Below are 109,171 nucleotides of genomic sequence, written 5' to 3'. Positions count from 1 at the left end.
ACCATAGTCGGCAGCCAGCCGATCGGCTGCTCAGTCACCCATGCATCCTCCAGCACATCGATGGACCGGCCGTCTCCAATGGCCCATCTAATCTCCGAGAGCACTAGCGCTGCTCTAGCATGCATCTCCCTCCAAATCGGTGAGTGGTGTCGGCTAACTCGAGCTCCAAGCACTAAAGTACCATACTTGGCCCTTATCAAGGAGGACCACATGCCCTCCAGCTCTAACATAAATCTGTTTGTGTGTTGAGCCGCCAAGATCTTCCGTCTCGCCACCGGGGACTGTACCCCCTATCCCTGGTCGGCTGACATGATTTTCTTTCCACTAAAGGACTTGCAAGATCTTGAAGAGGGGAAAAGGAATGTTATAGAAGCAGCCTGAACAAAGCCATTTATGAACTTTAAAGATTCAAAACTGCACTAGAGGTGGAACAATAGGAGCATCATAAGTTCCCACCAACAAGAAAAGGCATCAGATAATCTTTGCATTTTTTGTTGATTGTAGACACCACACAATCAAGTACCATGAGAAGTTATTTAGAGGGTATTTACAGAAATAAGGTGCTTAGAGAGGTTTATTAAGATCATCAAGGATATATGTAAGATAGTTGTGCTCGGAAAGTGCTCGTGGAAAGACAGCTACCAGTTCAAAGAGGACATATTACAGGTCATCTTTTTATCCATTACCTCTTAATCCTTCCTCGATATTTAAGAGCAGTCATCTAATTTGTTATTTAAGAAAAGGATACAACTACAGTTTAAAAAAGGAAAAAATTGCATGATAAGAATTATGATGGAAAGTTACTAGGAATAAAATGAGTACTTGGTAGAACTAAGATAGAGGAGTTGGATGCAATTTCAATAGGAATGGAGTTAAAAAATAAGGTAGCAATCAGAATTTATGGCCAAGAAACACCTACAATTGATACTTTTCATCATCTGGATCTGTTAGGTAGTCCTAAAGTAAAACAACGATAAAAAAAAGTAGAATTTATCTGAAACTAAGATAAAAATTCACCAGAAGCTACATGGTTGGCAAGCTTATTTGGTTCAATATGTCTGGCAGGTGAATGGATGCGATGACATTAAATGTTTTTAACAGAGATAAGGATTAAGAAATAAATTCGTGGTAAAGCTGAAGGGTGTCAAGACATCTCTGCAAATTGTATGAATCATTCTCTGCATCATCTAGTTTAGATACAAACTTATTTCTATGAACATGGAAAAAGAAAAAGAAGAAAAAATGTGGAGAGGCACCATGATTTGTCATCCACTCATTAAGAGTTTCAGTTGATATTGTACTATTCAATTCATCTGGAACATTTTTTGAAAAAAATACTTACCACCAGCAGATAGAAACTGTATGAATCAATTTATTTCTAACTTAGATACAATCTTTTTTTGAAAAAATTGTATGAATCATTCTGCACCATCTAGTTTAGATACAAACTTATTTCTATGAACATGGACAAAGAAAAAGAAGAAAAATGTGGAGAGGCACGATGTTTTGTCATCCACTCATAAAGATTTTCAGTTGGTATTGTACTATTCATCTCATCTGGAACATTTTTTAAAAAATTACTTAACACCAGCAGATAGAAACTATTTGTAAGAATTCAATGAAGGTGCATAGAAAAGAATGACAAGCTCATCGTTCTCATGTATAAAACATCTTCAAGCGGAGTAATTAAAGTGAAAATAAAGGGAATTTCTATAATTTAACTTGTGCCCCTTTAAACTAACTATTTTTGAAAATCAATTCTTCGATAGAGGGGAAGTTATTAAATACCTAGTATAAGAACCAACCATGATACCTTCTTCCCACAAGATATTGATAGAAATGCTGCGGTTGATCCTTTTCCCTTGGTGCCAGCAATATGAACACCCTGTAGATGTTGCCATCTGAGACTCTGGTTATAATTGACTTTTTAGCTGTAGACTTCCCAAACATACAAAGATAAATATGAACTCGTACACGCATGCGCACAGAGAGAAGAGGAGGGGGAGGCAGATTGGTAGCATGTCAATGACTTGGGTCTAGTATCCTAGAAAGGCCCGGACATGCACAGAAAAGTACATTTCTTCAACATAAAGTTAAGTATGACATAAAATCCAATCCTAACACTGACAGGTTTTCATTGATTAACGTAGTCCCCTGATACAGCAGAGCTGCAAAGATGACAGGTCAAAAGAATCCACTGATATGGGTGAAAATTGAAGAAGGCTGATATAGTTGAGCTGTAAAGAAGGCTGATACGAAAGAGAATGAACACAAATCAATAAAACAAGCATCCACATGACTAGAATATTTCCGGGAACAATGTTTTAGGTAACAGAGAAGATGCAAACACATAAAATTGCCATTAGAGAGATGAGTGTTTTGAGGTGACTCATTTGATAGGGTAAGCAGAGGAAAATAGAAAGGACAGAGTCAGATATGAGTTATCAAATAACGTTTACATAATACCAAAAAATCGTTAAGTGCTGACAAATATTTAGCATTTCACATGGTAGACAAGCTCCATTAGGAGAGTATGGTGATGAAGAGCCTATGCAAGAGGGAAGGCCCAAGATAACATGGAAGAAGTTTTTTTATAAGGCCATGAAAAAGAATTAATGTTTGGATAAATTAAAAGGGGTAAACCTAAATAAAATAGATAACACCCTTTGGTTATGGTTATAATCAAAGTTTGCATCATGACAAAGTCCAGATAGGTCATATTACAACTAGAGTTGGAGGAAAATCTATATTGATTGGGAAACATCAATATAAATTACCCTTGGCTGCTTGCATCAAGAGCAGGAAGAAGAATAAAGGCAGATGCAAGAGTCAGGAAAAAAGACTATAATATAAGGATCCAGAAAGGCAACTGAACATTCACAAAATATAATTATTAAAACTACCATATAATAAAAAATTGTCCGGTAAAGGAAATGAAATCTAAAAAAGTTGCAAAACATACATCTTTGGAGTCTGTTTTCTTTTTCTAATGGGTCCTGCCTTTTCCAAAATAGAGGTTGTGAAGCAAATGGTAATGTGATCATGAACAGCTTGGGTGTTCTGACATGTGGGAGTGCTTGCAGCACACTAAATAAAAGATTCCAACCACTTCAAATTTTTTGGCAAATATCTGCGGCAAGAAGATGCAATAATGAACATATAGACATGTAAAACAATACCAGTTACTAATCCCAGACAGAATATGAACAACCACACAAGGTACAGGTACCTAAAATAAAAGATTACTATTGCATAGACGATCTAGGATCTTTCACCATCATTCTAATTTTAATGTTGTATGGAAAGAAGGGTCAGCAATCAATACAAAGAAATCGATCAAAAATAATTCTTTCCCAAAAGAAAAATTACATATCTTAAGTTGTGTGGGGGACTCCCGAGTCGTTGAAGCAGCCACCTCATCCTCCCAAGATCAAAACCATCAGCAGTATCCACTCCAGCTCCTTTACCTTATGTAGTATAAACTTCCCTGTAGTAAAAGCAAATTGCTTGATTAAGGAAATCGGGCAGGAAAGGAAGAAGTCAGTTTGCTAAAACTTGATAAATGATTTTTACTAAGATAAGGATTAAGCCACTAGCTTTGTAAGCATCAGCTGAATTTGCTACCTTCTTCTTAGAAACTAGAGTAATGTAAGTGTTGGGGGAATACGGTTTTCCCCCCAGCAATATAGTAACCCCGCCTCTAAAAGGCCGCATAGCCGCCGACCTTGGACGACTGAGGTCGGCGCCCGACCTCAGAACGTCCGACCTCAGAACCTCCGATCTGGAGAATTCCCGACCCCAGAGGTCTGTCCTTGTCGACCACCTACTATGGCCGAACCCCTCCGAGGTCCGGCCGAGGGCCATATCCTGCCACTGCCCCAGCATTTATTGCGCATGACCTCTGCAAACCCCCGGTTCACCCAACAATTAATGCGAATCCCCGGTTCACTCAACAATTAATGCGAATCTCCGGCCTACTCAACAATTAATGCGCACCTCCGGCTTACTCAACAATTAATGCGCATGGCTCCTATTATCTACGGACCCACGGCTCTCCACGGCAAATCAGCTCAGCGGAGTCCAGTCAACCGTGATAAGTCTCTGATCTCGGCCTTACCTCCGACACCAATGCAATGATTCACCCGATCGCGTGCCAGCTCGGGTCGTACGATGGCCTCATTTCCGACATCAATGCAATGATTCACCCGATCGCTTGCCAGTCCAAGCGACATGCCGAGCCGTACGACGGTCTCGCCCCATCACATCACAGGTAAACCGACCCTCCTATAAAAGGGAACCCTTGCTTCTCAAATGGGGGTTGGACACGAAAAACTCGAAAAATACTGTTCTCCTCTTTCTCCTTTGAACACAGATTGCCCCCTTCTGACTTAAGCATCGGAGGGCCGGCGCCGGAAAATCCGGCCATCGGCTTTTCTGCAGGCACCCCGACGGAGGACGCCGCCCGCCGACGGACCGCCACTCTCCTGTGTCCACCGCCGCTCCCCCTCCTCGACCGACGATCGCCCCCGGGTCCAATTTCCAGCAACAGTTGGTGCTAGAGGAAGGGACCGAGTCGCGATCATAAAGTTGAGAAGTAAGGGAGCCTCCAATATCCCCCGGCGTCGCCCACAGAGTCCTGGACACTCCGTCCAGAATTCGCCTACTCCAGCTGACCCGGTTCCTCAGGTCCAGCCGGAGCAATTCAATGCTCTGGTGCAGCAAGTCCAGGCCCTGGCCGCTGCCGTTCAAGGCCTGCGGCGCGAGGAGGCCTTACCAACGCTCCCCCCGCAGGCCCAGGTCTTGCCGGAGTTTCCTCCCAACGGCCCGATTCTTCCAGGCCAGAATCTTCATGGCTCCTTTAGGGCCAACAACGAGGGGCGGGTCTCCCCCCAAAGAGAGCTGCCGGGGGAAGGTCTCAATAGAAGACCCCAACCCTCTGAAGCCGAATCAGCCCTAGACCACCGTGAGCCGGAGCAAACCACGGTGACGATTCCACGGGTTGGGGAGCTCGACAGGAAAGTCGAGCACTTGGAGCGCCAGATCGAAGCGCTCCATAGCAAGAAGGCAAGACAAGAGGGGGATTTTGAATTCACCACCAAGTCCCCCTTCTCCCGCCAGATCGAGGATGAGCCGATCCCCGCGAGGTTCAAGATGCCTCAAGTGGAGCCCTACAACGGAATCACCGATCTCCTCGACCACTTGGAGAGCTACCGAGCTCTCATGGCCCTACAAGGATCCTCGGAGGCCGTACTTTGTAAGGCCTTCCCGGCAACTCTCCGAGGGACGGCTCGGCTTTGGTTTTTTGGGCTAAAGCCGAGCACGGTATCTTCCTTCGAGCAACTCGGCAGGCAGTTTGCTACCAATTTTGCTGCCAGCCGACGCCAACGGCGGACGTCGGATTCCCTCCTGGATATCAAGCAGAAGGAGGGAAAATCCCTCAAGGAGTATCTAGACCGTTTTACCGCCGCCACATGGGAAGTTCGCGAGCTGGACCAGTCAATAGCCATGTCGGCTCTAAAGACTGGGGCTCGCTCTTATCGATTCCTCTTCTCTATCGAGAAGAGCTTCCCGGCCGACTTCACCGAGATGCTGGCCCGAGCTCGGAAGTATGCTAAGGCCGAGGAGGCAATCGCCTCCAGGCGGGGTGCGATTGAGCCCGCCTCAAGGAGGCAGAAGAAACGCCGCGAGGAGCGCGGCCGCCAAAGAAGCCGATCCCCCCGCCGAGAGAAGAACCTCCCCCGACTGAGAAGCCCGCCTTGGCAGCGGGGACAACCTCAACGGAGGACCCCACCTCGACCAAGGTCCCCACCACGGCCTCGGACGTACCCGGGGAGGTACGAGAATTATACACCTGTCAATGCTCTCCGAGCCGAGATTTTGATGGAAATCGAAGGTCGGGACTTCTTCCGACCTCCGCCTCCTATGCGGGATACAGGAGTTCCCCGCAATCCCAGGAAGTACTGCCGCTTCCACCGAGACCGCGGGCACGACACGGAGGATTGCTTTCAGCTCCGGGACGAGATAGAGGCGCTTATTCGCCGCGGAGTACTCAATCGGTTCGTAAGGAACCAATGTGAGGAAAGGAGGCCAGCGGCAAACGCCACACCGCCCAAAAATCTGGACGGCAATAGGCCCATCGCCGGCACCATCAATGTAATCGGAGGAGCCTCGGCAGGAGGATCAGCCCAAAGAGTCTCCCCGAAGCGCCCGCGCACTGCTAAAGTCATTTCGTTCTCGGACGAGAATTTGGAAGGGGTTGAGACCCCCCACGATGACGCTATGGTCATCTCCATAATTGTAAATAAATTTGATGTAAAACGTGTCCTAGTTGACAATGGAAGTTCGGCCAACATTTTGTACTACCATGCCTACCAAAAAATGGGGTTACCAGAAGGACGGCTCCAGAAAATTAATGCCCCACTGGTCGGGTTTACCGAAGACTCGGTCCCAGTCGAGGGCGAGGTCAGCTTTCTTGTTACGGTCGGCCTCGCCCCTCAGGAAAGCACTGTGAGGACGGACTTTCTTGTGGTCCGTCTGCCCTCAGCCTACAACGCCATCCTTCGGCGACCGGGGCTAAATGCCCTCCGAGCCGTAGTCTCAACCCGCCATTTACTCATGCGATTCCCCACTGGCCAAGGAGTAGGCGAGGTCCGCGGGGATCAGCTGGTCGCCAAGCAGTGCTACATGGCGGCTCACAGAGTGAAGCAACCAACTGAGGCGCCGACTCAGGCAACGGGCCCCTCGCTACCCATAGAAACCCTGGACGCAAGGGACGACCTCTGGAAGAAGCAAGTAGAGCCCGGTGAGCTTCTCGTTCAAGTTCCTCTACGAGAAAATTTTTTCGAGCTAACTGTGCAGGTCGGCTCCAGCCTTGGCGTCCGCGAGAGGGATCACCTCATCAGCTTCCTGCAGGACAATGCTGATGTCTTCACCTGGTCGCCCGCCGACGTACCAGGAATTGACCCTGAGGTCATGGTCCATCGACTCCAGGTAAAGCTGACCAGCAGACCTGTGAAGCAGAAAAAGAGGGGCTCCGCCCGGAACGACAACGAGCTGCAGCCGAGGAAGTGGATAAACTCCTTGAAGCCGGCTTCATCCGGGAGGTCTCCTACCCAGACTAGCTCGCCAACATAGTCCTCATGAAGAAGGCCAATGGGAAATGGCGCATGTGCGTGGACTACACCGACCTGAACAAGGCCTGCCCGAAAGACAGTTTTCCCTTTCAAGCATCGACCAGCTCGTCGATTCCACCTTAGGACATCAATTGCTGACCTTCATGGACGCCTTCTCAGGATATAATCAAATCCGAATGGCGCCAGAAAACGAGGAGAAGACGACCTTCATCACCGACAAGGGCACCTATTGCTACAAGGTGATGCCTTTCGGTCTGAAGAATGCTGGAGCCACATATCAGAGGCTGGTCAGCCAAATTTTCGAGGACCAGATCGGCCGAAATATGGAAGTTTATGTGGATGACATGTTGGTGAAGAGCCGAGCGGCGGAGCACCATGTAGCTGACCTCAACGAGACGTTCTCCAAGCTCAGGAGGTACCGAATGAAGCTCAACCCAGCAAAGTACGCGTTCGAAGTTACCTCAGGCAAATTTCTGGGTTTCATAGTGACCCAGCGTGGAATTGAAGCTAATCCCGAGAAAATCTGAGCGCTGCAAGAGATGACGCCTCCGAAGACAGTCAAAGAGGTGCAGCGGCTTACCGGACAGGTCGCCGCCTTGGGGAGATTTGTCTCCCGATCGGCTGAGCGCTGCCTCCCATTCTTCAAGATTCTTAAGCGGCCAAAGGACTTCCTATGGTCAGAAGAATGCCAGCAGGCCTTTGAAGAACTCAGGCGCCTTCTGGCCTCTCCCCCGCTACTCACCAAGCCTCGGCGGGACGAAGTTCTTTACTTATACCTGGCCGTCTCCCCGGTAGCAGTAAGCTCAGTCCTAGTCCGGGAAGAGGACCAGCTCCAAAAGCTGGTCTACTACATCAGCCGGGTCCTCAGGGATGCCGAGACCCGATATTCTAAACTTGAGAAGACAATTTTTGCTCTTATCATCTCAGCTCGGAGACTTCGGCCTTATTTTCAAGCACATACAATAGTCATATTGACTGACCAGCCTATGAAGCAAATATTGCAAAGGTCAGATCGTGCGGGGAGGATCGCCAAGTGGACGGTCGAGCTCGGAGAGTTCGACCTCGAATATCGGCCCAGGCCGGCCATCAAAGCTCAAATACTCGCCGACTTTCTCGTGGAATGCACCTTGCCAGACGACCCCGAGCTACCGTCTGCATCTATGGAGGGAACCCCGAGGCTACCGTGGGTCCTATATTCGGACAGGTCCTCAACTTCGGGGGGTAGCGGAGCTGGACTCATCCTCACCAGCCCGGATGGAGTGGTGGCCGAGCAAGCCTTACGCCTCGAGTTTCCGGCCTCAAACAACGAGGCAGAATATGAGGCGCTCATTGTCGGGCTCAAATTGGCGAAGGAACTGAAAGTGGAAGATCTGAAAGCCTTCAGTGATTCCCAGCTGATAGTGAGCCAAGTACAGGGAGACTTTGAAGCAAAAGAGCCATCGATGCAGAAATACCTCCAAAAAGTGCGGAAACTCACGTCCGCCTTAGGCTCTTTCAGCATCCAGCACATTCCCAGAGCGGAGAATCTCAGGGCGGACCAGTTGTCAAAACTGGCGACCTCCCGCATGAGCGAGCTTTCCAAGGAGACAACCCTCGAGTATTTTCAGACACCCAGCACGGAGGAACCCGAACCCACCATGTGCATCGACTTCGAGCCGAGCTGGATCGACGGGTTCGTCCGCTATCTCCAGGACGGAACCCTCCCTCATGATGAGACAGAGGCTCGCCGGATCAGGCGCCAAGCTTCTCGGTATGTCTTACATGAAAACAGGCTCTATCGGCGATCATTCACTTCTCCTCTCCTCAGATGTCTCCGCCCCTCGGAGGCGGACTATGCCCTCCGAGAGGTCCATAAAGGAATTTGCGAAAATCACCTGGGAGGTCGGGCGCTAGCCCATAAGATCCTGCGGCAAGGATATTACTGGCCCACGCTCCAGAAGGATGCGACGGACTTTGTTCGGAAGTGTGACCGGTGCCAACGGAACGCCAACATCCAACGCCGACCTTCGGCCCTGCTAACTTCAATCATCGCCCCCTGGCCGTTTGCCCAGTGGGGGATCGACATTCTGGGACCCTTTCCTCTGGCCACCGGGCAAAGAAAATTTCTGGTTGTCTCCATCGACTACTTCACCAAATGGGTTGAAGATGAACCTGTGGCCCGGATCACCGAGCAAAAGATGCGGGACTTCGTGTGGAAGTTCATAATCTGCAGATTCGGACTCCCCCGTATCCTTATATCTGACAATGGCCGGCAGTTCGACAACGTCCACTTCAGAGAATTTTGCCCCGAGCTCGGCATCGACCACCGTTTCACCTCGGTCGCCCATCCCCAGACAAACGGAAAAACTGAGGTAACTAATCGTACCATTTTGCAGGGACTCAAGGCTAGGCTCGATCGATCCAAAGGACAGTGGGTCGAGGACTTGTACAACGTCCTCTGGGCATACCGGACTACGTTCCGATTGCCCACAGGAGAGACCCCCTTCAACCTAGCGTATGGCACAGAGGCTGTCATCCCGCTGGAAATCGGCCTCCCTTCTTCAAGGGTGGAGCATTACGACCCCGACTCCAACTCTTCCCGACTCAGGAATAATCTGGATCTCGTTGAAGAGACACGAGAGGTCGCCCGGGTCCGTATGGCAAGATACCAACAGAAAACGGCCCAATACTATAACTCCAAAGTCAAGCCCAAACTCTTCAAAGTAGGGGACCTCGTCCTCAGGAGAGCCGAGGCTTCTCAGCTGTAATAACCCCAAAATATTTTTTTTTATATAAAAAGGGATAGAATAGTCCTTTTCAATTAATATAAGGGGTAAAATAGGAAAGAATCAAAAGATAATGGCATAGTTGTAGATGCATTGAAGTGGTAAGGGTAAAATTGGAAGGAATCAAAAGTTAATGGCATAACGGTAGATATGTTGAAGTGTTAGGGGCAAAATGGAAATTTAATAATATTAAACAAAGGGTAAATAGTGTTTTGATGTGATTTAATTAGGGGGTTTGCTGTGGCTTTTGGATGGAAACCGAGAGAGAGTCACAGAGGGAGTCTCAGACGGACAGAGAGGAAGAAAAAAGAAGGAGAGGAAAGGAAAGGAAAGGAAGAAAGGAAGAGGAAGGAGATCCCGGTTGCACTTCTAGCTGAAGGGAAAAACGTAGATCTCCTTTTCCTCTACGCAAGGACCTCGATTTCTAAAAAGAAAAAGGTAAATATCCATCCCTATCTAGTCTTTTGGTGACATTAGGCTATACAAAGGGTGGATATAGTCTAGAAGGGTCGGATAAGGATTGTAGAGGTGGTTAAAAGAGGAAGAATCGGATTTTGACAAATTTTTCCGGCACTACGAAAAAACTGTGTCGAAGTCCTAACTTCGGCGAATTATTTAGGGGGTCAAACGACCTCCGATAGCAATGCATGTTACCTCTTTAGAATCTCCTATGAGTGTAGCATGTTAGGTAAAAATTTCATCAAATCTGGAGTTTGGAAAGTGGATCAAACCCGGGATGAAGTAACCGGCTGTCGGTCCGGGTTACTGTTCATCCGGGTGGGAAAATAAGAAATTATGCCAAAATAGGGTATTAAGCCTAGATTAGGCTAAGGGAGACCTTGTACTCATGCAAGGGAGTCCCTAATACACATAAATGGTGAGTTAATTAATAGAAAAAGAAAAAAGGAAAGAAAAGAAAAGATTTAGGGAACGGGGGAGTTGAATCAATTAAAGTCCCCTATATTGTAATTGGCACGTAGATTATAGCCCTTGATACAAAACTAAATATATTGTAAATGCATGTATCAGTTGGGCAAGAAGCTAGGGAACAAGAGGAAGAAGTTCTCCACTGCCAGCTGTAGATTTTTGGAGGCGTATCAGGGTTGTGCCAGATTGACAGGTGAGTGGAAGCTTGTACTTTGCACCATGAGCACATTCCTTATTCATTTTCATGAATGTTGCCAAGTGTGACTTGATTCCACCTGAGCTTATTGATTAATTGTTGTAGTAGATTTCTCTATAATCTTGATTCTCTATGCTTGATTATTCTGTACATGCATTTGAGGAAACATTGAGAGGAATTACGAGGGGTTGATGAGTAATCAAATTGGATCTGAATTGTGAAATAACTTCTTTTGTAAATTGATTTCATTTTCTCTATTTCAAAGACTTGTAGAGCCCTTCTCATGGTATATTGAGTTGCATTGTACTCCCGTGATTCCTCACTCCCAACCCTGATGTTAGTTATAATTGGGTCATGGCCGAGTGAGTGGTAGTCTTGATTATGCTCCTTTTTAGTAGAGTATTGGGAGGGTGCATTATGGCATTTATGCATGGCTTAGCAGTATCTGCAGGACACCTATAGTCGATGGGGTTGAACATCGGCCTTTGTGCACATAGTAGCCTTCTGGGTGGGCGGAGCCCAGTCCCTTCCTAAGGGGGACACGGCCCTAGGCGTAGGATCGGCCGGTCCTACGACTTATATTCTACTTGCCGCCGGGCATAGTAAGACCCCGCGAGGTGCAGTATGGCTTTCCGCGGATGTAGAATTCCCGCGAGGTGCCGTTTAGTATGTAGATGTGAGATGAATTTCTGTTCTGGATACTGGCCAGCATTTACATGATCAGTGTGGTGTCTTATCCTGCATATGCATGTGATAGTGGGGAGTTGTTGCTGGTTCGCCTGGGGCGTAAAACCCATCTCCCGACAGCTGTCTAGCATTTACATTATCAGTATGGTGTCTTATCCTGCATATGCATGTGACAGTGGGGAGTTGTTGCTGGTTCGCCTGGGGTGTAAAACCCACCTCCCGACAGCTGTCCAGTGATGATTTACATATTGGTGTGGTGTCATATTCGATGTATGCATAAGGCAGTAGGGAGTTGTTGCTGGTTCGCCTGGGGCGTAAAACCCACCTCCCGATAGCTGTCTTGTTGATGATTCAGCCTATTGACACCTGATTTATATGATTCAGTACTATGACCTGTTGAGCATATTCATGTTATCATACATACTTATTTGATTATTCTATATATGCTCCAGATGAGTTGATTGGGATTGTGATGATTTACTCCTTATTTCTTATGTTGAGTTATGTGTATCCTGTTCTTGATGACTGCTCATATGCTCTTGAGATTTCACCTCGAGCCATGATTATATTTGGTCTCATGTGCATAGTACTCTCTACTCCACTCACTGAGTATTTATATACTCACTCCCCAGTTTGGTGTTTTTGATTGCAGGGCAGGTATTGTATAGAGAGGAGCAGGGTTAGAGATTGCCTGCTAGTGTGCCGCTCCATAGTATAGTATAATGTAGATAGAGGTTTATACCCTTTTGGTGTATTATAAACCTTCTGTTGTATATAGTGTATAGTTACAGTCATAGATCCTGTTGTGGATATGGGTTTGACCATGGATGGAATGGGAACCAGATTTTTATACAGTTGAGTTATATGCCTGTGATGATGTATTGATATATATTGTCCAGGTTCGTTATGCGACAGGTTATGCGATTGCTGCTCTGACAGGTAGCGTTGTTGTATGTAATGAGATAATCCTGACAGGTCACCATAGGAAAGGTGATCATTTTGTGCATGCATCATGCCAAAATTTTCAGAATTTATTTATGATTGATAGGTAGTAGGGTTCTACGTGGTGGCTGGTGGCCTTATGCCTACCCGCACCCTAGGACCGTCGCGGCGGCCCGCCGGGAACGGGGCGGGGGTCGTGACATCAGCCAACTGAGCAGGAAAAGCTCGCCCCAAATTGGGAAGGGCCGTATCAAATCGCCCGAGTACAACGGCCCGAAGCATACAAGTTGAAATCTCTCGAAGGGACTCCAATTCTGCGAAGCTGGAACTCCGAGAATCTACGAATGTACTACCAATGAAACCCCTAGGGATTCTAGGCAAGCAGGAACATGGACTCAGTCTCCTTTTTATAATGATTCGTCCATTTCAATGATTATGATTATCTCTTCTAATGTCGGGTCGTTTGTGATCCTCAGATTCCTCGATTAAGGTCGGGATGTCTCGAGGCTCGACCGTAGAGTCCCAAACTCCCTCGACCTCGGGAAGAGTCGCAGGACGATAAAGTATCGACTTGGCGCAAGATTCCCCGACAAGGTCGGGATGCCCCGAGGTTCGACCGTAGAGTCCCAAACTCCCTCGACCTCGGGAAGCGTCGCAGGTCGATAGAGCGTTCCCAGACCCATCGACCTGACGTACGATTCCTCGACTAAGGTCGAGATGCCCCGAGGGTCGACCGTAGAGTCCCAAACTCCCTCGACCTCGGGAAGCGTCGCAGGTCGATAGAGCGTTCCCAGACCCATCGACTTGACGTACGGTTCCTCGACTAAGGTCGAGATAACCCGAGGGTCGACCGTAGAGTCCCAAACTTTCTCGACCTCGGGAAGCGTCGCAGGTCGATAGAGCATTCCCAGACCCATCGACCTGACGTACGGTTCCTCGACTAAGGTCGAGATGCCCCGAGGGTCGATCGTAGAGTCCCAAACTCCCTCGACCTCGGAAAGCGTCGCAGGTCGATAGAGCATTCCCAGACCTATCGACCTGACGTACGGTTCCTCGACTAAGGTCGAGATGCCCCGAGGGTCGACCGTAGAGTCCCAAACTCCCTCGACCTCGGGATGTATCGCAGTCGATAGAGCGTTCTCAGACCCATCGACCTGACGCAAGATTCCTCGACTAAGGTCGGGATGCCCCGAGGTTCGACCGTAGAGTCCCAAACTCCCTCGACCTCGGGAAGAGTCGGAGATTAATGGAGCATTCCCAAACCCCTTCAACCTCGGCGGGCGCCATCGGGTCCATGAGAAGCCCGAGCTCTCCGAAAGTCAAAGAATGATTCCGAAAAGTTGGCGAGAAAATAAGGCCACCCACTCCGCTACGAGGAGCGCAATTTTGGAAATACAAAAGGTACATCCTACTTGATGCTTGCCTTGTTATATTTATCTACATATTGCCAGCGACATCTCGATTAAAATCGAGACCTTATTCTGGCCAAAGTCGCATTGCTCCTGCAAGTCGGTTTAGTCTACTGACCTCATGCATGCTCTGTCTACCGATAACCTCCTCGACAACTTATGTGAACCCACAGGCACAAGGGCCCAATTCAGCCCTCATACGCAGAGACCCCAACGTCGACCTATGAAGATAACCTCGACCGCGGGCGTACTGATCGAGATCAAGAAGATAGAGGTATCCTCTACAGGTTCCGACCCCGCTCGCCGAAACCTCGGCGGGGTCCGAGGGCGATAACTATGAAAGCCCTGGCGACGATTTGATTATTGGCTCCCCATCGGGGGACAGCACTAATCTTTTTATAGACCTACGGTCCAAAAGCCGAGCTTGAAAGCTCGGCGATACCCCCAGATAGCGGCCTATGCAAGTCTAGCACGGCCCCGCTCGGAGGCCTGAGGCCCGAGCTCGGTGCCTCAAAAATCCAAAAGCTAAATACGGCGACCTCTGCAATCTTCAAGTCCGAGCTGCAGGACTAAGGAAAGTTTCCTAAGAATCTAAGCTCGGAGCTCCCTCTGGTTAGTGTAATCAGAACTTAGGAAAGCGAAACATAATCAAAAAAGAACATGCCTTTATCAAGTAGCTCGAAAGCTATGTTAAGGGTCGGTAAAACAATAAGTCAAACTCCTGGCCTCGTTTACAACAAAGGAAGACAAAGAGAGATAAGTGCGAAGTGACAAAAGGAATTTTTCATTAATGAAATGCCAAAAGGCTAAGTACAGAATTGGAGGTCGACCATTCAAAAATTTGAAGGCCGACCTCGATTACAATGGAAAGAAGAAATAAATCTAAGTCCTAAGGGGCGGCGGTCGCGCCGGCGTCACCCTCGGGGTCATCTATGGCGATGACTGGAGGGTCTTCAGCGGGCACGGGCTCGAGGTCTGCGGCAGGGGCCTCGGCGGGTGCCTCGGGAACCCCCTCCAACTCGACCACCGCCGCCGCAGGCTCGGCTGCGTCCAACTCGGCCGACTCCGCATCGGATGCCAGGGCGGCGGGAACGTCGTCAGAATCAGAGTTGTAACCCAGCCTCATCCTCGGACGAACCGTCGAAAGATCGAGCTGGGGGCAGAATCGGGCCATCTGCCTCCGGAAGTTCTCGAAGCCTCGGAGGAACCCGTCGACGGTTTCCTCCTCTAACATGTCGCAAAATTCCTCCGATTCTTTGAAGGAGTCTACGGCATGTTCGGCTCGCTCGAGTGCCCTCCTTTCTCGAGCCTCCAGTTGCTCGACCTTGAGGCGTAGGACCCCGCCCTCGTACCTGAGGCCCACGACCTCGGATTGGACCTCCCCCAGGCGCACCTCCGAGGCGCGCAGAGCTGACTTGGCGAAGGAGTGGGCAGCCCTTTCTTCATTAAGCACCTCGACCATTGCTAGGCGCCCGGCCTCAGTGGCCTCCCTCCGTGCCTCGGCCTCGGCCAGCGCCGCCCCCAACTCGGCAATCTTCTTCTTAGCCAGCTCCAATTGCCGGCTAACTTGCCGAGTCTCTTCTTGACACCCTTGGGCAATGAATACCAGGGTGTCGACTTTGTGGATGTGCTGCAAGAGAAAAAGGGTAAAGCGATTACGAGTTGAAAAACATATAACATGTTCGCCAATAGCCTAAGAAAAATTGGAAAAATAGCTTACCCGAGCGGTATTGCGGTAGGTACCGTCGACAACCTCTTCCAGCGGCAAGTTTCGGAACTCGGCCCGGTCCGCTGGAAGCATCGCACGCCGAAACGCGGCGCATGCGACATCGGCGTCGTGGATGGCCGAGCTCCCCTCGAGGAGTGGGGATCCTGGCTCGGCCGACTCCTCCCTCTGGACCCTTGAAGAGCTCGGCTCGTCCGAGCTAGGGACCTCGGGGCCTCTAATTTCGGGGCCTCTGGTTAGCTCAGGCCCCGGGCGCCGTAAGTGGATTACGGTCGGCCCCCCCCCCCCCCCCGCTGGGCAACGGGGGCGGGACAGAGAGGGGCCGCTGGGCCCGCGTCGCCGGCGGCCCGTGTCCGCCCCTGATCAATTGCGGAGGCCCCCGCCTCCGGGCCTCCCGTCCCGGCCGATGTAGAAGCACCGGCCGACCTCGACTTCTTCCGAGGCTGGGGAATAGCCCCCCCGGCCTCGGCCTCCCGCCTCTTCAGTCGAGAGAAGAGGGACGTGTTGCTGGTCGGCATGTGGGGGATGTCTGAAACCAAAAATTTTCTTAAGTGTCAGACCGATGTTAGTGAGGAGAGAAAACAGATAAAAACAAAGCGATGCAACTACTCTTACCCTCGGGGCGCGCCGAACTCAAGCCCACGCTCGCCAAGGCATCCTCCCGTAGGAGCTCGGTTAGGTTGAACCCCTTCCCGAGGGCCCGTAGGGAGTCCAAGACCCTCAGCTCCCTCTCCGAGGGCTCGGAGAGCCTATTGAGAGCTTTCAACCGAGGGTGCCCCCACCTCGGGTTGAACCCCCACGGCACCTCGGACGCAAGAAAGAAAAATTTCCCCTTCCACTCATGAATAGAGGAAGGGGCGCCCTGAAAGAGCGACATACCGCCCCGAAAGGCGAAGTATAGCCACCTTGCATCCGCCGGGTTTTTCTTTAATAAAAAACACCGGCGGAAAATACTCACCGATTTCGGGATCCCGTGCGCAAGACACAAGGACAAGAACCCGATTATGGTCCTCCACGAGTTCGGAGCAAGCTGTGCTGGAACGAGTTGATACTCTACCAGCAAGTTGTTCACGAACTCGTGAACAGGGAACCGTAGACCGGCCCAGAGCGTCTCGCGATGGATCGCGATCCGACCTGGGGGCGGCCGCGTCGCCCTATCCTCCGGCCCCGCAGTTTCGAGACGAAACCCGGGCTGGAAGAAGAACCGGGAGCGGATTAACTCCAACTCCTCCCCCGACAAACTCGACCCCACCTCATTTGGACCAAGACCCATTTTACAGAGAAATGAAATAAACTAAAAATAAAGGGAGTAAGGAGGAGGAAGAGGAACCCTAGCTAACACAGGGTGGAAACCTACGGAAAAGTCGCCGGAAATCACTCCGGGCACCGTCGGCAAGATTTGGTCGAAAGGTGGAGTGAAGGAGGAAACGACAAAAACGAAAGGCAACCAAATAGAACTCTTAGGGCAGATTCGTGGGGTTTATATAGACCCCTCTGACGGTCCAGATCGGCGGGTTCGGTTCCCACCCCCCGTCTGGATTGCGCCACGTGTCGGCCTCGGAAGTCGAAGCACCGCATTCACTCCAGATCAATAAGTCGGGTACAAAATCGAAGCGCCGTCCCATCGGATCTCACGGCCTCATCATGGGTTCGCAAAACCGGACCACCTTGAAAGACGAGCGGACATCACCCCCGCTCCCTTTATTTAATAAGCCTCAGGGACACGTGGAGCGCCAATGTAACCTCAGCCTCCCCAGATCACTATCCTGCCAATATGAGATCCGAAACATCCGACGTCGGATCATGCCGCGTGTTCATTTTGAGGCGTGAAACGGCGTACCCATTTAAGAGGAGGGCCTCGACCACGAGATCGAGGCGCCGCCCGATTGGGCCCAGGGACCCTCATCATGAGTTCGCCGTACGAAGCGATCTCGGAGATCCAAAGGGCGCTGTCCCCGTTGTAGCTGCTTCGGGATACGTAAGGACGCAGACCCCGTTATAAGTTCGCCATGTAGAGCGATCTCGAAGGGCCAAAGGGCGCAGACTCTGTTATAAAAGCTTCAAGGTACGTAAGGGTGCGGACGTGATCCCCTTCGGCCTCAATAACCACAATGACAACTTCTACTTCCCACGTCCGAGCTTGCAAACCGCTCGAACTCGGAAGTCGGGGGCTAGTGTTGGGGGAATACGGTTTTCCCCCCAGCAATATAGTAACCCCGCCTCTAAAAGGCCGCATAGCCGCCGACCTTGGACGACTGAGGTCGGCGCCCGACCTCAGAACGTCCGACCTCAGAACCTCCGACCTGGAGAATTCCCGACCCCAGAGGTCTGTCCTTGTCGACCACCTACTACGGCCGAACCCCTCCGAGGTCCGGCCGAGGGCCATATCTTGCCACTGCCCCAGCATTTATTGCGCATGACCTCTGCAAACCCCCGTTTCACTCAACAATTAATGCGAATCTCCGGCCTACTCAACAATTAATGCGCACCTTCGGCTTACTCAACAATTAATGCGCATAGCTCCTATTATCTACGGACCCACGGCTCTCCACGGCAAATCAGCTCAGCGGAGTCCAGTCAACCGTGATAAGTCTCTGATCTCGGCCTTACCTCCGACACCAATGCAATGATTCACCCGATCGCGTGCCAGCTCGGGTCGTACGACGGCCTCATTTCCGACATCAATGCAATGATTCACCCGATCGTTTGCCAGTCCAAGCGACATGCCGAGCCGTACGACGGTCTCGCCCCATCACATCACAGGTAAACCGACCCCCCTATAAAAGGAAACCCTTGCTTCTCAAAGGGGGGTTGGACACGAAAAACTCGAAAAATACTGTTCTCCTCTTTCTCCTTTGAACACAGATTGCCCCCCTCTGACTTAAGCATCAGAGAGCCGGCGCCGGAAAATCCGGCCACCGGCTTTTCTGCAGGCACCCCGACGGAGGACGCCGCCCGCCGACGGACCGCCACTCTCCTGTGTCCACCGCCGCCTCCCCCTCCTCGACCGATGATCGCCCCCGGGTCCAATTTCCAGCAACAGTAAGCATACTTGATTCTATCCACTCCAGATCCTTTGCCTTGCATAATTCATGAGCTTCTGCATGTAATCCAAGAAGAAATCGTTGAGCTCTTGATCCTCCGACATGGCTAAACGCAACCTCCATTGAAGGAATCCCGGAACCAATCTTAAACCTTCAACCCACCACTCAGATGCCGAACTAGGAAAATCTATCGGAAAGGCATTGCATCCCACTTTTCACTGCATCAAAACTAATCAAGAAAAAGTTATCAGTTGAAAAAGAAACCAAAAGTAGCTGTACCGATCAAGAACTTGAACAGCAGGTTTGTTGAATAAGTTAGAAATTGAATGACATCCAATGGAGACACTAAAACTCTAGAAAAAGGGGTAAAACAATTGATATCCAAGAAAAAGGAAACAAATTATCACAACATAAAAGATAGAACTTGCATCATCATAGAGAAACCTCTGACCATCTTCTCCGGAAATCTTGGGTGGAGAGAGCGACAATTAGAAGTAGAAGAACAGGCAGGGGTAAGGATACGGCTTAGCGGAAGAGTTTACGGGAACTTTAGAATAAGTACGGCCCTCTGCGGTGAGGATTCCGACTCCCACTTAAACGATAAGATGACTTCCTGCCAAACAGAAGAGAAAAGATTAAAAAAAAAAAAAAGACTCATACTCGATATCTGCTCATATTATGGAAAGACGACGTGAGCAGATATCGACCATGAGTCATCAGCATTACCATAATCACAGCCCAAGCAAACTAAGCAGGGCTATCATTATAATGTTACCAACTACGGCTACGGTCTTTTAGCCTATAAAATAGATGAGATTCCAAGGTTCTCTTGCTTCGCTCCAAAGCCAAAGCGGTCAAGACGGCAAAGGTCTCTCTTCTCCCTTCTCTCCCTTCTCATCTCTCACGAGCCTTCTGCTCTGTCCCTCCTAAGGTATTATATCTTCGTTATTTCATATAAAACGATGTTATATGAAGCGTTTTCATTGATCTAAACTCTGTTGTCTCACGTAGGGCTTCATGTATGTTGCTTCTTATGTTACAGACAATAGCCGAACTTTAGTGCAGCATGGGTCGAAGAAAGGTTTCTCTGAAGTTCATCTCTGATAAGAAATCTCGGCAAAGCAGCTTCCTCAAGAGAAGCAAAGAACTGCAAAAGAAGGCTCACGAGCTACAAGAACTAGGCAGCATCGACACCCTTTTAATCTGCTATGACGAACGAGGGCTGCTCAAGTCATGGCCTGAGGCTCCACCTGACATCCACCGAATAATAAGCCGCTACTATAGCATCGGCGAGGCTCAACGCCAACGGTATACTCGTAGCCTCCTGGATTTCAGTGGAAATAAGGGCAACAAATCTAAGCAAGAGCAATCATCCCCTACATGGGATGGTCAGCTAGATGGTCTGCTGGAGAAGATACAAGAAGAAATTGCTGCTCTAGATGATAAGATACATTTGGTTAGAAAGAAGATGGAGTCAATTAAAAGAAGCACGAACCAAAGTGAGTTGGTGATCCCGCATCCACAGAGTGGTCAGAGTAACATCAGCTGCGCACCTACTTTCGACTTCAACGATCCAGTTTCTATAGATTATTATTCTTCTTCAATTTATCAGCATGATGACATGGGAATTCCGTACCCATGTAGTCCAATGAGCATGCAAATTACTGATTTCCCGGATTTCTCTACTTTTACTGATGATTTTCTTGGTGATATTAACCTATCAAACCCTCCAGTTTTTGATGATTCTGATTGGTGGAAAATGGAGTACCCATGTAGTCCAATGAGCATGCAAATTACTGAATTCCCGGATGTCTCTACTTTTACTGAGGATTTTCTTGGTGATATTAACCTATCAAACCCTCCAGTTTTTGATGATTCTGATTGGTGGGAAATGGGGTAATAATGCTATTGACAACAATAACGATGGACCACGCAGCTCCCAAGTTGTTGCTCTGGTGATCCTTCGGCCCTACAGCTTCCAAATGTCTCCCCTGCCAGTAAAAGCACACCAGAGAGTTTCCGAGGCCATCAAATGAGGAACACTTGAGTTTGAGGGGAACAATTCAAAGGAAGCGTGATCGCCCTTTTGATTTTGAATATGAACTACCACTAAGCACAGTTACGCATTTTAGTTGTCGATCTATAGCCTGTTATATTGAGTAAATAGTTCATGCTATTAGGCTCTCTATTATATAAAAGTAGGCTATGTTAGATAAATTTCTTTCCGTTGATTGTAACCCTCTTCTGCTCTAAATGTTGTGGGTATGAGTATTAATGCTATGTCAATTGATAACAAGTGGCCTTATGTGTTTTTATAAGCTGATTTGGTTCGTAATTTGGCTTTTGGCTTTTGATTTTCTGACGCATTGGAGTATCGAAGAGGAGAATGGTTTTCATATTTTGTTTGTATCAAAGGTTAAGACATAAGGTTTTGGTTCAATCCTGGTTTTCAATTTAAAGGTTAGTAGTTACTTGTACTTTTCTCCAGGGAAAATGTTAGCCTTTATTTAGTGTCTAATTTGGACGATATAAAATAAAATTTTTTACATACATATCCTTCCAAAATTTATATTTGTATATATATTCTTATAAAATACTTGTTTTGCATGTATACCCTTTATTTTTTTTTTTTTTAATTATGACCGTACCATCTAATGCCGTTAAGAAATTAGCAATTTAAAATTAAAAATGATTGAAATACCCTTAATGGGTAGATATGCAAAAAGAAATATTTATATAAGCATATATGCAAATAACACTGTGCGAGGATATTCATGCAATTTCATGTATTTAGGAGGGTTTACATGCAAAAAAAAGTCCAATGTTAATAGTGAGTCAAACTCTCTGTGTCTGACAAAAGTAACAGCTAGTTTTTTTGTGAATCAAAATAGCCGTTTTCATCTCACAATGACTCTATTAACTATCCAACGGCTAGAAAAATGTTCCAATCTTCTCCAAAAAAGTATAAATGCATGAAAATACCAAGAAAAAAAAGAAGAGCTCAAGAACTGCAAAAATAAATTCTACTAAAGCCAGAAAGAAAGTAGAAAGAGGGAGCTTCAAGAAAGATATCATGTAAGTGATTTCATTGTTACCTGAAAGTTTACATCTTCTATATAATAGAGTTGGTGAAGTGCCTTCAAGATCAATCAAATCAACTACTAGAGTCTAGGTTCATTTATTATTTTGGAGCTATATTCATTGTGCTTAAATTCTTGCTACTCTTTGCTGTAACAGGTTTCAAGGATTGAAACCTGGGAGAAAGGTTCATCTAAACCTAAAATTGGATTTTAAAATTTTTTGTTGATTGTTTGAGGAAATCAACTGGGTTGGTTGTGAACCCAAAAAACAACCGGTGTAGATTTTGGTTGATTTTCTAAAAAAATCAATTGGATTGTTTGTGAACCCGAAAAATAATCGGTTATAAGATTTGGTTGATTGACCTGAAAAAATCAACTAGGTTTGGTTGTGAACCCAAAAAATAATTGAGTTGTAATCTAGGTTATAGATTATAGTAAAATTTTCAAGAAGAAAGTCTTTGAGAGTGAATGTAGGTACAGGGTTGTCACTGAACTACTATAAATCTTTTTTGTTTGCCTTACTTGTTTTCTTGATTTAATTTTCTGCATATTTACTTAGTCTTTATTTGCTAAAATCAATATTGATCTTTTAAGCATATAATTATGCAACATTATTAGATAAAGTTTTTGAAAAATTCAATTCATCTCCCTCTTGGGCTGCATAGCTGGGCAACAAATAGTATCAGAGCCTAGTACTCAAGCCTAACCATCAACAAGCCAAAGATCTATGGCAACCCCTGTTGGTACCTCTCTCTTTAAGATCAGTCCATAATCGGACCTCCTCTGTTTAATGGCACCAATTACACTTATTGAAAAACTTGAATCCGTATTTTTATTCAAGCACTAGACTATGACATGTGGAGTGTTATACATAATGGACCTCACACACCCATAAAGATCATTGATGGTGTGTCTCTTTCCAAATCCAAAGGAGAATAGTATGAATTTGATAGGAAAATAGCATAGTTGAATGCTAAGGCCGTAAATCTTTTATACTGTTCATTAGATGCAAATAAATTTAATCGCATATCTACTTGCTCTTCTGCTAAAAAATTCTGGGATAGGCTGGAAGTAACTCATAAAGGCACTAACTAGGTTAAAGAATCTAAAATCAATATACTTGTACATAACTATGAGTTATTTAAAATGGAATCCAATGAATTTATTTCTGATATGTTTACTCGTTTTACAAATATCATAAATAGTCTTAAAAGTCTTGGTAAATCATACTTTAATAGTGATTTAGTGAGAAAGATTCCCAGGTCATTGCCACGAATGTGGGAGGCCAAAGTCACAACTATCCAAGAAGCAAAGGATCTCAACGCCCTTTTTCTAGAAGAATTACCGGGTTTGTTAATGACTCACGAGCTATCTATGAAGCAGAATCTCGAAGAATAGGAATCAAAGAAAAGAACCATCTCTCTCAAATCAAACTAGTCAACAAGAAGATAAGAGCAAAGAATCTGGCAATACAGAGGGTGAGGAGGAAATGGCCCTCATAATAAGAAGATTCAAAAGGTTTATGAGAAGAAGGCAAGAATCAAGAAAAAGGCCTTTGGCTAAGGGGGAGTAGAGTAAAGAGAAAGATAAAGAGCAGCTGCTAGTGTACTATGAATGTAAGAAACTAAGACATTTCAGAGCAGACTACCCACTACTAAAGAAAACTCAAAAAAAGCCAAGGAAGAAAGCCATGTTTGCTACTTGGAGTGATAGCGATAAATCAAGCTTAGAAGAGAAAATCCAAAAAACAGCCCACCTATGCCTCATGGCCCATGAAGATGAGGTGTGTCTAGTACCCCATGGAGCAAACAGAAAATGGTACTTGATAGTGGGTACTCTAGACACATGACAAGGGATGAATCTCAATTCATTTTTCTTAAAAAAAAGGAGGGATGGTCATCTTTGGAGACAACGGCAAAGGAAAGATCATTAGAGTTGGTAAAATTTGTATCACTCCCTCTTCATTTATAGAAAATATTTTGCTTGTAAATGGACTTAAGCATAATCTTTTAAGTATTAGTCAATTATGCGATAAAGATTTTAAAGTTACTTTTGAATCATCTATATGCTTTGTGTCTAGTCCCAATGATAATGGCATCAAGTTAACATGGCATAGGCATGGTAATGTATACTTGGTCTATCTTGACCATCTATTTATGAAGAATATGCAATGTTTCTATAAATGCCAAGATTAGTGACACTAGTTGATTGTGGCATCGTAGATTAGCACATGCTGGCATGGACGTAATTTCAAAACTAGCTGTCATGCCCTAAATTCGGAGCATGATTTGTCACGCCCCAAATCCAAAGCATGACTGAACGTACTACCAAGGGGTACAACACACAACAACACGAAGCCAACATTATATTTAGCTTTCAATTTCATCTCAAATATAATAGAATAAATAGGAATCCAATTTTATTATCCATTAAATGCAATCAATACTGGCTCAGAGCTTCTAAATTCAAACATAAATACCATACTATAATCCTCAATATTTGGAAAACCATTGACTCCAAATTTTATAGTCAATTTAAAATATTAAAATTCTTCTACAAAATTGCCATGCTTGCTAGCACGAAGTCCAAGCTTGGACCAACCTTCGTCCCACCGATTCTATTCGCTTAGAAAGAGAAAAAGAAAAATAGAGGTATATGAGTGACATAGGTCAGTAAGTAAATCTTCCACTATCTTACCAGATCAAGCATAAGTTTTTGCATGTCAGCACATCCTTTAAAGAAAATATAAGATATTATAAAACAAAGTATTTCATAGAACAGTATGTAAAAATAAGTCATAAATCCAATCAAATATGCATAAATTATTCATAATACATGGTTTCTGGTGTGTAGCATAAATAAAACCATAAATTATTCATCATTGATCAAATTCCTACTTTTAGACTAAATGTTAAGGTCACTATTATACGCGTGACAGGGCCGTAATCGACAAATATTAACTACTATTATCCGTTGGTATGGTCGTATGCCAACTACTATTACTCGCTGGTAGGGTTGTATGCTAACTACTATTACTTGCTGCTGCTTCCTTGAGCACACCAACTCATCTGGATGTCTCATCTTCTTCTGATGAAGACTAGACATCCTTTCTTGATCAATATTTAGTCTTTCTATTATGCTCCTTCTTATCTGTAAATGTCTTTATATTATCTTGTATTTGAACTCTTTTACTCGATGAAATTTACAATTTCAGTTCATGTAACATGTGTTTATTGATTTATATGACTTATGCCTATCTATCTGTTTATGCAGTGAATAAATGCTTCAATATGAATGTTTAAGTAATTCTCAATACTTATCATACCTATGAAATGATTCTTATCTTATGTGCCCTCCTTATTGATAATGACAAAAAGGGGGAGAAAGAAAAAGGGGGAGGAAAAAAATGAGAAAGATGAAAATGATAAAAGCTTAAAGAGGACAACAAGAGAAGCAAGCAAGTTTAAGAAAAAATGGGAGAAAGAAAAATAAGAAAGATGGTAATGATAAAAGTTTAAACAAAAGCAAGCAAGTTAATATAAAACAATTTCCGTAGTTAGTGATCTGAAATCCCTCTTTAAATAGTCCTGTTATCACACTAAAAAGTGGAAGAATTATTCAACTTATAAAACAACTATAATCAATCATAAAAAGTAAATGGTATCAAGCAATCTGAAATCATTTTTCACTCTATGAATTTTGAAAACATAAATTTAGATGTTATGCATGCTTATTCTTTCAAACTAAATTCTACAAATATACTCTATTCTAAAAGATGTTATCATTATTTATATTATTTTTTTTGGAGCTTAAAGGTTTTGTCATCATCAAAAAGAAAGAGATTGTTGAGCCTAAAAGATTGATTTTGATGATGCACAATAGTTGAGTCAAAAGTTGACTAAATTATTTGCTTTGAGTTTAAGTGATAAATTTCAGAAAGTAAAGAAAAAAACATTCTGCTACTATTAAAAGAAGATCATCCATCTGAAGCTCTACATCAAGGATCTAACTCCAAAAGGCCATGAAAATATTTCTTGAAAGCTCACACATAAAACAAAAAATTTTATCCTAAGCTACCTCAAGAGTCGACCTCAAGATTGCAACGAGTCGACCCCGGCACACTGTTGCTAACTGATGCACCTTCACAAGCCGACTCTAGTAGATCACGAGTCAACCCCAGCATAGTCTCAAAGGACAGACAAAAAGCTAAGAAATTCATCATATTGATGAGTCAACTCATGAAATACTCGAGCCAACTCCAGTCTAACAAGAGTCAGCCCTATAAAGAGATGAGTTGACCCCTGAATGGCCGTAGAGAAAAGATAGAAAGCTGGAAAATTTATCGTATTGGCAAGTTGACCCATAGAATTCACGAGCCGACTCCAGTCAAACTAGAGTCAACCCTAGAAAAACTCGAGTTAACCCCAGAACAGTCGCAGTAAAACTTAGTCTGTTAAAGAGACGACCCCTGAAAGATATGAGTCCACCAGTTATCTAACGAGTCGGCTCCTAAATTAAGAGACCTGAATCCACAAGTGCCACAGATGAAACATAGAGTGCAACAAAAGCAGAAGCAAGCTCGAGATTACTCATAAATATCATAAGTCGACTCCTAAAAATCTCAAGTTGATCCTAGAAAATGACGATTCGACCCCTCTACGCCTGACAACAGTAAGGTGTGAGGATCATTGCGGGCGTGTATTTAGTCCCACATCGGTTATTCGCTGGGTAGATTTTGGATACTTATGTAAGATCAAAAAATCTAAATAATACCTTCCGACTAGCCATTTTGGATGAGGGTTGTTACAAATGGTATTAGAGCGGATCCGGCCCATAACCTATGTGGACTAGAAAACACTACAGTACGGATTTATTGGAGCTGACCACGAGCTGAACGTGTTGTTTGTGAATAGATTTGAATAGATTTGAACCCTTAGCCTGACGAGGACGTCAGAACTTGAGCGCAAGAAATATGTGAGGACCCGTGCAGACGTGTGTTTAGTCCCACATTGATTATTCGTTGGATAGTTCTTGAGTACTTATACAGGATTAAGGTATATAGGATTAAGGAATCTGAATAATACTTTCCAACTAGCCATTTTAGATGAGGTTCTGGGTTATTACAAACAACTAGTTTTTCTGTGAATCAAAATGGCTATTTCATCTCACAATAGCTCTATTTAACTGTCTAACAACTAGAAAAGTGTTCCAACCTTCTCTAAAGAGTATAAATGCATAGGAACACCAAAGAAAAAAGAAAAGTCTAAGAACTACAAAGACAAAATCCACTGGAGCCAGAAAAAAAAGCAAAAAAAGAGAGCTTCAAAGAAGATATCATTCAAGTGCTTTCATTGCAAGATAGTTTATATCTTCTACAATAGAAAGTTGGTGAAGCACCTTCAAGAGCAATCAAATCAACTAATAGTGTCTAGCTGCATTTATTCTTTTGTATTTATTATTTTGGAACTATATTCATTGTGTTTAAATTCTTTCTATTCTTTGCTATAACAAGTTTCAAGGATCGAATAAATTAAATTGTGTAAGTTTTGTTTGATTACTTGAAAAAATCAATTGGATTGATTCTGAACCTAAAAAACAATCGGTATAGATTTTGGTTGATTTTCTAGAAAAAATAATTAGGTTATTTATGAACTTGAAAAATAATCGATTGTAGTTTTGGTTAATTGATCTAGAAAAATCAAACAAGTTTGGTTGTGAACCTAGAAAATAACTGAGTTGTAACTAGTTTATAAATTATAATAAAATTCTTAAAAAAAAGTAGATGTTGGTATAGAATTGGCATCAAACCACTATAAAACTCTTGTGTTTGTTTTGTTTGTTTTCTTGATTTAATTTTCTGCATATTTACTTAGTGTTTATTTACAAAAACTAATATTCATCTGCCCCCCCCCCCCCCCCCCCCCCCCCCCGAGTTGCATAGCTGGACAACAAAAAAAATATCTCCTAATGAGTGGATGATATAGATGAGGTACTGGCTCTCCGGCTTATAGTCCTACTAGGGAAGGGTCTAAAAGCTCCAGCAGATGGCTGGAAAGGATAGTAAGTAAGATGACTACGCTAACTTGGGAGACTAATAAAGGTGATGGAAGTCCTAGGTGCTGTAGAAGCTCTAATCTACCAATGGACTGAAGAGGATTGAAGCAATCCCTTATGTGACTGTCTCTCAAGCCTCTCATCTCCTCTTGCAGCTACCAAACACCTGACTCGATCAAGCCTCAGAGCCTTCTAGCCTCTATGGTCAACTCTGACAACTGAATGCTCTCATCCTGATTAGATCAAGCTGCCCATCTCTACCCTCTCATCCCACACTCCAGATCGATCACTATCCCATACAAACTGGTGACCATAGTCCAAATAAATGTAAGCTCGAGGTTCCCCTCAGTCAACATTTAGGTGATAAAATATAAGGCACAACAGATATATCCACAGGAGCTATAGAAGAACACTGCACACTCCCCCTGCATCTGAGCTTTGGCTGGCAGCAACATAACAACCACCTGCTCAGGATGGTCTTGAGTTGATCATCATACAGCCTAAAGAATGTCAATTCTAAACTGATCTCTAGCTCTTGAGTCCATGACTCAAACTGAAAAGCATCGGCAAAGTCTCTCCTGAAAGGATCGAAAGTATATTGCTCAGCTGCTGCCTGCTTTGACTCAGCTCTAACTCTGCAAGGTTCAGTGCACTACTTTGAAGAAAAAAAAACTCATGTCTGCATCCACTGGGTCCATCCTATTTGGAAGGAGATGGTGGTGCCTCCGCTTCAACTCCATCCTCCTGCCCAGCTCTTCTAGTCTTGAGTGGTCTCCCTCTCAAAATCTACATCATGCTATCTAAATACCAAGATGAGTACCATACCATAAGGCAATGAGATTTTTGACAGTCATAACCTAGGACATCTGCTAGATCATCCAAGCAAATAAATTCAAAAAAATCCCATTGATAATATGGTACATAATACATATACCCCACTCAGGTATAAACTTAAATCTTTCCACCTTCACGAAGAAAATCTTACTCACAGTATGATAAAAAAGCCTCGTCTCAATACTCAACTGATTTGTCTCCACCTTTTCATACTCTATGATATCCTTGCTGCCCAAAATATTCTGAAGCCCAATGCACCCCTCCTCCAACCTATCCAAGCGCCATTACTGGGCACATGGAGAATGCATCCAAACATATAGCAACCTAGATCATGATGACGAGTTCAAATTCGATAATTACAATGTTGAGAAGCATGCCTCGGATATTAGAAGCTCCAAGGGTCCAAGTGTAAGGAGAAATGAGAAGCAATGAAATAAATAGTAGTATATTAATAGAAAGTTGAGATCCTATTTGAAAAAAACTCATGGATCTTTATATGCAATTGAACTATAAAGGGAGAGTTACACGCAGCCCAAATAATAATAATAATAATTTTTAAAAAAATATATCATATTTTCTAATGCCAAACCCTATATCTTTGTCCTAACCACACCTTGCCGTGAATCACTAAGAAACAAGCATTATCACCTTTTAGGGAACAAGATCACTATTAAACTAGTCCTTGCACATTTATTGTCTATCTACTATTATTAGAGCTACAATTGGCATTTCTCGATAGTCACGATTGAGAACTGACAGTGACCACTCTACAAAAATTTAGTCCCAGTAGTACATTTGTCAAGCCTTTTCTTTTCAGATATGCCAGTATTAACTTGTCAGATACCAACAGGAAAAACGGCCAAATTTTCCCGTGTTATTTACCACTTCAATATTTAAATTGGAAATATGGTTGGTCGCACATCCTACATCTCCAAATGGTCCCAATCAAGTGGTCTGTCCTCAAATGTATATTCTGGTTGTTGAAGCCGGTTACGAGCCAATCTGCTCATCACTGCAAGACCTGAAAGTAACAAACATCACATGAAAAATGGTTGCAACAAATATCTGTGGAATAAGCCAGTAACTGCAGTATCTAACATGTATTACAATCCACTGAATGGACCAGCTGATGTTTTGCTTCGATAAGTAATACATATAGTGGGGTTTCATGCTTTCAGAAAGGATGGATCACATGAAATTTTGCCATCTTTTATGAGTTTCCACATGAAACCTACTTGTGTGAGCTTACATGAATATTCATGCGCGTAGACATACTTAAAAGTAATCTACACCGTCAGGCAGACATTGTATCAGGTCTAATGGAGTGATATTGAATCTAATGCAGGCCCACAAACAAGTCATAAAAAATAGGCAGTTATTTAGATCTGGTTCATGCAAATATCTCCCTGCAATGCACAGTTATTGAGAAAATTTACCTTCAACCATTTTGTAGAGAGATGACCACCATCGATCTTTAGGGATCTCGTAGTGATCCAATGTCTCTTCGATTTCGTTATTATGCTTCCCTTCCAAAACACTCTGGAGTGTGACAACAGCTTCCTTTGTTTTCCTAAGTATGCTGTTCTGATCATCGATCTGTAGTTGTTGAAGGTCATTTTGGGAAGATGTGAGGCTGACTGCAAGTGCAAATTGTGCAGCAGCTGCCCAGCGAGAAGAAGCCAACCATCTCCTTAGACCTTCCTGTTTCTGGGTCTGTTCTCTGCTGGATCTGTTCTCCGCATCCGCAAATACTAAACTCTGTTGATTTTTTTCCCATTGCAGAGAAGAGGTACAAATTAGAATATGCAATAAATAAGCAAAACAGTTCAAAATATGAAGGCAGAAACCTTACAATAAAATACTTCATTAACATAGATACAGAAGATAATAATGAAAATTACCAAATTCGATAGATTATAATTTCTCAGGTATTAAACACATGCTAACAGTTATTTAAATATATGATAAAATCAAAATGGTTCAGTGGCATCAAAATAAGATAATAATTACCCCTCCTCCCTTTGTCCATCTCTCTCTATCAGTGTATGTGCGCGCACGTATGCACAGAACAGTATGCACGCATGCTGCTCTGTCCCTGTGTGTGCTAGAGAGAGACATCTTAATAAGGTGGAAGTGGGCAGGTTGTTTAGTTTTAATTTTAAAAGGTAGCATTCCCATATTTTTTTTTTTAGAATTTGATTTTCAGTTGTACCAACTACATATAGTTGGAACTTAACATCAAGAAAGCACCAAATGCCTCATAGCAATTATGGAGACCTAGCCCCTCAAAGGAATCACTTAAGGCCAAATTTTAATGATATTAGCATTCCAATAATTTTTTTTTTTAGAATTTGATTTTCGGTTGTACCAACTACATATAGTTGGAACTTAACACCAAGAAAGCACCAAATGCTTAATAGCAATAATGGAGACCTAGCACCTCAAAGGAATCACTTAAGGCCAAACTTTAATGAGATTAGGCTGCACATCTTTTTCAGTATTGTTTGGGATGGGGGATTGTGTTCAATGGTGGTATATGTTTCCTTTTTTTTAATCTATCATGCTATTGGTCTAAAGGTAACATAAGAGTATCGGGTCCATTAAAAAGAGGGGAAAAAATCCATTAAAGATCAGTCCAATGAGATTCATGCCAGAATATTGTGATAAGTAAAATTGCTCCTGGTGAATAGAAAAAAACCCTTACAGTGTATTACACAAGCAGACATGTTATGTATTATGAGTATGCAATCAGAGAATGGAAATAGCATGCATGAATCTTGTTAACGATGAGAACTAGTGGACCAAATGCTAACTAGTCATCTAAATGATCAAAGAGTGGATCAGAAATACAGATACTATTAGATATCCTTCAATCAGACAAGTAGTACAAGATGAGTGCAACACCATCTTTGTGTAATTAATTAAAATTTTTGGACAATTATGCCACAGCTAATCAGTGTTAAAGTTTTCACTAAATGGCATTTTCATGAGGTTGCATAAATGACAGTGCTCATTATCAAAATTGCATTCTATTATCTAACTTTTCTAGTGTAAGCCTAGAATAATATACATAAAAATATTTGTTATTTTCCTTACAGGGCACACTAAATTTTCAAATGTCATATTTTTTGACAAATAAGAAGAATTTGATGCAAAACAGAGTTCATTCAGCTACTTCAAATTGTCTCCAGGAAACCATCATTTGATGGTACAAACTGCAAAGCCTGGAGTTGTGAGTTTCAAAAGATCATGAACTTTCAGATGTCCTTCTAAATGCTGGATACAATGTCTAGAAAATGACATGGCCGTATGAAGGTCTCAGAATAGTTAGGAGTACTTTCTGGCCTAGCCTTCCAGCTCTAATGTTCTGGTGCACTGTTTGAGTAGGCTTCAAGATCCAGCCAAAGCTGTTGGAACCTAGGAAATCTTTCAGACCTTGCAAGAGCTTCAACTGGAATCTGATGAAACCCAACAAATACAACAGGGCCTTAGTTCATATGGGAGAATGTAGAAAAGCCATTAAGATTTAGAGAATTTTAGGTTGCTCTTTCTAATAAGTAGCTAATTACTCTATCCTACAAAATGGAGATGCTAATTCTCACTTAAAGGGGATCTTTAAGTTGGAAGAAAAGGTTATAGGTTTATATTATCTTCCTCTTCCTCTCTTTGCTCTCTAACTTTAATATTTTTAATTTGGAAGCGGATGTTATTTAAGTTGGAATATGTTATTTAGTGCTGTTCTTCTTCCTAGCTTTTTGTATTTCCCTCTAACACTACCAGCATAACCAACCAGCTGTCTGCACAAATCTTTCAATGATCGGTCATCAGAGTAGCCATGATAGCCGCAAAATTGGTCGTTGGAGTAATTAAAAAGGGAACCTATAAATGGCAGATTTCTACTTCTTAACCTCTAGACTCTCATGCCCTTTAATAGCTATCTCCCCTTTATTTTACTTTCCAGCATGCATCAAAACTGTTACCATATCTGACAGATTTTTTGGCTAAAATCAGTACAAAAGGCCCTAACAGCCACCTCTTTCTCTCATTAGAATCCCCATGAATAAATTTCCCAGTTATCTTCAACCATAGGAAGTCCAGATATCCTGTTATTCTACTCCTTTGCTCACTTCTATCCTTGCTGTCACAAAGAAGCATACATATCAATTCCTCCGCCAAGCAATGACTCCTTTTCACTTAATACATAAACCGCAGTTTTTAAATATTACATTATTTGGTTACCGGTCAGGAGTAAAACAATGGCTTAATGTTAATAAAGTTGAATAATAGGAAAAAACAAATAAACATGATAAGATATGGGGGACTTAATATAGACGTAATAATTTTATGACATCATCTATTACAAATTATGATGAATCCTCAATTTGTTATGTTGCTATAATAATAAAAAGTTCTACACATTAAAATTTATACAACGACCGTCAATTTAAATAACAACATTTGAAGTTAAGAGTATCAATATAAAATTTTGGGAAATAGCTAACAACACACACCAAGTTATAATCTATGAGATGTATGATGTAGGCACATTTTTATGTTTAAGATACAGTAAGTATTCTTACCAATGCACGCTTAAGGAAAACGAATACATTTCATCCAACACACTTACAACGAGCATAACCTGTATTTATTTTCCAGCTTCCTATTTCATCTTTGGTAGGCTATAGAATTTGAACACTTTTGCATTGCCATATTTTCAAACTTTGCTCATGCATAATGGATCATATATCCATATGCACATGCAAACACAAACATACATGCAAGGTACACCGTCTCGGTAGCGAGCCTTATACTGGTGCTACCTCATCACTGTGTTGGTATGCCTGGTACAGAGGCCGGTTCAACGTACCAAGTGTCGATATGCCTCCTATACCGTGTACCAATACCGAACCGGTACGGTACTGTACACCCCATACCGCCCAGTTCGATACGGTATGTCATACCATGCATATGTATATATAAATGTGCGTGTATAGGTACCCTACAATAATAGACAGATTTCAATTTATTATGAAGTTACTCCTTTGAATCCAAATAATCGAACTAGTGATTGGAAATCAACAATCTATATCTCTGCAATTTGATTTAGAGTTTGGATTTAATAGGTTTGTGAATAAAACAAATCAAACTAACAATTTTTGTAGCATACAGGTCAACCATGCTATGTTATTTGCAGAACAAACAGTAACAAGGGATCCTCCCACTTTTTTTGACAAAAGATTTCCTTTCTGTTTCATTACTGAAGAGGCATTACCGTGCAATGTAACTAGAAATTTATTTTATTTTTTTCCTTCAATTTGTATTTTTGAGTAAAAACGGATTTAAAAAGGGTGGCCTAAAGCATGAGGCTCGCCATTGTTGGGCTTGGGGAGGGTTAGACGTATGCAGACTTACCCTAGCATGTAGAGATGGTGTTTTCATGTTTCAAGCCCATGATTTCTAGTTCACAATGGAGCAAGCTTACCACTGCGCTATGGCACCCTCATGAGTAAGAACAGATATGAGCTAGTAAAATGATAGAAATCCAAAAATGAAAGAAACAAAATAAAACTAAAATTTCAGGCAAAATGATTAAGTTAAAAAGAAGCAAGAAAGAAGATTAGTCTCCTAAGCTGCTACTTAAACCATATATCTAGTAAATCATGGGAAATTAGGTATAAAACCATGTATGTGTAGAGAAGATATTTGTATACAAAATATCATTTTTCAGCAAATAACAAAGGAAAATAAAAGAAGGAAATGCATTGTGATGGTACCCGTAAATATTGAGCATTGGCAGCTCCAGTACTTTGTACCATCTTGGAGAAAGCACTATCCTCATTTAATAGAAGTCTCTCTGGAGTGTCAAATTCCAATACCTGCAGAAATAGTCAACGACAATGGCAAAATATGCCAAATCAGGATCTTTAAACAACTTTACTCTTGAGTAAACAAAACCAGATTCAAACTCATGCACCAAACAAGCAAACTCATTTACATGTTAACAAGCAAATAAAGCTACGGACTTGCAGGTTTCATTCACATACTAATTAGTCAAGCACATTGAGTACACGAAACAACACATTCTATTAGGCAAGTTATCAAGTAGATCTGACCTGATGACATTCAGCAATTTAATGTGGATTCTTGTTAATTAACTGGATGTGACTTCATTATTTCCTTGTTAGGCCACAATTCAAAGCTAGCTATTTAGCATTTTGTTACTGACAACTGACTAAAAGAAAGGACATCCAGTGCAAAAGGCTCCAACCAAAGTAGGGTTTGGAGAGAGTCAAATGTATATAGCCTTAACCCTGTGTATAGAGAAGTTATTTCTGTGTTTCAAACCCGTGACACCTAGGTTTCAATGGAGCAATCATACCGTTGCACCAAGGCCTGCCCTCTGATGACAAATAACTCGTTAAAATAAATAATTTCTTCATATGCTAGGCAACAAGACAAAATCGATAACAAAAGATAGGTTGTGTATCAAATTTTCACAAATATGTACATGGAAGATTTAAGGTGTATGATCTTTCCTGAAAAACAATCAGCAATATTAGGACCTTATATTCATGTTGCTTAGTATATACAGATGATGTATCATCTTTTGTGAACACAAGCCAGAACAAGCTACGATTTGGTCAAACAACATGGTGTCATGGATATAGGAATTCTGATTTGCAAAAAAAAGCCCACCCAAATTTTTCATTAAGAAACACAAAAAAGGGATTTTTGATACTTTAAAATAACCAGATAAATTAACAGGGGTACACATCAACATACATGAATATGCATGGAGTATATATAGAATCATGAAAGCATTCTGATGCCACGAGACAGCAAAGTACACGCTAGAAACACATCAGACATTACAACATAGATTTGCATGTCAAATAAGTCAACCACAAGTTATAAGGGTTAAAGTCAAGTACATTAGAGAAAGGTTAAGAATTGCACTCATGGAGAATTAATAGGTTGGTACTGTCCAAGATGGTACGTGCAGGTGCAGCAATGAAAGGCAGCCCACAATAGGAGAACAATTTGTAGCAGTTCTAAGAATAAAAAAAGGGGAAGAAAGGGCCTCATATGAATGAACTCACGAGGAAGGATCTAGAAAAGATAACAATGTCAAAGTATGTGCCAGTGGAATAAATGGTGAAGAAGAATCTACATAGCCAACCTCAAAGAGTTGGGCATTTATCCGTCAGGTATAGCTAATATAATCCGAATTAAGCAATAATGCCCTTTGAACAAGATTCTGTGTGTGCGCGTGCATGCATGTGCGTATGTTTGGGTGTCTAGACAGCATATCCTTACTTATCTCCCACATGGCTTAGACCTAGCTTTCTAAGCATGAGGTGTCTATAAGCCCACTAACTCAACTGCTTGCCAAAAAAATAAATGTCAAAACCCCTAGTCTACCAAAGTATCCAAGTCTAAATTTATATAGAAGCTACAGAGCATAGCAAAAAGAGTTCCAAAGTCAACTTTGTAGTCCTAAACAAAGGAACTATATAAAAGCATGTTAAATTACCTCAAGCACACACCATAAACATATGCAACTAATATGTCCAACCAAAAAGAAATAGAACTTGGATGGAGCCATGCCATTACTACAGCTAAATGATTGCATAGCAAAAAACCTGTAATTTATGTAATACCTGGCCGGCATTAATGAGAAGAAGACGGTCGCAATCAATGATAGTATTCAAACGATGCGCTATAATGAGCATTGTACAAGATTTGAATTCCTCTCTGATTGTCTTTTGGATAAGCGCATCAGTTCTAACATCCACAGCTGCTGTTGCTTCATCGAGAACAAGAATTTTTGATCTCCGCAGCAATGCACGAGCAAGACTCAGCAATTGCCTTTGTCCAACACTAAAATTTTCCCCTGCCTCAGAAACCTTGAGAAATTGGAAGGTCAATAACTTATTTACAATTAACTTGATGAACAAAGAAGAAACTAAGTTATTTGTATCAGTGCATATTAAGCATGTCAATCTATCTTTGAAGATATAATTGACTAAAACAAATTGACTTCAGAAAGAGCCTAATTACTTAAACACCGACAAAAATGAAAATAATGTTATTAGCAAATGAATGCAATCTGCATATTTTTAGTATCTGATGGGTGCCAACACCAAACTAAAATCAAAACAATATAATTCAAATATTTACAAGTTAAAACCTATAAAAGTTCTGAAAGCATTAAATATTGTATATTCTCCTTATATTGTAAAACTATATATTTTGCTTTATGATTCCACAACTTCATATAATAAATAGACTAGTGAGCAATTGAAAGCTTTTTTTTTTTGCTTTCTGTTTATGCTGCAATTTCTAAATCATCAAATCAACCAAAGAAATTGCAATATGCATACCCCACAAAGATGTGCATATCCATATTGGACATAAGTTTTAAAAAGATATAAAGGAGGGGGAAAAAAAAAAGAGAGGGACCATGGAACCATTGCAAATGTATGTTATTCAACCAGATAAAATACTGCTAAAACAACAAAAGCTGGCATTTCAATACCTCAGCATCAAGCCCCAATGGATTCCTCCGGATGACATCTTTTAAATGTGCCCTCTCCAAGGCCTCCCAAAGATCTGCATCATTGTGCTCACTGAAAGGATCCAGATTAAATCGCACAGTTCCTGGACACATATATGGGCAACAGAATCAAAATTTGGAAATGCAGCCCTAAAGAATACAATAAGGAATGCTGATGGAACTCATGTGTGCCATTTGTTCTTTAAAAGATGGGTTAATTTTACACCTATCTGTCTCGCAAACTACAGGTTACAGGAATTGGCAGGATCATCAAGACCAGTTTACCCATAACTTCAAACAGCTACTATAAAAGTGTACGTTTAGGTTGACAACTTGACATAAACAACCACCTTATGCTTTTTCATAGTGAGTCAGTGACTGATGATCCAAATAGCCAATCATATCCAAAAACTAAATCTTTAGGTTATTTAAGTCAACAGGCTTGCAATATCGAAAACCCGAACTGCTCTGCCATATGAACAATTCGGTAATCTTTCCTTTAAAAAAACACGTTTCTGCAGTCCGTAGAAATGGGGGGAAACAAAATATTATTTTCCTATAACTTTGCATATGTAATTTAGAATTACATGAGTCTCTGTCTCCCAGCAATTAAAATAAATGTTGTGCTCTGTATATATGAGTTACTTGTGGAAACATCTTGGTTTTATTCATCCAAAAATACAGATAACCAAACCATCTTGGAAGAACTAACCAGCCATATTTTAACTTCACTATCACCTAAGAATTTTCATAGTGATAGTTAAGTTATATTTCAGAAGAAACAACATATTACTACTCTCTCAGGATCATCAAGAACTTTTCTTAATATATCCAAATAGAGTATATCAGAAACTGTACGTTCTGTAGAAGAAGTCAAAATCACATCTAAAGGTCTCCCAAATAAATAGGTAGACATAGCTAGACAAGAAAGTCATGCTCTGGTTCTTTCTGCATGAAATATAATGTTCAAAATTTTCCAATTACAACATTTTAACAAGAACTGCTATTTTTCTTTAATTAGATATTATGTATGGATACCAGAAATAACATACCTGAAAATAGAACAGGCACTTGTGGTATTATCCCTAGGACTTTCCGCAAATCCCAAAGACCAAATTTTGAAACATCATAATCATCAATAAATATTTTTCCTCCTTCCAGCTCCACCATCCGAAACAAGGCATTAATCATGCTAGACTTTCCAGCCCCAGTCCTACCAACTATTCCAACCTTTTCACTTGCTTCAATTGTGAATGATATGCCATGGAGGACAGGAGGAAGTTCTGGCCGGTACCGAAGAATGACATCATGAAATTTTATAGTTCCAGATGATGGCCAACCTGGGGGTGGCCTATTGTTTTCAATAATAGTAGGAGCTTCAGAAGGCAATTCTATATATGTTCCAACTCGCTCGACAGCATTTAAACTATTTTCAGCAAGACTTGCAAGTCGCAGAACAGCAGTCAATAGGTTGGTAATATTTAAAGCATAAGTAAGAAGCAGACCCATTGTTGATGCAAAAGCCTTCTGATGTTCAGCACGTTGGTTTTGCATAACAGCAAAGGTTGCTGTAAACCAGATCATGATGCCTCCCAATGTTTCTAAACGAATGGCAAGCCATCGGTTTGCACTCATATTCACAAGTGTAAATCTAACATTGTTGTCCATTGATTTACCATTAATGCTGGCCATTCTATCATATGCTTTATATGCACGGATAGTTGAAAGACCATTCAATGCTTCTCCAAATTGGGCATAGACAGGAGATCTGGTTATGGAATCCAAACGCTTAACTTCACGGGCAGTACTCTGCAAAAACACAAACACCACTGTCAACTTCTAGAAACAAAGTAAACTGCAAGTATGTAGAATTGACCTAATTTGCTATGTTTGGTTATTAAACATTTACAATGAGATGTCAAAATAGTCAGCATGCAATAGAACTATCCTATCTTCCTGTACTAAGGTTCTAAATACCAGTGGGACAGCAGGGTGTCCCACTGTCAACTACTAGAAACGAAGTAAACTGCAACTATGTAGAATTGACCAAATTTGCTATGTTTGGTTATTAAACATTTACATGAGATGTCAAAGAAGTCAGTATGCAATAGAACTATCCTATCTTCCTGTACTAAGGTTCTAAATACCAGTGGGACAGTAGGGTGTCCCACTGTCACAAGTGTCAGGATGGGGCATCTTCTCGAGTATTGGGGCAGGACGATTCGGGAAATAGACTAAGATGGGATGGGGGCATTCACCATCCCGAATGTTGGGCTAAAGGGCAGGCATCTTTCCGAGTGTTGGGGCCAGGCGAGCCGGGAAATGGACCAGGATGGTACAGGGGCATTCACCATCCCGAATGTTGGGATAAAGGGCATGCCATGGGAAAACAGGGATGGCCCTCTCCCATGTTAATGCCTGTAGAACTATTGTAATTTGAGGCTAGTTACCGCCATGATATAAACCAATATACAAAGTCATCAAAATACAAACCAATATAATTTGAGGCAAGATCCAACCTTATTTTAAGGTATTCTCCCAATCCCCCACTTTATTTCTTCCTTTTTTTTTCTTTTTGAAGCCAACTTGGGGAAAGTCATTCTGCAATTTTTGATTTTGGTATAATTTCATGATATATTGTAAATCTATAGATGACACTAATCATTAATTTTTGTTAAATCTATAATCTTGAAATTAAATAATATTTGTGGATTAAAAAAGTTAAAAATAAAATAACAGCCAAAAAATAACTATAAAATTAGAAGCTTGTTTAGGGATCTACAAGCTACTCTAGATCTAATTTCGGTGTCCATTTATTCAAATTTGGGTGTGATCATATTCACAATAGCCTAGGCCTAAATTTAAATAAAATTGAAAAATAAATAGCATTCCATGCCTGCCCACAGGTTAAGAAAAGTATGTCACATTTATGGTAGGGTGCTACGTGGAACTAAGTTCCAATTAACTGAATAAAGTAGAAAACATATTTTTATGAATTTTTGATATTTAAATTTATTTTTTAATTTAAAAATTACTAAAAATATATAATTAATATAAAAATATGAAAAATTAGTATTATGTATAAATAATTCAAAAGTATTTTTTGAAGTAGAAAATATATTATTTTCATCATAGTAAAATTTTACTATTTTAAATAATTAATAAACTGACATGTGCTCGACAAACCTACAAGAATGGATCCACCGAGGAAGGACCCAGAGCGTGACATTCAAGGTCCATCGCCTTAAAACTGGATCCCGTAACGATACCATGCTATTATAATGTTGGTACGCATTACTGTACGAGACAACGAGGCGTACCGAGTGTTGGTACAGTATGAGACGACGAAGCGTACCGAGTGTTGGTATGGTACAAGATTGCATACCGGTTCGGTACAGATATGGTACTGAAATGGCCAGTATGGCAAATTTTGGTGATATTGGTTCGAATCATGGACAGATGCTTTCGGATCCACATCACTAAAGATGCAACTAGTGCAGCACAAAGTTCAAAAAGGGATAACCAGGTCGAAGTAGCACTTGGTTGGTGGCTACCTTAATGTATTCATGCCGAAAAAATCCACAAGAGGTCCGGCAATTGATGAAGAAGCACTTCGCTGATTTCAGAACAGCGAACGAGAGGACTGCCCAGAAGAGGGTAGGGTGGGTCGCCGAGCAGCAGAGCCACCTTCCTTATCACTCCAGAGAGTCAGAGAAGTATCTCAGTTGTAGATAACGAGAAGGCACAGATCCAAGCTGTCATCCAAGCGAACTTGGATGACCAATGGTAATATGACGAGGTGGCCAAGCATAGGGCTCAATTTGGGCCCTCACAGTACGAGTTGGACTCTAGTTTTGGAACCGACGGGGTAGATCCAAAGTTCAAGAGAACCTTCTCAATTAGAGAGGTTGTCAGTAGTAGTGGTCGTATTGCAAATATGCTGTGGACCTTTGGCAACAGGAAGAAGTCTTCCATAGAAATTTCATCAAGAGCCATGATCCATGATCCACGATCTAGATCCACATAGCTTCCCCAAGAAGGATTCGAAGCAACCAAAAATTAACACCATGTTGAAGAAGGATAAGAACAAGTGACAAGCTATTGCATCCTAGTTTTACTTCAACCACATCCCGGCAGATGCGGCAGCAACACAAAATAAGTCTGTCATTTTCTCCATACAAGCTGTCTGTCAGTATGTGAATCCTTCATAACTGAAGGACATCTATAGTGAGCTCCGTGACACCAACAAAGAGGAGCTACAGAAGTAGATCACCTCATACTAGAGCAAGTGGCCCACATATAAACTAATGGTAATGTGTGATGGTTGGATCGACCCTACCAGACAGAGCATCAACTTTCTGACATATTGTGACACATAGACTTTCTTCTAGAAGTCAATTGAAGTTCCAGATCACATGCATGATGCCACATACATTCTCAGATTAATGGAAGAGGTGATTGATTAGGTAGGAGAAGATAATATCATGCAGGTTATCACTGATAACGAGCCATAGTACAAGACCGTCGGGGAGATCTTGATGAAATGACGGCCACGCATTTTCTACATTCCATGTGCTGCGCATTATATCGACCTCATGTTGATAAAAATTGAAAAAATTCGTAGGATGAAACGGACAGTAAAGATAGCCCAGTCCATCACCAAATTTATTTATTACCATATTGATCCTATCACTGATGAGGAAGTAATAGGAAGAAGATCATAAGACTAGCTGTCACACAGTTTGCTACTAACCATATTGCACTTGATAGTCTCCTTGAGAGAAGCATATCTTCGTTAGATATTTGTTAATGTCGAGTGGTAGGAAAGCAGAGATGCGAGTAGCAACCCCATATTGGTACCATTTTATTATGCGGTACAGTACTGTAAGGCTTGGCAAATCGAGTATCTGTATGGTATGGTACCATGCACCGATTCAATAGTAATACACTACAGTACGGTATGGTACTGACCAATACACCAAAGCTTGATGTGGAGAGCTTGGTGACGAGGTAAGCGTTCCAACAGCGAGCCAAAAAAATAGTGAAAGCGATCAAGCCATTATATGAAGTGCTTCGGGCCGTGGACATTAAAAGGTTCTCTTAGATAGGCCTCCTATATCATATGATGGAGAGGGCAAAAGCTCAGATCAGGAAGGCAGATTCAAAGCAGACCAGCAATACATTGATATTGAGCAGAGGTGGGACTACCAGATGGATAGAGAGTTGTATCTAGCAGGTAGGCAAAAATATTAAAAATTTGACTACTACTGTACTTATAAATATTTTACTAAAATGATTGCAAACTTTATTAGTAGCTTACTAGTTGAACTCAAGGTTGCAGTACACTGTAACTAAAATCATTATGGATGAGGAACTATTGATCACCCTACTCAATATGATCTACAAAATGAAGCATGATCTAGAAATCGTGGCCCTGTGGCTACAAGAGGTAGGTTTAATTAAGAAGCATGTGTAAGTTAACTCATATCTTCAATCATTAACATATTACAACACATCTCTTTTCAATAGAAGAAAATGTTAAGGGCACTAATAGTTTTGGAGTCTCGGCAGCTGTCACAAATAAAAAATCAATGAATCCAGATATATTAAATATCAACTATAATTACTAATATGATACTATCTTATATGTAATTTTTTTAATGCTTTTGTGTAATTTTTTTCATTCTTTTGCAGCTTAATGGTGGATTCATTTTATTCTATCAGTAAAAAAAATCTTAGGCGGCCAGCTATCCAGATCCTCTCGGACAGTTACCTCGAGTGGTTGTGAATGCAACTAATCCACCTTCATGCTCATCCACAAGTAGAAGAATCGTATGACACAAACACCTCAATGACCTAGAATATGTCCACTACAATCTAAGGTTGACGCTAAAGTGCAATCAGGAGGAGGTGAAGTTGAAATATATGGATCCGCTCTATAATGATTTTGTTCAGAATGAGGAGGATCTCATGATCAGATGGCTTGTGGCCAACAGCAGAAGTCGAAGCTCGACGAGCTAAGATCGCCTCCATAATTAGTTTCATAGCCAGAGAGGCTAAGGTGGATGCTGAACAATGGGCAGAACATAATATTCCACACTTGCATCTAGCCGATTAGCTAAAGGGGTTAGTAGGGAGTTGATCGTCATAGGACTCCATGTCCGAGACATCCTGCTAGAGATATGACAGAGAGATGCTTAAATAAGGCCTCCAGTCTATCCGGTCTACTCAGTCAGAAAAGCACCGTTCATCCTCCCAACATAGCCAAGTAGAGAGAGGTACAAAGAGAAAATAGGCAATTGCTCAATGCAGCTTGAAAAAAAAGGAAAAGACAGTTGCAGCCCCGATGGAGAGGGTAAAGGAGTTCGTTCACTCAAACTCAGAGACTAGAAAAGGCAGCAATGACAGTTCTAATGAACATGAATCAGATAGTCAGGGAGAGAATGAAGGACATAAGACCAAGGTCGGAGGAACCAGTACCGGACACCGTACCAGTTCCTCGACAGCACAACTTGGTATGGGCCGTGCCAGGCTTGTACCAAGAGAGGGATGGTAACGTGGGAGAGAGAAAAAGAGAGAGATAAGGGAGAGAGAGGGAGGGAGGCCGGAGGAGGGTGACGGATGTCGGCCGAGTCTGCGGGAGGCGAGGCAGCGGTCGCGGCCTCCACCGCCCCCCTGCAACCTCCGCCGGGCCTGCGCCAGCGTCCCGATCTCTCCCTCTACCTTCCTCCCCGCTTGCACTCTTTCCTCCTCTTAATCCGGCAACAGGTCTCTTTTTTGTTGCCGGAACAGTACCAGTAAGCCACCGGTACGACTCGGATCGGCTGAAACCGCCTGGTTCGGGACGATTTCGCCGACCTTGCATGATACCATTTATGAGACAACTCCAAGGTGATCTTCGATTCACCGATGAATTTCAATTTACACGTCACATAGGATAGGGACTACGGTGCACAAGTTGGTCAAGCTTGCGAGGATACAATTGTATATAAAAAATGGATTCCTCAAGGTCGTTTAGGAGGATACGATGTAGCTGTAGATAACCTCACACAAAGAGTAGGATCCATAGATGTATCAAGTTCCAAGTTGTATACTAGATCCTATTACTCACAGCTATAAACATTCTATGACCCATACGGATTTGGATATGGTACATCGAAGCATCATCTTCCAATGGCTACCATTCTGCGTAGCTTGGAGTACCTAAAGGGTCGGAATCTACTACCAACATATTCAGATAGACCCCTCCGTAGTTGTATTACCAAGCAAACAATACTTTCTAGAGTTAAGAACTTCAATGAGAGATCCGAAACTAGTCATAACCCAGGACGTGTACCTTATAAGATGGGCATACGGGACTACAATGTCGTATGGTTGGAGGGGTAATCTGATGTTTAACCCACATGCACCACATGTTATCAAGCCAAACCTTAACCCCGCACTCTTCCTCCTTCCCCTTTATCACATCCATTGGGCTACACCATGACCTCCATCTTCTCCTAAACAAGTCAACACTAATCTCCTCCATTATTCCATCTATTAGCTACCTCATCTGTCCAATTAAGTAGACTAGTATCCACCTTTACACATCATACCAAGTGTATGCCCTGCAACCCTTCCTCAAACTTCTCTCTTCTATCCCCCTTCCCTCCATTTCCTCAGCCTCCTAGATTTAATCAAGACATCCATCTCTTTTTTTCCCCTTCTCCATTTTTGCTCTTGATTTGACAAAAAGATACAGTATACAAATAAACATTTTATAGGACTAACACGTTAGAGAAAATATCAGCAAAAAATATTTATTCGATGTTCAATTACAGATGAGGATCAAAACTGAATCTAATAGAGAACTTGAAACCAAATCCAATCTCAATTATCTTCTTCAGATCTTGCTTGGATCTGCCTCATTTCCACCCGAAGATTAAAATTCCTAATTAGGATGTTAAGTACACAAAAAGAACAACCAGAAGCATCAAGACTTCACTAAACTTACCATAGTGATGCTAAAGTAAGATCAAATTTCAAAACAAGGTTTTCAGTCTAAGTACAGGACCCCATAATTGGCAGATTACAGGTATGGTCAAGTTGGGTTGGTACAGTACACCCCCATACTGACTCATCGTACACCGCCAGATGTGAGACAGCATCCCTATCTTGTGTCTGTTCAGTACCCTGTCAAGCCCTTATTCCATAAGGCAACTTATTGGATCAACACAGTTGGGCGGTATAGTTCCATGTAAAAACCTTGTTTCGGAACACCCTTCATGTTATACAAAATCCTTCTTTTTCTTCTTGCAAGCAATTATTTAATCTATGAAGATAAAAGTGAAGCACTAACTTGCAACTTAACAACGATAAATTGAAGTGGGCACTCAACACCCAATCCTTCGATCAAGTGGCATTTTATTTTTATTCTTGACATAGCATGTTTTATTTAGTCCCTGAAACAGTTACGCCAATTTTGCACATCGCCACAGTTACACGTGGCTGAGGGATAAAACATGGCACAGCCATACAAATCAAGGGCTAGGAGTAGAATTTTTAGTCAACAGTGACTAAACGTAAGTGGCAGTCAATCCAGAGGGCAGACCTCAAATTTCCCATTTGGGAACTAGATGAAATATCCAATTTGGTTAAGTTATGGTGGATTCGTTAGTATATCATAACTAGATTGTAACAATGTCACAGCAAGGCAAGTCTAATAAGGAAACCTTATCAGATTCAAATTATGCCCATAAATTTAAAAGGATAAGAAAGCTGAGAAACAATGGTGAAAATATATTTAAAAAAAGCATATATTACAACAATCAGAATGTAGGTGAGCAAGCTGATTCGATGTAAAATCAACCATCACATAGAATGACTAATCAGTAGAACAGAGAAAATTTCAGATCTGCACATACAGAGCATAAAATAATGGAAATTGAGCATATTACTATGGTAACATGTGGTATATACTAGAGGAAATCCTCGTAAGGCTCTCACACATTTCTGGAAGGATAAGAAACAACAAGGACAAAAAACACATGAAAGAGCATCTGTACATTTTTATGAATAAATTGCTTAGACTAAGAATCCGTAATTTTTAAGAAAAGGAAGCCAGGTAGGATTCAGAAATCCAGCTGAACATCGCATGTATACTGTTGTCTATCATCACAGCCGAAGTCAGTGACAGGAAAACATGGTAAACCATCACAAAAAGTGCAGAACTACAAAACCTAGTTTATCTGCAGTGTTCCCCATGCTTTGTATATCAAACAATGTGATATGTCAAAAGCATCACACATCCCTAGAGCAAAGAGTTCAGAAATGCATTTCTTAATGCTACTAACCAGTACACTGGGTGCTACAAGAAAAACGAATTGATATGTCATAACTTGTCAGGCATTTAGCAACCAGCGACAACAGTGTCATGTAGTACCGAACAAGGACATTAATCTTAGAACATAGTACATGTCAGAAGAAAAAAATGTCTTTTGAACAAGTTAACAAGAAAGGGAGTAGTCTTGCATGTTTAACATTATAAATTAGCAAAAAAAGGGGGACCTTCTAGTTGAAATGAAATATTGTACCTGATAGTACAAATAGGCTGCATAGAACAAGATCAGAAGTGGCAGTATGGCCCAGAGAGATACGGTGCTCACTATGCCTATGAGAACAAATGTTGAACAGAGCTGCGAGAATTGTCCCATAAACATATTTACAAAGACAGCAACATTGCGATCGATATCACCTAAATCTTTTGCAAATCTATTGATTATCCGTCCAAGTGGATTCGTATGAAAGAAAACCATTGGAGCTCTTAAGATAGAGTGAAGCATGGCATCATGCAGCCTCTTAGCAGCATAGAGACTTGAGACGACCAACCAATAAGAGTTTGCTAAAGTCACAAGTACCTAAAAAGCAGTCAAAATATGAAATTTTGTTCAGAGTAACATCCAGAAAGCTTTGATATGCTGCTGCAACTGCATCCTATCTGAAACTGTTGAGAATTTTTTCTAACAGGAACTCAGAACAGTATGACTTCAACAACTTGTATAATACCTGCCCAAAAGAAATAACTGCATATATCATATTGTAGAAACCAGACCCATGGCTCTTTGGGGAGGTCTGATCCGTCCAGACGCTCAACCATGTGCTACTTGAGACCCTGAGAACTTCAGTCAAGATATAGCAAATAAAGAGTATCATAACCACCCAGAGTCCACCCAATGCATTTTTGTATCTGGAAAAAAGCAGTATCAAGTGAATAATCTTATGTAACAACATCAACCACATAAAATCTAAAATGGTGGAACAGAGAAATATACAATATAAAGCATGATCAACATACGAAAGAGTTCTGGTGTAGAATAGTTTGCTAATTATTATAACTATTTCCAGCTAAAAATTAATGCTCCACTCAAAGGAAGAGTTCATAAATTAGAACACATTTAAGATATTGTGCTAAATATTCAAAAGAATTCCACATTTCGAAGCATAAGCCAGGCAGCGGCAATTGCAGAAATTTTTGAGAAGTTAGTTTCTGAATTAACAAGAAGTCTAATACATTAACATTTACAAAATATGGTGACAACGGCAGCAGCAGCAAAACATAAATGCATCAAGATGAGATCAGCTGTGGAGCATAACTCAGGCAAAGGCTCCACCTGCAGTTTTGAACAAGAAATTGTGATCAAATCTCAACCTAACACAAACCCTGCTAGTTTAGCCAGCAATTCCAACCTTATGTTAGTTAGGCAGGTGGGTGAGTTAATGAGTGGCGTTCAAGACCATGCACATAAGTAGTGTAACCGCACATGAATGTTTGCTAACAGCACTGATGATAAAATAGGATGTTATATAAGCAAATATAACTTGGTCGAGATCCATAGCAATAACCTCAATCAAACTGATGATTTGGTCAAATGCCAAAACTCGCAAAACCAGCAAATAATCAAGATAAACCAAGGTCCGCCAAATCTGTACCGAAACCCGTATCGATCAGTAGCCAGTTGGGTACGGTACCTATAGACAATACGCAAAGGCGTGCCATAGTGGTTCGGTACCGTACAGACACACGAAATGCAGAGACGGACCGGTTTAATTTTTTTTCGATATTTTTTAGGTTTGATTTATTGGTAATCAATGTTTTAACTTTTTCAATGATTTTACGTATAATTTGATATTTCTTGATATTTTTTAATGTTTCTATAATCTCGATACAACCTAAATGATGCTTCTTGATGTTTTAAAGTGATGCAAAACATAAAATTATTAGTGAGATGTGTGCTACATGAAGCAACATGGAATATCCTAAAATCAATTAGTGAGTTACAAATATAAAATGATACAATCGATTAAATATATTTAAAGTACAACATACATATCAATATTTATAATCTTGTCGAGTTGTGATACTTCTTGTAGATATCCGGATTACTAATATAATCAGGAGGCATATCAGCCCACCCCTTTAACCAAGCGGCATTGTAGTCCTGTACGCTCATCCCATAAGGAACGTGCTCTGAGTTATAACCACCCTCGAATCTCTCACTGAATTTTATTTTATTTTATAATTTTTAATCCTTAAAAATAAATTTTAATTAAAAAATTATATATAATCTAAAAAATAAAAATTTTAGTGGGATTGCGTAGATCATCCATAGATATACAACATATCATAAAATCATGCCGAAATTAAAAATTTTGGCATAACCTTCCCTTATTTTGAAAATTTTTTGGCATTTTTCGGCATTGAAAAAAAAAGAAGAAATGAGGTAGGTTGGATCCTCCTTGAATCGTTGAAATCACGTATTTTTTGGCCCCTGTGGCAGGGGAGGGGGGTGGCGGGAGTTCGAAGAAATGGGGAAGGAAGGCCTGAGAAGGCCACCACTTAAAAAGAGAGGAAGGGAGAACCAATTCAGACCAGTTCGAATCGGGCAGTTTGCACCAGTTCTGAGCGTTTCGAGGCCAATTTCAACTCCCACAGCCGAACCGACTAGGCGGTTCGGCCCGGTTCAACAGACCATGAGATAAACTATTTTAAGTGTTATTATTTTGAAAATGGAAAGGGAGATCTCTTTTGTTGGAAGGACGTATGCTAGAATTTCTACAAGGATGTTCCAGGCAAGGTTCGCGGTACCGATGGTACCGACGTACCGGTCGGCTCCGGTAATGGTACGGTACCGGTGCCGAACCAAGCCGAACCGATACCGTACCGATGGGGCACATTCGGCCTGGTTTCGACCCCATAGTCTTTTTTTTTTGGAGTTCTTTCACTTTTGGATATTTTTTTGATGTTTTTATGTTTAGGTTTAAGGTTAAAAGTAGATGATGCAACTTATTACTTCCAAATGATTCAAATAATGAGATGAAGAACATAAAATATTTTCAAATTAAGATACAATCAATTACATACATTTAAAGCACTCTCGAATATCTAAAATCGGGTTGAGTGGCACTTTGAAAAGTGCCCCAGTGTGGCACTTTTGAAAGTGTCAGCCTCTGGCCAGCGCTGTGGCATTTTCAAAGTGCCACAGCGCTGGCACTATTTTTCAGAAGCGAACCGGTGCGAACCGAGCTGGTTCGCACCGGTTCGAGCTCATACCGGTGCGGTTCGCACCGGTTCCCACATGTACCGGTGCGAACCGAGCCGGTTCGCACCGGTACGAGGCTCAAACCAAACGGTTCCGACCCATATTGGGTCGGAACCGTTTTATACCCCTGTACCGGACCGGTGCAGCTCGGTACCGGTCCGGTACGGGCTGAACCGACCGGTACAGGTCGGTTCAGCAGACCTTGGTTCCAGGGCAACATAGTTGAACAAATTTAAGAAGTCAACTTAGTAGGTGAAGTCAAAGCTTCAAGATCTAAATATTTAATGATTCAAATAGAAAATCTCAGCACATGCTATGCACATGATTATTCTTATATCGTCCTCAGCATGAAGAATGCATGCGAGCAGGGTAAGGATGGCTGTGATCTTCCAATTTTATTAATTCATTTTGCTATTCTTATTATTTGACATATAGACAGCTAGTTTTAGGAGGTGTACCTCTCTTGTTTCCTGTTAGGATTAAGAATTGGATTGTGTCTAAATATATCTCATATATAATATGGAAATACTTAAAGCAGGGTGGAGATATGGAGATGAACAGATGCATGTCATTGCGGAGTTTTCGTTTAATAGTTGAGCAGAAATGTTGTTATGAAATTCTACTAAGAGGGAAAACAATAATAGTTCTTACACTTGAAATCTAGGCAGTAGCAATATTTTTTACCTTGCAAGTACCTTCAAGCTGACAACACCTGTTTCACGTTCCTCCTGTTTGATAAGAACAGACTTTCCTTCTTTTCGTTTTGATTCTTTCTCACTCTTCAACGAGCCACTCTCTATCTTTATCATGTCACCATTTTCAGCAGATTTTATGGTCTCTTGACCAAGGCCTTCCCCTTGTTTCTCTTCTGTCTGTTCCTCCATTTTTCCAGCATTTTCCATTAATTTTTGAAAGAGTACTCCATTGCTACTAAGTTCTTCATAGGTACCCTCCTCTTTCACCATACCTTCATGAACCAGGATAATCCTGTCCACATTTCTCAGAAAATGTAGCTGGTTGGTGACAAGCACTCTGGTTTTAGTTCTCAGTTGATCCTTTATACAATTATCAAAAACCTGGATAAACAATAGATCATGCAGATTAAAATAAAGCAAATGAAACATTATCGATCAACTTCTAATGTAAGGAAGCAATTTTGAAGTACTGATGCACAGGGGAGCACTGGTGTCATGCCGCTATGATACCTTGTATAGCACAAGGTAAATACCTAGGGAAATAGGCCTCCTGTACCATAGTGCAGTCAGTTCTTCAAACCTTGTAAGCAGGTTTATTATATGCCAATAAATGATAAGAGGGCTCAGATGCCAGGATCTGTGTTCATTTGAAAGACTGCTGGAAATTTTTGTTGTTTGTTCAGTATAATGTAAGAAAGAAAAAGGTGAACTTTAAACTCATTTTCTGCACTCCATGCATAAGTTATTTCATACTCAATTTGAAAAAGCAATTTCTTTATGCACACCATCAGCCCTAATTCAAAGGATCCAATAAAATGAACCTAACTGATCTAGATCCTCAACACGATACTCATCACAGCAATTGCAAATGCTAGTTTACTTGAACTTGACAGGAACAGAAAATAGGAATACTAGGAATTCTTGTTCTGGCAACATAGCCATGTTTGTGCATGCTTATTCAGATCTGAGCTAATTGCATTTGTCAGGTGATGTAGTCGTGAGAATATTTTCTGAAATCAACTTTTCATAAGAATTGGAAACATCCAAATCAGGATAAGCTTAGGCAAATATTTATGTGAGGCAAGCAGTATTTAACAAAGTAAAAAAAAAAAGTTCTATGGAAATACTAGACAAAATTATGTATGGTCTTATATCCTCAAGTAGCTCTGCAGATTTCTTAACAACTGGTGCATTCACATTGTTGCATATTCTTTTATCATTTGGCAGCTCTACATGTTTTTAAGAATGAGTGGTGTTAGTTTGTTCATGTATTCTACTTCACTTGAATGTAGAGTTAAAATCCATTTGTAACAAAACTTTGCAGTTGTCCCATCCATCTGGGTCAGCTTTATGCTCTGGCAAATCCAATTGCAAACTCCCAACTTGATATCAACCAACTAAATTGGGGCCTAGTTCCTAGCAACAGCAACTCCAAGTGAGAGAGTCGTTTGCCATGAAACCTAAAAAGCCTGTTGCCTAGTAGGAAGAAATTTTTTTTTTTTTGACCCAAGCAGGGCATTAACGTCACCTAATAGCCAAGTCGTGCTTTTGGCACAGGTTGCCACCAATATGCAAAGCTGGATCCACATTGGGTAATGAAACCTGTGACATGGAACTGAGCGGTGCTTCTCTTATATGAGGAGGGAACAATTCAAGGAAAAAATAATCAGAGATATGACAAACATATAATTCACATAACAATTATGTGACTGGGATTACCTGCCGACCAACATGAGCATCTAGTGCACTCAAAGGATCATCAAATATATATACATCTGAGTCCGAATATACTGCCCTTGCCATGGAAACTCTTTGCTTTTGCCCGCCACTAATATTCACTCCTCTTTCTCCAATCTCTGTGAGATCACCTCCCTAATATCACATGTGAAAATGGGAAAATCAACACTCAACAAAAAACAGAATTGATCTTCAACCATAAATGTAATTCATGAAAATTTATAAGGAAAATAAGAGGGTGTGACTAGATAAATCTAAGAAGCAGATATATTGTTTAGATTTTTGTCTACATCTGCAACTTGTATACTCACTGGAAGCAAATCAATGTCATGGTGTAATGCAGTTACTTCAATTGCCCTCTCATAGCGTGATGGTTGAAAGGGAGATCCAAACAATATGTTGTTACGTACCTATGTTGCACAAAGAAAAGTGTCAACAAAAATTACCGAATGTTACTTTAATGAAGAAGAGACACTTAGAGAAACTCAAACTCACAGTAGCATTGAAAATCCATGAAACTTGAGGTACATAGGCAACAGTTCCTCGAATTTCAACAGATGTGTCTGTTTCTGGCAGCTGTTGTAATTCACCAAGCATTGCTGATATTAGAGATGTTTTTCCTTCCCCCGTGCTTCCAACAATTGCAACTAAGCTACCAACTGGTATATCCAAATTGATATTTGATAATGTGGGCCTCTGTGCCTGCAATGGCTTGCTACGTCACACATCCAGTAGTTTCCAGTAAAAGAAAAGATGTACATCTTACAAGGCAGATATTCAAGCAAAAGAATGATAGATGAAAACCTGCCCATATAAAACTAGCAAGGAATTATTCTAACAAGCAGATTATTTATTTTTAAACAATATAAAAGTTTGAAGCTCATCAATGCATTTTCATTTTGAAAGATGGCAACGGAATGGACTCTGCTTGCAAGCAAAAGAGATGTACGCACAAACAACTACAAAGCAAACTTACAAGGAGAATAAATATTGTTTATCAGCACCACAAAAGCGTTAACTCTAGCATGCATTCTTTTTTTTTCTTTTTTTTTTTGGAGGGGGGAGGGGGAGGGGGAGTGGGGGAGTGTTGATGGGGATCTCAATGTTCTTTTATAATTTTATGTTTCCCTAGAAGAGATTTGTAGGAAAGGAGCTGTACTAGGTGTTAAGTGAGAAAGGCAGAATTGGACACAAATTTGTAGTGAAATCTGAAATTTTATCGGCCTTTAGAGAACGAATTGAAATAACAAGGATCAAACCTTCATCGACCAAGGGTCGGTTCAGTATGCGCAAAACTGACTGCATCGATAAAGGTTATTGATGGGTACCCATTGCTATGCCCTAGCATCCTTTGTACAGGCTTTTTTGGCCTCTCAACATTGCTTTAGGATTTCTTATCATATTTTGTTGTTCAAATGCTATGTTTTTACTAGGAAGGTGTGAGTATCAAGCTTACTACCTTAGCTATGGTTTCCTATCTATGTTGAAGTCAGAAATATGCATATTTATCACATAAATGATGTATCAACTACTTGAATTACAGTAACATATAGATGTTAAGATTAGCTTTTGAAAAGCAATTAGATTACTAGAAATCATAAATCTACATAGAAGGGGCATACTAACAATTACAGCAATGGGATTGATGTACACTAAAAAGATCTAGAAATTTTAGAGATTTTTTACAGATGGGGTAGAAGTGCAAATATAATTACGTAACACTTAAAGTATAATTTTTTGAAATTAGAAAATTTAACATATTTATAAGTAAATCATAAATTGCTATTAAAATTCAAAAAACAAATAAAAAATTGTAATTGCAAACCAAATACAATATATAACTCAAAAAACAGTGTATAATTAGCTTGGACTTCATGTATATTTTTAAATTATAACAATTTTTGATATTTCAAGAATAATTAATTCAGTAATAAACTTTAAAGTTTAAACTACCATAAAATTATCTTAAACTGATAGCTTTCGCAGAACAGCTCTATATGCACATCATAAAAAAAAAAACAACCCAAAAGGAAGTATTTTGTAGGGTTAATTTTAAATTTATTTAACTTCGGGTGAATAGAGCACACCTACATTGACATCATTATTCGTGAAAATTTGGTAGCATGCGCACAACACAAGTGCAAACATGCTACCAATTTTTTCAAAATTTTACAAATTTATTATTTTCAAATAAACAATAGCTAAAAAAATCTATCAAATTGTAGAATAAGTCATTACCTACATCATATCCAAAAATCCATCCAAACCACCATTGTTTAATTGGATTAATTCCGGACTAAACAGACTTTTTAGTATAAGGCTCTAGGGCCACCCCAAAAACAAGGTGATGACTGGTTGCGAAGAATAATAAGGTTTGCATTCCTTGTCAGCTAAAAAAGGTCTTCGGGGAAAAGGTATTTGTTAACAAGGTCATGACATCATCTATGTTCTTCAAGGACTAATGCCAAGAAGAACACATCACAAAAAAGAGAGAGTCCAAAATGGCTAAAAAGAATAAAAAGGTAAAATATGGAAATGAACCTTTGACTCCCAAGAAAAATATCCATTCTTAATTGAGATAGCTGGATGCATTGGCTCGATTGGTGGATTTGGCATCAGTACTCTCTCTTCCAAAAGGAACAACTCCTCTAGACGTTTCAATGATACATTTGCATTCACAACCTGCCAAAAAATAAACAAATAAATAAAGCATAGTTAAGACTCCTGCATGACTGCTAGAATAACTGCAAGTGCATTATGCACCAAAAATTAAGCAGATTTTTCTGGAGGCAAACTACTTTTAAAGCTTCTAAATGCTATGGTCAACTAGAATTCCAACAATTCATAAACTACCAAAAAAGGCAACAGACACTTGGAGACACATGGACATTTGGCATCCATGCTCTAGTGTCTACTGCAGTCTTATCATGTTGTAGTTGCTAAGTGGCGATGATAGATAATGCAAAGGCCACATAAGAGCACATATTTAGAAGGAACAAGCTCACACCAGAAAAAGCAATGACATGCTTAAAGACATGTTAGTGGACAAAAGGTAGCAATAATACCAACAAAAAGTTATCTCTATTTCATAAATAACCACATAATTATTTGCTCTTTAACTAGTATAATATGTCGATTCTATATATTAAGGATAAAAAAGATTTGTGTGAGACAGTGTTACTTGGACTCATTAGTCCGAGCCAAAAAGATGAGTCAACATGTATCAATGAGTCGACAAGTGTAAGACTCATTAGGTACGCACTCAACATGCAAATTCTATCTCTTGCATCATCGCAAAGAGTCCAATTCTATCCACCAAGTATTTGACGTAGTAAATTGGCAAATTCGACAAGGATAGAGGAAAATGCAGTGAGGCTAGCAGGGGGGAGAGAGGGGCAAACCTAGGTTGTCAGCTAGCGACACTCCTTGGTTTAGGTCAGAAACGATGATCAATTTGGTAGCATGGCCAGTTTGCAAGGATTGGAATGCGCCTACATGCTAAAAGAGACAATGAAAGCAACAAGAGAGGGATTGAAAGGAGGAAGCCAAGAAAGCAAGAGGTAAGGGAGAGGAAAAGGGAAAAGCAGATAAAGGGGAAAGCGATTTGGAAATCAGGTAGTGTTGTGTTGTTTGAAGACCTGCCCGACTTGCTCGTGAAGCCTTTTGGGGGGGCTCAGGCCTAACGTATTAGGCCCGGTAGGCTAGCTGGGGCTTGGAAAATAGGCAATTACTAGGTTGGGCTCGTTCTTGGGGATGAAAGCCCAACCAAGCTCGGCCAGGCCCAAATTCTTTTATTTTTCTTGTATTATTTGGTTATGTTTGATATTTTGTATAATTAATTAATAATTATTATTGATATGTGAACTTAATGGGATAAGAAACATGTTTTACTTTGTTGGCAATCTTTAATTATTCAAACTTAGTATTTTTTTCCTAAAATATTTTTAAGTACTATAGTAATTTTTAAAAATTAAAAACTAGTTATAAAGCTCGAGACCTAGCCTGAAGCCTGAGTAAGGGTGGCTTGGGCTTGGAAGATAGGCTCAAAGGCCCAGCCGGGCCAGAATAGGTCTAGCTGGTAGTGGTCAAGCTTCTTAAATTTTGAATTGTTATCAACTCAAAAATCTCAACAACATATTAATTAGGCAGATGTAATGTTTCCAAAATATTTTATCTTGAGTTTTAAAAATATTATATATCAGCTACATAATATATATACATATTATTTTATTTGTTACTAATAATCTTTTGGGGTACAACCATCAAAGTTGTTGTTGGGAACAAATCCTATTGCTTCTAAAGCAATCCAAATGACAATTAAATTTAAAACTATTTCTATTGATAAAACTTACTTTTACAAAGTACCATGGGAAGGTACTCTTACCCTACCTCATTGAAATCTCGAAGGCAATCTTGGCTTTTAAAATAGAAAAACTCATTTTCCAAAAGCATTTAATGTCATAAATTCTTATGTCTAAGAAAGCCCTTCCTTCTTTTTAAAACATTTAATAATTCATACTCCTGTCTTGTCGTATCCTCTAAAGATTATTTTATTTCTATAAACAAATAAAATGATCACACATGCTATAAGCAACCTATAACATGATATGATAATACCGATACTTTATAATATATGATATAAATAATTAATAGGAAGTTGAAAATTGAAACCAAGATGATAATCATCATGATAATATACTTCATTTGCCTACTAAGAAATTTGGAGTTTAGGCTTAAGAACAAATATATATATATATATATATATATATATATATATATATATATATATATATATATATATATATATATATATATATATCATGCCAACAATAGAGAAGATAGAACACTTCAATAATTCTAGTTTTTCTGTGACAAATTTTATTAAATTTATATATAATTATTTTCTATATATCACCAAATCTCATGTTTTTTCTCTTGCTGAACCACACGCTTGGGTGCATATCCTTGTTTGATTCTTGTGTCCGTGTCCATGTCCATGCAACATCATACTTCCAGAAATAACTGCTTAATTGCACAGCCCATTAACATGATGAAGCAAATGAAAATCTAACATAGTGATTTTTAAGGTTTGATGCAACATGGGAAAGGGAATATCATATTGACAAACATTGGAATCATGGTTTCAGACAGAATGAAATGAAACAAATGAATAAAAACTATCAATGTCAATCAATATCATCAATTTCAGTGCCGCTGACATGCTAGTCAGTGGCCAAGCAGCAAGAGCCATGCCATGCAGGAAAGAGGCAAAAAACTTTGAAAATCCCTTTTCTAATGATAAAATTTTAAAAAAAAGATTTAGTGGATACTGTGCCAATGCTGTGTCAATGTCAATACTGGCTCAAAATCGTACATGCCAGTTAGCATGAAGCCATGAACTGGCATAGATAAACAAAGAAAATTTTCACAAATATTATGGGTGGCAGCATAGTGCTGACTATAATAGGTAGGGACATTGCATCGCTTTGTACAGTTGGAATTCATCAAAGGAGAGAGGTTATAAATTATGTAAACTAGATAATGAGTTCTCATCAGCCAATTAGATCCAAGGCAAGCCAAGTCATGGTTTATTAAAAGGCTCCATAACAAGAATCCAATGATTTGGCTCATGAGGCACTGGAATTGCATTAGTTTTTAAATTCAACTTTAGTGCCAATCTTAGTTTATAATATAGGAGTATTTCATGTTCCTTATTTTGCAAAATGTTTTTGATTAGGTACATTTGACATGGTAGGAGACATGTATTTGGAGGATATCCTAGACATTGATTAGTTCATTTTCAAAATCTAGAGCTACAGAAGACAGCCAAATGTCAAATGTAAAACCTAGCCAGTTTTATTTCAAATTATTGATCATTAAGTATACAAGGATTACAACTGATTGGTTATGAGATGAAAACCATCAGGAAGCATGTTTTGGATTGTTTTGACACTTATATGAGCATGGTCGGCAGAACCGTCTCAAACCATCCGATTTGGAGTGTACCGATCCATACCGGCAGCGGACCGGGACGATTCCAGTAACCAAAACGAGAACTGGCAACGAAGGGAGAGAAGGAGAAGAAAATAAAGGAAAAGAGAGAGAGAGGAGAGAGGGAGAGGGAGAGAGAAAGAGAGATGGAGGTGGAGGCCAGCTGGCGGAGGGCCAGCGAGCCGCATGGAGGAGGCGGAGGAGGGGCTCCTCTACACAACTCTCCGGCCCCCCTCCCACTCTACCCATTCTCTCTCTCTTTTTCTCTCTCCCGTTCTCCCTCTCCCCCCCTTTACTATATCGGTACAAGCCCGGCACAGAATGGCACGGGGCTGTACCAACCCATCCCGCCGGGCAACCAGTCTGGGGCCCGATTTTGGCACAACAATCCTTGGTTATGAGGTTTTACTATGAGAAAATTTAGTGTCAGAAAGTCCAATTTAGTTAGTAGCATTGAGGGAGTCCTGGTGCCATCAGTTAATGTGATGAAGTGGAAGGAGCTTCAAATATGGGGATCCATGAAGATCTGAACATTGGAAGTTAACAGGACTCATCTTTGGACTCAGATCAAATAGGCCAGCCACACAATACTTGGCAGCAAGAAATTAAAATCATAAATGAAGGTGGAGTCCTTTGTCTGAGTATTCCTATCTTTTGAAAAAAAATAAAATGTTAGCAAGTGTTCCTTATTAGCTCTTCTTGTCACCATCTACTTCATCTCACATTTGGTTTTTCTACCTCACACTGCATCACATATTCAACAATATTTTCGATCACAATTCACCAACCTCACCAAATAAAAAAAAGGCGGCTAACTATCAAATGACTAAGATGTAATGCATGTTTTAAACCTCAAAAAAAAAAAGATCCGGTAATAAAAGCAATCGCATTGCTGTTTCCAGCATCAGTTCAAACTTTTTTTTTTGAGAACTAGAATGGGAGAAAACCCAGCCAAAATCAGGTGAGGACGAGACAAATAAAACAAACGTGGCACAAAGTGACACACTAGCTAGCAGTTTCCCAAAATTCACTGGTAGAAAAGGTTCTTCGTTTGCGCACCTTGTTATGTCATATTATACAATTGGTAATCCAATAATATCTTCTATACAAGACTGAGTTTCCTTGCTTATAAATGGAACTTACTAGGCATAAGAAGTCAATCGATCATTTGAGAGATAGGGTGCCAGTCTAGCCAAGCCCGACTAGCAAGCTCATGGCAGACATACAGACAGACAGATATTATATATATGTTCAGTCAGTGTGCTAAAACCCCATTAAAAGCCCAGATTGCAGAAAATATAAATGTATAATTACTAAATTTAATTTCTCAATAACAGGAACTCATATTGTTGTTTCAAGCTTCAAGCAACAAAATAGTTTGCTGTAGTTTTATAATCACACAAGCAAATCCAACTGGGTTTATCATAATCTTTTTCCAAGAAAAACACATCAAAGAAAATGAGGAGTATCATACCTGAGTTATCACATTAGGGAGCATGAACAGTGGAAACCTTAACACTGAAAACAGTGAAAGTGATGTAAATGCTTTTGCAGGTGTCAGATCCCCTCCAAGTAAAGAAAACATCCCAAATGATACGACTATAACAACAACTGGTATGCTGTTCAGCATAAAAGTATTCAACTGCAAAACATAACAGTGAGCCATAAACAGTATGGTAACTATATTATTCAAAAAACAAAAAGAAAAAGAAATAAGGGTTAAGATCAACATTGCCAACATTTGATTCTACCATTCCATTACAAGCATTAAAAAAATGTCTTTGGGCTTACTGCTGCTAATAGCTGAGCCCTACGGAACCATGAAAGCTCATCATTGCGAACGCTCTGCACTTTTGAGTGGAAACTTTGCTCCCATGCATAGCATCTGCCCCATAAAAAAAAATTAAGGGCAATCACTCACTCCAAAATTAAGTTAAAAAACAAATGCAGAGCAGGTCACAATCAAATTGCAGCATACTTCACAGTATCCATAGCAGCCAATATCTCATTCATAAGACCAATGCGCTTGTCAGTACGTTGCAGGCCCTCCTTAGACAGTTTCTGCATTTTGCTTATTACAAATGTCTGATGCCACAAAAGGAACCAAAAATCAGAAACTGAAAGAACATAATTCATGGTTGTTTATAAATATGAAGAATTGATACAATATAATGTAGGATGTATATAAATCTGTACGAAACTATATTCAGAGACTTTGTTGATAATTGTCTAGAAAAAGCAAATAGCATGTGACCAATCATTCTAAATATACAACAAGGTGTAGGCTTAAGATAGTAAGGCTAGCCAATGTGGCTAGTTCGATGTGTACCAAACTGGACCAGTTAGTTACTGACATGGTTTGAGACTTTGATTCGGCATATAAGGCTCACCCGGTCCGGTTGCTTCGTTCTCCACTCTACCTCGCTTCATTCACTCCGAATCGGCATGTCTCACTCTGCTTCGCTTCATCACCCCCCCCCCCAACCCCGAAATCCTAATCCCTTCCATCCCGGCTGGCCAAGTAAGTCTCCCTCTCCCTGTCACTCTCCCCCTTAACAATGACGATGAGGGTTGTTCAAAGCCTCTCTCTCTCCCTCTCCCTCCCTCTCCCTCCCTTCCTCCCTCTCTCTCTCTCTCCTTCCCTCCCTCTCTTTTCTTCTCTCTCTCCCTCTCCCCCTCCCTCTCAACTCACCCTATTTTGGTACGCCCTAGAACGGCATGATATAGACTTGGACCGCATCAAACCGATCACCAGCCGGTACGATCTCCAATACCAGTTCAACGAACCTTGCTAGATACTTTAAGGTTTAAACTTAAAAAGCACTATACTGACTATCAACATAATATAGATATAAGTTACCTACCTTCTCATTCTAGCATAACACTATTAATTTTTGCTTACCTATATAATATCATGATTTGGTCCAAGTGTTAAGTTAAAATCTCAAATAAAGATAAAGAAATTGGCAAACAAAAGCAAGACAGAATGAACTCAACATTGAACCCTTTGAAAATGAAAAAAGTTCTTCCTGAGAACAAGGTTCAACATATTAAACATTAAACCAATATCAGCCAAGGGTGGGCACTATCTCACATCCGATATCGACAAAGGGTATCAACAAATACACTTTGACATTGCCTTTATCCCCTTGGTATAGCCTATTTCAGCCACCAATCTTTTTCTCTTTTCTTATATTTTAGGGTAAATTACAAAAAAAAAAACCCCTTGAAGTTTATGTTTATTATACTTAGACCAATAGTTTGTAAAACCTAAACTTTCATCCAATTAAATTAACAGCATTAGTGAAACCAAATACCTCAGATGAAAAGTCGAAAGTGCTCTTAGGTGGGGAGAAGGATGCAAATATTTTCTGGTGTCCTTGGGTGTTACTATGTCACTTAAGGTTATTTTGGTCATTTTTGAATTTTTTCTAACATGGTATTTGGGTCCTATTTAAGGTTAACAGTTTGACTAGAGTTCTATTAAGTTATGGGTTAAAGCGTTGGATAAAAATAAATCTCGGGGGGTAAGTGTAGGTTTTTCAAACAATTTGATGTAAGTATAATTTATCCCTAATCTCGAGGGGAGGTTTGTAATTTACTCTATCTTTTATTATCTTAGTTCTATGTTTGCTCAAAATTGTGTACTTCAGACATAAATCGTATAACTTAGAAATAAAACAAAAAATCATATTACTTGATTAAAATTAACAATTGATTTTGATGCCCCAAACTCCATTTTGATACCAATACAATACAGTAGCATTGAATTTGGTGATCGAAGACCATTACACCATCAACAACACAACACTCTCCCCCTAAAGGGGAAAAAAACTTTATTTTAATTGAGTGGTAATTTATTCTTTTCTTCTTCTTTTCTTCCTTTCTTTGTTTCCTCTTTCCTCTTCTTTTCCTACATGGATAGGTTTCAAAGTCTTGTCCCCATCCCAAACCCATTTTCTCAGAGGAATTGGATGTGATGGCCAAAACACCCCCATCCCACCTGGATTTAAAACATTGCTAAGGATCACCTAAAATGGACTAAACAATAATGAAAGTGGCTCATACATGTTCCCAAGGTATAGTTAAATTTATCCATAGAAAAAACAAAAATATTTCAAATATTTTGTAAGAGATATTCCAAACAGATGCACAAATTTCTACTATGCCTATCTTTCCAATGGAACTATTATACTTTTTCATAAAAGATAATATTAAGAAAGAAATCTTTAAAATATTAAAGGCATTTTGTAAACAAGGGCTTTGGTGCTAGCAAGATGATGAAGGTGCTGAAAATGGGGATCAGTCTTAGTAATCAACCATCAACTTATAAATAAAGTTGTTTACTATCTCTATAAAGATACTTAAATTGTGAGCTATGCAAGGTATTCCCTATTCAAATTCAAGCTTAAACTAAGGCAATAAATACTTTAAGATCTAGTTTTGAAAGTAGTAGAACGTAAAGTACTTAGCCCCATTTGGCAGAGTTTTTGGTGGGCCAGAAAGTGCTCTCTGGCCCTCCAAAAGTACTTTTGAATGGAATAGGAGTATTTGGTAAAAAAATCGGAAAGTTATTTTAGCTTTGCCAAAAAGCTGAAAATGTCTACTTGGAAAAAGCTCCAAAATGGAGCTTCTTCGGAAAAACACTTTTAGCACGCATCGAGAAGCAGCTTTAGATTTATAAAATTTTTCTTTTTGGACTAAAATACCCATGATAAAATCATATAATTATAGGAAGTGTCCCTTTATATCATAATGAACGAAAAAAGAAATCTACAGGAGCCCACCCCAACAAACAAGAAACCCTAATCAGTCTTGGCTTTCTCCCTTACCACGTGATCAAAGTATTATTTCTTTTCTCTATTTATTTATCCATCATTTTGAATGAGGAAAGCATTGGAAAGAAAAGAATCGTAAAATCTCACTTTTGCAAGTATGATTGCGTGGCTCTATACTTTTTCCAAAAATTAGTTCCTAAAAATATTATATTCAATTATTCATAAAATATTAATATATAATGATAATAATTATAATGTTTTATATCAAAATATTGTATTATACTATAAATATAATATTATATTACATTATATCATAATACATTGATATGTTATGTTATATAATATCAAATTTTGTTATATTATTATGCTATAGGATACAATATTATATTACTTATATTAGAAAAATATTATATTACATTACAGTAATATTCTACTATATCATATATTTATGTATTAATACATATTATATTTTATTATGCTATGTTATATAATACTATGTAATATCCTTTATGGTCATTTTGTCATACCAAAAGTACTTTCTCAGTTTGTTTGCCAAACACATATTAAAGTTCCACAATACTTTAGAAATGTAGTTACCAAACAACAAATAGTTTTTGTTATAAAAGCTCTACTTCAAAAGGCGCTACTTTAAAAAGCTCTACATCTGAAAGCTCTACTGCCAATAGCTCTGCTAAACGGGGCTTTAGTTTGATGGTGGGCAAAGATCGAGTATTTACTTAGAAATGACCAAATTATGCCTGACCAAATGGCTCAGTCTTGGATGGAGGTAAGAGAGGTGGGGCTGGATTCGTTATCAGGGGACCGAGTTCTTATGCGGTGGCGGCGGGAGGCTGTTAGATTTTCGACACCTCGGTTCCTGGAGCAGAGCTGCGAGCGGTCTGGATGGGTATGTGCTACGCGCGGCGAGTGCTTCAGGCAAGTTCAGTCTTACTAGAGAGAGATTCGGCCACGGTGATCAACTGGGTCCGAAAGGGCCCGAGCAATTATGGAGGAGATCATCCCCTGCTCCGCGACATTTGGGAGATGGGGAGGGAGGGTGTCACATTTCAGGCAATGCATGTATATCGTGAGGCCAATGGGGCGGCCGACTAGGTGGCAGCTTATGTAGCGAGCCACTCAGGAGGTATCCTATGGCCTGGAGAGAGAGAGAGATGCCCGGAGCACTTCGGGACCTTTTGCTTTCTGATTTTCTTGAGTGTATTCGTACCCGTGAGGTATGAAATGCCCGTTCCAGCAAAAAAAAAAAAAAACTATAAGATTGACACCACATCTCTCTTTTACATCATCACAATGTTTATAGGCAAGAATATATATGAGACTAATGAACAAAAAACAGCATAAAGAACATGAAATCACTAAATAGAGAACTACCTGTAAGGGGAACATGAAAACCAGCATTAATGAGCCAACAAGTGATGCGACCCCTAGCTGTTTGTACAGCAGAACAACAGCTATGGTAATACGAAAAGGAGCTGACCATACAGTGTGAAGCTGTTGGCAGACTTGCTGCACAAAGAGAATTACATATCAATTATGCATTTAAGCATATATCTCAACATAAAATCATGGTGTAGACCAATAGTTTACTGTGTCTCACAGATTCTAGAATAACATTAACATCATGTTGAGTGGTCCACAATCATCAAATAATAATAAAGTTGATTATTTATAGAAAATACTACGAAAACTAAAAGTGAATTATATACTAGTGTTGAAGATGTTGTGAAGCCAAGACATGCACATAAGAGTCGCCATAAAGCCTAGGCCAATGTTGTCAAAAGTGGCAGCCTAGTGCCTAAGCACTTAATTTGGCCGGGCTGCCTAGGCCAAGCCCGCTTAAACATTGTTCCTTTGAGATTTACTTTGTCCGCCTTCTTTCCCTATTTAAACCCCCATACGGAAAATGAAAGAGGACATTGAAGCTACTACCAACCTTACAGCAATTAGAGGGCTTATAAACAGCTACAGATAGGTCAACCTGCAGCCTTGACTAGCAAAAATGGTTATGGTGGCCAACACTAGTGCCAAGTTTGTGTATATTTTTTCCTTCTTTATATCAATTTTCATCTTCATCTTCTCTTTCTAATTTTTCTTTCCTTTCTTTTTCCTACTCCTATCCATTCTTCATCTGACCATTCTTTTCCTTTTTCCAATAACATTTTCCTCTTGTTCTGCTTTCTCATCTTCCTTCATGGTTGTTGATTGTGGTCTTCCATCTTGCCAGCTACTACTTCCTACCCTCCTCTTGCTTCTTGCTCAGTCTTGGGCCTCTTGGCTATATTTTGCAACCTGTTGGTTGCTGTAGAGGCAGCAATATTGTTGCTACTCTCTTCTTGTGGATTTTGGTCTTTGAACTTTTTGTGCATGAAAAATAGGTTTAATAATGCATATATTGGTGAAAATGGATTATATAGATGATATATTTACTTATTGATACATATGGTTGAAAGTATTTAGGATAAATGCTTCAAGGCCTTTGTCCCTTAAGCGACCGCTGACGCGCCTAGGCGCCTGCCTAGGCCATATACGGGGTCCACTGCTTCGCCTCGCCTAGGTAATTTGACAACCTTGGGCCAGGCAAACATGTAGATATGGTGGGCCTTGTTAACCTATATTATAGCAAATCATGCTGATCAGTTGTTTATATTGTATGCTATAAACCATCAAGACTGATTTGCATCTTACTCATGATATAGCAAATAACTTAGCTTAGGAAAGGCGTGAGAAGTCATGCATTGATTGTCAAACATTTACAAATTTAAGTTCATGAGTAGCTAAAACGGAATAACATAAAATATTTGATTTAAGTATTTGGGAGTAAAGTGAGAAAAAATGCCTGGAGTGTTTCTGCATCAGTTGTCATCAAATTTGTTATCTTCCCTGATGCAAATTTCCTGCGACCCTCATGTGATAGTCTCAGTGATTTGCGAAACACAGCTGCAACCTGCAAAAAAGATGAATTAACCATGCAAATCAATAATATCAATCACATGTTGCATCCACATGATTCGTAAAAAGGGTTAAAGAAAAATAAACCTACTTTATTAAAAAAATAAAGAATTCTTAAAAATTATTATTTTAAACAAATGATTTATTTATTACTTGCATTAATTTATAATCTGCTTAAAGCATCCAAGACTTCTTAATCAACATCGTATAAGTGATAAACCAAATGGAGAAGGGGAAGAAACATTATTTGAGAAGCAATCTCTGCATGAGCATATGACCGCTTTTTTAACTTCCATGCTCATCACTCAGGTAATGAGCGGAACAAGATGCAACCAAGAGAAAACACAGGATATATAAATTCTGTCAGTTTAAGTCAAACTATGACTATAAATTAAGAAGTTGGGCATATATTAGTGTGAAAGAAGGTTTGCAACACATTTGATGTTTTGGATCAATTTATAAGGCCATAGGAAGGGTTAACATTTTGCTACAGGGATACTCCTCCATCGTTTTATTGAGAATACGGATTTTCAAAAGTATGGTGGGAGGTCAAATTTAGTAGCAAAGAAAATCTAATTAACATTTGAGTCAAAATTTGTCGAAAAACTGATTTTTCTTTCTTCAAGGAATATAATTGATTTGTTATCTATATCCTTAATGCAATATTTTTATGCTACCTCACAACAAATAATGATGTCTCCATAATTGTATAGCAAATGCATCTTTCCCCTACTAAAAACTTATAAATAATCCCCCTTGACTTCTGAAAGTGAGTGTTTTCCAAATAGAGTGAAGTTTGATATTGATACAGTATGGAACATATATATCTATCATGTCCTTCATTTTCACGGAAATCTACATGCTTTGCAAAGGTGGATTGGGAATTATAGAGTTTGTGTTTGACGTCAGTGCATGTACTATATGTCACACTGCCATACACTTATGGTGCAAATTTTTTGTAACAGTAAAATGAATACACATCAAGACAGGCTCCTCAAGTCTTGATTTCAAAATAGTGTTGGGTGCCTCGGACGAAATAGAGATAAAGATAAGCTCTCAAAATGTTATGGGATCTTCACATTCCAATAAAGAAAAACTGCACTGATGTAACAGTACGAAAAGACATGTCATGATGCTATCTGTTGGATAACAAAGAGCAACATGGTGCATATGGGAGGGGAAGAAAACATATCTTCATATCTTTGTGAGTGCACAAAGTCTTCTAACAACAAATGAGGTGAGGAAACTTTGAGAAAACTCTAGAGACTAAAACATGAGAACAAAACAGAGATACATTTTCAAGTCTTAGTGGTGATACTTTAATCATTTTTAATATTTAGAATACAGAGCAAGGTCCGCCGTACCGGTACCGGTCGGCGTACCGGTGGCCGGCCAGACCGGTATGGTACCGGTCCGGTCCGGTACGTACCGGCTGGTACCGGTCCCGTACCGGCCGGTACGCGGTGGTTTCAAAAACCACAGCGCGCGGCGCTGTGGTTCTAAAAAAAAAACAAAATTGTACCGGTGCAAACCGGCCGGTTCGCACCGGTAGAGGCCCGTACCGGCCGGTTCGGATAAAAAACCGGAAAATACCGGTTTTTTTTTTCCGGTTTTTTATCCGTTCCGGTACCGGTCCACGGCCGGACCGGTACGGCATTCCATGATACAGAGGAATCTCATACATTCGATCAAGCGATAATAAATTATCAAAGAGTTGGATTCAACTTTTTCCTGACATAATCCAAGTATGGAAATGCAGTAGAGTGACACTAATATAATATCCAGTGTATGTAGAATTGTTAGTGAAATTGGAGCCATGTTCTACATGGATAACTTATTCTCATACTCCCTTCTGATCTAAAATCAGCTATTTCTATAAAGAAGACATTATGGTTCTAAAAGATTATTCAGAGTTGGAGGAGGTTGACAATGTAGTCTTTCTTGGCGGACAAGTAAATCATCAAGCCACTTCAGAAAAAGCAGGTTAACAGTGCATGCACATGCTGGGGAGACAATGGAAGGTAATGCACTGGATGTCATTAATTCTCTTATAAAAGGATGTAAGTGTTGCAAGGAATAAGAACCTAATTCTATCATAGTATAACCAAGATCTTCCACTCTTACTTTTTTATAATATCAAAGTAGGCAAATGCCTCTGCTAGCATCAGTCAACTTGATGCAGATAAAAAATGCTTGAAGCATAAAACTTCGTTGGAAGTCCCCCAGGATGTTTAAAATCCCATCATCTGCAATCAATCGTGGCTATAAAAACTCTGTTGAAGTTCATCACCCTGCATCTGTCTTCTATATGGATCAGTAGGTGAATTATAGTTTGTATGTGTATCATAATACTTGTCTAGTATAGGAAGAAGTGCAGTAAGCCTCTTTAGGTTCCATTTTGACAACATCAATTTGCTGCTTCAGCAGCAACCAAGTGAATCTAGTTCTGACAAAAAATTAAACTCTTCTTAGTGACTTTAGAAAACATGATGTTAAGGTAGGATCATGGACAAAGATTGCATCAGATAGGCAATGAGTGAGAGAAGAGGATTCCTCTGATCATTACAATATGTTGAATGAGGCTTTGCTTTTATCATTACAAAACACTAAAGCAATGAGTTAGCTAATGTACTTGATGTCTTAAAATCTAATCATAGACAGAAAAATATTATGAAACCAAAAACGTACCAAGGTAGACCTCAGTCTGAAGCCAACACGCATAACATTCTGAAAGTATTGTGCTTCAAATAGCACTCCCAATGCCTGATCAGTAAAATTTCAGTCAGAAAGAAAAGCCTAACTTCAAAAAATTTTATAATATATCTGCAAAATTGAAAACATCTGAAGATTAGAATAAGTATAACAACCAAGTATAGCTCATCTCAACTGCAAAATCAATTTGGAAACCTTGTGTATACATTTGGCCAAAGTAACTTCCCTAAAGTTATGAAACAACTGTGGCATTTCGAAATTTAGGTCCACAAGCAGGACTGGCAATTTGATATTAAAATCCTCTTCTCGTACAACTTACTTTAGAAACATTATCTGTATTTGGACAATGATCTGTTATATTTTCAAAAGCAAAACCAAGCAAGAGTACCGAGATCACTCTATAGATGAAGGAAAAGGGGAGGGGATTATCAGATGAAGCACCTGGATGTCTACTTCACCTCCACAATTTTTTGTACTAAACATCACAATTTGGCTTTTATCTAATTCACGTTCCTGTGGCATCAAAATGACATGCAGCTAGTCCCTACCATGAGGTTGTTTAGCTTGATGCTATTTTTTTGTATTTTTGACTATCAATTTTAAAGCTAACTCAAATAGAGTTTGATGGTTTTGCTGAACCGGTACCAAAGGTCGTACCGGCCGGTGACTAATTCAATATGGTGCATGTCCACATCATACCGTGTTGGGACATACCAAAACAGGGAGGGGGAGGGGAGAGGGAGAAGCAGAGGGAGGAAGAGAGAGAGAGGGAGGGAGAGGGAGGGGGAGAGAGAGGAGGGAGAAGGGAGGGGGAGACAGATAGGCTTATTTGGACATCGGTCGGCGTTGATCAGCATCAAAGAGGAGCCCAACGAGTGACCGAGCAAGCGGGATGAGCAATTGAGTGAACGGGACTGGTGACCAGGTGAGCGAGATGAGCAATGGAGCTTCGGAGCTCCGATCATGGTAGAATGAGAAAAGAGAGAGAGAAGGAGAGAGGCTTCAAAGGGCATCGAGGAGGTAGAAGGGACTCGTGAGGCTTTAAAGGGGCCAAAACGACCCGACCGCACACATAGTTCAAGTTCTTGATCAGTTTGGTTCAGTATAGCCCAAATAGCCCGATTCAGGTCTATTCGGCCTTCTTGGTTTAATACTTTAATCCCTTTTGATTTTAACCATATTGAAATTTGAGAACCTTCTTCCTTCGCTTTGGTTAGTGTTAATTTTCATTGAATCTATGGGGACATACAATCCATGGGAATGAGTACCTATAAGAGGTTTGTGAAAGTATCTTCTTGTACCATCATCTTTCTTATTATGCCTTGACAAAATGAAGAATGCATCATTACTGGCTCAAGATTTAATATGCTTTCTCCTTTTGTTGTTATTTCTAGGTGGAAAACATACTCATTTCAACTTATATCAACAATTTTACACTGCCTCGAATTCTTGCAAAGTGCGTTCTCTGTGAGTAGTGTACTTATTTTTTAGTTTATATGAACATCATTGCTCGTGTATTTAATTTGTTCTTCTTATTAACTCGTCACTTCGTGTTGAACATTAAGATATCTACAATGCAAAGAGTCCAACCAAATACTTGGTCACTTTTAGAGAACATCCATTGATCGCCTGGAATGACAAGAAATTGAACATTTTTCTTTCTCCACCACAAAGGTCGAATGTTCTATAACAGTTTATATCACAGCTCATATTACTGCACAGGTCGTATTGTGACCGTCTTCATTCTAACATGAGTGTAATTAATCATATCGTTCATTATGATTATCAGAATGCTTTCAATGCTAGAAATTCAGTTTTAAAAGCTTAAGCAAATTACATTATAAATTTCTACATAGCTCATATACATCTTTAAGTACTCATGTTACTGCATCCATTAAATATCTACAGCCAAACATCATTTTAGTCACTGAACCTTTGTGAGTCTAAGGATTCTTAGAGCCACCAATTTGCATATACTTTTATTATTCATACACTCATACATCATATGTACATTTATCACACTCTTAAGCTCAATCAGTAAGATAAAGCCCATTGTAATTGTATTTTGAAATGCTCCATAACTGCACCTGAACTTTCAATTAGAATGTGTCAATCTTAGTGTAAAAGTTACTCTTGATCCACGAATAGCTGCTTATATCAATGTAATCTCCAGCATGTTAATTCTAAATTAGAAAGGTAATTAATGCAATTTCATAGGAATTTTCTCTTAAAATATTATTTTTTGTGAATAGGTTTCCCACATACATAGTAATTTTAACAAAATCTGAACCACGGTATGCCGTACCATACTGAACCAGAAGGTACGGAGCATACTGTACCATACCAGTCAATACCGGTACATGGTACAGAGGCGTACCAACACAGTGACAGGATGGCACCGATACGGGGGCCCGATACCGAAACAGCGTACTTTGATCTGAACAGCAGTAAAGGTCAAAAAAAATAAAAATACTTAGAAATATTTTAGCGAGCAGTACTACAAGTATGGAAGCAACTGATACATCATGGAATTTGCTATACTACCTTCTAAATATATGTCTTTCCATTTATTCAGCAAAATTCAATAAGATAGGAAGTGAAGATACTGAGTGTATAAAAAATTTAAAAAACATACAGAAGAAGAGAGTAGAAATGACATAAACTTTAAACTGCAAACATTTAATCTGAAAATATGGTTCCATACCACTCCAGCAAAAATTGCGAAGGCATAAATGTAGCCATTCCAAGATGGATCTTCTTCTTGCATAGACTGCATTTTATAACAATTATTTAGAAAAAGATTCACCACACTAGATGGACAAATCTAGAAAACTTATATATATGAAAACTGCATATTTGTATAGATCTACCAGACAAACTTATTACCAATAAAACAATTATGAATACAAAATTGGTTTTCAACATGGAGGACAAAATAAAAAACTTTAATAGTATCTTCTTCCAAAAATGTCCAACCATGATCTTATGTTCGAATTTGCAAGTCTGAAGCACAAAAATCAAAAATGAAGTGCTTCATGTTTTTCAGTTTTGTACTAGCCATATTACCTAATATTCTCATCCAAGAAACTATTGCCAATGAACACTCGGCAGATATCACTTCTTTGTTGAAAAGAGCATGATCTAAAGCACCTAACTATCCTACAGCGAAGATGCTTTTGTGATACAAAGCGTGCATTCTTCGATACATGTTCTGCAGTAATCTGGTCTATGTCGTAAAGTATGTACTTTGCCCGCCATCAACGGGGACAGTATATGGAGTACAAACCCCTCTATCATGAAATAATTGTCCTTGCCATTGTGTCTACCTGCCATTTGGCATAGACAGGAATAAATTAACACAATTAGGTGCCTATTTTTTTTCTTTTTCATTTTTCATGTGATTGGGAATGTGTGGCAGCATAGCATGACAAGGTTATGTACTGCACTGTGGTAGTCCATGGTGGCATGCAATACAAGATACCATGGTGTGCTACTTATCGCTGTGTATCATACAGTATCATTATAGGCATGACATGTTTTATCGGTGTAATGCAAGGTCCGGCGTACCGGTGGCAGCCCAGAGCGGTCTCGCACCAGTTCCGTACCAGTCTCGGGAGAATGGCCGAGTTTTGGGTTCCAGCATTTTTTTTTTTTGAAGTTTTGTCTCTGTTGGATCTTATTGTGTGAAATTAAGTGAACTTTGATGTATCCGGTCTCGGAAAAATGGCCGACAACGGTCACTTTGTTTGAAAAACCATAGCGCAGCACGCTATGGTTTAAAAAAAATTTGAAAAACTGACCGGTATAGAAAATGTACCGCTCAGTTCTTCAAAAAACCAACCCGGTACTAGATTCCACGCTGATCCTGTACCGATTTAGGGTGGTACCGGTACGTACCGGCCCATACTGGCCCTGTAGACCCTAGTGTAATGCATCAAATGGCAGGCTTGTGTACTTTAGCAATGGTGCAAACTACAAAGCATAGCTCAACCTATCCCAAATATGATGGCAGATTCAACTTCTCTGTTCCACTAAAATTTGCCCAAATGCATTTTACACTATATAGTAGTTCAAATCATGCATTCGGAGATATTAAACTATGAAATAAGTGTGAAGAGGGTTGAGGCCCTTGAGGGGCCTTTGAATTTTTCTTCTAAAATGGACACATTTTTTGTAAACAAAATTAATATAATTCTTTATACATGAATATGTTTTCTCTTCAACAAATCTATGTATATATGCAGGAATTGTTGCGAGATCCAGGTTATTTGGATGGAGAAAGGAATTGTCACCCCAAACATCAAATCTCATCCATTTGGATTGCTAATTTGATATAAAATAAAATTGAGGCAGTGCTCTATAAACTATGCATGCATTCTGAGATTCTCAAACAAGAAAAAATCATCCCATCAAAATTTAATGTAAAAGTTAATAAGATATGGAAAAATTAGCAATTAATGTAATGCTTATGCATGTAAGCAGCTAAGTCTTAGGCACATTTGAAGAGACATATAATTGTCAAAATACCAAAATAAAATTAAAACATATGATAAAAATAAATTTTAGCTTAACTTTTGTGCTGATCAACATTGTATTATGTCCCATAAGTCGAACTTTTATATAAGTGAATGTTTTATCCATTATAAATGCTTATTAAACATAGAAACCAGAGAAAGATTTTGACATAGAGTGGGGGGAGAAAAGATGTGATGTCTTGCATATAAATTACATGACAATGCTAAAGAAGATCTGGTACCATTATAGCATGCCTATTTCGTATTTACTCATAAAACCAAAAATGTAAAGCTAAAAGGTACTAACAAAAAACATAAAAATAACTTCTATGCCACAATTTATGTTAAAGAAGTTGCATAGGTCTAGAATTTTTAGAGTATATACTGCAACATAGTAAACATGAGATCAACCTACCTCGCATCACTAGAGGATATTCACAAGAGTACACAATACATAGATATTGATGATTTCTAGTGATAGCAAGTTAGCAATAGCTAGGGTTGAGGACATATGTGAGAATCCATGTGGGCATGTGCTAGTCCCACATTGGTTGTGCACTTGGGAGATCTTGGATAAGAAATCCAAAACAATAGCTTTCAATTAGCATTTTTATGTGAGTTTCTAGGTCATTACAAATGGTATCTGGCCCACAGCCATGCGGAGCAAGGGACACTGCAGTACAGGTTCTCTTAGGGCTAATCATGAACCGATCGTGGTGTTTCTGATTGGATTTGGACCCTCAGCTTGGTTATAACGTTGTGCTTAAATAAGATAAGTATGTGAGAACCCGTGCGGGCATGTATTTAGACCCACATTGGTTGTGCATTGGGGAGAACTCGAGAACTTATATATGGTCAAAGGACCTAAAGAATACCTTTCAGCTAGGCTTTTTGACTGAAATCCTAGGTTGTTAGAACATACTATGTATTTTATAATATGTATTATATATTTCCTTTCATCTCCGACAAAGATACGAAGTTGCTGAACTTCCTATGTTATGCGAGGACTAAAGGGTTGGTCATTCCTTCCAACAACAATATACATGTTAAAATTAAGTTGAGTTACAAGGTTCATTTAAATAATAAAAAGAAATTATTTGAAAGTCAAGTACATGACTACTTGTTATTGTAAAGCAATCAATAGTAACACAGAAAACAAGGAAAGAACTCTCTAGGATACTTCCAATATATGATCTAATATTTTCTGCACATCTTTATAAGCTAGCATGCCTTGGTACTTGGCACAAACTAGCAGTGTGCCATATCAAGCTACCCTTGCTAGTATTGTGATATTCTTTAAATTAAAATAAAAGAAAAAACTTGTATCTTGTATCATAAAAATCTTTAACAACAAATCCTAAATAAGGGACTTAAGGTACTATTAGTATCTACACCTGACTCATGGTTTATATATTCCATACCAATTGTAAGTGGTTTCATCTAAAAGCATGAGTCTTCCTACAAAATTCTAAAAAGGGGGCTAATACAAGGAAATACTTTTTTTGTAGGTTAATAGCTGAAAATTTTCCAACAAAATATATCATTTTGTATGAAACTTTAAACCATGCCACATTGAAATTCCATTCCCACAAACCAAAAGAGAGTAGATCTTCCTTTTTCCCCTCCTCAACTAGACTCTAACTTGAGGAAGGTTTTGAATGGTTGCATCCTAGATGCATGTGCATATATTATGACTAATAATGTACATCCCTTAACCTGCTAATTTACTTTCCAAGTTTCACATAAAGCCCCTTACTTCCAAAAGTTTCTCCAGACTAGAATTCAGCACCAATTCTTTAAGAGTTAATGTGCTGTCAATCAGTCATAAGAGTTGCTTAATCCTAACTTGCAGCTTTGTTGAGTTGGATTTGCATCTCCATATTCGTTTTTATAGAAGGTGAAAGCCTGGACCACCTAGCCTTTTCCCCCACACCCAACCAGGCTCCTTGCTTAGGTTCTATATAGGCCAATAGACTCTCCATGCAAGCCAGCTACTTAGTTGTTGCCTAGGAAACTCAGTAAGACCAGCATTGGCCAAGGTAGTTCATGTAGATCTAATATGGATTACTTTTGTTGCAAGCTGGGACTTTTATGCGGATGAGTTATAACCCCCATCTTTCTTATTGGTGCCCAAATGTCTTACTTACAACTTATGTCTTAAATGTTTCAATAATTCCTAATTAATTATTTTTCCCAGCTTTATGTTGCTTGTCTATTATTTGGTAGATGTGCCTATTTATTATTTGGCAGAGATGCTTATTCAAGTAGCTTGCCTGAATTATTACGATTTTTCCATTTTGGAAAGATCAATAATATAATCTATGACTCTAAGAAAATATTTTAATTTTTTACTAGTTAATATCATGCTGAACCAAAATAGGTCCTCAAATAACTTTAAGAGTATCACCTTACTCATCCTTTTTTACCAAATCTAATTAATTATATCCAATTTTGCGCTATACAGTTACTAAAAAATACCTGTCTATCACAACTTCCTTTTAATACATTGATCAATGACCACAAGCAGCCCCTTTTTAATAGGTAAAGGTGTGGATGATAATATATTCATCAATTAAATTTCACTTACCATTGAAAATGTTCAATAAAAGCAAAATCACTTGATGGACATTTCATAATGAACAGGCATATCCAAAAGAAAAGTTTTTGACGACATTTTGTTGAAGAAACTTATTTTTCATCCTGTCCCTTGTATCATCAGCTGATTCTAGCTCTATGTTGGCTACTTTTCCTGGGCAATATACATGTTATCATTGCATATGTCACTACTTGTTGTAGATGCTACATTCACTGCTTGTTCTAGATGCTATATATAATCTGTACATGCTTAATACGATAGTAATGGTATTGAATATCTCAAGCACATGAAATCAAATTAAATCCTCAAGGATATCCAACTTCAACCTCTATTGTAGTTACTTCATGACACCCATTGCCAATATAGCCTTCATTAAGGAGTCCACAGTCTGTTATACTTCAAAGCAAGGTACTGGTACTGAACCGGTACAGTACGTTATGCCCCATACTATCCGGTTCGGTACGACACGGTGTACCAAGCTTCAAAGAACAAATTACAATCTTATAAATCATTTTTACTAACTGGTGCATAAACTTCTACTGTTGTCACATCTACTAGGTCAAACGCATTTTAGTCACTAAAATGTGCAAATACACAGGTCACAATAACTCTCCTGAACAAATTTCTAACATTATATGACTTCTCAAACAAGTAGCAGAGCATTCAATTGCATTAATAGTCCTCCTACATCTGATCTGAGTTGCAGACAATGTTTTCCTAACATTTGCCTGCCTTCTTAATAACATTATTGGCTAACTTTGTAACCGCCCTTACTAGCCATGGTTAGAAAGCCCTGATTACCTCATTGTCTTGTCCTCCATGGACTCATAAGATATAAAACAAATTACAGCAGATGATATAAGTTATACATAGTTGTTCAATTTGCCTCATTCCTTTTCTTGGCTCACAATAAGAACTACTTTGCACAATAGCTGAAATGCCATGGTACGTGACCTTACTTCTGGACCTGGGCTTTGATCATCTAGGTTCCAACTCAAAGTATAACTAATTAGCCATCCCTTACATTAAAAGTATTAGTCAGGTCATCTACAACAAAAGTATGCATCACTGGCCATAGATATTAAAAAGTATAGCTAGTAAACAGTCTTTTCCACAGTGACTAGGTCATCTAAATGAACAAAATATGTTGCAAAGTTTTAACATTGTTGTACCTCCTCTAGAAAAAACTTCACAAAAGTATAAAAGCAAGAAAACATGATCATGCAGGATACCTGCATAAAAGAAAAGGCAACATTTTCTGTGCAAATACTGCAAGACTGTAAGCAACTTCCACACAGATCTACATCCATAGAAAACTAAATTCTGATTTTCATTTCAAACCAAAAGATTGTTCAGTCCGGAAAAGATGGGATCTTTATATTTGAAAAACTTCATAGAAAAATTTAAAAGTTTTGACCATTACATGTATCAAGAAGAGGAAAGACAGAGAAAATGAGGAGCAGGAGAAGGCAGTGTCTTATATAATATGCAGTTGTCACCAGAAGAAGAATTTACCTGTAAGAGTTGGTTCAGTATTAGTGGGCCCACAAATTGAGAAGCATCATTACCAATCTGCAAGGTAAGTAGCAAGATGAAGAAACAAAATTATTCATGGAAAAATATGAAAAATATAAAAAATTTGCATATGAACATATGGTAGTAGTAAATAGATAATAACATATTCTTCACTAAATGGATAGTTAAAATTTCTAAAGGTTGATGTGAAGAGATAAAATGTTTTAACGGAAAAGAATCCAGAAATGCAACCCCTTTATAATCAAGAACAGATTTTTCCTCTAGACACTTGTACACTGGTGTGATGTTCTATCAAACAAACATGTTCATAAAAATTGTAATGTGCATGTGTTAGCAACCATTTCACTACATATCTCAAAATGATAAAGCCAACAAGACAATCTTCAAGGATGCATACCATGAGAAATCTTGGATGGGAAACAATGATGAAACAAATGAAGTATCCAGAGAAGCACATTACATATAAGTACCACTGTCATGTCCTTTCATGTATCTTACTAAAACAATACATGACCATCCAATGTAAATCAGCATAGCTAAAATACAATAAAACTAGATACAAGTAGGAGATATTTCAGAAAAATCATGAGCCCTTCTTGGGTGTTTTGTTGATTCGACCCACCATGTATGCATAAGTTTCTTAATGAGATCTCAGAATATTGGTGTCATTCCATCCTTCATAATTTGTACTTTAGCGGCCCCAGAAATACAACTACTTTCAACAATCTCGGTCTAACTTGTTAGAAAAGATATACAGCAGAAAATATCTTAAACAAGGTTTTGAACATTCATTAAACAACTAAATTTCCCTGATTCCAGAAAACAGATACTACCAAATTGTTGTACCCATGTAGATTTCCAGTATGTTCACAATCTTTATCTTCAACTTATAAAAACAAAATAATTAATTAAAAAAAATCTTCTAAGACAACAAAATTAATATTTCTCACCTTGAAAAATCCCCCCAGCCAAAATCTGTAGACAAATTAGAAATGCGACTGAATCTCTCAGGTAGTTGATTTAATCATGCGAAGTATTTTAGAAAATGAAATTGAATGGAACACTTTGTCTCCAGGACCTATGGAAGAAAATTGCAATTATCAGCTCATACCTTCCTCCGAGGCTACGATGCAGTGCTCTCAAAAGCCATGGTTTGGGTCTCTTGGATTCCTCAGCCCAGCATTTCTGGAACCTGAAACAAAATGGCATTACAAAGATTATGCAATTGACAGATTGGTGATCCAAGAGGAACTAATTAAGGAGATGACACAAAAGAATACCTGTCATTCAATGTCTCTGTCCGATCCCATGTATCTAATTGCCAGACATCCTTCTCAGTAATAGGCCTTCTATAGCCTTGTTGCATGAGGGGAGTCATCCATGAAAAAAATATTTCTGATAAAAAATGTCACAGCAAAGACCCAAGATGATGCACCAGTTAGAGCAAAGCAAGTTTATCTTACTGTTTTTCATAATGGTCAATGATATATAGTATTTAACCATATTGTCACAGTACTCACTTGAAAATATATTGGCATGCCTCTCAGGACAAATCTGCTCTCCCCCAGGAAGTGCTTCATAATCTGTGTTATCAACAAACACCTCATTTCTAATTGGACTATATCCTGGGTAAGGGTCCAAGCTGGGAACATACACCAGCAGCAGAATTCCAAACAAAATCTGCATTAAGAAAATAATATCATTCACAAAGTTTTGCATGTTTTGAAATGGATGCAGAAGTTTGACCAAGATGCTGTACCAATCAAAGGGCATGACATTGTGAACAAAGACAAGTAGAGTACAGGTATGAAATTCATGAAATGCTATGAGTGAACAGACTCCTAAGGCACACATAGGTCATGATCACTAATTTAAGTATCAGTGAGAAATACACAAGATGAAAAACAAACCTGGCATGCTATCTCGCTAATATAGAAATAAAATATTGACCTGCACAGACAAACATAGATATCAATAAAATTTCCCTTCCACTTAAATGCATAAAAACTGCTATTGAATAAGAGAAGGCATGCATATTGCAACTTAAATGCATAAAAACTATTATTGCATAAATGAAAGTGTGTGTTTTGCCATTAGGTGTGAACTACACTGGTCCAAATTTAACAAAAGATGGCATCTAAATATTGGACTGTGACATAAGAAATCTGTATGGTTTACAGGTCTATTTCAGCTTCATGAACAGATGATGTTACAAATCATGATAATATTAATGCTTCATGAATTTATCATGGACACAGGATAAACTTCTCAAATCTACATGGATTCATCTTCACCTGGTGTTAAAATACTATTGCATGCTGTTGCATAAAAGCACATGCATGCACCCATATACATTAACTACTAAGAGCTTCCTAACTTTTCATTTTCAACAATTCAAACAAATTCTTGATTTTGGATGATGATATCAACTTGTCGCATGATAATTGTTAAGATAATAGCTGCTATGAAGCAGATATGGTAAAGCAGTTGCATGTAACTAAATATAACCAAGTATCTTACCTATCATAGTACTCTCTCACTGAGAGAACAAGATTGAACATAGAAATTTCCCCGATCAGAACATAGATGACTGCAAACCGGACATACCACCGGAACTTGTGGATGTAGATTTTAGTTTCTACTCCAATCATAATAAACATGCAACACCAAGATGCAGCCTCGACGAGCAGCAAAACTATCTGTAAAGGAGAATGGCGATAGCAGATAAAAACATCAAAGTATGTAGCTAAATATACACGTCAAACTGCAAAACAAAACCAATACAATAAAAACTCTTTTCACAGATGTAAGAAATTTGAAAGGAAGGGAAGGAAAAAAAATGCCACGCATGATACATTTTTCAGGTCTATCTCTCACATAGGTTGGAAAAGATGGGGGCAAAGCGAGTGTGCTTACAGGCATGTCAACTTAGAGTCTAACTTAATGTTTGATCATTGCATGCTAATTCAACAGCTACAGCATGTTTAAAATTTAGAAATCTTTTTCAAATCTCATCTATGGTTCAGTTTAAAGGCCTCTTATGGCATATTGCAAACTTCAGCCAATGTGACTTTCAAGCTCGTGATAATCTATATGAATCAGTTGCAAAAGCAGGGCAAACTCACAAAAGCTTGCCGTTAGGTACATTTTCACAAATTTATGATAAAAATGTAGAATACTTGATAATTCGATGAACCACACTACGGGTTCAGATATGAACATTTCCCAACCGAATAAAAAGCAACTCGATCAATCCAAGAGATAACACTATGAGTAAATTAGATTTAACTCGCTCACCTCAAAAGGGGCAAGATTGGTCTGTCCATCCAAATTCGCTATCGACATGCCCATGACCAGCCTAAACAAAGGCTCTGCAGTGCAGTACGCGGCCAGCAGCCCCAACATGTAATTGTAAGTCCGGGACCTCAGACAGAATCTCTGAACAGTGAGATCTTTCCTAGTTCTCCATATCCGATAGACACATGCGGCCAAGAGAACCAAATGGGAGATGCCAACCACCAGGGTCTCAATGCCGCAGGGCGTGTATGCTCCAAAAGCATTCTCCACCACCTTCGTCCAGACCCCGTCCTCCACCGGCCGGCAGTACCAGACCAGCGGTTTGAATCCCATAGCTGAAGATTCCAACCTCCAAATCACTTCACCACTGGCTCCGTCTCTGCCTCGCACTCTCTTCTTCGCGCTCAGACAGCTTTTTAGCGAGCAATCTCTCCCTACAACTCAAAGAATTAGGAAAGATAGGTAAGACAAACACCCAAAAAGCTCCAATTATATAACTGTACTAAACTCAGCGTACGGTAAATATATACTAAGTTTCTCCTTTTCCTTTGAAAAAATCGACCTTTTCGAAACCTTTTACTTCAAAAAAAAAAAAAAAAAAAACCTATCCGATAGAAACCGTACCGAAACCACACAAACTCGATGTCTTTTATATAAAGCCATCGTTAACCCACAGGGAGAGAGAGAAAAAACAAAAAAAAACAAAACAAAAGAAACGATAAACAAATATCATCTCCAAACACCAAATAAAAACATGAATTTCAATCGGATTTCTGTTTCATCTACCTTTGGATCAGAGAACGAGTTGGATTTCACTTCCGGTTCCTCTTCCGATCAGAACACGGAGCAACTCCAACAAGAACCGGATCCAGACAGAAAACCTAACCATGCCGATCCAAACGAGAGAGAGCGTGAGAAGAGCTACCTCCGTTGTAGAGGAGAGAGAGCGTCCGTGGTCAACAGGCAGCCCACCGAAGAACCAGCTCTTTTCTCCCCGCTTTTTGCCCCTCTTTTATTCCCGCTTTTGCACTGGCCCTCGCGATCCGTCCCCTCGTAATCGTGGGATTGGGATCGGGGGCAGCCAAAAAGAAATCCAAAAGAATCGATCCAGATTCCAGCCGTCAGCGCTTACGAGATGAATGAGAGAGATTTATGCATAAATCTAGAGCTGCGAATGGGTCGCATCGCAATTACCAAAAAATCAAAAAACTAAAACCCAATGCCCAATGCCAATCCGATTTACCCGATCTAATCAGGTTTTGATTTAAAAATTAAATCTGATCTAAATTTTAGGTCAGACCCAATCTAATCTGTATATCATATAGGTTTAATTTGGATCAAAAAATGAACATGATCTAATTGAGATCCAATCTAGCCTGATCAAAAGTCCTAATTATATAAATTTTTGCTTCGCTCTAAATATCATTTCCAATTCATTGAATAAATTTTTAGCTAAGCTTACCTTTTTTTTCCATCTCAACAACTACGGCCTTGTATGGGGGAGCTTTTGGAGGGCCAGAAAGCACTTTCTGGCCCTCCAAAAGTACTTTTAGGTGAAAAACTGTGTTTGGTAAATTTTTCAAAAAGCTGTTTCAGCTTTTGCGGGAAGCTGAAAATAGCTTTTGGGAGGAAGCTCCAATTTGGAGCTTTTGGGAGGAAGCTGTTTCAGCTTTTTCGGAAAGCTGTATTTTTGACAAAAATGCCCATATTAAAATAACATAATTACATAGTTTGTCCTTTTATAAACCTAAAAATCTGCTGGAAGCCTGGAGCCAAGAACCCTAGCCGTCAGACTCCCTTCCGTAAGAAAAAGTATTTTTCTTTTCAATTTTTTTATGCATCTCTTGAACCATATTTTAGAAGAAAAAAATTTTAATCCTCTTCCATACCTTCCAAAACCAATCTATTGTTTTTTTTTTATCATCAACCTCGCGGTCCACGCTGAGGTCCTCCTCGAGCGTGGACCACGAAGAAGAGCCCCTGGACCGCGGAAAATTATTTTATGAAAAATTATGAGAAATTATTATGGAAAATTATTTTATACTAATAATTATAATATTTTATACCTTTATTTTTGTATTATACTATAAATATAACATCATATTATATTATATCATAATACATTAATATATTATGTTAAATAATTTAATATGATGTTATATTATGGAAAATTAATTTATACTACTAATTATAATATTTTATACCTTTATTTTTGTATTATACTATAAATATAATATCATATTATATTATATCATAATATATTAATATGTTATGTTAAATAATTTAATATTATGTTATATTATGAAAAATTAATTTATACTAATAATTATAATATTTTATACCTTTATTATTGTATTATACTATAAATATTATATTATATTACATTACATTATAATACATTAATATGTTATTTTAAATAATTTAATATTATGTTATATTATGAAAAATTAATTTATTATAATAATTATAATATTTTATACCTTTATTATTATATTATACTATAAATATTGTATTATATTACATTACATTATAATATATTAATATGTTATTTTAAATAATTTAATATTATGTTATATTATGAGAAATTAATTTATACTAATAATTATAATATTTTATACTTTTATTATTGTATTATACTATAAATATAATATATATATATTATATTATATCATAATACATTAATATGTTATGTTAAATAATTTAATATTATGTTATATTACCAAATATTAATTTACTCTAATAATTATATTACTATTATGCTATATTAACATAATATTATTTTATATTATAATAATATTATACTATATCGTATATTTATGTATTAATTTATGTTATGTTTTATTATGTTCTGTTGTATAATACTATGCAATGTCCTTTATAGTAATTTTGTCATACAAAAGTACTTTTTCAGTTTGTTTACCAAACACAAAACAAAGTATCACAGCACTTTACGAATGTAGTTACCAAACAGCAAACAGCTTTTTATAACAGCTCTACTTCAGACAGCTCTACTTCCAACAACTCTACTTCCAACAGCTCTACTGCCAACAGCTCTCCCAAACAGGGCCTACATCTTCTCCCATCTATTTTCACTTAATTATATTTAAAAATTTATATTTTATCGTACTTTGAAAATTTAAAAATAATCAATTACTTAAATAAAATTAAAGATTTTTGAATAAAGATTCAAATTTAAGTTGGTTATTTTTAATTTTATATAAACTTTAATAATTTATATTTAATTATTAATTATTATATTTTAACTATAAAAAAATAGCTACACACTGGACTCAAACAATAAACTCAACCTAACCCAAAACTGAATATTTGAAGTTGAATCTGGTCATACTTGATCTTAATTCGATCTAAATGATCTGTAGACCTAAACTATTTTCTATCGACCCTAGTAGCTAATAGATTAAGTTCAGATTAAGTCCAGATTTTAAATATGAAATCAAGTCTAGCTGGGATGAAGCATGACTTAACCCGGCCGGACTAGACCCTTTTGCGGACCTATTTATAACGAAAAGGGATGTTGTCTTCATTTTGTAGATCCCACAAGTTCTACAGCAAAGCTAATCACCATAGGATGGTATAATCTACATAGTAGATATGTTATTTTTGGGTATGATGGACGGAGGTTGTTGTCTATGCATAGATATTTTATGGGGTCATTTTCAAAGAGGGCGAGAAAATTTTGTCCTGTCTAACACCTTTTAGGAACTGTCCACCGTTAGGTCCGTTAATTATTCCGTGGTCAGCACAAGGGTATCGGACACGGCACTGGAAACTTTGTCCATGGGTCATGCAATGGGGCCCACCAGAAGTGGGTCCCTCTCATCAGCGAGGGATGTGGAAAGCGTCGGTCCAACAAGCGGCTGTTTTCGTCTTCTGGGCTTTTATTGCACCTGGTGGGCCCCACTCAACAGCGAGGGGTGTGCACAGCGTCGGTCTAACAAGCGGCTGTTTTCGTCTTCTGGGCTTTTATTGCGGTGCTCGTGGGTTGACCCGGACAAGGTTGACCTGAAGGCACTCACGCGCACGTTTTCGCGATTAACAGCCCCATCAGCGAAGCCCATGCCGCATTCCGCTAGAATGCGGGACACTGTGGATCCGGTGCTAACCCAAAAAAAAAAAAAAACGTGATAGATAAATACATACGTACATACATACATACATATATATATATATATATGTGTGTGTATATGTTTGTAGGTATAAAGATTAGATTGGTCCAGTAATTCAGCAATAAATCTGAACCAACAAAAACTTACACACAAAAAATAGCCCATACATTATAGAATATTGTGCATCTTTAAATGACTACCATTAAAAGATAAACGACTATCAAACAACACATACCATATATGATACGGCACACGCTCTATCTTATTTAATGATAGTCCATATCTTGATGGCAACCATCCACGACTTCACAGCCTTCGCTATAAATGATCGATGCTCATTTTTGTTTTACTTCAAAAACATTTTTTTCTCGAGAAAAGAGAACAAACAAACTATAATATTTTATTTTTGGATGATAGAATCTATGGTCATTGTGGCCTCTTTATACTATGTTCTTGCCTAAAGATATCAAGCTTTTAATAAGCTAATTTTGAGGTACAGAACCTTTTAATAAGCTTTGGAGATTGATTCAGAAGCAAAATTAGAAGGCCAAAATGCCACATCAATCATGCAATCCATGTCATCAATGAACGAACATAATAAAAGTGTAAAGACGGCCTGTACGAATTCATTTTGGAGTATCTATAGCAAGTTTTAAGAAAGTTCAAGGAAACCCCTCAACAACATCAAGCTTTCTTAATTCAACAAAAAGGAACTACCGGTCTGACCATGGACGCATGGAGGTTGGCTGATGAACTGTGAATATAACCGGGCCCAACTCCTATAAACACGTCCGTTAAAGGTGGTAGTGCTTCAAATTAAGTGGGCTGCTGGTATTAGGCATGGACGTCACTGGTGACAGCCACTTGGTACCTTTAGATTTGAAAATAGAGGGCGTTTTTTCTCCTTCTTCTGGCCCGCCTAGACCGTCCAACTATAAAATATTTTGGTTGAGCCTGTTAAAAATTGAACCAGGACCAAATCGAAACTGACAGCGTTGAAATCCTGGTGAACCTTTTCTTTTTTTAATAAAGAACGATGTTTTTATTGCTCCATGAATCCGTAACATCTTGGAAAAGCTGGTTCAGGATTAATATATGGATCCGGGTAAATTTTATATTCCAAATTAGGTATGGATTTAGATTTCCGGTGCTTTCCCTTCCATTGTCTATAATTAAACCATGCAACACCGTCATCGCATCCATCAGCGACTGGTCAATTACCTACCGCTGGTTGATGCATAGATGGTAGGTGATCAATTCTCTTGCATTCTCTAATATGTTGGACTATAGGTTGGGTGCACCATGTAATATATACTTCAAAATGTTTACAGGAGTTTTCTGAGGATCATTTTATATTGTTTTAGTTAGCTTTATAAAAATATAGCCAAGTGCCGGACATATACTTGATTTGTTAACCGTCGTATAATATAGTCAAGTGCTTGACATATACTTGATTTCTTAACCTTCCTATAATGAGGGGTTTTTTTATCTAATCCACGCCATGGAAGAGTCTTTTCTAGCATGTTAGAGACGCTTAAATATAATAACTATAACTAGGTCGACTACGCGAGGGTGCTGAATGGTGGAATGGACTAATACAAAAGATTGTATAAAAAATGTCTTTATATTGAACGTTATTTGACCAGAAACATCTTGTTAAGATGGAAACAAGTGGGAGCAACTACATAAGATTTCAAATTAGAAATATTAAAATCTGCACCTGATACCTGCTTCACTCTACCGATTTTGACATGATAGGTTTTTTTTTTTAATTCAAATATCAAGATAGTCCTTCCTTTTTAAATAGGTGGCTTTTGCTATACGGAGCTCCAAAGAGTTTTTAAATTCTTTTACTGCTGGCTTTTTATAGGCTTTCCGAATCAACATGGACAATGTTGATTTACTTACCAGCAACCAATTGTAGCCATATAGAGATTCGGACAGCTCAGCTCAACCCATGATCGCATACGGTTGAGTCCCGCGTGCGTAATGCATGGGTGATTATCTAGCAGTTAAAGCGTGCGATCACCTTACCCGGGAACGAACGTCGACCCTCGCTTATATAAGCAGTATTAGAAAAATTAAATACGCATGCAGCCATTCTCGGGCCGCATGCGCAACAGCCAGCGGGCTGACGCTCGCTACGGTTTTATTTTTTTGTTTGAATTTCGTTGTTCGCGAAATCACCGCGGGTGCATCCGCAAAAAGACGAATAACCCCCTATAATCAGTTCTATATATATTTCTCAATTTCATCCTATTTGGGATACGAAAAATTAGAGAAAAATACCAAAAAATTTCTGAAGAAAAGTTCTTCCTCTTATCCACTTCTGATTTTTATTTTTACAATTCTATTTATTTTATTTTATTCATTTTATTTCGTTCTTCGCTGGATCTGCAAGTCTGATCGGATTCGATTTGGCTTCTTCCGAGACGTACCGAAGAAGAAGTTTAGGGTCATCGTATTTCTAAGGAGAGTTGCCGGGAGATCCATACGTGAGGGTAAACACTTCTTTGGGACAGTGTCTACGCGCTTCGACCGGCCTTCAATCAAGCTATTTCCTCTTACTTTTGTTTTAAATTTAATATTAGTAGATATGTAGGATATGCAATTTTATAATTTAAATATATTAAGTGAATAGATTTATTTTATGCTAGAATAGTTTCTTTTTTGATAAAATAGATTTATTATAATGCCGAAGAAAATATATATATATATATATATTATTTCTTTTAAGAATTTCTATTAATTGTGATTATAGATTTATTTGCTTATTTAGGTGATATATTGCTAACAATCCAAAGAAGTATTTGGTTTATTTTTTTTGTTAGTAATATATAATTCAGTAAATCATTCTAAAAAGGTAATAATTTGTTTAACCTCCAAGAGGTTTATCATACCTCCATTTGGACTCCTCAAGGAGTAATTTTTAGATCCCATTCAAACGAAAAATTCGGAAATTAGTTAATACATAATAATTAATTCATTGAATTGACTTATTAGATCTTAATCAATTATTCTAATAAAGTAATAAATTATATAATTTATTGAATTGACATTTGAGATCTAAATTACAATAATTAATTTGGTAGCACAAAATTAGTAATTAATTATTCTAATAAGGTAATAAATTATATAATTCATTGAATTGACATTTTAGATCTTAATTGCAATAATTGATTTGCTAGCACAAAATTAGTAATCAATTATTCTAATAAGGTAATAAATTATATAATTTATTAAATTGATATTTTAGATCTCAATTACAATAATTGATTTGCTAGCACTAAATTAGTAATCAATTATTACTAATTCGAAAAATTCAAACATAAAGTTGGAAAATTGATTGATACACAATAACCAATTTAAGTTTGCACCTAGGCTTTTCTAAAAATTGAATTTGTGTGATTTCTAGTGATTATGTTCACTAACCAATAGTGTCAAAAAAAAGTTTGTCAAAAATGCATACGGGCCTAAAAAAGACTCGTACTTAAGTGAGCCTAGTGCTCCAGCACCGATCTAGAGCTGATCTGGCTATTATTTTTTGGATATATCAACTAAACATCCAAAGTTCAATATAAAAATTAATGCAATCTTTTAATATAAACTTTTTGCCTTCGTTCAGATTTATGTCCCTTCTCTATAACCTTGAACCTATGGCCTCTAATACTAGTAATCACCTTAGTGCCAAACCTGAAAACTTTGATGGCCATAACTTTAGGAGGTAGCAGAACCAAATGCGGTTCTAGTTCACCATATTAGGGTTGATCTCAGCCATAGGTGAGAGCACTACTAAAGTTCATAACGGGTCCAACCCAACTATTTCACGATCTGCTACTCGCCAAAACCCAAACCCAAACTGGAGTTCATCCTCCTCCTAAACTGAACCTTCTGCCTCCACCAGCACACCTTTTGGGACACTTGATGAGATAAACTATTATTGCATCCATAGAATCCTGGGTCCCCTTTTTGAAAGGCTGTATGTCATTTATTACACAGCCAAGAGTGCTAAAGAACTCTGGGATATCCTAGATAGCAAATATGGTCTTGATGATGCTGGGGTAAAGAGGTTTAAGGCCTCCGACTTCAATAACTTTAGGATGGTGGACTCAAAGCCAATGAATGACCAAATTCATTATTTTGAAATCCTGATCCACCAGATTAGGGCTAATGGAACCAATTTGGATGAATCATTCTAAGTAGCCTGTCTGATAGATAAACTATCCAATTTCTGGTCTGATTTTGCTAAGACTCTGAGCCATACCCATGGAGGTCTCTCCCTAACCCAAGTTTTGAACTCCATTAGGATTGAAGAGCAGCACATGCTCAGGAGTAAAACCTCTGCTAGAAATAAGAATGATGCTTATAATGTAGAGGTTCCATCTAGGAAAATTAGAACCGACCCTTCAAAAATAAGCATTACAAAAAGAAACCCTACCATCCTAAAAACCCTAACTACCACAATGGGAATTCAATCCAATCCCAGGAGCAGAAGAAGAAGAAAGAGGAAGGTGGTGTTCGTTTCTATTATGTGTGTGGTCGGACCAACCATTTGGCTCTCCAGTGCTTCTATAAGAAGACTGCATCTCTTCAATCTAAGAAGAAAGACTAGTGCTCAAGTCAACATGGTAACTTCCGGCGTTGGCTCTTCTTAGACTACTTTCAAGTCTGTTTCCTTAACTTCCGAAGTTAACATATCTTTACAAGCATTTGATTGGTGGATTGATACTGGAGCTGGTATTCACATTTGTTTGGATTGCTCCTAATTTTCTTCTTACCAAGTCTGAAGTGGAGGAGCTGTGATCATGACAAACAGCTCGGAGGCGTGTGTGCTAGGAGTGGGACGTATATACTTAAAGCTTACTTTTGGAAAGTCCTATCCCTGCACGGCATCAACATATTCCGGTCGTTAGAAGAAACCTAATTAGTGGTTCCTTGCTTGTCCAACAAGGCTATCGTCTTAATTTGAGTCCAATAAAGTTATAATTTCTCATGGTGTAATATTTATTGGAAAAAGACTCCTTAGTGAAGGATTGTTTAAGTTGAATGTAATAGTTCCTTCAATAAATGAAAATTCTTTGATCATGAATATAGAACCTCCTTCTATTTGGCATGGTAAATTAAGTCATGTAAATTATAATATAATTAAGCAACTAATGAATCTAAATTCAATACCAAAAAGTGATCTTAAGAACCATGAGAAATGTGAAATCTATGTAGAAGCCAAACTTTCTAGAAAGCCTTTTAAATCTGTTAATATGGATTCAGATCTATTAGAGTTGATTCATAGTGATTTTTGTGACTTTGGTAGAACTTCTAGGAAAGGTAACAAATACTTTGTGACCTTCATAAATGATCTATCCAAGTTCTGTTACATCTATCTCATTAAAACTAAGGATGAGGTGCTTAGCAAATTTAAAATTTTTAAGATCGAAGCTGAGAACCAACAGGAAAAAAAAATTAAAATTCTTAAATCAGATCAGGGAGGTGAATATACACCTAATGATATAACTCAATTTTGTGAAGATCATGGAACATTAATGAAGTGACTGCTCCCTATTCTCTTCAATCAAATGGAGTAGCATAAAGGAAGAATAAGACTTGTGGAGTGATTGGTTATACCCCTATTTGATTTTGATGAGCTCAAAGCATTTGAGTATATTTCATGTTGTATTAATGAATTCAATCTAATGTCTCAGGCAAATATATGTGAATTTATATTTAAGAGCATCGAGCTTTTGTTCAAGGTCATTTGGCTAAGTGCTGAATTCAATTAAGCCAAAGTCTGAAGCTCGAGTCGACTCCGGAAGATTACGAGTCGACTCCAAGTGTTTCAGAGGTTCTGGCACAAGCCCGAGTCGACTCCGGTATACTACGAGTCGACTCCGACTGAGAACAGACAGAAGGATAGAAAGATGAATTTCAAATCCTGTCACGGAGTCGACTCCGACGATTTCGAGTCGACTCCGATGCTTGCCGAGTCGACTCCCGACGGTTCCGAGTCGACTCCAAGGAGTAACAGACAGAAAGACAGAGAAGTGTTTTCTAGACCCTGTTACCGAGTCGACTCCAGAAGGATGCGAGTCGACTCCAACGTTTGGCGAGTCGACTCCTAAACATGCAAGAGTCGACTCTCAGAGGAAAGCAGACTGAAAGGGAGAAAACCAAACAAAGTGACTCTGTGAACGAGTCGACTCCGAGAATACGAGAGTCGACCCCAAGTCAGCCGAGTCGACCCCAACAAAGTGTGAGTCGACTCCGAGGCAGTTCTACTTGAAAGACAGAGGATCAGTTTTCGGGCTCTGAGAGCCAAGTCGACTTCAAGATAATCTGAGTCGACTCCGAGACAGTTCAACTCAAAAGACAAAGGATCAGTTTTTTGGGCTCTGAGAGCCGAGTCGACTCCAAGATGATCCGAGTCGACTCGAGAGAGAAATGCAGAAAATATAGATCTCTGGAAACCTGAGAACGAGCCGTCTCCAAAAGTGCCGAGTTATCTCCAGATATTGGCGAGTCGACTCCAGGTTTGGCCCGAGTCGACTCTAGAACGGGACAACACTTTAATTCAAATCCTGAACAGTGGGCAAGTCATCTCCAGTAAAGCATGAGTCGACTCCAGCAACAGCCGAGTCGACTCCAGATCGAGCGAGTCGACTCCGACCCCAACGGATACATTGTCAGGAAGTGCAGACTGTGCAGAACGGCCACAAATCAGTGTCTAACGGCTATTTTTCAAAGGAGACTGTTTAAATAGCCAGAGTGAACAGTAGTAGACATCAAGAGAGTTACTCCATCTGAGCATTAAGTGTTTTCCAACTTTCAAGAGTCCATTAAAAAAAAAGGAAAAGTCAAGCAAAAGAAGGAAGAACCGCATTCAATACATTCCTAGAAGTCTTCCCTTCGCATTCAAGGCTCTTCCTCTGACATCAGATTTTCAGCGCACTCAAGAGGAGACTCAGAGTTCGAGAAGCCCCTTCTTCCTCTTTCAAAATCTGTTTGAGGGCTTCTAACTCTACTCTATTCATATTGTTTAATATTTGCTTATTAAGAAGCTTTCCTTGTAACCTTTCCCAAATTGTTGTTTTTCTTGATTCAATCAGGGGATTGAATCAAGGGTAGTAAGGTTTGTTGATGAGCCGAAGTTAAAACCAACGGTGTAAGGGTTCGATTGTAATCCCGAAAAAACAATCGGGTGGTTCTAGTCGGTGAGCCTGCGAAAACCGACTGAGTTCGTTGTAATCTCGCGAATCGGTCGGACGGGGCAAGCTTGGGTCGAAGAACTCGAGAATGTCCTTTGGGCGTACCGGACCACGCATCGGACCCCTACCGGGGAGACGCCTTTCAGCCTAACCTATGGCACGGAAGCTGTTGTCCCCGTGGAGCTCGGACTCCCCTCACCTCGGGTGGCCGCGCACCGACCCGAGGCCAATTCGGAGCAACTCCGAGGGAACCTGGATCTCTTGGAAGAAGCGAGGGAAATGGCGCAGGTTCGGATGGCGATGTATCAGCGGAGGGTGGCCCGATATTACAACTCCAAGGTCCGACCGAAGCTTTTCAGAATCGGAGATCTGGTGCTAAGGCGAGCTAAAGCATCTCAACCTGCGGAAGGTGGGAAGCTAGCGCCAAATTGGGAAGGCCCGTATAGGGTTCGCTGGGTAAACCGACCTGGCTCCTACCAGTTGGAGGCCCTAGATGGTCGAGAAATTCCAAGGAGCTGGAATTCCGCTAACCTGCGGATGTATTACCAGTAGAACGACAATGCCAGAAAGATAGTTCAAAAATGTATAACACTTTTCATTTCAATAATTTCTGGTTACAATGGCGTGCTCGTGTGATTACAAGGAATTCCCAGAGGGGAATTAGGGTGTAAAGAAAGTAAAGAAGAGGTGGAGACTCCGAGGAGCTGAAGATCTGGGTCCCGAAACCTCCATCCGAAGCGGCTGCAATCCCGCCGGAAGTGGGTGCTTCCAACCGGAGGCGCCATCGGCGTCTCACGAAGAAGACGAAGAGCCGGCGCGGATGAAGAAGAAGTGGATGAAGGAGAAGTCCACACTGCTCCTACCCAGAGGCGCCATCCACGCCTCACGAAAAAGACGAGGAGCCGCCGCAGACGAAGCTCCCGCTGCCTCCAGGGGAACGCCACCTCCAAGGGATATTCCGGTCCTTCCCAGTGTTAGGGGAGAGAAGGAATACAAGGGAGAAGAGCATATGGAGGCGCGGTCCCGGATCAAGCGCCTGGTGCGGAGCTCAATCGGGAGGCCGAACTTCAAGGAGGGGAGACGTGATCCCGGATGAAACGCCTAGAGCGGAGTTCCGCCGGGGAGAACCTCCTTGTTGATCCCAGATGAAACGGCTAGTTGGCGGAAGTCGCGAAGGGCGCGCCTCCCGTTCCTTCGGTAGGGGTCTCTCAACCATGCGCCGGAGAGGAGGCCCACGATCCATGGCAACCTGAACAGCTCCGGCTTGGCAGGCTCCATCGCACCTGCACCTATATTTATAGCCAAACTGCGGCCCCCCGGTCGTTCCGCTGCGGGTGGCTCCAATAAATGCGGGCGCATTGAATCCGGAGCCGATCCGGCTCTCGAGGCGTATCTCCCCGCGATTTCCTAAGCGTTATTCTCCTTAATCGCATTCTTTGTGCAGGACACTCCGGGTGGCCTGTACCCCTAGGTCCACATATCTCCGCTCGCGCCCAGGCCGCATCCGCCTCGAAGAACGCGCGTATCGCGGCCGCTTAACTGACACTCCTCGCAAACAGCAACTGGCGATCCGATTTCCCAGGTAACCCCTCAATTAGCATTTAATGCCCATCTGGTGTTCCCCAGGCGACGCTTGGAGAGGAGGAGAAACACGGTCGCAGCTGGCCACGGAGAAATCCCGTCGGGCGGCAAGCGACAGGCGCACGACCAGCGAGCGGAATTTTCCGAGGCTCGGCCCTCGGATGCCAGGCTAACCCGATGATCATCCCGGGAGCAGACTAGCCTGAAGCCCCGACCGGTCGCCTCGGCTTGCGCCAGCCTTGGCCGACCAACGAGCGGAATTTCCCGAGGCTCGGCCCTCGGATGCCAGGCTAACCCGATGGTCATCCCGGGAGCAGACTAGCCTGAAGCCCCGACCGGTCGCCTCGGCTTGCGCCAGCCTTGGCCGACCAACGAGCGGAATTTCCCGAGGCTCGGCCCTCGGATGCCAGGCTAACCCGATGATCATCCCGGGAGCAGACTAGCCTGAAGCCCCGACCGGTCGCCTCGGCTTGCGCCAGCCTTGGCCGACCAACGAGCGGAATTTTCCGAGGCTCGGCCCTCGGATGCCAGGCTAACCCGATGATCATCCCGGGAGCAGACTAGCCTGAAGCCCCGACCGGTCGCCTCGGCTTGCGCCAGCCTTGGCCGACCAACGAGCGGAATTTCCCGAGGCTCGGCCCTCGGATGCCAGGCTAACCCGATGATCATCCCGGGAGCAGACTAGCCTGAAGCCCCGACCGGTCGCCTCGGCTTGCGCCAGCCTTGGCCGACCAACGAGCGGAATTTCCCGAGGCTCGGCCCTCGGATGCCAGGCTAACCCGATGATCATCCCGGGAGCAGACTAGCCTGAAGCCCCGACCGGTCGCCTCGGCTTGCGCCAGCCTTGGCCGACCAACGAGCGGAATTTCCCGAGGCTCGGCCCTCGGATGCCAGGCTAACCCGATGATCATCCCGGGAGCAGACTAGCCTGAAGCCCCGACCGGTCGCCTCGGCTTGCGCCAGCCTTGGCCGACCAACGAGCGGAATTTCCTGAGGCCTGACAACCCTCAGATGCCAGGCTAACCCGATGATCATCCCGGGAGCAGACTAGCCTGAAGCCCCGACCGGTCGCCTCGGCTTGCGCCAGCCTTGGCCGACCAACGAGCGGAATTTTCCGAGGCTCGGCCCTCGGATGCCAGGCTAACCCGATGGTCATCCCGGGAGCAGACTAGCCTGAAGCCCCGACCGGTCGCCTCGGCTTGCGCCAGCCTTGGCCGACCAACGAGCGGAATTTCTCGAGGCTCGGCCCTCGGATGCCAGGCTAACCCGATGATCATCCCGGGAGCAGACTAGCCTGAAGCCCCGACCGGTCGCCTCGGCTTGCGCCAGCCTTGGCCGACCAACGAGCGGAATTTCCCGAGGCTCGGCCCTCGGATGCCAGGCTAACCCGATGATCATCCCGGGAACAGACTAGCCTGAAGCCCCGACCGGTCGCCTCGGCTTGCGCCAGCCTTGGCCGACCAACGAGCGGAATTTCCTGAGGCCTGACAACCCTCAGATGCCAGGCTAACCCGATGATCATCCCGGGAGCAGACTAGCCTGAAGCCCCGACCGGTCGCCTCGGCTTGCGCCAGCCTTGGCCGACCAACGAGCGGAATTTCCCGAGGCTCGGCCCCCGGATGCCAGGCTAACCCGATGGTCATCCCGGGAGCAGACTAGCCTGAAGCCCCGACCGGTCGCCTCGGCTTGCGCCAGCCTTGGCCGACCAACGAGCGGAATCTCCCGAGGCTCGGCCCTCGGATGCCAGGCTAACCCGATGATCATCCCGGGAGCAGACTAGCCTGAAGCCCCGACCAGTCGCCTCGGCTTGCGCCAGCCTTGGCCGACCAACGAGCGGAATTTCCTGAGGCCTAACCCTCGGATGCCTGGCTTAGCGCCGGAAGAATTCCCTGAGGCCTAACCCTCGGATGACTGGCTTAGCGCCGGAAGAAGTTCCTGAGGCCTAACCCTCGGATGCCTGGCTTAGCGCCGGAAGAAGTTCCTGAGGCCTAACCCTCGGATGCCTGGCTTAGCGCCGGAAGAAGTTCCTGAGGCCTAACCCTCGGATGACTGGCTTAGCGCCGGAAGAAGTTCCTGAGGCCTAACCCTCGGATGCCTGGCTTAGCGCCGGAAGAAGTTCCTGAGGCCTAACCCTCGGATGCCTGGCTTAGCGCCGGAAGAAGTTCCTGAGGCCTAACCCTCGGATGACTGGCTTAGCGCCGGAAGAAGTTCCTGAGGCCTAACCCTCGGATGCCTGGCTTAGCGCCGGAAGAAGTTCCTGAGGCCTAACCCTCGGATGCCTGGTTTAGCGCCGGAAGAAGTTCCTGAGGCCTAACCCTCGGATGCCTGGCTTAGCGCCGGAAGAAGTTCCTGAGGCCTAACCCTCGGATGCCTGGCTTAGCGCCGGAAGAAGTTCCTGAGGCCAAACCCTCGGATGCCTGGCTTAGCGCCGGAAGAAGTTCCTGAGGCCTAACCCTCGGATGCCTGGCTTAGCGCCGGAAGAATTTCCTGAGGCCTAACCCTCAGATACCTGGCCTAGCGCCAGAAGAATTTCAAGAGTCGGGAGTCAGCGAGACGCTACCAAGAGTTAAAAAGAAGAAGGACGAAAGTGAAATGAAGAAACTCTATTTGCATTAACTTTCATTGTTTCAGGGCCGAGACCCATACAACTTGGCAAAACGCCAACACACAAAGAAAAGAACGAAAATACAGAAGGTCAGCTTGGAGGAACCCCCGGGTCGGGAACGCCGGGCACGTCCACAGGGGGTAGGGAGACGGTTGGAGAAGCAGCAGGCAATGGCGCCGGAGGGGAGTCGAGAAGGGAGATCCCACTCAGGTCAATTTCGGGGTACTTAGCCGACACCCTTGCCAGGCCTTCCTCGAAGCCTATGACAAAGGAGTCGGACCCCGCGTCCTACATGTCACGGACGAACTCGTCAGACTGACGATAGGCCTGTACCGCCTCCGACATATCACGGGTGAACTCGGCGGATTGACGATAAGCCTGTACCGCCTGACGCCCGATCTCCGCACTCTTCTCGGCCAGCGCCGCCTCTGCCCGCTCCATAATCTGAGCCTTCGCCTCCAAGACCTTCGCCACAATCCGGTCGTCCGCCTCGGAGGAGACCCTCAGCAGATCAGCCTGAGCCTCCTTGTGCTTCGCCTCGGCAGCAATGCGAGCAGCCTCAGCCTCCTCCAGGCGCGAATGAAGCTCCTGGTCGCTCGCGCGGGACTTCTCCAAGGCCGACTCCAATTCGCCCAGCTTGGCTTCAAGAGACCGGGTTCGGTTGCGGGCGTTGTCGGCTGACCGCTGGGCCTTCTCCCACCTCTCCCGGTAGTCGGCAGCCTTCCGGGACTGCTTCTCGGCCCGCTCCTCCGCCTTCTTGATCTCGCCCTCGAGATCCGAGGCAACCTTGAGTTGCTCCTGAGCCTCCAACAGTTGCTTCTCGAGGGTGACGAAGCCGAGTGCCCGCTCTTCGGCCACCCGGAGCCTCATCTCGAGGTCCCTGGTCGTCCTTCCCGCTGCAGCCTGACTTCCCTCCTCTACTGCCTTCAGTTGGCTCTCGGCCCTCGCCAGAAGCCTCGCCTGTTCCTCGTAGCACTCCTCCAGGCGGATCATGTACTGGGCGAGCTAAGAGATAGGAAAAACGAGGACGTCAGGCGGGGATCAACAGAGCCTATAAATGATGAAAGCGACCAAAAGAACACTCACCGACATGAGACAGACGCAGCTGGCAGCCCCAACGTCAGGGACCCTCATCTCCCGGACATGCCTGCGGTCCTTCTCCAGCAGTACCGTCTCGATGAGGTTTCGGGCGCCGGCGAAAGTGAAGGCCGACCCCGACTTCTCCCCGGAGTCGGACGGTGGTTCTGCAGCCTTACCCTTACCCATCGCTTGGGGAAGAGTCATGCTGACCATGCTCGGGGCGGGGACCGCCCCTGGAATTGACAGGGTCCCGCTCGGCCGGGGCCTCGGCGCGTCCCTCCTCGTATCATCCGGAGCCGACCGAGTCGAAGGCTGGGCTGGGGACCGATCACGTCCGACCCGTCCATCTCGGGCGCGCCCGGGTGATGCCTCCGGAGAAACGGTAGTCTCGGCATCGGAGGGCTGATACAGCATCAACTCCCGGTCCGCGCCCGCGGCGTCCCCCTGATCGGTGGGTCCGGACCCGTCTGTCGGCGTCGGAGTCGCCTGCCGGCGGGACTTCTTCGCCGGTGGGGCCCCGCTCGGAGGAGCTCGTTTCTTCCTCCGGACTGCTTCCAGTAGGGACGTCCTACCAACAGCCGTTGCCTTGTCCGACCGCATGACGTCGTCGATCTCTGCAAAAAGGACGAGGTGGTCGGAGGTTGAGAAACTGAAGGAAAGAACGAGACGAAAGAGGAGAAAAGAGCTAAAAAAGAAATGGTGGCGGGCTCACGGTCAGTGGGGACCGAGCTCAGACCAACGTTCACCAAGGTATCCTCGGAAATAAGGCAAGCCACCGGGGGGAGCCGGCCCTCGGCAACCAACCCCTTCAAGACGGCGACGCCATCGGATTCCTCCCTCGACAACCTCGATAGGCCAATCGGGGACTTCATCGGCGTCTCCCAGGTTGCCCTGATTCCCCAAGAGGGATCTACGTCAATGAAAAAGAAACGCTCCTTCCAGCCGTGAATGGAGGAAGGAGCCTCCTTGACGAGGCCGCACCCTCGCCGCACCGCAAAGCACCACCACCCTTTGTCCTGGGGGTGGCCGCTCAGGCCGTAGCATTCCCAAAAGACATTCAGGGTGGCGGGAACCTCGTGCATGCGGCAGAGAACCTGGAAGGCCGTCAGGGCGCGCCATGAGTTCGACACCAGTTGCGTCGGCGCCACTCTTAAACCCCGAAGCACCTGCACAACTAAGTCCGAGGGGGGAAAGCGAAACCCAGCCTGAAGAATGCCCTCATTGATGGCGACCTTCCCTGGAGGAGGATGGGACATCCTCTCCTCAGGCCCCGGGAGCGTAACATTGCAGGCCTCGGGAAGGTGGTATCGAGCCACGAACCTATCTAGGTCTTCAGCGACCAGCTCCGACTTAATGCGGTCTGCTCTCACTTCGCCCATCCCTAATGGCCAGTGAATCTACGGTCAGGACGGGGTCAAGAAGAGGGAAAGGACCGGAATGACTAGAGTACCCTAATACAAAAGGAGAAAGTATGGAGAGCCTTAAATTGAAGAATGGGGCAACTCACCGGAAGAAAAGGAAGAACGGCTCCGAGAGCGTCAAAGGAGGAGCAAGCGAACAGTCCGACGGCAATGACGGCAGCGCAAAGGAGAAACTCGGAGATGTCTGTAAAGAGAGAGGCGGACGGAGGAGGGCCCCCGGTTAAATAGGCGGAAAGGTGGGTGACGCCACGGTGAGGACGCCTGGCTGCCGAAGGGTCGCTCGCGCCCCAAAGGCGAATCGACGCCATTAAGGAGGGATGTTCGCCGAAATCCTCAGACTGCCAGGTCAGCAACAACCGCCATACGCCATAAAGAAGGCGGGGAGCTCGAAGCGCGCACGCCTCTCCGAGGGATGGCGGCAATCACGAAGCATCACTCCCTTCACCCGTTCCCCTTCTGGTTCCAGGCTCGGAAGTGGGGGGCTACTGTTACGGGGGAACTTAGCCACCATGCCCCACGTGACCGGCACGCGCGCCCAGGAAGACTACGGCAGCCCCTTGATCCAGCAATCCGACCCCGAGTCGGACATCTTCGGCTCCGCAGCCCGACCCCGAGTCGGCTGCCCCTTGATCCAGCAATCCGACTCCGAGTCGGACATCTTCGCCTCCGCAGCCCGACCCCGAGTCGGCAGCCCCTTGATCCAGCAATCCGACCCCGAGTCGGACATCTTCGGCTCCGCAGCCCGACCCCGAGTCGGCTGCCCCTTGATCCAGCAATCCGACCCCGAGTCGGACATCTTCGCCTCCGCAGCCCGACCCCGAGTCGGCAGCCCCTTGATCCAGCAATCCGACCCCGAGTCGGACATCTTCGTCTCCGCAGCCCGACCCCGAGTCGGACATCTCTCGACAACGACAGGCTATTCCCCAGAGGCACGCCGCAGCCTCCTGCTCCACTACTCCCTGCAACGGTTGTATCTGGCGCTGCTCCACGATCCCCTGTAACAGCCGTACAAGGCGGAGCCCCACGACGCCCTGTAACGGCCGTGTCAGTGGCAGCTCCATCGTGCCCTACGATGACGAACCCCCTGGAAGACCCCCCAGCCTGGTATATATGCGGCTGGGGGGAGAAGGGGGGGTAAGCAAGAACTTCCAGAGCATTCTCCTACTTGCTACTATTATCTTTCCTTCTCCTCCAATCTCCTCTGACTTGATCGTCGGAGGGCCCCCACTACCCCAGTGGTGGTGCGAGGCTTGCTTGCAGGTTTCCCGGTGGAAAGTGGAGCGCAATCAACACCAACCAAGGCAACCCAAACGGAACCCCGTTCACACCGCTGTGCCAATCGTTCTCGGTTTAGACCACCAGCAACAGAATCTAATGAAACTATCACGTGCATGTTTACTAGATTTACTGATATTGTCAATGGCCTAAAAAGCTTTGGCAAAAGTTATACTAACAGTGACCTTGTCAAAAAAGTTCTTCGATCTTTACTAAGGTCATGGGAAGCCAAGGTAACGGCGATCCAAGAAGCCAAAGACTTGAACAAGCTGGCACTCGAGGAGCTCCTTGGATCCTTGATGACACATGAGCTCACAATGAAGCAACACAGTGAAGAATAGTCCTCCCACAAGAAAAAGATAATTGCCCTTAAGTCTACTTCTTCTAATAAGGATCCCTCTTGCAGTAGCTGCAGTGAAGAAGAAGACAACGAGGGAGATGAAGATGAGGCTCTTCTCGTGCGAAAGTTCAGAAAATTCATCAACTGGAAGAAGTCCTTTCATCAGAGGAGAGGTTCCTCAAGTTCCTACAACAAGAACAAAGGTAAGGAAAGAGAAAGTGAGGGAATCAGTTGCTATGAATGCAAGAAGCCGGGATATTTTAGAATCGACTGTCCCTTACTGAAGAAGGATAGCAAATACAAGAAGAAGAAAGCTCTTGTCTCCACCTTGCCAGACTCCGATCAATCATCATCATCATCGGATGAGGAACAAGAGGAAAAAGCAAATTTTTGCTTCATGGTAAATGATAATGAGGTAATATCTGAAACACATTTAGATTTTACCTTTGATGAACTATATGATGCTTTTAATGAACTAATTGATGAATATAAGACAATAAACCTTAAAAATAAAGAATTGAAACTAACTAATCAATCTTACACTCATAAGTACGATAAATTAATTAAGGACAAGGACTCTGTTGCCCAAGGTGACAAGCCAAGAGGGGGGGTGCATTGGTTTCTCTTAATTTTAACTATCTTACTTATGTTAATTGATGAGTTAGTGGAATTAAAACAAATCACAATACAAACAACAAGAAGTATAGTGGTTCGGTGCTCTCCTAAGCACCTACGTCCACTCTCCAAGCGATCCCTTGGGAATTCACTATAATCCCGCGGATTACAGTTGGATTGTTTTTCGGGCTCACAATCCAAAAACCCTTTACACTTTGGTTTTCCGGGTTCACCAAAAACCTATGTTGGTTTTACGGGCTCACCAACGAACCTATGTTGGTTTTCCGGGCTCACCAACGAACCTTTACAATTGGTTTTATGGGTTCACCAATCAACCTACACCGTTGGTTTTGCGGGCTTACCAACTAACCTTTACAAGGAGTTTAATAAACGAAGTAAGAAGATTTAAGCTCCTAGATGAGCAAATATAACAATATAATCTACAAAGAAGAGTTTAGAGAATAGTTATCGCTTGATGTGACTTCTCTCTTCTTTGTCAAGGATGCTTCACTCTTCAAGGGTGGATGGAGCTCTTAATAACTCTTGGAATCTGCTCAACCACTTTCTTTTGACTCTTGAATGAAGCACTTGGATGAAGAAGATTAGGGCACTTTGTCTTTCTTGTGTACTCTTTAATATTTTGCAAAAGGATGTTCTCTCTGATGAATAGTGCCACTTTAAATAGTTTTCTTCATCCATTGGACAAGCCCCAATGGTTAGAATTCAAAAACTAGCCGTTACTCACTGTTGGAAGGACAAAAAGTACTTCTGCAGAACTAGCCGTTATGCTTCTCCCGTGTTTGGGTCGGCTCAACCTGTCCTTGGGTCGACTCAACCTTTTCTTGGGTCGACCCTCTCAGAACCACAGAAACTTGCAATTCAGCCTTCCTTCACTTGGGTCGACTCAACATTTCTTTGGGTCGACTCAAGGTTCAGTTGGGTCGACTCAACTTCCACTTGGGTCGACCCTCTCAGGATTTCCAGAGAACCTTTTCTGTCATGTATTCTGTCATTGCCTTTGGGTCGACCCTCTCAGTGTTTCGGTCGACTCAAGTTTGGATCGACTCAACTTCCTCTTGGGTCGACCCTCTCAGTGTTTCCAGAGAACTGTTTTCTTGAGTCTTTGACAGGCTTGAGGTTTGGGTCGACTCATGCTTTCCTTGGGTCGACCCAACTACTGTTCATCCGTGCCATTTTTGCAGAAGTGTGCCAGATGCTTTCTTGATGTGCCGGGATCGACCCAATCATCCTTGGGGTCGACTCAATCCACACTTTGCTGCAACTCAAGGTTAGATTCATCCAAATAAACAATGAAATGCATTTATACAAATATACTGAGAGTAACAGACTTATAAATGAAGTATCGAATTAACTTGCAACATACTCTTGATTATTGCTTGTTAATCATCAAAATAACACTATCATTCTCAATCTCCCCCTTTTTGATGATTACAAAATATAGAGTATGAGCCTATTGATACTTATCTTAAAATCAGTTTTAAAAGGGCTCAAGTTGCTGAATTTCAGCTTTTCAAATATGAGAGTGAAGTCTCCCCCTATTTTATCCAAATATTTTTCAATTTGACTTTTTGAATTGCTCCCCCTTTCTTTTATATTTCATTAAAGATGAAACTTCAAAAAAATTTTGAGATAATGCATGAGTTTCAGATTATGTATCGAGGTGTGAAGGATATGTGCCAAATTCTGAAATTCTATGTGCCAAATTCTGAAATTCAATAGAAATTTTAGATTTGATCATTTTTATTGTTACAAATTGCTCCCCCTTAAATGTATATGCTTTCCCATTAAAATTTTCAATTTGTTTTACAACTTATTTCTCTTTTCTTACACAACTTATTTCTCTTTCTTTACTTCTCTCCCTTTTTGTTATCATCAAATAGGTGCATGGGAATAGATACAATAAATAACAAACATTTAAACTTCATTGATCAAAATAGAAATATTTTAGTACAATAATGCCAAAAACAAAAGCAAATACAATGTTCCTCAATCAAGGTTCAAAATACATGATCAACACAAAATACATACGAGAACTAGATACATATCCTAGGCTCTAAATAGAAATACTAATATCAGCCTAGGGAGTATCTAATGGCTGTGATCTAGTCCTCATCCTCCTAGTATAAGTGGCGAGGGGAGGTCGAGCCTGATGAGACTGAGTCTGGCGTGGAGCACGGTGAGCTGGATGACTCTATGCCGAAATCTCTGACTTAGCAGCCTGTGGCACAGATGGTCCATGAGTCTCTCTCTCTCCGTATAGCTCCTATCTGCTCTCTCAGATCAATGATCTCAGCAGACATGATATCTAGTCGGCTCGTCAGCCCATCAGTGATAGTCCTTGCCTGAGCTGACATAAGCTCAGTCATCCTACTCCAGAACGCATCTGTGTCTCCCGCAGGAACAGATGACGATGGTCCAGCCTCTGAAGGTGCAGTAGGATGATCCATATGCTCCTCATCCTCAGAGATAGGGTCTCCAATATCTAGTGCATCACCCTCTGGTGCATCACCCTGAATCCCTGCTCCAGTACGAACCCACTGCCCCTTCACTTTCTCATAGCCCATGCAAATAAGTGATCGTGCAGTGTATGTATCAGTATGAAGCAGATGCCTGGAGATCTCCCCCTCCACAGATATGTCGTGCTGTCGGAAGATCAAGGTGAGTATCATACCATAAGGCAGAGATACTCTGGAGTTGCAGATCACCTTCCTCATCTGCCTAAGTATCATGGCCGGAAGATTCAGGGGAATACCCTGAATAATATGCTCCATCACTACTAGATCTCGCTCTGTAATAAGATCAAATCTCCCGCTCTTCGAAAATAGAATCCTATCAATGATGTTGTGCAATAACCTCATCTCTGCAGAAAGAGAGCTCGCTATAACCTGCTCCGAGAAGTCGAAGTCTTCATTCTCAAGAATTAACTGCAGGGCTCTCAACTTGTTTTCTGGCTTTTCTGGAGTTGCTCCTTCGCAGGGGAGATGAAGCAACTCACTCAAACTCTCTTCGGAAACTCGAACCCTAACTCCTCGAACTTCCTATATGAGCCCTCCCATCCCAGTTTTGAGGAAGGCATAGAACTCCCGAACTAGTCCGGGGTAGATCACCACATCTAGGGAGCAAAGATACTCCCAACCTTGCCTTCGGATCCATTCTCCTAAACGGAACCCTTCTTGATCCAAGAACTCGGAATGGATCCTTCTCCCCGTTGTAACCGGTCTCCTCGCAAACTTTGCAAGTTGTACTGAAGGGGAGGGAGGAGGAGGTGGCTCTACACGTGTCTCACCTTGTGGAGACACTGTAGACGGCTCTGTAGCTTCTCTTTCCGCACGTTGGATCCGTAAGACTCTTCCGGATCGCTTGGCTACGGCTCTCTTGGGTCCCATTTCTCCAAGATCTTGAAGTAATCTACTGTTTGGAGATGATTGGAGAAGATTTGAGAGTGGGGAATAGAGTTTTCGGAAGAGGACAAAGGGTAAATAGTGCCCTAGATAGCTCACGGGTCCCCCTTTTAACAGTGGGGTCCCGACGTTGGGTCGACTCAAGAATTTTCTTGGGTCAACTCAACGTTGGGTCGACCCTATTCTGGGTTGGGTCGACCCAAGTTCAGAAATTTTTTCTTTCTCTTCCTTTTCGTTTCTAAAATTTTTTTTTACTTCCAATCCTTACAAATTCTTTCTGGGACAATAATACATGAGTAAGGAATCTATAGATTACAAGTTTGACTCATGTTTCATGGGTTTTTAGAAATGGGAGGAATGTATCATGAGACTGCTTGCTCCCTTTTATATCTCTTCAATAAAAAGGATCACATATGCCTAATTCCCTCCTTAGCGTGCAGAATCTATCTTCACTCAAGGGTTTTGTGAATATGTCAGCTAATTGTTTTTCAGTGCATATATGCTCAATACATATGTTTCCATTTTGCACATGATCCCTAATAAAATGATATCTTATCTCTATGCGTTTGGCTTTAGAATGCTGAACCGGATTTTTAGTAAGGTTGATGGCACTAGTATTATCACACTTAATAGGAATGTTATCAAGCTCAACTCCATAGTCCTCTAGTTGTTGCTTAAGCCATAGTACTTGTTGCCCAGAAAGACAACCCAAGAGGGGGGGTGAATTGGGTTTTAAAATAATTTGGCTATTAAAACTTTTGTGGATAACTAATTAATGCTTTTGCGAGATGATTAATTAGTTTCTATGTGCGGTGAATGAAATGCGAGAGATAGAGAGAGACAAACAATCACAAACACAATGTTTTATAGTGGTTCGGAGCTAACCCTTGCTTCTACGTCCACTCTCCAAGTCTCACTTGGGAATTCACTATAACCCCTTGGATTACAGCCGGTTGTTTTCCAAGCTTACAACCAAACTTGTTATTTTACGAGCTCACAACAAACTCGGTCGGTTTTCCCAGGCTCACCGACTAGAACCAACCCGATTGTTTTTCCGAGATCACAATCGAACCCTTACACGTTGGTTTTACACTCGGCTCACCAACCAACCTCAATACCCTTGATTCAATCCCCCGATTGAACCAAGCAAAGACAAGATGGAAGTAAAAAGGAGTAACAGAAAAACAGAGCTTCTCAAAAGCAGATAAATAACAATATAAACAAAAGAGAAGTTAGAAGCCCTCAAACACGTTTGAGTTGGAGTAGAGTAGGGCTTCTTGAACTTCGGGTCTCCTCTTGAATGTCTGGTCGACTTGAATGCAGGAGGAGATCTCTTTCAATGTTGGAAAGAAGTAGGTGGATGCAGTTAATGTTGCTCTTCCCTCTTTTCCGTTGAAAATCAGGTTGCAGAGATTGAAAGCTTGATTACTTTGAGTGGAATGGTTGTTCTCTTCCTTGCTACAGTCTTCTGTGGCTATTTAAGCCATCCCCCATGGAAACTAGCCGTTAGAGACTTTTTTCTGCTCGTTCTGCACACTCTGCACAGCCTGACAATATGTCCGTTGGTGGGTTGGAGTCGACTCGCGCGATCAGGAGTCGACTCGGCTGTAGCGGGAGTCGACTCATGCTTTTCTGGAGTCGACTCGGCAACTGTTCCGGATTTGAATTAAAGTCGCCTCTTCGACTGGGAGTCGACTCGACTTGACCCGGAGTCGACTCGCCAACTTCTGGAGCTGACTTGGCATTTTCGGAGTCGGCTCATCCCATGGAGTCCGTGGATCTATTTTTGAACTTGGTCCACTCGAGTCGACTCGACAATCCTGGGAGTCGACTCGGCGCTCAGAGCCCGAACTCTCGATCTACTGTCTTTTGGCTCGTCCAGTCTTGGAGTCGACTCGAACTGTTCCGGAGTCGACTCGGCTCTCAGTTTCCGAAACTTAGTCTTCTGTGTTTTTAGTGAAGCGCTGCCTTGGAGTCGACTCGAGCTGTCTGGGAGTCGACTCGAATTTCAGAGACAGCAAATTGGTCTTCTGTCTTCTTTGGGGTCGCGGTGTCTCGGAGTCGACTCGTGCAATGCGTGAGTCGACTCGAATCTCAGAGTCCGAAAAACGCTCTCTGACTTTTGCCTTGTATACTGCTGAGAGTCGACTCTCACTATCTTTGGAGTCGACCTGCCAACCATCGGAGTCGACTCGCGTTCCACAGGAGTCGACTCGAATCTCAGGGTCGAAAATCGCTCTCTGACTTTTCTGCCTGTAACTCCTTGGAGTCGACTCATACTTCTCCGGAGTCGACTCGCGCACTTCAGGAGTCGACTCGCTGACAGATTTTGAGTTGATGCTTTCTGTTTGTCTGTCTGTTCTCAGTTGGAGTCGACTCGTAATGGTCAGGAGTCGACTCGAGCCCGTGCCAGTGATCCTGATACGCTTGGAGTCGACTCGTAATACTCTGGAGTCGACTCGAGTCTCAGACTTTGGTTCAAACTGACTTCTTAACTTATCCAAAATATTATGAACCAAGTCTTGAGACACTTAGACAAGATTTTCACTGAAACACTCAATTGAATTCATTAGTAAACAACATATATACTCTAATGCTTTGAGCTCATCAAAATCAAATAGGGTTTTAATCAATCACTCCACAATCTCCCCCTTTTTGATGATGTCAAAACTTTGAGTATATGTAAATTGAATTGCTCAATAAACAAGGAAATAAAATCCATAAATAAATTCATATGTCTGGTAATTTAATATATCCAAGCTTGAAAGGTGTGAAACAATAAATTTTGGAGTTAAAGCTCCTCCTTTCATTTGGAATTATATAAGCCTTCATATCATGCAATCAATTGTTTGGCTTATATATATTTAATGATTTGGCTTTCTTAAAAATTCAGATTCTTCCCCTCAACATATGCATTCTACTATGTTTTGATTCTCTGAATTTCCTTTTAGTATATTGAAGTTTTTGAATTTTAAATTTTGGTATTTAGAGGAAAAATCTGTCAATTTGTTCTTGAGTTGGATTCAGCTAATCTCCGAATATCCCTTGAATAGATTCTGGAGATGACTCCATTAGGAGCCCCAAAAGAGAGATAATGAGCCTCGAGGTACCAAATCCACTAAGAACAAATTATGTTTTAATTTTTGATTCTCATTTTGATTTCTTTTATGTTGATTCCATTTACATATCTATTCAATATTTCTCCCCCTTTTTGTCATCGTATCAAAAAAAAAGGAGGTAAGCAGAACACACAATCAATCATAGATCAAATTGCACAGAAATGAAGATAAGATGTCTACTCATTGTATTGATGTGTATGTGAATACATTTGAGAATACAATAAGTAAAGCAAAACAGTACATGTCAAAATAAAACACAAAAGCAGCTACGGTCTCCTCGAGGATGTAGCTCCTCCTCTCGAGGATGTGGCTCCCCCTCTCGAGGATGTATCTCCTCCTCTCGAGGATGTGGCTCCCCGAGGCATGCGCTCAACCAGTGCTTGGACCGCATTGGTGACGTTCTCGAGCTGTCGGATAACGGCCTGAATGGCCCTGCTCTGTGTCGTATCGAGCTCGAGGACCGACTTCTGCAGTGCGTCCTGCTTGTCGATGAGCACATTCGACAAGCGCTCGGCCCCCTGGGTAGTGGTGCTCATGTCCTTCCGGATGTCATCGCGCATCTTCCGAGTGATGCCCGTGACCTCACTCATACTGGAGAACTGAGCCTGAATCAAACTCCTCACGTTGTAGATCTCTTCCCGTACATGGGCCGTCATGTCAGTCACGGCTGTCAAGGAAGGGACCAACTCAGAAGATGTGGGTGCAGGAGTGGGAGCTGGCACTGAACCTCGGAGCTCCCGAAGTAGCTCATCTCGCAGGTCTCTAACAATCTCCTGCCGCAACTCCAGGAGCTGCTCAGGAGCAATCCGGACCTCCATAGGTGGTGGAGCTGAAGAGGAAGGTCCGGCTGAGGTGGTAGGAGCAGAAGTGGAGGAAAAGTCAGGATAGTCAGAATCTGGCTCAGGGCTAGGAGAGTGTCTGGAGGTATGTGTGGAGGTGGATGACTTCCTAACCCATGTTCCCTCTACCTTCCGAAACCCCATCCTGTGTAGGGTCCCCGGACGCATGCGATCAGTCCATCGCAACGCCTTAGAGGGTTCCCCCTCAGGAATGGGAATCTCGTACTCCCTAAACAACAGAGTGAACATCATACCGTAGGGGAGGGTGAGCCTAGGTCTATCTAGGGGCTCACACAGATATCTATAAATGAGTTTGGGAAAGTTGATTGGGGTGTCCTGAAGAATATAAAACATAAGGGCGAGGTCCCTCTCAGACACAAAATCGAAGCGGCCAGTCTTCGGAAAAATGGACCTAGACAAAATACTCAGGAGGATCCGCACCTCAACAGGAAGTGAGCTAGCGGATACCTCGTCTAAAGGGGACTGAGGAGGATATCCTAGTATGGCCGTAAGGGCCTCAGTCCTGTCCTCGGGGTGTGTGGGAGCCACCCCTACTTGTGGAAGGTGGAGGATGTGGGCAATAAGATCCTTCGTAACGAACAGAGGGACACCGGCTACCGTGCCCTCGATACCCCCATCTCCCCGATGGACGGTACCGTAAAACTCTCTAACTAATCCAGGGTAAGTGGGGAGATCTAATGTAAGGAAATACTCTAAGCCCTGGACACGCAATCTCTCACCTATGGTGAAGCCCTCCCGAGAGAGATAGTCGAAATCGACGTATCTCCCG

The 109,171-nt window shown here is 41.3% G+C and overlaps 2 protein-coding genes across 5 annotated transcripts; both read right to left on the bottom strand.

The window, feature by feature from the left end:
* Positions 1–13,632: 13,632 nt before the first annotated feature.
* Positions 13,633–16,063, bottom strand: LOC113461124. Its single transcript, XM_026800593.2, has 2 exons — positions 15,780–16,063; positions 13,633–15,689 (listed from the first exon to the last, which is right to left on the bottom strand). Exons 1-2 carry the CDS (start codon positions 15,858–15,860, stop codon positions 14,949–14,951), a joined length of 822 nt encoding a protein of 273 aa, XP_026656394.2. The 5' UTR covers positions 15,861–16,063; the 3' UTR covers positions 13,633–14,948.
* A 13,204-nt stretch (positions 16,064–29,267) lies between these two features.
* On the bottom strand, positions 29,268–81,977 carry LOC103695628 (ABC transporter C family member 2-like). Of its 4 annotated transcripts, none has more exons than XM_008776998.4 (29): positions 81,684–81,977; positions 80,759–81,192; positions 79,982–80,160; positions 79,372–79,411; positions 78,982–79,141; positions 78,742–78,856; positions 78,573–78,653; positions 78,412–78,436; positions 77,441–77,497; positions 71,520–71,585; positions 68,792–68,866; positions 65,991–66,098; positions 64,526–64,660; positions 60,334–60,440; positions 60,147–60,240; positions 59,830–59,997; positions 54,906–55,046; positions 52,860–53,066; positions 52,676–52,774; positions 52,347–52,499; positions 50,617–51,008; positions 47,399–47,579; positions 46,927–47,250; positions 38,407–39,163; positions 37,337–37,458; positions 36,459–36,704; positions 34,572–34,673; positions 30,234–30,555; positions 29,268–29,818 (listed from the first exon to the last, which is right to left on the bottom strand). In XM_008776998.4, the coding sequence occupies exons 2-29, from the start codon at positions 81,089–81,091 to the stop codon at positions 29,721–29,723; spliced, it is 4,887 nt and encodes a 1,628-aa protein (XP_008775220.2). In that variant the 5' UTR covers positions 81,092–81,192; positions 81,684–81,977; the 3' UTR covers positions 29,268–29,720. The 4 variants fall into 4 exon arrangements, with proteins under 4 accessions (XP_008775220.2, XP_008775221.2, XP_008775219.2 ...); XM_008776999.4 differs by having other exon boundaries at positions 80,759–81,198; positions 81,545–81,891; XM_008776997.4 differs by having other exon boundaries at positions 81,545–81,891.
* Positions 81,978–109,171: the final 27,194 nt, after the last annotated feature.

This window comes from Phoenix dactylifera, unplaced genomic scaffold (assembly GCF_009389715.1).
Source record: "Phoenix dactylifera cultivar Barhee BC4 unplaced genomic scaffold, palm_55x_up_171113_PBpolish2nd_filt_p 000164F, whole genome shotgun sequence".
Classification (NCBI taxonomy): Eukaryota; Viridiplantae; Streptophyta; class Magnoliopsida; order Arecales; family Arecaceae; genus Phoenix; species Phoenix dactylifera.
This window is presented reverse-complemented; position numbering and strand designations above follow the sequence as displayed.

What these genes read in the sequence shown, in the direction of transcription:
- LOC113461124 (XM_026800593.2), bottom strand. Translation starts at nt 15,860, where the DNA reads ATGCTTCCAGCGGACCGGGCCGAGTTCCGAAACTTGCCGCTGGAAGAG. An exon ending in CCTACCGCAATACCGCTCGG is followed by an intron (nt 15,690 to 15,779) that starts GTAAGCTATTTT and finishes TTTCTCTTGCAG; the next exon opens with CACATCCACAAAGTCGACAC.
- LOC103695628 (XM_008776998.4), bottom strand. Translation starts at nt 81,091, where the DNA reads ATGGGATTCAAACCGCTGGTCTGGTACTGCCGGCCGGTGGAGGACGGG. An exon ending in TCGCAATTTTTGCTGGAGTG is followed by an intron (nt 68,867 to 71,519) that starts GTATGGAACCAT and finishes TTTACTGATCAG; the next exon opens with GCATTGGGAGTGCTATTTGA. An exon ending in CAGTTATTTCTTTTGGGCAG is followed by an intron (nt 47,251 to 47,398) that starts GTATTATACAAG and finishes ACTGCTTTTTAG; the next exon opens with GTACTTGTGACTTTAGCAAA.